At 52.7% G+C, this 130,014-nt stretch overlaps 2 protein-coding genes and 1 pseudogene across 3 annotated transcripts; 1 reads left to right on the forward strand and 2 right to left on the reverse strand.

Annotated features, from left to right (window-relative positions):
• The first annotated feature begins 1,675 nt into the window (after positions 1 to 1,675).
• PALD1 (phosphatase domain containing paladin 1) lies at positions 1,676 to 77,632 on the forward strand. Its single transcript, XM_012762611.3, has 20 exons — positions 1,676 to 1,900; positions 35,964 to 36,177; positions 38,739 to 38,841; positions 39,452 to 39,631; positions 40,791 to 40,955; positions 41,869 to 42,029; positions 42,238 to 42,313; positions 43,393 to 43,544; positions 43,889 to 43,988; positions 44,173 to 44,277; positions 47,147 to 47,242; positions 47,629 to 47,757; positions 48,211 to 48,327; positions 48,413 to 48,568; positions 48,865 to 49,047; positions 50,003 to 50,143; positions 50,343 to 50,414; positions 56,748 to 56,888; positions 73,365 to 73,520; positions 75,836 to 77,632. Exons 2-20 carry the CDS (start codon positions 35,993 to 35,995, stop codon positions 75,980 to 75,982), a joined length of 2,565 nt encoding a protein of 854 aa, XP_012618065.1. The 5' UTR covers positions 1,676 to 1,900; positions 35,964 to 35,992; the 3' UTR covers positions 75,983 to 77,632.
• LOC105870192 (ATP synthase F(0) complex subunit g, mitochondrial pseudogene) lies at positions 52,022 to 52,497 on the reverse strand (annotated as a pseudogene). The gene has a single exon (XR_001153494.3). The product of XR_001153494.3 is annotated as an ATP synthase F(0) complex subunit g, mitochondrial pseudogene (transcript).
• Positions 77,633 to 100,531: 22,899 nt separating the features above from the next.
• Positions 100,532 to 105,483, reverse strand: PRF1 (perforin 1). Its single transcript, XM_012762609.3, has 3 exons — positions 105,357 to 105,483; positions 103,120 to 103,659; positions 100,532 to 102,108 (listed from the first exon to the last, which is right to left on the reverse strand). Exons 2-3 carry the CDS (start codon positions 103,653 to 103,655, stop codon positions 100,980 to 100,982), a joined length of 1,665 nt encoding a protein of 554 aa, XP_012618063.1. The 5' UTR covers positions 103,656 to 103,659; positions 105,357 to 105,483; the 3' UTR covers positions 100,532 to 100,979.
• Between the last annotated feature and the right edge of the window lie 24,531 nt (positions 105,484 to 130,014).

A 130,014-nucleotide genomic window follows, 5' to 3' on the forward strand; every position in this document is an offset into this window, starting at 1 on the left:
GTGTATTTGTGTATGAGAGTGTGTGTGTGCATGCCCCATACCTTCGTCCTGGCCTTGAGGGGGCTCTTTCCTGGCGTGCATTTTCAGGATGGCAGGGCTGCAGCTGGGGAATCTGACAGGGGCTGGGCTGGGAAATGGGGTGTGGCTAGAGGAGGAAGGAAAGGACTGTGCCTGAGGATGGAGCCCTACAGTGTGCCACACACTGTGCCTGGGCATCACTCGCCCAGCTCATGGGCTCCTCGCACACCTCTTCCAAGGAGAATAGGGCCATCGATGGATGCGGAACTTGGGGATCAGAGAACTTATGTCACTTTTCCCAGATCACACAGTCAGTGAAGTGGGAGCCAGTTTGAGCCTCCCTCTGCTGGACTCTGGAAGGTCAGGGCTCTTCTCAAGGCTGGGCTCCTGGACTTCCTCTGCTGCTGTCCTCCTCACACCCTTGGGTGGGGCAGGAGCAGGCCTGGAGCTGAGGGCAAGTCTGCTCTGAGCCTCAGTTTCCTCATGCATGAAAACGGATCATTTGATGGGTACTCATAAAATGATCCAGGTGAAGCACTGGAGACCTAGGAGCTAGGGACCTGGTAAGAGCACACAAATGAGTCATTTCTCTTGCCTTTAGTTATCCATGGGGACTGGGCGCCCTGCTCCAGGCCGGGCGCCTTCCTCCAGGCTGACTTTGGGCAGAGCGCTGCCTTCCTCCCGAGGCATCCAGAGCTTGGGCCCTGACTGGAGGTGAGGCAGGTAGGGACAGGTGAGGAAGGATTTCCCGAGCGTGGAGCGGAGAGAGGGAGGAAGTGACTCACCAAACACAGCAAAGCCCATCTCCCTGGGAGGAAGCCTCGGCGAGCGAGTGAGCGCACGTGGGGGCCCGCGGGGGCGTGCGGGTGGGCACGGCTGGTGCCGCCCAGCGCTAGCCCCGCGGCGCGGGAGGCTGGGGCAGGCCCTCCGGTGCGGGTCACCGTCTGGAGCCAAGGAGTGGGGGCGAAGGGACCCCTCCTTCCAAAGTTCCTGCTCTGCGGGTCCCCTTTCGCCTCTGGGGGCTGGCAGGCGCGTTTCCCCAGGCTACTGGGCGGACAGTCTGCGCTTCAGGGGCTCGCCCTTCGACACCTGGGAGGGTAAAGCCCCGCGAGTCCCATCGCCTCGCTCGGGCGCACAGCAAGGCGAGGCGCGGCCCGGAGCCGGACACCCGCTTCGGTCCCGCTGAGGCTCGGCCAGGCGGTAAAGGCTGAGAGGGGCGAGGGAAGCCCGGCCGGGCTCCCGGGGAGCTGGGTAGGGCGGGGGTGTGGCGCCCAGAGCTTTGCTGCGTTCCCCAGCCCGGGCGCTGCGGGGCTGGATGTCGGGTTTGGGTGTCTTCCAGAAGGAGCCAAACAACTACAAGGGAAGAGGAACTGGCTTCCCGGGCAGTCTCCCCCGCCCCAAACTTTTCCTCCTCGCGCAGGGTGGGCGGGCGGAGGGAGGAAGCGGGGCCGGGGAAGGTGGGGCCCGCCGTCCCCCGCCCGCCCGCCCGAGAGCGGCCGCTCGGACGCCGTCGGGACGCGGCCGGGGTGAGTGTGTCTTTAAATCCGAGCCCCCCGCCCCCCTGCGCGGGGACCCGTGCTCCGGCGGGCCGGCGGCAGCGGGCGCGGTGATTGGCGGCCGGGCCGGGCCCGCCCCTCGGCGCGGGGGACGCGGGCGCGGGGCGCGGGCAGCGAGCGCTCCAGCTCCGGCGGCCGCGCCTCGTCCGCCCGGCCTGCCCACCTCCGGAGCCGCCTCTGCCCACGGATGGGCCGGGGAAGTTGGGAGGAGCGAGCCGGAGCCCGCGCCGGGCGCGCCCCGCCGCTGCCTGACTCGGCGCCCGCAGTCCGGGCGCAGCGCGCCGGCCGCCGGAGCACGCATGCCCCCCGGAGCCGCGGGCTGGCAGGTACCGACGCGTCCGGCCCGGGCTGGCGAGGGGAGGGCCGCTCCAGGAGTCCCCCGTGCACCCAGCCCGTGGCTGCTCCAGCCGCCCACTCCCCTTCGCCGGGAGAGGAGAGGGGTCCTGGGCCCCCAGCCCGCACCCGCTCAGGCCGGCCTCCTGGGAGGCAGGCGGGAGCTCGCTAACCAGCCAGCCAGCGGTTACTGGGTCGTTTGTGTGTCGGGTTCTGGGCCACTCGCGCACCCCAGGTTTCACTGGGGTAGGCATGGACTGGCGACACCTCTACTTTTCGTTGCTAGGCCTTCCCGCGAAGTTGTTGGGAGAGGGAAGCTTTCTCATGATCCAGAGACGGGGTCCCCAGACTCATCTCTAGGGGGCTGGAGGCCCACAGACAAGGGAAGAGTCATAGGTCCCAGTGGACACAGGCTCTGATTCTCACCCGGTCTGGCCCTCTTCCTCTGTAGGCCTGGGTCTCCGGGGTGAGTCCATTTTTTAATTTCAAAGGGTTTTCCTGAAGCTACGGACGTGTCAGAAAGAGTGTGTTGTATGGGAGAGCAGCTACACCTGGCTTCTTATGGTGGCCAGGGTGGTTGGAGCCTGTTCCTGTCTTTTGGGGAGTCAGAGATGGAAAAAAGCTTCATGGCCTCAGGAAGCTTCTGGGCAGCTCTGCTCTCCCCACCGGAGGTCCAGGTTCCAACTCTTTGGCTTCTGGGCAGAGAAGCCTGAACCCGATGACCAAGCACCTCCTAAATGCCAGGCACTGGGCCAGGCCGGGGCAGGGCGTGGATGGTGGGAGTATTTGGAGGATTCTGTCCTCACATGGCTCAGACCCCTCAGAGGAAGACAGAACATAAACACGCAGAAGGTTTGCTGATACAGGGTTTTGATACCAATCCTAGACTGCTGATAGTGTAAATGCCAAGAAGCTGCGCACAATTGCTACATGAGAAATGCAGGCAGCCTGCAAGAGCAGCTGGGAGCTGGGATCCAGTTCTCACGCAACAGTGCAGATGGGTTTAAATGTTGCAGCTCCCTACCTACCCTTCCTTCATACCCTGCCAGTAATCTGGGCCTCTCACTGCTTCCACGGGCAGGGGGCAGCAGGGGGCTGGGTAGTTCCCCTGCCTATATATGGCTCCTGGCCCCACTCCCAGGTTTTTGTTTTTTTTCTCTGCTGGTGGGTTTCAGAACCCATTTGGTTTCTTGGATTAGGCTGAGTGCAGGAGTCTCCTAGCTGCCCTGTGGCTCCTGAGGTTTGGGGTACAGAGCCAGACTTGTAGGAGGTTCAGAGGCAAGTGGGAGGAAGTCCTCACTTCCTTTCTGAAGAGCCTCCATTGCTGGGGGTAGGGGGAGGCTGGGAGACACTGGGCCAGACAGTTTCCTGTGAGTGTAGACAGACCTGAGGTGGTGGCATGTACTCTCTGCCCTTCCCTCAGTGGGGTTAGGGGTAGGCAGGGTAGGGCCTGGGTGGCTCGAGGTGGGTGGTGCCTGGGGCAGCTCTGACCTCACCTCTGTGAGGTTCTACTGTATCTGGGCCTCTGTCCCTCCCCCATTGTCCCTGGCAGGTTTCTGTTTTTCTGGAACACTTCTAGGAGGTGGCAGTGTGCTCACCCCATGGCCTTGGGTGCAGTTCTGAGAGTGGGAGCTGTGGAGCTCATCCCGAAGCCCTTGGCCGGCACTGTGACAACTCTGGTGAACACCTACCTGTCTCCAGACAGGTGGCACACACAGACCCGGGTCACCCAGGCGCAGGTAGGGGATGCCTATGTGGGCAGAGATATGTGTGCACGCTCAGCTTTGCAGCTGCGTGGGGCAGAGACATAGAGAAGCTGGCTGCATACATACCTGAGGGCAGGCACAGGAAGACAAGAGGTGAGGAAGCAACCCAGGGACACAGACGTGTGGGGGAAGACATACATGAACATATCAGTGTGGACCACGCAGACATGTATTACAGATTTACCCAGTCACTGGGATTTGAATGGGGAGGCAGACATGTAAGTGGGCAGACTTAGGTGGACCAGCCAGAGCACGGACGTGGGTGTGAACTGACGCACACAGACGTAAGAAAGCCTCACAGAAGCACCTGGGCAGACATGGAGTTGGCTGTGCGCTCCCAGGGACGAAGACACGTATGCCTGCCAGAGCCACTGGACCGTGGAGGCCAGGACCCAGACAGAGGTGGGCACTGACGTGTAGTGTGTGGCGTGCATTGCTCGGTTGTCACCACTTCCCCGTGTGGCAGCAGTGCCCCGCAGTTGTCCTGTTTGGGGGGTCTGGGGCGGTACAGGTGCTCTGTGGTGTGACTTTTTCTAGACTCCTACTTTGGGGTTTGAGAATCCCAAAGGGCTCAGTGTCCTCTGTTTTACTGTGAGTCATTTGGCTTCCCCACTCCCTCAGTTACAGGGCTGGGTTCCTGCCTTAAATGCCAGCAGGAGCTCCTCGAACCTTTGATTCTCATCTTCCCTGAAGCGAGGCCCTGTGGCCCGGAGGGTGCTCCAACCAGGATAGGGGAGGACCCTGGCTGTGGGATTCTCCTTCTGAACCCAAGCCTCTGGGTCTTCATCAGGGCTGACACGGTCCCTGGGGGAGAGACAGCACACATGGCAGCTGGGTCTGTGATAAGAGCCATTGCCCTCTGGGGTGGGCTCCTCTCCCCACGAGCCCTGGGCTTGCACAGGGGAGGGGGCCCCACGTTCTGGCTCTGTTATCTCCTCTGCCCAACCTGGCTACTGGGATCCAGCCCAGATTCTAGATACAGTTTGACACTAACTACAGTGTGACCTTTGGCAAGTTACTTAATGACTTGTTTCCTCATCTTTAAAGTAGGGCCAGTAACCCCCAAGCCCTGGGGATGTTGTGCGGGTTAGGTGGGAAAATAGCAGTGGAAAGCATGCAGCCCAGTTCCTTGCGGGAGTGAGCGCTCAGTCAACATGGGGGCGGGGGCTTGACTATGAGCCTTCCCTGGTGGCCAGGACTCTCCGCAGCTTGCTCAGCAGCCAGGCAGGCCCCTGGCCCTGGAGGCTGGTTATAGGGCTGGGCAGGCCAGGCGCCTCTCACGTGAAAGCTGGAGGGTTTTGTCCTCACTTGCTGCCCAGCAGCCCCTGCACACACAGGGTCAGGAAATGGCAGGCAGGGCGTATGGAAGCTTGGGCCTGCTGGGCCTCCGGGAGGGGAGCCAGTGGTTTGCTAAGAATAGCCCCAAATCATGGCTCTTGCCTTCCAGCGGGCAGCCCAGCCGTGTGCCTCCCCTGTGCCGGGCCAAGGCGCTTGCAGACAGGCTTTTATGTTTCCTGTAACTGGCGCTAAGCACGGGATGGGCCCGGGAGCAGCAGGCTCGGTCTGGGAGGAGGCTCTGGTCCCTTCCGAGGCCTTTGGCTGGGACCTGGGGAAAGAGAAGGTCTGGAAGCACTGGTCTCTGTAATCTCTGAGTTCCTCTTCCACTCAGGGCTTGTCCGACAGGCTCCCCTGACCATCTTCTCACCCTCCAGTAGACTTGTCCTGAGGCTCTGGGAGGAGACCACCAGGGTCTGAATTCCTGCTTCCTCCCTTATTGGCTGTGTGGCCTTGGGTAACAAACTTAACCTCTCTCTGTGCCTCAATTCCTTTGTGTAACAGGGTTGATGACAGTAACTCCCTTATGAGCCTGTCCCTGGGATAAAAGGAGGTACACATGGAGAGCCCCGGGGTACTGTCTGGGTCCTGGGACTTGGTGCCAGATTTGGTGCTTGGTGAACATTAGGTGCTGGTGTTACTGCCATGATTGGTGCTCGCTCAGCAAAGCCAGGAAGCTTGCACAGTGGATGATGGGACAGACCAGGATGGTATCTTGATTTGGGTTCCTGGACTTGCTCGGCCCTGAGTTCAGTATGAGGTGCTGGGGATCGGAAGGTGGAGTAGACGCAGTCCTTGCCGGGAGGTGAGTGAGGCGCATACAGACTTCAGGCCACGCCCCACTGATGACACGATGGCGCCTGTGCTAGCTGTGGTTGGAGCTGGGAGTGTAGATGCTTCAGGAGTGTAGATGCTTCCTGTGGGCTTCCAAGGACAGCTGGGAGCTTGCGAGGGGGAGGGGGAGGGGGAGGGGGAGGGAAGGCTTCCCTAGCACAAAGAGCAGCACGGCAGAGGTGTGACAATGCTTGGCAGGTGTTTTATATATTTCCTGTAACGGGCACGTGGACTGGCTTTCGCTCTGAGGGGGCCCCTGCCTGGGCTGCAGCTGGGGCACCGACGAGGTGCCTAGGGTCACCTGCGTGCCCGTGGTAGGCAGTAGGGAACATCTGGGGCTTTGGGAACTAGGTGTGTGCCAGGGAGCTGAGGCTTTCAGACGTTCCCTGAGCGGGGAGGTGCGGTGCTGGAAGGGCTGTGGGTGCCCCATACAAGCTGCCAGGAGGCTGGGTCAGGGGCCAAGCAGGGTGGGTGGGGTGCCCCTGGGTGACCTGGGCCGTGCCAGCCTCTGCATCCTGCTAAGCTCAGGCCTTCCTCTCTGCAGGCTGTGCTGGCCTCTGTCTGGGCTTCCCAGAGTGGAGGACAGGGACACTGGGTGTATTTGAAGATCCTGTTTAGAAGCACAGAGGGGAACTTCTTTTCCCCTTTTCCTTTTCCTGGCACTGGAGGACCTCCTGAGACAGTTGATCCCTTTCCTGCTGGGCACAAAGTGGCCAATGGGCACGTCTCCCTCCCCTTTTTATTTTTTGGGATCGCTGTTGCATTGTTGCCTTTTCTGTTGCATGGGATGTGCATGTTAGGTGTTAAAGGGTATATAGTACATTCTACAACTGAGTACCTTTTCTGTAACTGAACAGGCAAAGAAATCACACTGAATATCAGCGTCTGGTAGTATTTTTTGGAAAAAAGTAACTAAAATGGGTTTAAATTGATTAACACTATTAAATCACATCTAATATTTCATGTTACATGATTCAGTACAGCTATATGATATAGTTGCACAAAATGTATTAACATCAAAGCATACAACTAAAATTAAGATGGCAAACACAACTTATATAACTTTTTGTTCTTTCTTTTTTTTTTATTTTTTTGAGACAGAGTCTCACTCTGTTGCCCTGGCTAGAGTGCCGTGGCGTCAGCTTAGCTCACAGCAACCTCAAACTCCTGGGCTGAAGTGATCCTCCTGCCTCAGCCTCCTGAGTAGCTGGGACTGCAGGCATGCGCCACCATGCCCAGCTGATGTTTTGTTTTTTCTTTGAGACAGAGTCTCGCTTTGTTGCCTGGGCTAGTGTGAGTGCCGTGGCATCAGCCTAGCTCACAGCAACCTCACACTCCTGGGCTCAAGCAATCCTTCTGCCTCAGCCTCCTGAGTAGCTGGGACTACAGGCATGCGCCACCATGCCCAGCTAATTATTTCTCTATATATTAGCTGGCCAATTAATTTCATTCTATTTATAGTAGAGACGGGATCTTGCTCTTGCTCAGGTTGGTTTAGAACTCCTGACCTCGAGCAATCTGCCCGCCTTGGCCTCCCAGAGTGCTAGGATTATAGGCGTGAGCCACCGTGATTTTTTTCTATATATATTTTTAGTTGTCCAACTTATTTCTTTCTATTTTTTTAGTAGAGATGAGGTCTTGCACTTGCTCAGGCTGGTCTTGAACTCCTGAGCTCAAACAATTTGCCTGCCTCGGCCTCCCAGAGAGCTAGGATTACAGGCGTGATAGTTAAAATTTCTTATTGCAACCATGGAACGGACACACAAAGGGCCTGTCCCCAGGATGGATTCACACATGTGTGCACGTATTGAAGTCTAGCGAAAAGTGTTTCTGGAAGCCTTGGAATGTGCACCGTAAGGGCTTCTCTCCAAGTAGGAGCCAGTTGGTATCGTTCTGGTTTCTGCATGTGCATGGACTCCAGGCCCGTGGGTATGTTAGTTGTTTTCTTGTGGCAGAGGTATCCCTGAACTTCTTTGTGCAGCCTTTATGAGGGCAAGCTATTTTTCTTGGAGCATTGTCTTCTTTAACATTTCTTGGCTTCATTCTAGCAAATTCTGCCAGTTGTTTAGAATCCGAGAGGTCAATGCCAGATATTCCTCCAGAAAGAAATGTCTTTGCTCTCATATACTCTGAGTGATAGGTAGGCGAGTTCTCTGCAGTGATCTGTTCTTTAATCACTGTCTCATGGTCAGTATCTTTTTTTCATCTGAGCACCTCATGGTGACAGAGAACTTGTCCTACAGGGTCTGAGCTGCACCTGCTTCTGCTCCCACTTGTTGTCTGGGTGGGCACTGCTGCCATCTATCTGCCACATGTCCCGTTTGTTGCCTCATAGTGACTGAGCCCATCATCTTGGGACCCTGGGTGGAAAGGCCTTGGGGACCTCATGCATCCTTGATCTGAGTGGTGGTTTGGCCTTGCTGTGACCACCTGCGTCCTGGGTGCTCACTGCCTGCCTCTCAAGGCAGCCCTGTCTATTAGAGCTCACGGATGTTTGGAGACCCTTCAGGTTCTGCCCTGTCTGACTCACTCCCAGGCCTGTGTAAAGCTCTGGTTTCTGGATGCCCCAGATGGGACCTCACAGCTGCAGACCCCTTGAGGAGATGTGGGGCAGTCTCTGCTCTAGGGGGCTCCAAACCAGGCTTAGGACATGAAGTGAGTAAGCCCTGGGCTGGCATTTGGGCATCTGAGCCCAATTTTCTCATCTGCAAAATGGGTATAATAATTTTTTTGTGTACCTTTAAAAATTTTTTTTTCCTAAGGTGAAATTAACCTAACATAAAATTAACCATTTTAAAGTGCACAATTCAGTGACATTTAGTATATTGACAATGTTGTGCAACCACTATTATCAATTTCTAAAACATTTTATCACCCTAAAAGAAAACCCTGTACTCAGTAAGCAGTTATTCCCCATTCCCTCTCTACCTTCCTTTAAAAAAAAGTTGTATTGAGTATGCACACCATAAAATTCACCCACGTTTAGTGTATAAGTCGGTGAGTGTTGGTAAATGTCACAGCCATGCAGCCACCTCCTCAGACAAGTCAGGACGTGTCCATCACCCACAAAGGTCCTCGCACTCCCACCTCTGGGCCCAGGCCTGCTCATCTTCTTTCTGCCCCTGTCATTCTGTTTTCTTCTAGATTTTCATGCACATGGGATCTTATGATAGGTAATCTTTGGTGTCTGGCTTTTTAACAGGATGCTTTCTGAGATTCATCCCCATTACTGCACGTTTCCATTAGTCCCATTCCTTTTTTGTTGCTGTGTAGCATTCCAGTGTGTGGAGCATATTACGTTAAAAATAATAAAATTACTTTTACAAAATATTCAAGTAGTCAATTCATAGAAGATAAAATGTGAAACTCCTTCTCCTCCCTGCACTCCCTCTCCTCCCCAGAGGCGGCGCTGTCAGCAGTTTGCCGAACGTCCCTCCGTCTTTTTCTGCGCCTCTTCATAAGTTTGTGTAGTTTTTGATATCACACTCAGCCCATGGCTGTGGGGCCTGCCTTTCTCATCTGGCCATGGGTCTTGGGGGGTGACCCCAGCACTGCCAGCAGAGTGCCAGGCACATGCCCCGAGCTGGGGCTCAGCGAGACTTCGTGGCAGATGGAATGAAGGCTTCCTGAAAGTGGTTAGTTAGAGCAGGTTCAGGAAGAGGGAGGCATTGGAACAAAAGGGATCAGTCTGTCCGAAATAGGCTCTGTGGCCACCTGTCCTGTGGGTCTGGGTGGACGTGTCCTCCTGCTGCTGCACCACTGACCCCTGCTGCATGGCAGCCGGCAGGGGCTTCCTCTTCCTGTCTCTGCGACGTGCCACTGGAAGGAACAGGCCCCAGGAGGATTTGTGGGTTGACAGAAGAGGGACCCTTGAGGCGCCCTTCTCGTTGCAGTAGAGTTGCCCCTTGCCGAGGCTGTCTCAGCGTGCTCGGGGCCTTACCCCGATGGGAACCCGGCCTGGCCTGTGTGTGGTGGGACGGTGGGGCTGTCTGTGGGCTCCTGAGGAAGGGGGGGTGCCCGTGCTCAGACCTTCACCCTCCCGGCTCCACACTGACCCCAGCCAACTGGGTCACAGCGGCTCTGAACCTACCTTTTTTTTTTGAGACAGAGTCTCACTCTGTTGCCTGGGGTAGAGTGAGTGCCGTGGCGTCAGCCTAGCTCACAGCAACCTCAAACTCCTGGGCTCAAGCGATCCTCCTGCCTCAGCCTCCCGAGTAGCTGGGACTACAGGCATGCACCACCATGCCCGGGCTAATTTTTTCTATATATATTAGTTGGTCAATTAATTTCTTTCTATTTATAGTAGAGACGGGGGTCTCGCTCTTGCTCAGGCTGGTTTCAAACTCCTGACCTCGAGCAATCCGCCTGCCTTGGCCTCCCAGAGTGCTAGGATTACAGGCATGAGCCACTGCACCCGGCCTGAACCTGCATCTATTTGTGCTGCTTTCTTTGACAATGCACAACATGTCCCCACTCCTGCACACTTGTAACTTAGGTTGTTTTGATTGTTTCTAACTTTTTCTTAATTTAATAATTCAAAGTAGTGCCCTTAATACTGTTGTGTGCAGTGAGTTCCAGGAGATAGGAGCCACCCTGTGTTGTAATGTTAGGGGGCAGTCACCTGCTCGCCCAGGATGGGATTGTCTTGTGACTTAGGGCCTCATTGAGGGCTCGGGAACCCTGTAGGGGGAGGGGAGCTGTGAGTAGGTGGGCTTGTGGATTTCTCCATCTTAGTGCTGCTCGCCTATTTAAAGTGTAGAGTTCAATAGCTTCTAGTATTAATATAGTCAAAGAGTTGGGCATCTGTCACCAAAGTCTAATTTTACAGCATTTTCATCAACTCCCAAAGATATTCTATACCCTCGAGTAGTCACTCCCCACTCCAGCTCACTAATCTGCTGTCTCTATAGATTGGCTAATTCGGGATATTTCATACAATATGTGTTCTTTTGCGGACTATCTTTTAAAGGAAAAACCCCTCACTTGTTGATTTACGTTATTATTGGACTATGACTTAAATGTATACAAGACTAGGCATAAGGCATAAATGCGGTAGTTTTAATATAACTGTAAAACAAACAGGAAATACTAACAAACCAGAAAGCCAACTCATTTCCAATGAACAGTGCTGATTTAAAAGAATATTAGCTGAGACCACATTGCCAATGTCTGGTTGACAGTGGACAGTTGTGACCTCAGTCTCTCCTGTCCCCCCGGCTCTGTTACTGGCACCTGCTGTGCAGAGTGGTAGTAATGATGTTTGGCCGATTGGATGGTTTGGGGCAGTGAGACCTCACATTTTAGCCCAGGCTGCCCATGACCAGTCCCCAAATGTCTGTTTTCATAGGGCATCCTTGATCCCTGGAAAACTGGCTTGGTTGAAGATAAGGGTAGGATATAGAATAGTGTCATTATTGAAATCTGCATATAGTGGCTTTTAAACTCATTTCTTCTGGGAATCAGGAATTTGGCACTGAGATGGGCTTTGCTGAGTTCATGCAGATACTGTCAACATGAATATGGCCCTGGATGGGCAGGTCCAGGCGGCCATGGGCTGTGGGGAGGCTCAGTTCTACTTCCCCACCCCCTTTTTTCCTATTTGAACCACAACCTTTCTTTCTTTGTGCTGTGTGCAATGATGTCATTTGGCGTTCATGGAGAAGGAACCGGATCATAAACACAGGAGCAGACTTGAGCCCCAAATAGCATGGCAGTGCTTGCTTATGAGATAATCATTCAGAGGTTCTTTTTATTTTGTTTTTCAAATTCTTATAAAATTAGCCATGTTAAAGCATACAGTTTGGTGGCATTTAGTACATTCACAATGCTGTGCAACCATCACCTACCTCTGTCTAGTTTCAAAACATTTTAATCATCCCTGAAGGAACCTCATATCTATTAAGTCACTCCCAACCCCCCCCCTCGCCCCCCTGGTCCCTGGCAACCTCTGATCTGCATTCTGCCTCCGTGGGCTTACCTGTTCTGGATAGTTCACATATGTGGACCCATATAATATGGGACCTTTTGCGTCTGGCTCTATTCACTTAGCATAATGTTTTCAAGGTTCGTCTGTGTTGTGGCGTATATCAGTACATCATACTTTTTTTTTTTTTTTGAGACAGAGTCTCATTTTGTTGCCCAGGCTAGAGTGAGCGCCATGGCGTCAGCCTAGCTCACAGCAACCTCAAACTCCTGGGCTCAAGCAATCCTGCTGCCCCAGCCTCCCGAGTAGCTGGGACTACAGGCATGTGCCACCATGCCCGGCTAATTTTTTCTCTATATATTAGTTAGCCAATTAATTTCTTTCTATTTATAGTAGAGATGAGGTCTCACTCTTGCTCAGGCTGGTTTCAAACTCCTAAGCTCAAGCAATCCGCCCGCCTCGGCCTCCCAGAGTGCTAGGATTACAGGCATGAGCCACTGCGCCTGGCCTTACTTCATGCCTTTTGATAGATGAATAACTTTTTAGTGTATGGATATACCACCTTTTGTTTATTCATTTATCAGTTGATAGACATTTGTGTTGTTTCCACCTTTGGGCTGCTGTGGACGTTCATGTACAAGCATTTGCTTGGATACTTGTTTTTAGTGCTCTTAGGTTTATATTCAGGAGTGGGATTTCTGGGTTTATATGGTAATTCTATGTTTAATTTTTTGAGTTTGATGTTCTGGAATTAAACAGTGGTTACACCGCTTTGTGAACATACTAAAAGCCATCGAACTGTGTACAGACAATCCCGTATTAACGGTGGTTCAACTTACAATTTTTCAACATTATGATGGGTTTATTCAGATGTAACCCATGGTAAGTCGAGGAGCTTCTTCTGACCTTCCATGGGGTTAGAGTTTCTACTGAATGCGTTTTGTTTTCGTGCCGTAATAAAGTCTAAAGACCGTAAGTAGAACTATTATAAGTCAGGGACCATCTGCTGCGTTGATAGCATTAAGTGCATTTTTGGCTTACAATATTTTTAATTTACGGTGGGTTTATCAGGACATAACCCCATCGTAAGTTGAGGAGCAGCTGCACTTTAAAGGGTGAATTTTGTGGTATGTGGATTATACCTCAATTTTTAAAAAAGAGCTCACAGATCCCTAAGCAGACATTCATGGGTCTGGATTGAGTCATGGTCTCAGCTCTGGAAGCCCAGAGTCCTGCATCACCTCCTGGGAATCCTGGGGACTCCCTGGGTGGGTGGGGACACTGGGCCTCGCCCCGTAGTCCACGTTTGGGGTGGTAGGTGGGAGCTGTAGCCACTAAATGGGCTCACTGGCTGCCTGGCCCCTGACCGTGGCTCGTTCTGGCCCTTCCTGGCTTCTGAACAAGAGGTGCTCACTATAGAACTCAGTCTCCCCACCTGTAAAGTGGGCCCGTGAGTGGCCCAGCCTTGGCCACGGCCTGGGCTCTGGGCAGTGAAGTCCATAGTGGGTCAGATGTGTCACGCTGACTACTTCTCTTTACCCACTTTTCCCTGTCTTTTGCGTTTCCTTTTGGAGCGTCCCCTCCAAGCCTCAGGACCAGTTCCTCTTTCTTCATAGGGCCCCCAGGCCTGCCACTTCCTTCTGAGATTGCGTCAGGGCGGGACTGCGGCTCTCTGTCTGTGTGTCCAGTCCTCACACACACCTGCTTCCCCTCAGTCTGGCCCATCTTGGCGGCATCGCCACGTCTCTGGTTGTTTGGGCCAAACACCTCAAAGTCCTCACACTTGAGAGATGACGTGCCAGGAGGCCCTCTGGCGTAGGCTTTCTGTGACTACCGTACCTCAAATATGGCCTTTTCCTACCTTGCCGTTTTCTAGCTCAACCTCTCAGCCCCCCGTGGCCACGACACAGTGCATACAGTGTGTCATAATTGTGTTCCTTTGTTCACTCTTTCCCGCCCTCTCTTTCTCTCTCCTGTGGACGTTCTGCTCCATGAGGGGCCAGGACTGTGCCTGTCTGGTGGACGAGGTAGATATTTCCCAGCTGTCTGTCGGACGAGCAGTGATACAATGAAGTGACACACCACCATTAAACAGATAGGGCTGGATTTACGTGCATTGGCTGGTAGGGGTGTTTATGTTGTCCTGTTAAGGGGAAAAAGCTTGTTGCATAAGGAGGCTTAAGAGGTGGGCTTTGAGGGGGATGGGAAAGGCACACATTTTTTCTTTATAGACCTTTGACTTGTGACAGTAAGTACAAAAACTTTGGTAATAGAAAAATCTGGTAAACAAAAAAAAGAAAATAAAATATCTGGTCAGAGGGAGCATCAGGATTTGAACCCTGGCCCTTCTGACTCCCAGCCCATGTCCTTACCCACAACCCAACACTTGCAGTGGGCTCTCTGTACATAGCCTCTCAGCATAGCCTCGCTGCAGTGCTCAGGGGAAGGCAGAGGATGAGTTATTAGCTGATGCTATTTTGTTTTGTAAGTTGAGATATAATTTCCAAATGGTCAAGGCGTAGCTTGATGACTTGTCACAGATGTGTCACCTGTGTAACCACCACCCACATCGAGATGAAGAACCTTTCTGGAGCCCCAGAAGGTTCCCTGGTGTCCCTTCCCAGTCGGTTCCCCAATGCTCCCATTCTGCAAGTGGTCACTCTTCTGACTGCGTGATCTTGAGCTTTATGTAAATGGGTGAATGCAGTGTGAGCTGTTTTTACCTAGCTCCTTTCCGTCCCTGTGACTGCGACAGTCACCCACGTTGCTGCAGGCATCCAAGGTTTGCTCCTCTCACTACATGGAGAACTCCACTGCAGGACGTACCTCCACTTGCCCGTCCTCTGTCCTGCCAGGGCACCTTTGCCTTGTTTCCAGCCTTTGGCGATTCTAGGAAAAGCTGCTGTGAACTTTCTTGTGTCTTTTGGTGAAGGTGAACACCCACTTCTCTAGGACACACACCCAGGAATGAATTGCTGGGTGATGGGGTGGAATCCTTATTTTACTGAAAAGGAAACTGAGGAAGTTCCAGAGGGTCTGAGAGAAGAAGGGACTTGCCTAGGGTCACATGGTGACTCCGAGTGTCCCGTGTCCCCGAGGCTGTCTAACCCCTGTTGCTGTCATCCCCTCGTCCTACCCGTCTCCCGCCTCCTGGCTGCAGCTCTGTGGGCAGCATGGTCAGGCTGGCGTGGGAGGCTCTGCAGGGCCACGTGCTGCGTCTTGTCGCAGTGGGTGTGCCCACTAAGCCGCAGTCTTCTCCCCCTGCCGCCTCCTTCCCCATCCCTGCCCTTCGCCTTCCGTGGTGGTGGGCGCTGGGAGAGAGGAGGCGGCATTGCTGTTTGGTGGCTGCTGGTGCTGTGGGTGGCCAGGCACAGCCTGGGGTAGGCCCGTGTGGGCTGTATGGCGGCTCGGGCCCGGGACCGTGGGTGTGCGTGCGTGAAGATACGCGTGGGCTCTGCACACATCACTGTCACCGGTGCTCCTGGTGGTCGCAGGTGTGTGCAACTGCCTCGCTCAGACGCGAGCTCGGTCTGGGGCCTCTCAGAGCCCCCCAGACCCCCGAGGCAGCCTGTGGACCTCTTTCTTCCACTTCCACTACACGGCTCTCCCGTCTGGGCCAGCTGCCTGGTGGCAGAGCCTTTGGCTCTTTCCATCTCTGTCCCGACTCTCGTCCCTGAACTCTCTCCAAGGTGGAGACAGAAATGAACATGGGCATAACATTTTTTTAATGAGTCCTTAATTTTTTTTTATTATGGCAAAATATGCATAAAATTTACCAATATGGCCATTTTTAATTGTAAAATTCAGTGGCATTAGGTACATTCACATTGCTGTGCAGCCATCACCACCATCCATCCCCAGAATTTTTTCATCTTCCTCAACTGAAACTTCATACCCATTAAACACTAAGTCCCCACCCTCCTCTCCCAGCCCCTGGAATCCGCCATTCTGCTTTCCGTCTCTGTGAATTTGACTACTCTAGGTCCTTCATGTAAGTGGAATCATCTTTTATGTCTGGCTTATCTAAACATTTAGCATAATGTCCTCAAGGTTCATCCATGTTATAGCATGTGTCAGAAGTTCCTGACTTTTTAAGCCTGTAATTGTTCTTTTGAGCACATTTTAAAGGCACCTCTCTGGCCGGGTGCGGTGGCTCATGCCTGTAATCCTGGCACTCTGGGAGGCGGGCGGATTGTTTGAGCTCAGGAGTTCAAGACCAGCCTGAGCAAGAGCGAGACCTGGCTCTACTAAAAATAGAAATAAATTAATTGGCCAACTAAAAATATATAGAAAAAATTAGCCGGGCATGGTGACACATGCTTGTAGTCCCAGCTACTCGGGAAGCTGAGGCAGGAGGATCGCTTGAGCCCAGGAATTTGAGGTTGCTGTGAACTAGGCTGACGCCATGGCACTCTAGCCTGGGTAACAGAGTAAGACTCTGTCTCAAAAAAAAAAAAAAAAAAAAAAAAAGGTAAAGACACCTCACATCTTTGGGAGCAAGTGAGGGGGTCAGCTTGGTGGTGAGAGTGGGAGTAAACAACATTTATTAAGGCTCACTAGGTGCCAGCCCTTTTCTTACATTATCTCATGTGATCCTCACCGTGTCCCTATGAGGCAGGTATCAACATTATCCTTATTTTACAGATAAGGGATCCAGGCTCAGAGAAGTTCGGTAACGTGGCCAAGGTCACACAGCAAGTCATTGGCCAGTCGGGATCGGATGCCAGTTCTGCCTGGCCGCACGGCCCGTGCGTGTGTTCCTGGCCCGGCGCAGGCTCTGGCCCTTTCCCCAACACCAGGCTTGCGGTCCTTTCCTCGAATCCTGCTCCTCCTTCTCCTTTTTTTTTTTTCAGGCAAGCACAAAAATGAGGTTTATTAAGGAGGTTTATTAAGGAGAGAAAGGCAGGATTATAGGGCACGAACAAGGTATATAGGTTTACAGAGCACGACACGTACACCACAGGTGACAACCATACACACTGTCGCAGCAAAGGGAGAGCAAAAAGGGATGGATCCCTCTTGTCTCGTCTCTGGCCTGAGTGTGGGGCTGATGGTGACGGGTCCCCTCCTGGGCTCCGGCATCTGCTGAAAACCCCTTCACGCAACAGCCTCTTGGCCTGGCAGGGTTCTGCAGGGAGGCGGGCCTCGGTGCCCCAGCACAAGGCTGGCAGGGGCAGGCGGGCCCAGGACGGCCACTCGGCAGGATGTCACTCTTGGCGGGACTTTCCCCTGAACAAACAGCTACCAGGACTTTGGGATGGAGGGGATAGATAAACAGGAAGAGGGAGAAACTTAAAAATATTTTTCTTTCCCTCCTGTGCCCTGGCATTTTCTCCCTGCCCCCTCCGTCTGCCACGGGGCCTCGGAGGTGGTGGGGCTCCTCCCTCCCTGCCAGAAGCTGCCCACGGCCTGGAGAGCCAGGCTGGCAGGTCGAGGCTCCAGTGTCGTAGGTTTTGTTCCGCCTGACGGGGGCAGGGGTGCGCCTGGGCATTCGGGGCCAGACAGGCCCGGGTTTGAATCTCGGGTTCGCTGTGTTTGCCAGGTGATCTGGGCCAAGTTGCTCGGCTTCTTGGTGGGTCAGAGCAGCCAAGATCCGTAGCCTGCAGGGGTATTCGGAGAAACGATGTAGCAGTGGATACTAGCCAAGCACTGGCCTAGTGCTCAGGTGGCCCGTACAGGGGCTTTCACGGTTCTCATGGGTGGGCGTGCTTGGGGTCGTCATTTGACAGGGCGTTGAAGCATTGAGAGGTTAAGTGTTTCCATCCAGGTCTTAAAGCTGGTGGTGGAGAGGAGGCTCGAGCCCAGGCGGCCTGTGCACTCGGCACCCTGCTGGTTTGTTGGTCTGGTGCCTGACACTGAGCTTGGCACATGGCACTGTTGGCATTGTGAATTTCTTTCTCGTAGCTTAGTTGGGGTTGATGGGGAGTTAGGGTGAGGCCTGCTGAGTTTTGGGCCCTGGAGTAATAATCTAACCCTTGCTCGGGTCGCCTCCTCCACGTGGCCCTCATAGGTTGACACAGGCTGTGGTCATACTTCTCTTCTACTGCCCGGCTTGGGCAGCACATCACACCTTGCAGAGCAACATCTGAGATCCTGGCATGGTCTGCAAGGCATTCGGGGTTTGGCCCAACCCCACCCCATCTTATATTCTGGCCCCACAAGCACCTCAGCATGTCCTAGGAGGCTGTCCACAGTGCCAAGCATCTCTCCATGCTGCCTGTCAAAGGTTGCTCATCCTTCAAGGCCCAGCTCAGTTGCCTCCTCTTCCAGGAAGCCTTCCCTGAGTTCCTGACCTTTAGTTAACACCTCCTTCCTCTGTGTAGCTCAGTGTAGTGGGAAAGGTGCTGGAAGCCCTCCCCTTCTGTTAGCCTCTCTGAGCCTCAGTTTCCTCATCTGTAGGTTAGGGGTAGCGGGAGTCGGGGAGAAGGGAAGGCCTGGACTCTTGCCCTGGCCCGTGTGGAGTCGGCCATAGCCTGGTGAAACACGAGCCTCTGAGGGTTAAGTCCTCCTGTGCCAGGGTCGGAAGCAAAGAGGACAGAGTGTGAGATGAAGTCACTTCCCTGGGGGGCCTGCCGTGTGCCTGGCCTTCCCGGAGTAAATCCTGTTTCCTCCTTGGTTTCCGTGTGCCCATCTACTCCCAGCTCCCAGGACCCCACAGGTCACCAGCAGGTGGGGGCTCCCCGTGGAATGTCGGCCTGTCATTCATCCGGTGAGGTCACTTCCTGTCTGGACAGGCCGTCCCACCTTTCCTGCTGCTGTGTTCCACTGGGGGTTGGATGAGGCCGATGGGCGTGGGGGCTGAGGGAGGCTACCCAAGGTCAAGTGCAGTGCCCAGCCTGCTCCCTTTATTCCTGGGACGCTGAGGCCCAGCGGTGGGGGCACCTCCCAAGGTTGGGACCAGGAGTCAGGCCTCCGGCCCACTGTGCAGTGGTGGGGGGGACTCTGTGGGTTGTTCCCGGGGAAGACTGGCTCTCACAGGCCCGCGGTGTGAGGCGAGGAAGCGGCCCAGCCTCCCTGGGCCTCCATTTCTCCCTTGGGACCTGGGGGATCCTGTGTGTACAAGCCACCCTGACAGCCGACCTGCCAGGCCAGGGCATCATGACCTGTGCAACCCGTGCTGCCCTGCGGGAAGGTGAGGCTCAGGGAGGCCGAGCGACGGGCCAGGCCTGTGGCGACGGGCAGTGCTGGGAGTCTCCCGCGTCAGCCCACTCCGCTGGCCTGGTGTCTCCCATGGGGGTGTGTCGCTTCCCACCTGCGCACCTGCGGGGCGTCCTCGCTCCTGTGGTCAGGGTCTCTCTGGGCTTGCTGGTGTCAGCAGCCATGCTGTGCAGTTCTTTTTTTGGTCTCTCTCTTTTCTCTAAATGGTTTATTTTCACTGTAGGAAGATCAGAGGAAATAAACATACATAGGACGATGAGGAAAATCATCTGTGATCCCACTTCTTAGAGGTAACTGTGGTTCACCATTAATGTTTTGAGATTTGTCCTTCAGGATTTGTTCTGTGTGTGTGTGTGCACATGTGCACTCGTGTGTGTGTGTGTGCACGTGCACTTGTATATAAGAGGCCCCCCTCTTTTTGATGGGACAAACTTCTAAAATACTTTGGTGTGTGTCTTTTTTTTTAAACTAGACATGCAGTTGATATTTTTCTTTGTCAGTAAATAAGCTGCTACTTCATTCTTTGGAAACTTTGAAGTTTAACATCCATAGAGAAGTACACACGTTGCAGGTGGACAGCTAGTACACCTAGTACAAACTGAGTGCACCCCTGGGAGCCCCTGCAGCTCAAGGAATAGAATCCTGCCGGTACCCCTGGACTCCTGTCCCCATTGCCTCCCATTCCTGCTCTTGACATGGCTTCTTGCCTGGCTTCCAACATCATAGACTAGTTTTGCCTGTTTTTGAGTTTTAGATAAATGGAACCGTATGGAATTCTCTTAATTGGCTTCTTTCGCTCCATATCCCATTAGTGATGCTCATCTGGGGCTCCATCCAGTTTGTTTGTTTGTTTGTTTATTTATTTATTTGAGACAGAGTCTCACTATGTTGCCCTGGCTAGAGTGCTGTGGTGTCAGCCTAGCTCACAGCAACCTCAAATTCCTGGGCTCAAGCAATACTTCTGCCTCAGCCTCCCAAGTAGCTGGGACTACAGGCATGCGCCACCATGCCCGGCTAATTTTTTCTATACATTTTTTAGTTGTCCAGCTAATTTCTTTCTGTTTTTTTAGTAGAGACAAAGGTCTCACTCTTGCTCAGGCTGGTCTCAAACTCCTGACCTTGAATGATCCGCCCCCGTCCCCCTGCGTCAGCCTCCCAGTGTGCTAGGATTACAGGTGTGAGCCACCGTGCCCGGCCTCAGGGCTGCTTTATACTCTTTTATTTTCTACTATTTAGAAACAGAGTCTTGCTTTGTTGCCCAGGCTGGAGTGCAGTGGTGTGATCATAGCTCACTGCAGCCTTAAACTCCTGGGTTCACATGATCCTCCTGCCTCAGCCTCCTGAGAAGCTAGGACTACAGGTGCATGCCACCATACCTGGCTAGTTTTCAAAAGTATTTTACAGAGATGAGGTCTCATTCTATTGCCTGGGCTGGTCTCGAACTCCTGGACTCAGGCTGTCCTCACCCCTTGGCTTCCCAAAGTACTGGGATTACAGGCGTGAACCACTGTACCCAGCTTCCTTTACATTCTTAAAAATTGAGGACCCCAAAGAGCTTTCATTTGTGTGGCTTGTAACATGTATTAATATTTACCACATTGGACATTGAAACTTGAGTAAATTTAAAAATACATATTTATAAATTCATTTATAGTAACAAATCCATTTTACATTAACATAAACAAAACATTTTTTCTGGAAAATAACTGTATGTTCTAAAATAATTTTTTCTGGAAATAACTGTATGTTCTAAAATAAAAAAGTTCAGTGGGAAGGGTGGCATTTCTTTACAGATTTGCAAGTCTCTTTAACGTTTGGTTTGATAGAAGACAGGTGGGTTCTCATGTCTGCTTCTGCATTCAATCTGCTGTGATATTATGTTGTTTTGATTGAAATAGGTGAAGAAAATCTGGCTTCAGCACAGATATGTAGTGTGAAAAGGGAGGAGGAGTATTTTATTAGCCCCTTGATATTTTCCTTTTATACTACGTAAAAATTTGATAGCTGGTAGATTCTTGAAAGTTATTTGAAATGTGGAATCCGAAAACATATTAATGAACTGCTTATACCTTGTTACATTAAGATCCACTAGACCGTGTTGCACTCTGCGTGGCTGTTACCTGGCTTTGTGACATCAGACATTTGTCATTGGGAAAATATTGTCCCAGTTACGCAGATCTTCCAAATGTGAACACATTTCATGTCAACATTTCCAGAAATCAACATCTGTCAATGCCGTCACTCCTATTATCAGAAGAATCTTTGTTTTGAGAAGCTGTCAGATTCACAGTGGTTGACGCAGGTTTTCCAAAATTCTAATTTTCCCTTGAAAGCTCCAACTTTATCATTGGCAACAAATGCTGCCAGTTGTTTTTCTCAAAGGGACAGGATTCCTTTGATCATTTTTGAGAAAATGTCTCCCAGATACCCAAATCTGAATACCCATCCTTTGTCTTTTATTCTCGCAAGCAACAACAGTGTCCTCTGGACTGGGGGCTTGTTCAGCTCCGACTCTTAACGGGCTCACGTGTGGTTTTCTTCTAGACCCCAGTCATGCTTGGGTGGGTTTTATGTGCACTTCTCATTTCATCGCCCACAACATCAAAAGACATGTGCTCAAGGGCTGGGATTCAGGGATGTTGATCATTTTTACTGCTTTATCAAGGACACCCTTCAGTGACACTGGCATATTTTGTCACCGCGAGTATGTGTCTATGCAGAACACAGTGAGACCAGCCCAGTTTGGGGTCACTGCCTTGTTCCTACTGAGACTCTAGCAGTTTCACCCACTGTGGCTTTTGAGCCACCAGATGTCATCCCAGTGAGAAAGGCAACAATGTCTTAGTACTGCCATGAGAATCCTTTCGACCTCATGGGCCCCTGGGCTCCCCAGAGCATGCTTTCAGAACTGTGGAATGAGATGACAGATGCAGGCTTTAGCCCAGGGCCCGGCAGTCTCTTGGGGTCCTGCCATTGTTATCCTTCCCCCCTAAGGAACCTGGAAGACATACCCTGGGGGAGGGGAGATGGAAGCCATTTGCAGTTAAGAATTCATCATCCGTGATTGCAAGGCCTGCTCAGGGTGCTCACATGTTTGGTCCTCGGGAGTGAGGGAGGGGCCTTGAGGACTTTATAGGTGCTCATTTTTTTTTTTTTTTTTTTTTTTGCTTCTCTAGGAGACAGGGCATGAGTCAAGGGGAGAGAAGCAGGGGTCTCAGCCAGGCAACTCTCCCACTTGGGCGGGGTCTGCTGAACAGATAGGAGGGGAGGCCCTGAAAGTCCCCTTCCCCCTTTCTGGCCTGAAGGGGCTTCCACAGACTCTGGCCTCCACGTCCCTTCCTGGTTGGCCTTCTCCGCTGGGTGTAGTCAGAGGTCAGCTTCCCTGCCCACCCCTTCCTAAAAAGGGATCAAAACATGGCTGCTGCTTCGGGACCGTGTGCTGGGCTCTGGGTCCCTGACTGCACCTTGCATGTGTTGTCTCATTTATTCTCAAAACACAGACGCCTGCAAGGTTGATCTATTTTTTTTTTTTCTTGGTTTTTAAAAATCTTCCCAGTTTTAGCTGGGTGCAGTGGCATAGGCCTTTCTTGGGAGGCAGAGGCAGAAGGATCACTTCAGCCCAGGAGTTCAAGTCCAGCGTGGGTAACGTAGTGAGATCCCATCTTTAAAAAAAAAAGTAATCTTCCCAGTTTTGTTCATTGAATGGGTGGGTTCCTTTGTGCCAAGCACTAGCCGGGCCCTGGGGATGCCATTGAAGGTCAGCCCCAGCCCCTGCCTGGTGGGCCTCGGGGAGGTGGAGGAGGGGAGGGTGAGCAGGGGATGGGAGTGGGCTGGGCAGAGGGGAACAGGGCAGGAAGGGCAAGCAGGAAGGAAGATGTGGAAGTGAAGAGTGAGTATGGGGCTGGCGTGTGGCCCTCAAACTTCATCTACTGCTCAGCAGAATTTACTGTGACATCTGTCCCGTTGCTGGAAGAGAACTGGCTGCGTCAGACCAGTTGAGAGACAGCTCAGCTTTTTGTTTGTGGAATATTTCAAAGATCTTCAAAGGCAAAATTTCTGCCTTCTGTAGGCTGTAGGACACCCCTCTCCCATCCCCAGCCCAGTAAGCTGCACCTCTGCTTTCTTATTATCTGTGTTATTGGTATGAATCATTTGCAAAGGCCTGCTGGTACTATCTGTTCCAGGGACTAAGAAGTTACTCTGGCTGGAGTTTAGAGCGTGAGGGTGGGAATTTAGGGGGCAGTAGGCTGGAGAAGGGGGCTGGGCCTGCTCAGAACTCACGGGGGTTGCTCTGCGGCTCCTCCTCGGGTCTAACTCAAGCCCTTGATTCTGGAATCCGTCCCTGCTGGTGTGCTTCATTCTCTGGGGCGGAGAGCTCTTCCCGGGATCTTCCTGGCCCTAGGTGGACATGGCCAATGAAGCCATGAGCAAGAGGTGCTGGGAGAGTGAGCGTAGGAGACCCCTGGTCCCAACAGTGCTGCTCAATGCTTCTGTGACTGTGGGCAGGTCTCTGGCCACCTCTGGACCTCTGCTTTTTCCTCCACCTCAGGCTCCAAAATGCATATTGGTGCCCAAGGATTCTGTACGGTGCGTGTGTGTGTGCGTGCGCGCGTGTGTATGTGTGTGTGTGTGTGTGTGTGTGTATATGTATTTGGCCAGTGAGGCCCGGGGGGGGGGGGCAGGTGAGGGGCTGGGCTGAGCCATTCACTGCCCTGGGTATAATCTTGGAAATTTTATGTGTTCCCACCCCCCACAGAGGGGAACCCTGCAGTGTCTCGACTTCCTCCGTGTTTGTTCTGTGGCTGAGGCAGATGTTTCCTGCAGCTGGCCGCTCAGCCCTCTGCTGTTCCCCAAAGGCTGGCCCTATTTTTAGTTCTATTGTTACTGCCCTGGGCATCTGGCTGCCAGGGGCGTGTGAGAGGCCGTGGCCCTGGAAGGGGTGCTCTTCCTAGGGTCAGCTTGTCTCTGCCTTCTGCAGGTCCCTGCTTGAAGCTGTCCACTAGGGAGTGACGGGTGGACTGCGCAGTGGGCAGAGCCCGGCTGCAAAACCAGGGCCCGGGCTCTGTCGTTATGTCAGGTAGTGAACTCTCCGAGCCTCAGTTTCTTACCTGTTAAGTGGGACAATAGCCTGTGTTTCTGCCTTCCTCATCGGGTTGTTCTGAAGCTCCAGGGAGATAGGAAATGTGAAATGATATTTAGTAAGATTACATTCAGAACCTACAACTATTGTGGGTTTAACCCTGTGGAGGACACTGGAGGAGTCAGCCCAGACTGGGGAGATGAGACCTGTCCTTAGCAAACGCCAGGCCGGTCGGTCAAGATCAGGGTTGGGTGGAGCACTGGGTCAGTGCCGATGGCTCGGACAGGGCGGGGCATTCATTTCCACTGGACCTTGACGGATGGGGGGAGGGGGGGAGGGCAGAGGTGGCATTCTAGGTTTCTGGACCTGGGGGTTGAAGGCAGGGAGTCAGGGGAACCCCGTGTGTCCTGGGGAGGGCCTTGGAGGCCTCGAGCGGCCCTGCTAGTGGCACTGCAGCTTCTCCTCTTTGGGAGGGCCCCAGGGTGGATCTGGGGTCAAGAGGCTCTGCAGCCCATCCCGAGCCTGCAGCCAGCACACCAGCTCTGCTTCTGGCTGTCTTACACACTGGACTTTCAGGAAACATTCATTTTGCACAAAGGATTCAGCTGCTGAAATGCTTGAAAGCCACGCATCTTGTCCAGATGGGAACGAAGTGTGGCTAGAGAGAGCTGTGCTGAACTTCAGTCTTCTCGGAAAGTCAGGGCTGGAGGAAAACTTCTACTGGGGCTTTTCCTGTTCAACAGCACAGGGCAGCTGGGATCCAGATTTGCCTAGAATATTGGGGATGTGGAGGGTAAATGGGGGGGTCTTGGGGGTAGGAAAGCCAGACTTGAATGCTGGGCAAAGCAGTTTAGACTGGAGGCCACCGGGGTAGGAAGGATGTGGACAGACCCCAGGATTGAGTCATGGTTCTCCCAGCTCCTTGAAATGACGCTTCAGGTCCCTGTGAGGGTGCTAGAAGGCAGAAGTGGGGTTCAAGTGTAAGTTCCCATTGGTGCTCTGGGGCCCAGCCCCTGGGTGCGGCCAGGAGAGAATTAGCAGGGCCAGGCCCGGGGGAGGTTTCAGGAGGCTCTGGGTTTCTGCTGACCTTGAAATGTCCAAATGCCCAACTTCTTGGAACTGAGCATACGGCATGTCCAGATACTGTGAACCCTGTCCTCCAGGGTCCCCCAGCAAGTGCTCGTGCCCAGCACCTGGCACAGGGAACCTGGAGGTGGGCGGGGGCATGGGCTCTTTCAGGAATCGGGGCGAGCCCTTCCCAGTGCAGACCGGCTGCTTCCCTGGGAATCGTTCCACTCCCCTCCTTCTGCTCCTTCCTGAAAGAACCGACGGGGTTGGGTCCCTCCCGTCCTCCCTTCCCAACCTTCTTGCTTTCTGGGGACTTCCTTGGTTCAGAAGGGCCCCCAGAGGGACAAGGGGAGTCTCTGTGCTCTACACAGGGAGACTCCTGTCTCTCTCTGCCTTTCTGGACTAGGAGCGGCCACGTCTCTTCTCTATAGGGTGAAACAAACACTTAGCCCCTGGGACCTTTCTAAACCTTTGTAGCTTGAAATGATGCTAGGTCATTCCAAGGTCATTTGTAGCTGTCTCGGGGAAAGCTGCTGGGCCGCACCGTCTGGCAGTTGGTGGTGCTCTGACGGTCTCTCGGGCATCTCCTCAGCTATCCCCAGGGCCCTGGCGGTGTGGGCTTATGTCTTCTGTACTCCACGGACCCCATGGCTGCATCCTGAGCTCACAGGATCCTGCAGTTGCTCTGCCCAAACACGGAGCTGCCAGCCCACAGCACGGCCTGGGTTTCACCAGCAGGTAAACTTGTTCCTGCAAGAGGAGAGAGAAATTAGTTCTGTCCTGTTGCCATGTGGCATGTGGTCACGGAGGGTCAAACCTAAAAATAACAGAGCGCATTAGTCAGGATTAGATTTGTTTGCAAGTAATAGGAAAAGCCAAATAGCTGGTTTACACAATGTGGAAGTTTATTTCTCTGTCCTGTCTAAGCCTGGAACTTTGTGGACCCAGCCTGGGGTGGTGGTTTGCTCCACGGTTTCCTTGGGAACCTTGCTGTCCACCATTCCTAGGGTGTGGCTTCATGTGCTCATTGGCGAAGATGGCTGCGAAACTTCAGTCATCACATCTGTGTCCAGGCAGCAGGGTGGAAGGAAAGGGGTCTCATAACAAAGGATTCTGGAACTTGGCATGTGACACTGCCCTATGTCCCTGTGTTAGTCTGTTTTGTGCCGCTATAACAGAATATCACAAACTGAGTAATTTATAATGAAGAGAAATTTATTTGGCTCACAGTTCTGGAGGCTGTGAAGTCCAAGAGCGTGGTGCCAGCATCTGCTCGGCATCTGGCGAGGGCCTTGTTGCTGCGCCATCCCATGGCTGAGGGTGGAAGGGCAAGTGATTGTACGAGAGGAGACAGAGAGACCCCTTTATAAAAGGCATTAAACCCACCAGTGAGGGCAGAGCCATCATGGCTTAGTCACCTGTTAAAGGCCCCACCTAACACTGTTACTGTGGCAATTAAATTTCAATATGAATTTTGGAGGGGATATTTGAGTAGTCTTGTTAGCTAGAATTTAGTCCCATGATCCCAGGTAGCCACCAGGGAGCTGGGGAATGTAGTCCTGGCTCTGGGCAGCCATGTGCTCAGCCAGCCGTCCCTGTATCTGGGGGATGAAGGCATTGTGAGCATTTTGATCCAACCTGAGGATGTTCCCAGGGTGAGAAGCGGGGCCAGAGCTTCAGAGCTTGCAGAATCCCACCAGGAGATTCCCCAGGGAGGAAGTCAGTCGTGCCACATGTCCTGGGCCAGGAGGGCGGAGCACGGGCAAGCCCAAGCCCGAGGGAGACAGGCTCGGTGGCAGTGGTCAGGATTCGGGAGGCTGTGTGGTCTGCGTCTGGGCTGCTGTGTCCCGAGGGCGAGGGCCAAGCTGGCTCATGGCCAGAGTGGCCAGGACTCCTGGGGATGCAAAGGCTTGGAGAAAGTGAGGAAGCACAGCAGGTACCCGGACACAAGTGAACACTGTGGGACAATGGAAGGGATTGCCCCAGGATAACGAGGGGAGAGCCTGAGTGCGGTGTGGAGGTCAGGCCTGGACTGCAGGGGTCTCCCCCGTCCTGGACACCCAGCACCTCGCACCCACCACCCACTGCGTCCTGGTGTCACACATCCTTGGATTCTTCAGGAGAAGTCAGGGACCTGGATTTTTATTTGAAACCCCTTGATTTTTAAGTACTGGTGGCTAGAGTGGAGAAGACACAACTGTGAGGATCATGCACCTTGCACCTTTTGGCCTGTGGACTACCTACCAGCTTCCTCCCTCCAGTCTGGATGATTCTCTGCGTCCTCAAGGGGGAGAACCGGCAATCCATAGAAAACTAGCTTCTCATAAGATGGCTCACATTTTTTTAGGTTTTATTTTTGAAATGTTTTTAACCCCAATTTTTTTATTTTGAAAAACTTCAAACCTGCAGACAAGTTCAAAGTGCAGTGGACACTGTCTGCCATCGCTAGTTAACATCTGCTCCATTTGCTTCTCTAAGCCATATGACTGTCACAGACATCAAGATGCTTCACCCCCCCCCCCCCCCAAGCACTTCAGTCTGTGCCTCCTGAGAACAAGGGCATTGTCCTCGGGGCCACAGTCTGGGATGTTAACTGATGGGTCTGGCACACACTCCATCTTCAGAGTTCCCCAGTTGTTCTCAAAATGCCCCTTATGGCCTTTCCCCCTTCCCCAGTCCGAGATCCCGTGTAGACAGAGCTTTGTAACAGGCAGAGCCGACCCATTTGGAGACAGGCAACTGGGGTGCTGGCAGAGGTCCAAAATCCCAGGGACCTATTGGCCCATGACGTGTGGCCAGCATCTGGAGACCCAGGGACTTCTGCTGGCTACAACGCAGGCTCTGTCATCCTGAGGGCCGACCTGCCAGGTGAGCTAAGAGTGAGGCTTGCCCTTCTACCTGCAGCCTCTCCCAGCTCAGTGGTCAGTCTGCATCCTGTTCCCCTGGCCTCAGGGGCTGGACCCCCGCCGACACCTGTGACCCCTCAGTGGGCTGTCCCATCACTCTGCCTGCCTTTGTCCACTTCCTGCTCCAGGCCCACCTTACATGTCTTCCTAGCACATGACAGTGATGACATCTCCTTCCTGCCAGAACTCGACCCTTCAAAGTTTCCTGGTTGTTTGCAAGCTAAAGTCTGGAATTCAAAGCCTACTCCATAGTGACAACCCCACCCCAGTGACAGTCCTACTCACAGTGAGAGCCCCAGGTCAGTGACAGCCCCATCCCTAGTGACAGCCCCACCCCAGTGACAGCCCCACCCCATAGTGACAGCCCACCCCATAGTGACAGCCCCACCCTACTGTGATAGCCCCACCCCAAGTGACAGCCCATCCCACAGTGACAGCCCATCCCACAGTGACAGCACACCCCAGTGACAGTCCCACCCCATAGTGACAGCCCGTCCCACAGTGACAGCCCCACCCTAGTGACAGCCCATCCCACAGTGACAGCCCACCTCACAGTGACAGCCCACCCACAGTGACAGCCCCATCAGTGACAGCGCACCCCATAGTGACAGCCCACCCCACAGTGACAGCGCACCCCACAGTGACAGCCCCACCTGATAGTGACAGCCCATCCCACAGTGACAGCCCCACCCCAGTGACAGCCCACCCCATAGTGACAGCCCCACCCTAGTGACAGCCCACCCCATAGTGACAGCCCACCCCACAGTGACAGCCCACCCCACAGTGACAGCCCACCACAGTGACAGCCCCACCCCATAGTGACAGCCCATCCCACAGTGACAGCCCCACCCCAATGATAGCCCACCCCACAGTGACAGCCCCACCCTAGTGACAGCCCACCCCAGTGACAGCCCCACCCTAGTGACAGCCCATCCCACAGTGATAGCCCACCCCACAGTGACAGCTCCACCTCAGTGACAGCCCACCCCACAGTGACAGCCCCACCAGTGACAGCGCATCCCACAGTGACAGCCCACCCCACAGTGATAGCTCCACCAGTGACAGCCCACCCCAGTGACAGCCCCACCAGTGACAGCCCACCCCAGTGACAGCCCCACCAGTGACAGCCCATCCCACAGTGACAGCCCCAGCAGTGACAGTCCACCCCAGTGACAGCCCCACCAGTGACAGCCCATCCCACAGTGACAATCCACCCCAGTGACAGCCCCACCAGTGACAGCACACCCCAGTGACAGTCCCACCCATAGTGACAGCCCCACCCATTGTGACGGCCCATCCCACAGTGACAACCCACCACACAGTGACAGCTACACCTCAGTGACAGCCCCACCAGTGACAGCCCACCCCACAGTGACAGCTCCACCTCAGTGACAGCCCACCCCACAGTGACAGCCCCACCAGTGACAGCTCACCCCACAGTTACAGCCCCATCAGTAACAGCCCACCCCACAGTGACAGCCCACCCCAGTGACAGACCCACCCCACAGTGACAGCCCACCCCACAGTGACAGCCCATCCCACAGTGACAGCCCCACCCCATTGACAGCCCACCCCACAGTGACAGCCCACCCCACAGTGACAGCCCATCCCACAGTGACAGCCCATCCCATAGTGACAGCCCACCCCACAGTGACAGCCCCACCCCAGTGACAACCCACCCCACAGTGGCAGCCCCACCCCAGTGACAGCCCCACCTGCTGAACACATAGCAATATTTTCAAACTTTCCTCCATCTTTGGCTTTTAACTTTTAAACTATTTTTTTCCAGTGTAGAAAAAAAAAAACATTTCAAAAACATAGTTTAACAGGTAAAGGGCTCCTATGATCCCAGCCCCCAGGTGGCTTTTAGCAGCAGTCCCCAACATTTCTGGCACCAGGGCCTGGTTTCATGGAAGACAGTTTTTCCATGGACAGGGCGGGGTGGGGTGGGTCGCAGGCGGTGATGTGAGTGATGGGAGGGCTGTGAGTACAGATGAAGCTTTGCAGCCCCTCACCTCTTGCTGTGCGGCCTGGGGGCAGGGCTGTTCCTAAGTTTCATGGAAGACAGTTTTTCCAGGGAGGGGAACTCTGACCCAGTCCCTAACAGGGGGTTGGGGACCACAGGCTTTTAGTTTTTAGATGGATCTCTTTCTAGTTTTATTAAAGAGAAGGAGGCTGAGGGGCAGAGGTCGTGGAGGGACAGGTCTGGGGGAGGTGAGAGGTGAGGGAGCCGGGCTAGGAGATACTGCCTCCGCAAAGCAGTGTCACCTGGGAGATCATGTCTTTGGCTGTGCTCAGCTGTTGCCTCTTCTGTAAAGTGCAGATCATAAGCCCCTCCTCGGCTCCCTTGAGGGTGGTTGTAGCAAAGACACAAAAACCCCACCAGGCTGTGTGAATTACCATCGGGAGTGCTGGGCTGTGGTGGGCAGAGGGCACCTGCGTGCAGGACCAGGAGCAAAGGCCTGGAGCTGGAGGAGCTGGGGGTCCGGGGATGGGAGTGGTGGGGGCCTTTGCCCAACTTTGAAGCTCGTACCACTAACTATACTTAAAAAATAAAAATCATGCTCATTGTTGGAAATTTCGAAGCAATGAATAAACAAAAAAGAAGAAAATAAATACCACACTCTGTCCCACCGCTCAGGGGTAGGAACTGTTAGTGTTTAAGTAGACATCCTCAGTCTTTTGTGCCTCCTGTTGAGTGCTGGTGTTGGGCGGTCAACAGTAGCCAGGGAGGGTAGGAGGTAAACTGATGGAGAGACCCCACCCTGCCTGCAACCTAGAGTGGATTCGCTGTGGTAGCAGTTGTGTGTCCAGCCCCTCCCCTGAGCCAGGCTCCTGGGGCAGAGCTAGGAAGGACCCAGGCACGGCCCCTGTCAGGGGCAGCATGAAAGGCCAAGGAATGGAGCATCCCATTTAGTGAATGCCGTCAAAGGGCAGTGGGAGTTTAGAGGCGGGGTTGGGTGTGTAGTCAGGGAGGGCTTCCTGGAAGAGCTGGGCTTTGACCTCCAAGGGTGGGTAGGATGTGGAAGGGTGGGAGAAGAGGGCAGTCCAGGTGAGAGGGGTGTGGGGTGGGAATAGCTTTCCCTGCCGCCTTTTTTTTTTTTTTTTTTTGAGACAGAGTCTCACTTTGTTGCCCAGGCTAGAGTGAGTGCGGTGGCGTCAGCCTAGCTCACAGCAACCTCAAACTCCTGGGCTCGAGCAATCCTCCTGCCTCAGCCTCCCGAGTAGCTGGGACTACAGGCACGCGCCACCATGCCCGGCTAATTATATATATTAGTTGGCCAATTAATTTCTTTCTATTTTTATAGTAGAGACAGGGTCTCGCTCAGGCTGGTTTTGAACTCCTGACCTTGAGCAATCCGCTTGCCTCGGCCTCCCAGAGTGCTAGGGTTACAAGCGTGAGCCACCACGCCCGGCCCCTGCCGCCTTTTTTAGAAGGCTGAGACCTGCTCCTTGGCACCAGGCACTCCCTCCTCTTGAGTCCTGAAAGCCGGTGAGAGCTGAGTGCTGCTGAGCCCCTTCTCCCCCGGCCATCGCAGGTGGCGTCTGAGCTGGGGTCCCGGTCTGCGGCAGCCTGCGGTTGCTGGGAGAGCAGGCCAGGGTCGGCCTGGGGGGGGTGAGGGGCCCGGCAGGGCTGGGAGGGGATCAGGGCGGCTGAGGAGGCTGTCCAGGTGTTGATCTGCACACATTCACTTAGGCGATCCCCGCAGAATCCACCAGGGAGGTACTCGTGGTCCCTGGGTTACGATTTGGAAACCGAGGCTCAGGGAGGATAAGCCATGCGCCCATGGTCACAGGGCTAGTACGTGGCGGGAGTGGGATCCGGCCAGCCTCTGGCCCAGAGCCAGGGCTTCACAGTGGGCCTCTGTCCCCAGCCAGAGGTGAGGGCGGGAGAGCCTGCGAGCCCCTGCCTTTCTTTCTGTCGAGTGGGAAGGAAAACACTGACTCCCTGGGGCTGCGTCATTCCTTTCGCAGGTATTTATTGAGTTCTTACCCACACAGGCACCGACCTCGGCTCTAAAGACCCCGAGCTGACCAAGGGTGTCCTCAGGGTCCCTGAGGACTTGGGACTCAGAGCTGTGCTGTCCAATAGACATCCAAAGAGAGCCACGAGTGGTATTTTAAATAGCTGCCCTAGAAGTACAGGGAAATGGGCAAGATTGATTTTAATAATATTATTTAACCTAATATATTAATAAAAGGTTATTATTTTGACATGTAATCAACATAAATTGTTTTATATTTATTTTTTTGAGAGAGTGTCTTGCTCTGTTGTCCAGGCTGGAGTGCAGTGATGTCATCATAGCTCACTGTAATCTTGACCTCCTGGGCTCATTTTTGATCCTCCCACTTCAGTGTCCCGAGTCGCTGGGACTACAGGTGCAGACCATGCCCAGCTAATTTTTTTTTTTTTTTATTGAGAGTGGGTCTTGCTATGTTGCTTAGGCTGATTTCAAACTCCTAGGCTCAAGTGATCCTCCCACCTCAGCCTCTTAGAGTTTTGGGATTACAGGCGTGAGCCACTGCACCCAGCTGAGAATAATGCTTTTAAATACATAAAATGAAATAGATGGGATTACAAAGGAAATATATTTCCTTGAGAGAATTATCAACATACTTTTTAAAAAATTGGTGAAATGATAATATATGTCCTTAGTTATTATTATTTTACTAAGATAATCCATTAGGCACATTGAGGTTAAATTTTACTTTTTAAAAGACACATCGGTGACCAGGCTGTCATTGCTCAGCTTCCATGGGAACACTTAGCAGGGGAGTGACTTTGAGGGCAAGGCATATGTCCAGCATGGTGGACACCCAAGGGGTTGTGATTTTTCGTTTTGATTATTCCAAGTGTTGCAAATCCCACTTTGCAAATAGAGTCACAGCTTCTTCATAGCTGGTTTCATAAGGCAAGGATATGCTCTGTCTAGGATTGCTAGAATACTCCATGCTTGTTGAGTTAGAGAACCCGTGGGAGTCGGTGGAAGTGGTCCAAGAGCACCAGGTGCAGAGTTGCCTGAAGTTGGCCAGTTATGTCACCCCAGTGTCTGCGGACGGGACTGTGGGCTCGCGTGGTCCCCTGTGGGTCTGATGACTACTGTTGTTTAAAGGAGCGTTAAGTGAGAGCGACATTTCCAGACTCCACTGCGATGTGATGTGAAGATGCCCGTGAGTTCTGTGGGCACCACCTTATGGCTTTGCTGACATTCCAGGGGTGGTGGCCTTCACTCACGGTTGAAGGAAAGTTAGAAGTTGGGGAAATAAAGGCATAACTGCTTACAAACCATCCAGGCTCCTGGGCCCCTCGTCTCACAGTGTCGTCTCATCCCAATTCACCACCCCTGGTGTCCTCCCAGCAGGGGTGGAGCACTAGGCGCCCACCCACACCCCTGCCGTGCTGACCACTGTCGCTGCTAGTGGACAGCAGGGGAATGACCACTAGGACCTCCAGTCTTAGGAGCCAGGTCCCCCTGACGCTGGAGGGGGCTTTCAGACCATCCGTCCCTCACTGTCATTCTGTGGCTGTGGACATCGAGGCCCAGAGAGGGGGAGGAAGTTGCCCAGGGTCCCAGAGCCTGTGGCCAGGAGGATGAAGGTGCTCTCTGGCTGGGTCGAGTGAGATTTAGGGCGAGAGTTAGAGAGTGAGAGGCCCCAGGGTTGCATCCTCCCCTGGACATTTTGGGGGCAGGCTCAGTTTTCAAAGGACACTGTCCTTCCCCCATCCACAGCTGCTCGCTCTGCCCGGTAACCTGCAGCTGTCCGCATCTGCATTGTCTCCTGGCTGGCCCCACGGGGCACCAGCTGGGGCCTGTCATCGCCTGTGGCGCCCATGAGAGGCGAGGGTGGCCAGAGCCATGGGGCAGGCGGGGGAGGACAGGCGGAGGTGTCAGGTCCAGCCCAGCCCTTGGGGATGGACCCTGGGGCCTGGCCTTAGCCTGCAGCTGTGGCCAGCTGTGGCCTCCTGCAGGCCCTTCCCATGTCCTGTGCATCCTCGGTCCCTCGGGAGAGCCGCCCTGTCCCCCCGTCCTAGAGGCTGTTCCCACACATGTCTGCTCGGCCCGGGAGGGGTCTGGGAAACTTGGGTGAGCGCCGTTTGGGGCTTGCCAGGGCTGGTGAAGTGGAGAGAAAGTTCTGGCTCTGCTGCGGGCTGGGGTGGGTGTCCACTGTGGAGCCCCCTCCCTCTCCGAGCCTCCTGTTTTCTGTTTGGGAACGTAGAGGCTCATTCCCTCCACCTTTGACAAAAAAGGGAGAGAGAGAGAAACGACATGGAGTGCAGAGCCCTGGAGATGGGCTCTTGTAAACACGAGGTGTGTGTGCTAACACAGCTGCCACGAGGCTCCTGGGAGTTTTCAAGGATGACAAGGCTGGGCAGGAGAGGGGGGGCCCCTTCCAGACCAAAGGACAGGCTGTGGTTTGGGAAGGTTCTGGGAGGGACGGGCGAGTCCGGAGGTCAGTTGTTTTCTTTTAGAGTCCCCAGGCAGGAGGCGGCTCTGGGGACGGGGCCTGAGTGCATGGCTTGGGGGAGGCCAGGGGAGCAGAGCCCCGATTCAGGGCCCCCATGACCCCACCATCCACGTCTCGGGATGGGCTGGGTGTGTGGGTGGCTGCGACCAGATAATCCCTTCCGATGGGGAGCGGCTCACGCCTGGCTGCGGCAGCTGGGAAGGTTGCCGTGTTCCGAGGACTGCTTGCTGTCCCCGTGCTCCTGCAGAGTGGAGGCGTGGGGGCAGGCCGGGCAGGTTGCTCTCCCACACCGTGGTCCTAGACCGTCAGTGCTGTGTGGGGCCAGCGGCCACTGAGCTCCCGGAAAGTTCTGTGATCCTCTGTCTCCCACGTCTGTCGCCTTCTGCCTGTGTGGAATTCCCAGTCCCTACCCTCTGCCAGCCTTAAAAGGTGTCCTGGCCCCTTCCTCAGCCACTCTCTTATTTGCTTTAAATAGGGTTTAGCAACTACCCAGTGTTCAGAGGAGAAAAATCAGAAAATGCAGATAAGGAAAAAGGGGAAACTGAAAATTGCCTGTAACCTTATCACTTGTTGACAACCGCGGTGGCCTCCTGGCGTGTGTGCCCACGGGCTCTTCTCCACCGTCACACGTTAACGTGGGGTCGTAGCATGTACTTGCTTTGCAGCCCAACTCCATCTGTGCGCTATTGCCTAGGTGTCTTCCCACATCGGTCAGTGTGACATGTCGTCGCTGTTTAGCGCTCCACCTTAGAGATGTCCCATAATTCATTCAGCAAATTATGTGGGCTGGCGGTGGCTTCTAGTGTTTTGTTGTTATAGACAATACCCGGTCAACACAGCGCACGGCAGCCCACTTTTTGCACCCATCTGTAGGAGCTTCCGGGAGGGACTGCTGGATCCCCCCTCCAGGCTGCTTGTCGAGGCTGTTGAGATTGAGCACAAGGGCCTAGTATTTTCTCTGGAGGCTGATCTGCTGAGCGCTCACCTAGTCTGGACTTCCATGGCCTCATTTTATGTAATGCATGGCTACAGTGTCCTCCTGCATCCTGGTCCCACCCAAATCCTTCAAGCCCACGTCTGACTGCCCTCTTTGCAGCTGTCTGCCCTGGTTCTCCGCTCCTGATGGCTGTGGCATGTCCCACTTCTCCCAGCCTGGCCTCTGTCTATACGTCCTGAACCAGTCACTTAGAGCCCAGGGCCCTGACCTGCTGTGGGTGACAAGCCCCTTCCTACTTGTCTTATTTTCACCAAAAGGAATGTCAACTAAGGGGCCAGGGGTGCGTCTCTGTGTCTCTCTGTCTGTAACTCCCCCAAAGCGTCAGCAAAGGGCCGGGCACGTCAATAGGCGCCCAGCGAGTGTGGTTTTCTGAGCACTGGAATGTTGGTGGCAAGCCTGCTCTGTCTCCCGCTGCAGAGCGAGCTGCCTGTCTCTGGATGGTGGGGCAGAGGGGTGGGCCACGTCCCTTCCTGCCACGGCTTATCCCACCCCTTCCTTCAGCGCACGCCCTCTCGCCGCAGGTCTTGGGTCCTGAGGCAGCCGGCGGACTATGGGTACAACAGCCAGCACAGCCCAGCAGACGGTCTCCGCTGGCGGCTCCTTCGAGGGACTCCAGGGCGGCGGCACGATGGACAGCCGGCACTCGCTCAGCGTCCACTCCTTCCAGACCACAAGCTTGCACAACAGCAAGGCCAAGTCCATCATCCCCAACAAGGTGGCCCCTGTGGTGATCACGTGAGTGGCAGGGGGACTGTGCCCATGTCCCTGGAAGACACGCCCCCCCGGGGACCTGCTCAGGGGTGGGGTGGCACACGTCATGTAACGCTTGCAGACTGCTTTTAGTTTCATCCATGAAGACACTGGGGCCCAGAGAGGCTAGCGGTTTGCCTGGAGTCACACAGCAGCGGGTGGCAGAGCTGGGCCTCCGTGCCCACGTTACTTACCGCATCCACACCACCAGGGAGCACGGAGGAGGAGGAGGAGGAGGAGTGGCTGGAGGGACTCCTCCTCTTGAAAATAATTTTTGCCTGGCCATTTTCATAGAAAGTTTATATGTGTAGATGGGTGAAATTTAGATTTTATTTTTTCACAGCTGGTAATTATGGCTCAAAACTGAGGTTAATACCAGGCTATTTAAGGGCCTTGGGCTGGAGAAGCTGGAAACTGCTAGTTGCCTCTCTGAATTAGGTCCTTCGGGGACGTTCCCTGAGGAGGCTGAGGGTTTGTTCTGGCAGCATGTTTGAGAGACACCTGGACACACTGCTTGCGTCCAGAGGATCAGGGCCAGCAAGGGGCCCTGAAACCCATCTGTCCCATGGGGCTCGCATGAAGGAGCAGGTGTTGGGGAGCCCTACTGGGGGGACAGGAAGACAGAAGGGACACTGGATCTGTCTCCTGGTGAGATGGGAAGCCTTGTACCCCCCATAGTACTTGCCCGCTGCACTCCCCTGCCTCCGGCCCTTTCAGGCCGCAGGAAGCATGACACGATGAGCTAAGAATGAAATAGGTTCCACATGTAGGAGTGTGGCCAAGACCTAGCAGATGGGGCCTTTTGTATAAGGAAACCCGAGGGGTGGGAGTGATCAATCCTGCCTGCCAGCTTTGGGACCTATAAGAAAATTGCAATCCTAATAAATTACCGTGCCATCATAAGGGGAGGAGAGGAGATGCTGCATAAAAGAGACTCTGTATGTAGTCTCTGTACTGACAGACGACAAAAGTAGGTTTGGGCATTGAGCCATTAGAGACACATGCCCCAGGCCTGGCTCTGCCTCTCCTTTGCTCTGTGACCCTGGGCAAGTCCTTTCCCCCTCTTGCACTCCTTGGGTTGTAGAGTGTTTGAAGGAAACTTCAGAAACCATCCAATTGAGGGATCAGCAGACTACATCCTGCAGGCTGAATCTGGCCCGTCACCTGTTGTTGTAAATAAAGTTTTATTGGAACATTGCCACTTATACTCACTTACATATTGTCGTCCATGGGGGCTTCATGCTTCAATGGCAGGATTGACTAGTTGCAACAGAGGCTGTGTTACCCACAGAGCCTCAAATGTTTACTCTCTGTCATTTGCACAAATGGGTTGCTGACCCCTGCTCTGATGCATTTTAGCTCCAGTGTGAACTGGGTTATAGGGAGGTAGAGGGATTTGCCCACTATGGATCGTGTGGGCACAGCTGGAGTGGGAACCCAGGTCTCTTGACTCCTCAGCCAGTGCTTCTCCACCACACTCTACTCCACCCTCTTTGCCTTTCCTAAAGAGGACTGAACACCAGGTCGTGGACTCCAAAGGCCTGCCTTATTCATTGTTATAATCAGCTTTTGTGTCTTGAGTGCAAAGTAAATCTTGCTTGAGTGTTTGGACCTTTACCTGGTCTAGCATCTATAGAAATCTTGATTTTTACCTGTGTGTTTTGTTTGAAAAAGGTCTTTGTGGAGGTAGAACTACTGCTAGTAATAATAATTATATTAATAAATGCTTACTGTGCCCCAGGCACTGGGAGAAGCACTTTAACATTCATCCATGGCTGGATAGTGCTAATTCTCAAAATAGTCGTAGGAGGTGGGAATTCCTGGAAACCGAGCTAGTTGTCCAAAGCTAGCTTGCAGTTACCAAGCAGTGGAGCTGGGATTCGTGCTCCAGAGTCCATACTCTGAGCCACTGCACTATGCTGTGGGGTTGGCAGCGTGGGTTGTTCTCAGACACGATCTGGTGGAGGGGGCATCTGATGACGGTGTCTTAGGATGCAGGTCAGGCCACCGTTGCAGAGTGACAATGCCTTATTTGGGACAGAAGCTCGCCTCTCACTTGAGAATCCAGGAGTTGGTCCAGGCTGCCATGGCTGCTCCGTGTGGTGGTCAAGGCTCCTTCTCTCTCATAGCTCCATCGTCAACATGTGGCTCCCATCTATGGTCCAAGATGTTCTACTTTTGCCATCACTTCTCGATTTTTAGCCAGAGAGAAGGAGAGAAGCAAAATAGAAGGCACCTTCTCTAGGAATGGCCAAGAATTTGCCCACATCACTTTTTCTCACATCTCATTGGCTGGAACTTAATCACATGACCATATGTAGCTGCAAGGGAGGCTGGGAAATGTAGTCTTCAGCTGGGTATCCCAGTCTTGGGGATCTCTTGCTGAGGAAGAAGGGGAGAGTGGATACTGTGGGACAATGGGCAGTCTCTGCCACAAATTGTAACCACTGGGTGGGGGTGGGGAGGCCCTGCTGTGGGCTCTGGGAGGGTAGAGCGGACCTTGACTTGGAGGTTGCTTGACTTGGTTTCCATTCTGCCCCTGGCAGGTACAACTGCAAGGAGGAGTTCCAGATCCATGATGAGCTGCTCAAGGCCCATTACACGCTGGGCCGGCTCTCGGATGTCACCCCTGAGCACTACCTGGTGCAGGTGAGGTTAGGCTCCGCCCTTCCAGCCTCCCCCTGCTCCCTCCTGCCCTCTTTTCCCATGGGTTCCCTCCCTCCCCTCCCTCCTGCTCTCCTCTACTTCCCCCCTCCCCTGCCTTCTCTGCCCACCTGCAGAATTGGCAGGGCCCTAGGGAGGGGCCAGCACAGTTGTCCTCTGGTTGATTCCTGGTGTCCTATCTCTGACTTCCTGCTCAGACCCCTTTTCCATGTGCTCCCTCTGAGGGTGAGAAATGTGTGCCTTCCTCTGGGGAGTGGCAGGCCCTACCCTAAAGCCGGCTTTGCCCTGGAGTGGCTTTCACTGCTTGTTCAAGGCCTGGCTCAGACGCCACCTCCTACAGGAAGCCTTCTCCGATTCCCCCTAAGGAGGAGGTGTCTTTTCTTTCCCTGAGCTTTATGACACCCTTCCCCAGATCACAGATGAGCGTGTGTTTTGTCTGTTCTTTCCATGAGCCACAGGCAGCTTGAGAGCAGGACCATGTTCCTCCTGCCCCCATTTCCCCACTCCATGTGGCCTGGAGCCCAGGACTGAGCCCTGCTTGTAGGAGATGCCTTTGAGCTGTCTGGGTGACCTTCCTGTGGCTCTGCCTTGCCAGGGCCGCTACTTCCTGGTGCGGGATGTTACTGAGAAGATGGACGTGCTGGGCACCACGGGGAGCTGTGGGGCCCCCAACTTCCGGCAGGCGCGGGGCGGGCTCGCTGTGTTTGGCATGGGACAACCCAGCCTCCTGGGGTTCAAGCGGGTCCTCCAGAAACTCCAGAAGGATGGATACAAGGTAAGCATGCCGCTCCCCAGGCAGGGGCTAGCCCCCCCAAATCTGGGAAAAGGGGCTCCTGGAAGGGGCAACTTAGAGACTCTGGAGATGCCTGGCTGTGGGGACTGTGAGTGGTGGCCTAGGCCCAGCCCTGCCAGGCCTTGACTGCCAGGATGGGCATTGTTGGGAGTTATGGGAGCCTGAGGTCAGAGCCCCTTATACACCCCATTCTGAGAGCCTTGGAGGAAGCGAGGGAGGTGACAGGGTGACAAGAGGGGCCAGCTCTTAATGTGAGAGCTTGCCAAGTGATGATCACAGCTAACACTTATTTCCTCATGTTAACCCTATACGGGAGGGCCAGTTCGTCTCCCATTTTACAGAGGAGGAAGGTGAGGGCCAGAGAAGCTAAGGGACTTGTTCGAGGTCACCCAGCTCATGAGGGGTGCTCCAAGACCCTAACCTGGAAGCTGGACTCCATGTGTCTGCTTTCGGTGACTCTCGTCTGCCCGATGTCCTTCGAGGCAGGATTTTGCATGTCCCCAGGACAGAGGCTGGAGGTCTGCTGTGATCGCAGGCTCCTTAGGGGGCAGCCGGCGTCTGAACTGCCCTGGGGTGAAGGTGGGGAGGCCTCGAGTGAACCAGAGTGGGGTGGGGGTGCTGGCTGTGCGCAGGTCCATCCCCCCAGCTTGGTGATAAGTTCCCAGAGGGTGAAGCCTGCCCACGTCTCCCTCTGCCTGCACCGTGCTCAGTAACTGAGTGATTGCAAGGCGGTGGTCACGGCGTTTGTTTCTTCGTCTGGTATCTGTCAAGCACCTGATTTGGCCAGGGCTCCGTGCCAGGAATTGTGGGCACATGAAAATGACCAGGACACGAGTCTCCTGCGATGAGCCCGTGTCTGTCAAGGGAGGAAAGTTGCCTTCATCGATAGTGTTACTGCAAGCAGGAATTACCTCCAGGAGATTCAGAGGGAGGACTGGCCCTGAGAGGAGGGAGCAGGGAGAGGTCGCTGGCTGGGAGGATCAAGAGGAGGTGGCATTTGGGCTGAGCTTGGCCTCTGGGGCAGGATTCGGGTTGCAGGGATGGGGTGGGGCGTGGGGCCCCCGAGGAGCCTGGGGTGGGGCAGCGTGGTGGGGTCTGCGGGATAGCGGTGACCAGGCTTTCTCCCCCTCGGGCCCGGCAGGAGTGCGTCATCTTCTGTGTGCGGGAGGAGCCCGTGCTGTTCCTGCAGGCCGGTGAGGACTTCGTGTCCTACTCACCCCGAGACAAGCAGAACCTTCACGAGAACCTCCAGGGCCTCGGAGCCGGGGTGCGGGCGGAGAGTTTGGAGCTGGCTATCCGGAAGGAGGTGAGGCCAGCCTCCCCGTCTTGGTGGGTCCTGGGCAGCTGAGCCGAGACCCCAGCCTACAGCCCAGGCTGCAGACACGCCTGGGGGCTGCCCGTGTGCTGTCACAGCCACGCTCCCCAGCCTCCGTGCCCTGCTCAGGGGAGTGGCCGGCTGCAAGGCCGGCTCGGGCAGCAGAGACAGGACATCCTATTCCCAGCTCGCATTGCCTCTGCCTTCCCGCCTGCTTTTCTTCGCAATGCTCAGCATCCTTACGTAGAAAGGGGTGCGGTGCAGTGAAAAGAGCCCTGTACCAGGAGGCCTGAGACTGCAGTTCGCCCTCCCTGAGCTGGGAGGCCATGGGCAAGTCTCACCTCTTGATGGGCTTCTGTATTGGTCTATTCCGGGATTCCTTTGTCCCCCCCCTCTTCCCCAGCACAGGCCTGTTGAGGTTCTGAGACTCCTGACATACCACAGAGGTATGTACACAGAGCGTAGGGGTCTGGGTGCTGCAGAGGCTCCCATGGGCAGGAACCAAGGCCACGCTGGTGACTGGCCATCCCTGCCTCCCCGCAGGTCTCCTGTGCCTGCCTGCCCTCAGGCTACAGCTCCCGGCCGACTGAGCCTCACCCTGTGCTGCCAGTCTGGGGACTTAGCAAATTCCTGCCACCACTGGGCAGAGCCCTCCTTCCTGGTCCAGTGTGGGCCACGGGCAGCCCGTGCGTGGGTGGCTGCCCTCGGGCCTTTGGCCACCCGATCCCTTCAGACTCCCACCCAGGCTGGGCAGAGAGGGCCACGTCGTTCCTTCTTGGAGGGAAAGAAGGCTGTCTGTGGCCTCTGTGTGGCCCAGTCACTCGAGAGCTCAGCCAGGATGCCTGGGGGAGGGGGGAGACCTGAAATTCAGGTCGTGGCCCTCTGACCCCACACCTCCTTCTAGATCCACGACTTCGCCCAGCTGAGCGAGAACACGTACCACGTGTACCACAACGCCGAGGGCCCGCGCTGGGAGCCCCGTGCTGTGGCCATCCGGGGCGAGGACGACGTGCACGTGACTGAGGAGGTGTTCAAGCGGCCCCTCTTTCTGCAGCCCACCTACAGGTACCGCCGGCCCCGCCCGAGTGCCGGCTGGGGGTGCGCTCCGGCCTGCTCGCTGCCCAGGCCGCGGCGTCACCGTCTGCAGGTTGGGCCTGGTTCCCCTCACCCCTCTGTCTCGAGGTGGGGGCATTTCCGACCTGTGCTGGGCAGTGGGGGCTGCGGGGACCCCCCGGGTGGCGCCTGCCTGATGGGCGCTCCCCTCCCCGGGCAGGTACCACCGCCTGCCCCTGCCAGAGCAGGGCGCTCCCCTGGAAGCCCAGTTTGATGCCTTTATCAGCGTCCTCCGGGTAAGTGGGGGCACAGGTGGGTGTGGGGTCAGGCGCCTCTAGAGTCGTCTCCACGGGGGGCTCAGAGTGGACGTGGCCTCTGGCTTTCCTTGGGCTTCGGGGGGCTTCTGTGCTGTGTATGGGGTCGAGTGTCGGGGCGTGTGTTGGTATCTAAGTCTCTGAGTATGTGTATGTGTCTCTCTCTCTGTGTCCGTGGGGTATGACTACATGTCTGTGTCTGTGTGTATCTCTGTGTTTCTGGGGGCTGTGTGTGTACATGTCTGTGTCTCTGTGTGTATCTCTCTGTGTCTCTGTGGCATGTGTACATGTCTGTGTCTCTGTGTGTGTATATCTCTCTGTCTCCATGGCGTGTGTGTACATGTCTGTGTCTCTGTGTGTATATCTCTGTCTCCGTGGGGTATGTTTACATGTCTTTGTCTCTGTGTATCTCTGTGTCTCTGTGGGGGGTGTGTACATGTCCCTGTGTATCTATCTATCTCTGTGTCTCTGGGGGCCATGTGTGTCCACGTCTGTGTCTCTGTGTATCTATCTCTGTGTCTCTGGGGGCCATGTGTGTACACGTCTGAGTCTCTGCGTGTGCACGTGCAGGCTGCACCCGTGCCTTCTCTGGTGACAGTCCAGCGCCGACTGCAAGGACTGCACTCTGGCCGTGGCTGGGCTGCTCACTTGCTGTGTGATCTTGGACAAATCACCTCGCCTCTCTAGACCTCGAGGTCCTCAGTTCTTTGGTGGGGCTGTAGGTTCTTACCTTATAGACTCTTCAGCTGGTATCTCCCAAGTCCTGGTGGGGTTTCTGTCCCAGCCCCTTCAGGACGTCGCCTTATGTCACCTGCATCTCACAAGGTGTTAAATACAGGGCCAGTGCTCTCTCTCTCACTTATCTCGTCCGCTCACCCCTCCCAGGCCTGGGGAGGGCGGGGCGCAGATCGGCTGTGGGTTTGGGAGAAGAGGCTGAGCCCGCCCTGCCCTGACTGTGGGGCCAGGGAGGGCTGATGGCATGAACCCCCTTCCCTGACCGGGTCCTCGGACTTGGGGTTTCTGGGTTGCATTGTTGCCCGATATTCACGGTCTTTCCCCAGGAGACCCCCAGCCTGCTACCGCTCCAAGATGCCCGTGGGCCTCCCCCTGCCCTCCTCTTCAGCGGCCAGGCGGGCACGTGCAGGACCAACCTGGGCATGGTCCTGGCCACCCTCATCCTGCTTCACCGCAGTGGGACCACCTCGCAGCCAGAGTGAGTGGCCTGGGACCCAGTGTCCCAAGGGGCCGTGGGACCGAGGAGAGGAGGGAATAGGCTGCCCTGGGAATGATGGGGACTCGTCCAGGAGCCCAGAGCTGGAAATTGGGCATCTGGGCTCATTTCCTGATTTGCCACAGGCTTGCTGGGTGGCCTGGAGAGAGTCACTTGACCTTTCCGGGCCTCAGTTTCCCTAGTTAGGGAAATGTCCCTTGTTTCTCCCAACATGGTTCAGAAGGAGCCTGGTGCCTCCTGTTGGCCATACGCAGAGAGAGTGGGCAGCATGGCCGTCCCAGAGGCCGCCGGGAGCCCTGCTGACCTCCTGACCCCTGCCTTGTCAGGGCCGCCCCCCCACAGACCACGCCGCTGCCCATGCAGCAGTTCCAGGTGATCGAGAGCTTTCTCCGCATGGTGCCCCAGGGAAGGAAGATGGTGGAGGAGGTGAGCGAGGGGTTGGGCGAGGAGGTAGGGCAGGGGCAGCGGAGGGGCCGGCCACTCCTCTCACTAGGGGGGTGTCTTCCCCTTTTCCTTGCCAATCCTCCCTTCCTTCTCTCCCTTTTCTCCTTTCCCTCCCGCGGTCTTCCCTTGTCCCTTGCCCGCTCTCCTCCTCCTCTCCCTCCACCAGGTGGACAGAGCCGTCACCGCCTGTGCAGAGCTACACGACCTGCAAGGAGTGGTCTTGGAAACCCAGAGGAAGCTAGAAGGCATCCGGCAGGGGAGCCCAGCCCAGGTGAGGTATGGGAGGAGCCCCGCGGCCTGGTGTCGGCTGGTTTCTATCACATGACTTTTCCTGGCTTCTGCTTCTCCCACGAGAAGACAAGGGGACAGGGAAGAGGGGAAGTTTACTTTCCCTGACCGGGCCCCTGAGCTGCGGAATAAACAGGATGGAGGAAGGGGCTGCTGGCCAAGGGCCTCTGGGCTCAGACACTTCCCAGACCACTCACGACTCCCCCACAAATAAGCTCCTGCTGTTCCTTTGGGAAGCACGCAGGGCTTGGTCCAGCTGCTGCTCTGCAAAAATGATGGGCTCTGGGCCCTCGGCAGACCCTGTCCCCGTGACCTGGGAGAGGAGGCGGGCTTGACTGTGTTTGCACACAGTGCGTGGAAAGAGTCTAAAGCCTGCAGAGCCGCCGCCTTCTTTAAGAGATTTAAAATTATGTATATCTTTTGGGCTGGGTGCGGTGGCTCACGCCTGTAATCCTAGCACTCTGGGAGGCTGAGGCGGGAGGATTGCTTGAGCTTAGGAGTTCAAGACCAGCCTGAATAAGAGCAAAACCTGGTCTCTACAAATAATAGAAAAATTAGCGGGGTGCAGTGGTGCACATGCCTGTAGTTCCAGCTACTTGGGAGGCTGAGGCAGGAAGGTCACTTGAGCCCAGGAGTTTGAGGTTGTAGTGAGTTATGGTGATGCCACTGCACTCTAACCAGGGAGACAGAGCAAGATTGTCGCAAAACACACACACAAAAAAAAAAACAAAAAAGAAAACCAAAACAAAACACACACACACAAAACAATTCCACTATTACCTCTTGTCTCATGCATCTTTCTGTTTTATAGGCGATCATGTTAGTATTGTTTTCAGCAAACAAAAAGCTCAACAACAAGAATTTGAAGAGCTTAAAAAAATTTTTTTAAAAAGTCTTTTATACGCAATATTCCATGATGGAAAATTGAGAAATTAAAGAAAGGAAAAAATTACCCGTAATTCCAGCATAGCTGTTGTGAGCATTTTGGGCTGGTTTCTTTCATTATTTATGTTCATGATTTCCTCGTGTAGGTTGTTCTAGCCCGTGGTTTGCACCCTGCTTGTTCAGTTTCACTTTATAGCATGAGCCTTCCCCATGCCAATACCTGGTTTTTGTCACTGAGATTTCCAGTGTCTGTGTACCTTACACCCGTGGCACGGTTCAGCCACCACTGGCCGGACACGAGTGCGGGCTGTGACCCAGCTGCCTGGGTTGCGGTGCTCATTCTGCCCCTTGCAGGTGTGTGGACTTGGCAACCTGCTCAACCACTCTGTGCCTTCATTTCCCCATTTGTAAAATGGGGCCAGTAATACTAACTACCTCATAGGGTCGCTGGGGGTGGGGGTGGTTAGGTGAGATGAGATAAAACACCTAGAAGGGGGCCTGACGCAGAGCAGGTGTCCCTGCAATGTCACCTGGTGTGATTCACTAAACAACCCCCTCTTCTTGGACAATTGAGTTGCTTCCAGTTCCTCGTCAGGGTAAATACTTTTGCGTTGAGCACCTTCATGACAATGAAGGCTTTTGTATATCCAAGATTCTTTCCCCTTCGTCTACGTTAGGGGTCAGCAAACTATAGCTCCTGCGCCAAGTCCAACCAGCCGCCTGTTTTTGTCAGTAAGATTTATCGGACCACAGTTGTCCCATTCACTTAAGTGCCATCTGCAATGGCTCTTACGCCGCAATGGCAGAGCTGAGTGGTGGCGACAGAGACCATGTAGCTTGCAAATGTAGAACGTTTACTAACCGGCCCTTTATAGAAAAGGGTTGCTGACCCCTGGTCAAGATTCCTGAGGATGGATTAAATGTCATAAAAGGGTATGACCCTTCTTTAGGCCCTGTATGCATCTCACTTGCCCTCCAAAGAGTCCCGACCCCGCAGGGGCACCTGAGATCCGAGGGGTTTCTCTGACAGCCCACTGTGCCGAGGGCTGGGCTGGGGTTAGGAAACTTGAGGGACCCAGCTCTGTTTGTCCCCAGCTGTGTGACTTTGAGGAAGTCACTTCATTTCTCTGAACCTTCATTTCCCCTCTGTAAATTAGGGGTATTGATAACGGACCCCCAGAGCACTATTATGAGAGCCTTTTTGTTTTTGGTCATTCATTCATTCATTCGTTTATTCATTCATTCATTATTGCAGCATATTACGGGGGTAAAAATGTTTAGGTTATGTATATTGTCCTCGCCCACCAGAGTCAGACTTCAAGCATGTCCATCCCCTAGAATAGGGGTCCTCAAACGTTTTAAGCAGGGGCCAGTTCACTGTCCCTCAGACCGTTGGAGAGTGCGCACTGTGGGCCCGGGATGAGTCGGCTGCTAAGCAGGACAGGCAATGGCGGCAAAAACCCCTGTCGGATTGGATAAATGTCCTAGGCAGGTTGGGCATGTGGCCCTCAGGTGTTGAGGACACCTGCCCTAGAAGGTGCGCAGCGCACCCTCTTGTTTTCTTGTGGGAGGTTCCAGTTCTTAAGGGCAGGCCCCTGGCTCAGGGAATGGGTGTTCGCACTCTTGCTTCATCAAGGTAGCCCTGACGCGGCAGGAGTCACTGGAGCAAAGCGAGGGAGCCCTGCCCGTCCCCAGGCTGGGAGCCTTCTTGGGGAGGCTGTCCCTGCACTGAGAACCCAGGGGCCTGGTGGGGTCACCAGCAGGTCTGCTTGCACCACGGATTAACCGCAGCAAATGCAATAGGTTAGACACGTGGAAGGACTTTCCAGCCTGGCAGACCTGTGTCACGAAGGAGAGGAGAAGACTGGCTTCTGAGGCTTGACACCTGCCCTTCTGGGGATGGGGACAGGGCAGCCTGGGGAGCCCCGTCTTTAACACCTGTCCTCTCTCCCCGCCCCTCCCCTCAGGGAAGTGGCAGCCAGCACAGTGTCTGGCAGAGGGCGCTACTGAGCCTGGAGCGATACTTCTACCTGATCCTGTTTAACTACTATCTCCATGAGCAGGTGCGGTGGGGAGGAGCAGACCTGCGCCCCCTCCTCCCAGGCTCCTCCTAGGGCTCTCCCACCCCTCCCCACCACGGTGACTGGCTTGCTGTGGAGTGGGACCCTCGAGAGCCGGGAGGAGAATTAGGGGAAGGCAAGCAGAGACCCAGATAGAGGGTGGTCCCTGAGCAGGCCAGGTGTGGGGAGGCCCCACCTCCCTCCCTGGGCCCAGCCCCTTCACCCATAGCCAGAGCATCTGCCGTCCTGGCCTGCTCTCCCCCAACCCTTCGTCCCTGCCCTGGGCCATGCTGGGTGTCTCCTGGGGTTCCCCCGACCACGGGGCGGGCAGGGAGCATGAGGTGGCCCTGTGCCCCTGAACCCCCATCTCTCTCTGCCTCGGGCTGCAGTACCCGCTGGCCTTTGCCCTCAGTTTCAGCCGCTGGCTGTGTGTCCACCCCGAGCTGTACCGCCTGCCTGTGACGCTGAGCTCAGTGGGCCCCATGGCCCCCGGGGACCTCATCGCCAAGGGCTCCCTGGTGAGTGTGGCCGGCTGTCTGGGACATGGGGACTGGCCCTGGGGCCCGGGACGCTTGGTTCCTGGGGCTGGGCAGAGCACTGCCCTCGCAGGAGGCTCCTGTGAGCAGAATGGGGTCATTCTTGGTTCCCAAGAAGCATTTGCAGCTCCGGCCACTGTTCTAGCACCTTCTTCTCAGTCTCAAACCCAAGGGCTTTGGGCAGGGTGCCAGGAGGTGTGGGTTCTGTCACCTTTGTCACCAGCTTGTCTCTGTGCCTCAGTTTCCTCACCTGAGAGTGAGCACTGTCACTCTGATCCCTGCCAGGGTGCTGGTGAAGCTCCAGGTGTGCAGCCGTGCTTTGCAAACTGTAAAGTGCTGGCTTTGCCCCTCCTCTGCCCGCCACGGGCCGGGTCCTGACCTGTTGGTGGCGGCAGGTGGCTGCTGTGGGACCCAGGCTCGGTGCTCTCCCCACAGGCGGCGGACGATCTTACCTCCCCGGACGCGCTCAGCACTGTCAGGGAGATGGACGTGGCCAACTTCCGGCGGGTGCCCCGCATGCCCATCTACGGCATGGCCCAGCCCAGCGCCAAGGTGACCCTCCTCGGGGCCCGGGTGCACTTGTGGGTTTGGGAGGAGAGGGCCGAGCCCCGTCACTGACGGAGTCCCGTCCGCCCAGGCCCTGGGGAGCATCCTGGCCTACCTGACCGACGCCAAGAGGAAGCTGCGGCGGGTCGTCTGGGTCAACCTGAGGGAGGAGGCTGTGCTCGAGTGTGATGGGCGCACCCACAGCCTGCGGCGGCCCGGGCCCCCCGTGGCCCCCGACCAGCTGGAGGTGAGGCCTCTGGCCTCTCTACGCCCCTGCCTTGGAGGCCTCCTGGGGAACTGGCCTGGGAGGGTCTTCAGAGTGTCCCACGCTCCTACTGTACATGGGGAGAAACTGAGGCCCCGGGAGGCGCAGTCTCAGGGAGTGGCTGATTGGGGTCTCCTCCCTGGCCCTGGGGGCAGTGGTGACCCCTGAGGCTCTGGGGGCTCGGGGATGGGCTGGAAGCCAGGGCTGGTCCTGGCCGTAGCAGGACTGGCCTGCAGGCTGCCTCAGTGGCCAGTGCCCTCTGGCCTGCCCTTCCCCAGGCCCTGGAGGCCCAGCTGAAGGCCCACCTGAGCGTGCCTGCCCCGTGCACGGAGCGCCCGCCGGCCCGCAGGTTCCAGACCTGCCTCACCACGCAGGAGGTCTTCAGCCAGCACCGCGGGGCCTGCCCCGGCCTCACCTACCACCGCGTCCCCGTGCCAGACTTCTGCGCCCCCCGTGAGCAGGTGAGGGGCGGGCAGGGCAAGGCCTCTGGGGACGGACGGACGGCGCCTCCGCTCTGGCCCGGGCGCAGGGAGGGAAACCACCCAGCTCCTGTGGGGCCTGCGGCTGGTCTGGGAGGTTTTCAGATTTGTCCCGAGGGCTTTGTCCACGTCCTCCCAAGCTTTGTGTATGCGCGCGCGTGTGCGTGTGTGCACGTGCACTTACGTGTTGCGTGTGTGTTGCGGATGGGCACGTCCGTGGCGTTTGTGGTGTGTGTCTTGAGAGTGTGTGTGGGGCATGCAGTGCTGTCTTGGGGGGTGTGTGTGTGTGCATGTGTCTATGGAGTTTGTCCTTACCGGGGGACGTGTGTCTTTAGGGGAGGGCGTGTGTGGCGTCGGTTTGTGGAGAGGATGGGATGGAGTGCTGTGTGTGGCTCTGAGGGTGTCTGCACACGGCGTCAGTGGGTCAGGACGTGTGTGTCCCTGTGGGTGTCTGTGTAGTTGTGTCTGAAGGTGCGCGGACGCAGCTGTGGGTCCTGCGTGCTGTGCGATCGTGGTGAGTGGGCTCGAGTTCCCTCACTCTGCTCTGTGGCTCACACCGCCTGCAGCGTGACCCTGGTGGCGTGTGCTGCAGGGGCCGGGGCTGGGTCTGGCTCAGGTGGGTGGCGAGGCCAGGGCTCCTTGTGCGGCCCGGGGCATGGCCCACGGGGACACACACATGTGTGTGTCCTGCCTGGGGAGGGTGGGCCAGTCGAGCGCCAGGCGCGTGCCACACGCCGTACCTGCTCACACACCAGTGTGGGGTGACAGGTTGCCACCTTACACGGGGTGTAGCTGTTGACATGCGTGTGGTGCCACGTGTGCCGCAGTGAGTCACGTGTGCGCACGCGGGCTCGTGAGCCTGGCGCAGCCACCAGGCTGCCGTTTGGATGGGGCCTCTTGGAGGCACCCACTGACTCGGACCTTGGTCCCCCCCCAGGACTTTGACCGGCTGCTGGAGGCCCTGCGGGCTGCCCTCACCAAGGACCCGGGCACCGGCGTCGTGTTCAGCTGCCTCAGCGGCCAGGGCCGGACCACGACCGCCATGGTGGTGGCTGTGCTGGCCTTCTGGCACATGCAAGTACGTGTGGCCTGTCACGTGAGGCGGGTGGGCACTCAAGCCCTGGGGACATGTGGCGGGAAGGTGTGGGGGTCAGAGACAGCCTGATGTGGTCCCCAGTACCCTCCTGCCGGTCCTGTGTGGCCCCCGGCAAGGAGCTGCTGGTGTGGGGGGTGCAGCCTGGGGAGGGTGCTCCCGTCCCAGCAGCTGTCCTCCCCAGGGCTTCCCCGAGGTGGGCGAGGAGGAGCTCGTGAGCGTGCCTGACGCCAAGTTCACGAAAGGCGAGTTTCAGGTGAGCACCGCCTGGGGGGCCCTGGGGTAGTGGAGGGAGGGGAGGAAGAGGAGTCCTGCTGGCAGGTCTGGGGGTCCTCAGCCTCTTCCCAGTTCTGTCACCCCTTCCACCTCATCATGTCAGTGCTCCCCTGCTCCCATTTCACAGATGAGCCAGCAGAGGCACGGGGCAGCTTGGCTCGGGGGCCCTGGCATGTGGCTACTGGAGATGAGGCTGGACCCCCCTCCCGCCTGGCCCTGCTGCAGGGCTGCTGTGTGCCCTGGGGAGGTCACTGGCCACCATCCGGGTAATGTTGGTGACAGCCTCCCAGGCACGTGGGAGCCGGCTGTGGTTGGTGACCTTGGTGCGGGGCCCCAGCGCCCTCTGCCCTGCCCATTCCTCGTCTCAGAGCGCTGGGTGGGCAGTTCCAGATTCAGCCATTCATGTGTCCTGCCTGCCGTGCCGCGGGTCATCTTCTCAGACATCCCCTGAGTAGGTGGCAGTGTCCCCCCAGAGTTGGCATGTGGCCGTCCCGCAGTCGGTGGCACGGTCAGCTCCTGCCTCCCCTCTCTGGCCGCCTTCACCGCGAGCCCGTGCCCTGCTCCTGCTGCCGTCCTGCCACCCTGGCCAGCGTGCAGTTCCTCAGGCGTGCCGGGCCCTCGCAGCCCCCGGGCCTTTGCAAATGCTCTTCCTTCTCTCAGGCCTCTTCTTTTTCTTTCTTCCGGCAGATCCTCTGGTGCTTTTCTCTTTTTTATTGTGGTAGAAGGTAGATGACAAAATTTGCCATTTTAACCATTTTAACTGTGCATTTCAGTGGCATTAAGTATACAATACATTTACCATCCCACCACCCATCTAACTTCTGTCATCTTGCAAAACAGAGACTCTGTCCCCATTAAACATGAACTCCCCACCCCCTCCCCCGACCCGGCGACCACCATTCTCCTTTCTGTCTCTGTGGATTGGAACACTCTAGGGACCTCATGTAAGTGGAACCACACGGCATTTGTCTCCTTGTGGCTGGCTCGTTTCCCTGAGCATAACGTCCTCAAGGTTGAGCCACGTTGTAGCATGTGTCAGGATTTCTTTCCTTTTTTTAAGGCTGAATCATATTCCGGCATGTGGATATACCATATTTTGTTTATCCTTTCATCTGTCGATAGACACTTGGGTTGCTTCCACCTCTAAGCTACTGTGAATAGTGCTGCTGTGAACACAGGGGTGCAGGTATCTGTTCAAGCCCCTGCTTGAGTTCTTTCGGGTGTGTCCCTGGAAGTGGAATTGCTGGGTCGTATGGTAATTCTGTTTACTTTTTGAGAAACTGCCATACTGTTTTCTAGAGCAGCTCCTCTATTCTGTACTCCCACCAGTAGCGCACAAGGTTCTAGTTTTTCCACATCCTCACCAACACCTGATTTCTGGGGTTTTTTTTGACAATAGCCGTCTTGATGGGTATGAGTTGGTGGTATCTCATTCTGGTTTTGAGTTGCATTTCCCTAATGATGAGTCATGTTGAATATCTTCTCATGTGTTCATTGGCCATTTGCATATCCTTTTGGAAGAAATGCCTATTCAAGTCCTTTGCCCATTTTTGAATTGGTTGTTTTTTTGTTGTTGAGTTTTAGGAGTTCTTTTTTTTTTTTTTTTTTGATTTTTGACATATTTTATTCAGATAGCAGTCTGATCACACATGGTCCAAGAATACTCAAATAAGTCAAATATAATCAGATGTTAAAGACTGGTCTTCAAACATCGTAGCCAATGATGCCACGCTTGCCTATGATCTCTCTGACATAAAACCACATCCACACCTCAGTGGCCACCAAACCATTCAGCATGGCTTCCTTAACTGTAAGCTGTTTGTAGCTACCAGTTTGAGCACTATTGACTATTTTTTTCAGGCTCTGAAAAGCTCTAGGGATCTCAGCAGGGGTTGGAGGAGCCAGCTCAACCTTGGCGTAGTACCAAAATGTGGCCAATCGAGGCTTCGAATAAGTCACAGCAGCGTTCACAAGTGCGGGGGCCTTCTCTGCCAGGTTACGGACAAATTGAGCCATGGTGCTAGAACAGAATGTCCGTCGCCCCAAAAGGCCGGCTGAATGTCCGTTTTAGGAGTTCTTTATATATTCTGGAAATTAATCACTTACATGTGATTTGCGAATATTTTCTCCTGTTTTATGAGTTGGCTGTTGTTTAGGAAAAACACTAGAAGCATGCCCTTCCTCTGCCCTCACGCCAACACGGACGATCGTGAACGCAGAAAAAGACTTATGCGACCAAATGTGGGGTGGTTTCCCCCACACACTGAGCAGCAGACACTAGCTGGGCGTCCTGTAATTTAAGTAAGGTACTGTCTACGTGGAGATAGTGTCAGATCCCACAGGTTGAGGGCTCAGTCCCCCAGACTGCCCCGTCCCTTTAGACACCAGTTGCAAGTCCTGGCCTCCAGAACTTCTGACAGAGCAGCCATAGATTTGGGATTCCACAACCCCCTCTTTGGGTTTGATGAAATTGCTAGAGCGGCTCACAGAACTCAGGGAAACATGTTTACTGGTTTATATGGACGGATATTACAAAGGATACAGATGAAGAGATGCGTGGTGCGAGGTATGGGGGAAGGGACACGGGGCTTCCCTGCCCTCCCAGGGCTCAGCACTCTCCAGGAACCTCCTCGCGTTCGGCTGTCTGGGAGCTCTCCGAACCCAGTCCTCTTGGGTTTTTATGGAGGCGTCATGACAACCGTGGAGAGATGTGATTGGACAAAAAGCACATGGCCTAAACCCAGCAAAGACTGACTGTTCAGATTCCTCGTGGCTTCTCTGTGCAGTATTCCTTCCTCTAGGCTATGGGGCAGGACCCTGTCTGGAGTGAGGGTCTTTGGACCCACAGTCAGATTAGAGTCCTGCCTTGGGCAGGTGACGGGGGGACAGGAGTCAGATTCTGTCTCCTGAGGCCTAAAGTGCCCAGCGTTATAACAAGGACTATGGGGGTTATGAGCGTGTCCTTTGTTGCACAGGTTTTCAATTTGGCTGAAATCCAGTTTGTCTGTTTTTTCCTTTTGTTGCCTGTGCTTTTTTTTTTTTTTTGAGACAGAGTCTCGCTTTGTTGTCCAGGCTAGAGTGAGTGCCGTGGCATCAGCCTAGCTCACAGCAACCTCAAACTCCTGGGCTCAAGCGATCCTTCTGCCTCAGCCTCCCGAGTAGCTGGGACTACAGGCATGCGCCACCATGCCCGGCTAATTTTTTATATATATATCAGTTGGCCAATTAATTTCTTTCTATTTATAGTAGAGACGGGGTCTCGCTCTTGCTCAGGCTGGTTTTGAACTCCTGACCTTGAGCAATCCGCCCGCTTCAGCCTCCCAGAGAGCTAGGATTACAGGCGTGAGCCACCGCGCCCGGCTATTGTTGCCTGTGCTTTTGGTGTTGTATCCAAGACATCATCACCAAGTCTGAAGTCATGAAGCTTTTCCCTCGTGTTTTATCTTACGACTTTTATAGTTTTACCTCTTATGTTTCGGTCTCTGATCCATTTTGAGTTCATTTTTGTAGATGGTGTAAGGCAAGGGTCCAGCCCCAGTCTTTTGCACGTGGATACTGTTTTCCCTGTTTGTTGAAGAGACTGTCCTCTCCCCAGTGAATGGTCTCCGCACCCTTGTCGAACACCATTTGCTTGTATATACAGGGGCTTATTTTCCAGCTGAAGTCTTAGTCTTCACGTCTATCTCTCGGATGTGGTAGTTAGCACTGTCCTTCCTCACCAGCCCCTGTGCTAGGAGGTTTGTGTGCACGCCCTTCCCCCCCCAGACAATCCTGGAGGGGTAGGTGCCCTTACTACTCCCAGTTTGCAGATGAGAAAACTGAGGCACAGGGAGCCCCATTACCCGACAGCCACGGCAGAGAAATGGCTGTGGACCTCAGAGCCTGTGTTCCAAAGTTACATTGTGTGACCTGAAGACACTCCTGTATCCCGTCCTCACCCACCCGCAGATTGTCCTGTGTCTGGAGCAGCTTCCTTTGCAGTTGATTTGGCATTTACTGGGCCCACGGTTGGGGGGAGCACTTTAGAGCATGGAGAGGCCCAGAGCAGACATCAGGGCTGAGGGCTCAGGGTGTGGCAGTGGGAGCCTAAGAGGGCTTCCTGGAGGAGGTGATATTTGAGCACCTTTTGGGAAGATGAGCAAGTGTGGCTGGTGAGGAGGGAAGTGGGCAGAGATCAGGTGTGCAAAGGAGGGATTCTGGAAGGGCAGGAACTGTGTAAGGCTGTGATTAGCTGAGGGGTGGCCCTGATTGTGAAGACCCTGGAGGGCTGCACTATGTTTGACCTTGGCCTTGAGGCCAGCAAGGAGGCAGCAGAGGTCACGAAGGGACTTTCAGTGTGGGGGCTCTGGCCGGCAGCTGTGGGAGGGGTGCATGGAGTGGGGGACTGGGAAGGAGGGGAGAGGCAGGGCTGAGTGAGGGGGCTGCGGGGTGGGCAGGAGCAACCTAGTCCCAATTGGTAGGTCTTGCGGGTCACTGGGTGTGGGGCAAGGAGGGCACTAGGATGACCTTGGGTTTCTGGCTTTGTGGTGGTGACAGCCAGGGATGCAGAATTCAGGGGAGGAGCAGCTTCAGAAGACAGGCCAGGAGTCTGGTTTCCTGCCCAAAGCTGCAGCCCTCTGCCAGGAGCCCCCCAGGGGACATAGTCCCCTGCATCCTCCTGGGGACCAGCTCAGAGTCCAGGTTTGGGGTATGGACTGGGCAGCTTCCTCCCTCTCCCCTGGGCACAGCCTGAGCCAAACCCACCACCAGTTCCTTCCAGACTATGCAGTTCTCTCCTCTCACTTGGGTGCGGCTCCATGCCTGCTGGCTGCGCCGCCCTGGGGCAGGCCTTGCTGAGAAACGCAGGCAGAGCCTTTCCCTGTTCGCACTCGGCAGCTGGAGCGGAGAGGAGAGAGAGTCAGGTTAGGTGTTCGTGTGTTCATTCACGGGGCAGCTGTTGATGGGCACCCAGCAGGTGCCAGGCTGAAAGTGAGCAACGGATGCAGGCAGCTGTCGACCACCTAGGGGCTCTGCAAGGACAGTGCAGGTGTGGGGGGGGGGGCTGTGGGGAGGGGTTCTGGCGAAGCTGGAGAGGCGGGGGCCAGGCCATAGACCTGGGTCCGCTTTTGGAGCTGTGAGGAGGCTGAGCCAGGGAATTATATTTATATTTTCATGAGACCTCCGGCCACCAGGGAGAGGAGGGGCAGGGAAGGAGGCTGGGACACCAGTTCGGGGTGAGAGGAGGCAGAGGTCTGGGTGGGTGCTGGCTGTGGAGGGGTGCAGTGCGGGCAGATTTGGAGGCGGGGCCCAGAGGGTGGGGCCAGAGGGATAGGGGAAGAGCCCTGTCCTCCAGGGTGACCTGCCTAGGCCTCAGTTTTCCCAGGAGTGAAGGGGGCTTACTTATATCAGGTGAGTGGTGTCCCTGCTGGGTTCTCCAGAGCCAGGTGTCCCCACGGTGCTTGGGGGCCACTTTGGGTCAGGGGGAGGCCAGGAGGACCCCAGCATGGACTTGTCATGCACCCTCTCCTCACCCCACCAGCCCTAGTATGTGACAGCTATCCATTTTATAGAGCTTTGTTCTGGACAAAGTTTCGTTTGAAGCAAGGTTTCTGCGGCTTAAAAAAACAAGCCCCTGAGTCAGCTTAGCATTCCACAGGTGTGTGGGGGGCCGTGTTTATATCCTGTAACACAAAGCATACCAAACGGCAATTCTGAGTCGCAGTCATGCATTTAATATGTCTTGAACAATTTAAAATCACTTCTATTCCCATGTTGTTTAGTAGAATTTTTTCCTAAAGGAAACCACTCCTTGTCTGTGCTCTCCCTGGCAGAACTGCGTGGCTCCGTAACACCTTTGGCCAGGTGGGCCGGTTTTCCTGATGGCTTTCTTAATGTGCTGTGGCAGATTGGAGTTTGAGTACGCAGTGTGAGTCTAGAGTACTAAATTGTAGCTTGGTGGGACTCCTGCAACAGCTTGTCAGCATTTGAAGACGTTAGTACCCGGTATCCTCTTACGGGAAAGTTGCCTCCAGGTTTTAAGCTGGAAAGTTATCTAAAGAAGAACTGCAATACATGGCTTTTAGATTTGTCAGCACTTGCATTAAGAATTGTACACAAATCTGAATTATGAAAGGAAAATAAAGAGCACCTTGGGAACCCCAGCCTCAGAGATGTCCGGAAGCCCAGCCTGGGACCCGAGGAGCAGGCCGGGCTCTGGTCAGGGCCTGTGCCCTCGCCCCGTGTGGCCCTTTGGTGGGGCTGATCCTGGTGCCGGGCCGCAGGCTCCCACCGGCTCTCAGTTTGGAGTCTGCTCATCCCCCTCCTCGGGCCCCAGGTGGTGATGACGGTGGTGCAGTTGCTGCCCGACGGGCACCGCGTGAAGAAGGAGGTGGACGCAGCGCTGGACACGGTCAGCGAAACCATGACGCCCATGCACTACCACCTGCGGGAGATCATCATCTGCACCTACCGCCAGGTGAGTCTGCCCGTCCCGCCCCATCCCGCCCCATCCCGCCCCAGGTGCCCTCGGGGTGTGCACAGCCCGGGTTGTGGCTGGTGTGGGTTTGAGGTGGCTTGAGGTCCTGTGGGCCCCTCATCGGCTCTCTGTTCCTTTTCCACCTTCTGGAAGTGGCAGTGATCTCTGAAATGGACACATGCCCAGCCTCCGGCCACTCCCACCTGGTGCTGCACTGCACGGTGGGGTGTGGGCAGGGATGATGTTCAAAGTGTTTGGCCCTGGGACCAAAGATGTGGCCAACCAGAATGAACACCCAACCCCTTCATGGTGCCAGGTGTTAACCCTCTAGGTTTTAGATTCTTGGGGGCCCAGGGGTTCTGGGCAGGAGGTCGGTGGGTGAAGGCTGTTTGGTCTTGAGGAATAGCTGCTTAAGAACCAGCAGGTGAGGCCAGGCATGGTGGCTCACGCCTGTAATCCTAGCACTCTGGGAGGCCGAGGCGGGCGGATTGCTCTAGGTTGGGAGTTCAAAACTAGCCTGAGGGAGACCTCGTCTTTACTAAAAATAGAAACAAATTAATTGACCATCTAAAAAATATATATACAAAAAATTAGCTGGGCATGGTGGGGCATGCCTGTAGTCCCAGCTACTCGGGAGGCTGAGGCAGCAGGATTGCTTGAGCCCAGGAGTTTGAGGTTGCTGTGAGCTAGGCTGACACCACGGCACTCATTCTAGCCTGGGCAACAAAGTGAGACTCTGTCTCAAAAAAAAAAAAAAAATAGAACCAGCAGGTGAGCAGTTTAGTGTTTTAATAGCTGATGCTGCCGTGCGGAGTCCCGGCTGTCACCCCAGGATGCGTGTGTGTTGTGTGTTCCCCAGGCCAGGGGCTGGCCCCCAGATGGGCTTTTTTTTGTCTGCTCAGTTAAAATTTGTTTTTGAGTAACTCATTAAATTATAAAAATAACGTTTCCATAACAGCTCAGATTTTATATAAAAAAAAATCTGGATTTTTAGTCTGTCTAGAAAGAATGTGCCTCAAATCTGTGCTGGTCCCCAGCCTTCCCTGCTTTGTCACATTTGGCCCTCCTGGCCTGGTCTTTCCTGGCCTGGTCTTTTGACCTGCTGGGCATTGGCGTTACCGCCCTGACCCTGTGTGGAGCCTGCTGACCTGCCCCGTGACTTTGTCTGGCTGCAGGGGCAGAGCAGGGGCTGGAGTGAGAGGGGCAGTGAGGGAGCAGGGGGCAGGGATGAGTGCTCCGTGGTGCTGAGAGGGGCAGTGTGTGCCTTGTGTTCCCTGCTGCTGCCAGAGAGTCTTGGGCTGCTTCCGTGGCCCCTGCAGAGAGGGGTTCTGCCCCAGGCCAGCCCACACCGAGCCTGCAACTGGGCACACATCCAGGAAACGGCTGAACCAGCCAGCCTTTGCTCAAGGTCATGGGTCAGACCCTGACTGGGGCAAAAGGTGGGTGCCTGGCTGGAGGCAGAGCAGGACATCTAGGGCCAGACTGGGTCCAAGACCAAAGGCCAGTTGGGAGGGGAGTTTGCAGAGATTAAGAAGCTGCCAAATGTGGGGAGGGAAATGGTGGTTGAGGAGTTTTAGAAGATGCACTTTGCTGAACTTTGGAAGATAAGATAGATGTGTTTTCTCCAGGGCCAGCAGTTAGATTGTATCCCCAGGCTCCTTTGAGTTACTTTGGGGTCCCACCCACGATGGTCTCGTGTGTTGTCACCAGGTGGCAGCAGTGAGCTGAGGCTGAGCTGCTTCCAGAGGGCACCGCTGGGCAGAGCTGAGGCTGAGTTCTCCCCACAGCAGGAGGCCCGAGTAGATAAAAGGGATGCCTAGCCCTGCTCCAGACCCACAGGCCCCGCACCCCTCGCTGGCCAGGCTCTGTCGGAGCCCCCTCTCCACCCGACTCCCAGTTCCCTCCATCTGAGCTTCGCAGCCCTGGGTGTCATCAGATGGCACCCGGAGGGCACAGCGGGGCAGAGCAGAGAGCTCCTAGGAGCTGGTCTTGAACACCCCCTGAGAGCCCAGGGAGGCCTGTCAGGCGGGAGGAGGCCGGGAGGTGCAAAGTGAGTTTAGAGGCAGGGCAGGTGGTTTGATGCCCACACAGTCTTGTCAGTTGTCAGGGATGAGTTTGGTGGGCAGGTCGGCAGTGGGAGGGAAGGCTGGTGTGGTCGGGGCTGTTTAGAGGTGGTTGCTCTCGCTGTTTGTTTTTTTTTTATTTTTTTTGAGACAGAGTCTCACTTTGTTGCCTAGGCTAGAGTGAGTGCTGTGGCGTCAGCCTAGCTCACAGCAACCTCAATCTCCTGGCTCAAGCAATCCTCCTGCCTCAGCCTCCCAAGTAGCTGGGACTACAGGCATGCGCCACCATGCCCGGCTAATTTTTTGTATATATTTTTAGTTGGCCAATTAATTTCTTTCCATTTATAGTAGAGACAGGGTCTCGCTCTTGCTCAGGCTGGTTTCGAACTCCTGACCTCGAGCAATCCCCCGGCCTCGGCCTCCCAGAGAGCTAGGATTACAGGCGTGAGCCACCACGCCCGGCCTCTCGCTGTGTTTTAAGGAGAAGGGAAGAGGCAGAGCCAGTGGAGGGCTCTCACCTGCTCCCCACGTAGCCAGCGCCCCCATTCCAGAGGCCAGCCTCAGTAGTGGGAGGATGGGCGTCCTTGAGCCCATCCCAGGGCCTCTGGAGGGACAGGGGCAAGACGCAGAGCCACTCCCCAGTATGGCCACCAGGTGGCCCCAGCGGGCTGAGTGGGAAACCTGGGCCTTCAGGCCTTTATTGAAAGAAAGGATTTGTTCCATCCAATTCAGCAAAGTCACAGCAGCTGCTCTGGGCTGGGCAGCCCCTCGGAGATCTGAGCAGACTCCTCCACGGGCTCCCCTGGCTCCACACTGGGGACGGAATTGAGGGGCAGACTGGGGAAGCTGGGAGGCATGTCCGTGGCTGTGGCATCAGACCTGCTCTGTTAGAAGGGCAGGGTGGGGAAGGGGAGAAGAGTGGTCTCCACTCGTCACTCTCTGAGGGTCTCCCATGGCCGAGGTGCCAGGCAGCACCCCAGTCCCCCTGCCACCCCAGCCCTGGGCCTGGAGGACAGGAGGACCCAGCTGCCCTGGGGCCCCACTGGCCGAGACTTTGTCAGTGCTTACCACTCTGCAGCCAGTGTCATTGTTACGGTGACTGTTGTTAACATGTTTGCAGTCGCCCTGTCCAGGAAACAGGAGTAGTTGCAGGTAACTGAGTGTGGGGGTTCTGCCTGGTCAAAAGTCCATGTGTGGTTTTTCGGAGGGGCACTCTCACTTGGCGCTCAGGTCTTAACTACAGGGATCCCGGGGGTGGGGGCTTTGGCACCGCTAGTCCTGCCCTGCCCTGGCCCCCTCAATCGCCTAATAAAGCCTGGGCAGGGGTGGGAGAGTGGTCAGGTCTGATTCTCCTGCGGGGCCTGACCGCGCTCAGCCTCCTCCAGCAGCCCCTCTGCTCTCCACCTCCATCCACAGCCCTGCCAGGGCCCTGGACAGACCTGCGGTCAGAGTCTGACCCCTCAGACGGGGCCGCCTGCAGGGTGACTCCCCCAACCCCCCCAGTCCACACCTTCTTCCTTCGGGCTTCCCCGCGAGTGCCTTTTTAGGGAAGTTAAGTTGTGCCGGCTGCACATGGGGAGATTTGGTCAGCAAGAAGGGAGCGATTCACTTTCGAACCAGGCTGGGAGTTTGTGGTCCCAGTAGTCATTGTTTTTTTTCTCAGGCCCCTGGGGCTGGGGGTCTTTGGGACCAGAGCCCCCTGAAGGGCCACCAGGGGCAGCAGGCCTTAAGATCGAAGCAGGGGTTTGTTTCTGCGGCCCCAGGTTTGGGTCTCAGCCAAGACTGAAGTTCCCCTTGGGGGGCCGGCAGGCCGGGCCGTGAAGCCCTGGTTTCCTCCTCCAGCCCAGCCTCAGTCTGGGAGGAAGTCCGTCTGCCGGCTTTGTCCCTGCTGCTGCGGCTTTGTCGGTTCTGCTGTGACTGTGGTTTACTCTCGGCCCCTGTGCGCTCTCAGCCTCAGGGCAGGAGGGAGACCTGGCCTGGGGTGGGGAGCAATCAGAGGCCCCTTTTTTGAGGCTGTCACTTAATTCTTGTGCCACCACTTGAAAGGAGGGAGCAGAATTCTGTTTTATGGCTCTGGGCATAAGGTTTTTAAGCAATCTGAGATCTGAGAGGTCATCACCTCATAGCCTCCAGGAAGTGGTGATAGAGAACAAAGAACTGTGGAAGGGACCTTAATCCAAGTTGTTGGGATTTCACAGACCAGTTTTAAAAAGGGAAGGACCTTTCTAGGGTTGCCAACCTGTAATTTTGTTAAATGTGTCCATTTTAAAGGAAGGAAGGAAGGAAGGAAAGAAACGGAAATCTAAAAATCTAACTGCCATCTAATATGGTTGGCATTTCTTAAAAGAAAGATTTTTTAATAACAAAAATAGAAGGGATATCATCTCAGGATAGAGGAGAGTCCTTGAAAAGATTTATATTTTTGAATTCTTGTGGATCTGCAACCCCCACAGGCTTGGGTTTGGGAATCACGGTTTTAACGACCGTTTCTCTGGCTTGAAAAGCAGAATGCCTCCTCCAAGGTCACCTTGCGCATTCTGGTCAGCCGGGCCTGGGCAAGTGTCCTGCCTGAGGTCGGGGGGTTCTGAGCTGCCCCAGCTGCCCTCAGACGAGGCCCCCGGGCAGCTCTGCACGTGTGTGTGTTCAGCATCTCTGAAATGTGAAAAATCGCCGTTTCTTTGCGTTGTGTGACATGTGATTGGAGTGGACGTTGGAATGGGCCCCATTATGGTCCACACGGCCCAGCACCAAACCCCGTGCAGATGGGAAGGAGCCTGCTGCCCAAGGAATGCGGATGTGGGAGCTGGGCAGGGCATCTTCTGCCTCTCTGACTCCCTGTGTCCCCTCCCGCCAGCTGGCCCCGGGCCCCTGGCGGGGCGGTGTGTGGGAAGCACAAGGGGGAGGTGTGAACGGGGCTCGGTGTGTGGGAAGCACAAGGGGGAGGTGTGAACGGGGCTCGGCTGACACACAGTAAGTGCCTGACAAATGGGAGGCTCTGAGGATCCACCGTAGGGCCAGGCGTCCTGTGCCACTCCTGGCTTCAGAATGTCCCTGCAGACCCTCAGATTCCAGTGCTAAAGGGCCTTAGCATCTGATTCCTCTGTCTGCAGGTGAGCAGTGGGGCCTGCAGTGGGAGACTGGGCTGCCCACCGTCCGCGTGAGCTGGCGGCAGAGCAGGGATGAGAGGCAGAGTCTCACTCCCGGCCCCGCTCCCCTCCTGGACCACATTGCCCTTGACCCGAGGGTCTCCCCGCTGTTGCCCTAGTGGGCTGAGGGGGGCCTGCTGAGCCTCCAGAAAGGCAGCCGCTTCCCTCACCCCCTCACTCCGACAGACCAGCTCCTGGAAATCGGTGGCCGTGTCGCACTGTGGTACCGTCTGTCTGTTTAACCCCCTGCCCTCTGGTTTCACACCACAGTCCCCAGGTGGCCTGCGGTGGGGTCTGCAGTTCTCTGCTGCAAGGAGGCCTGGGTGCTGTACGTGCAGGGCTGCACCTCCGTCTGGTCAGCCCCCCAGAGCCTCTGGGTGGGCGGGGACTTGAGCCCAGGCTCGGGGAGGGGACAGGACTTTCTACCTCCCTCAGCTCCATTTGCCCCGGAACATTCCAGGTCTGGTCCCCATATTGCCCGTCTGAAGCTTTCCTCCCAGGAGTCCACAGCCATCCTGCAACTCTAAACAGCACGTGGCTACTCGGCTTCCTGCCCCTCAGCCCCCAGTACCCCCAGACAATGAATTTCCCCTTCCTGGGGAAATTTCCCCTCCCCGGGGAATTTCCCCTTCCTGGCCAGCGCCGGCTTTCAACTTACACTTCCATAATAAGCAATTAAGAGCACGGCTCCTGGAATTTGGTGTTTGTGCTTCGTCCAGCAATAAAGCTATTCCAGGCCCTCAGTGGGGAAGGGTGGAAAATTTGGAGGTCAGTTCTCTGTTATGGATCAGAAAGGCGGGCTCAGCACGTGTATGAATCTCCATCTGCGTGGCGAGCTTGCACAGCAAGGGTGAGGACTGCTGTGGCTTGTTTGTTGTCATAGAGACACTGTTACAGCGTTACCAGAGGCTTACATGCTCCAGGGGGAACAGGGTCTCCCAGAATCCTGCCAGCATAGCAGTGATTTCATTTTTGCCGTTTTCTCTGGTCTTTGTGCGCTTGCGTGCACCTCCTCCCAAGGCTGTGCTTGTGGTGGGCCCCCGGGAAGTCTTGCCTGCCCACTTGGATGATGTGCTTGCATTTAAGCGTGCTCAGCCAGCACGTGCTGGCGCGGTGCCCGTCCCGTGCTAGACCTCGCGCTAACGCTGAGGGTGGACCAGTGATTGAAGCTGCACTGAGCTTATTATATTCTTCTAGTCGGCCAAGGAGGGGGCTAATGAGTAACTAGTTTCAGCTCATGGGCATTTTATCACATTTGCTGAGAAGCTCTCACTGGTCAGTCATCACATTCCGTGTTCACCTGGCACGCACCTGAGCGGAAGTGCCCGGTTTCACGTGCTGTTCCTGCGTAGACGTGGACCTGCAGGTTGCTGTGTGTCGCTCTCCGGGACGGGTGATGATGTGGACGTCAGAGTGAGTGTTTGCTCTGTCACCCGTGTGGATAATTTCTGTAGGCTGAGTCTTCGAAGAAGAATAATTGAATGAGTTGAAAGGTAGGAACTTAATTTTTTAAAATTATTTCGGAAAGTTTAAAACAGAAAAATTCAAAGTCGAGGGAATGATTTCCTGAGCCTCGAGTGGGCCCACCTCCTAGCCCCAGTAATTACCCAGCACGTCTGGTCACGTGTTGTCTCCGGCCTCTGGCCTCTGCACACGCTTGTTCTAGAGCCCGTCCTGGGCCTGTGTTTCCTCTGTGAATATTTCAGCATACACCTTTAAAGAAGGATTTTTTTAAAAAAAGGTAATCACACTGCCATTGTCATACCTTGGATAATCAGCAGTCATTTCTTATCATGGGGTATCTAGTTACTATTCAGATTTTCTCACTGGTCTCATAAAAGTCTTTCTGCAGTTGGATCCAGATCCGCCCAGGACCCACAGGTGCCAACATTTGGTCGGTATGGCCATAAGTTTCTCTAACAGTCCTCCTTTCCCACTGAAAGATATTTGTTTCAGTGACCTGCTTGTCCTCTGGCCTTCCCGTAGCCACCTTTGCTAATTGCATCCCTGGGTTCAGGGTGTCCTGTGCCTCCTGTAAACTGAGATTCTGGCTCAGGGTGGCTGTTATGGTTACAAGGGGTGCTGTGTGCTGCCATCGGGGCCTAGAAGGTCCCCCTGTCTGTTGCTGTGACTGGCACATGCTAGTGTGTGTTGCCTGGGCTTCTTATTTCATTTGGAATTTGCAGAATGGTGACCTGCTGATTCCCTCATTCCTTCTGCATTAATTCACTGCAGTACTTCCAGAGAGACCCCCCTGGGGGCACAGCGGGACAGACGAGCAGGTTCCGTGTGTGCCTTCTCCCCGAGTGCCCGTCTTCAGAAGATGAGTTGGTCTGGAAGGTGCTTGTCTGAAAATAAGGGTGAAGATGTTACATTCAGTGAGGCCTAACATCCCTCTAGGCTCGGATGGGCTTGGGGTCTGTGGGGAGAGTGTGGGTGACTGGGCTGGGGGTGGGCAGGGAGGGGAACCAGGCAGGGGCTGACAGGGGGAGGCTGAGAGTCGCCAGAGACGAGTGCTGGAGCCTGGGTCCCTGCCTGACCTGACAGCTCCTCGGCCAACTCGGACCTCGCCCGACAGGGGCCCACACCACGCTGACACACATTTTCACAGCCACAGTGGGGCCTGGTCCTCACTCTGCACCCATGTGTGATGAAGGGTGAGCTTTCATGTTAGCTCCATTTTGCCCTTTGAGGAAGGAGGCCCTGGGCTTGCCCAGGAACACGTAGCTGGCAGATGGCAGGAGGAAGCCAAGACCCCAGACCCTGACTCCCAGATCAGGCCACTCCGCCATGTCATGCTGCCTCCCGAGAAGGAGGGGGCACAGTGTCACCTCTCCTTGCCCGCCCCAGCCCCACTGTGGGGGAAATAAGAACTGGAGGCCATGGCTCTCGCCCTTGAGGCAATACCAGACTGAGCAGGAGAGAGAAGGCCAGCGGACAGGAAACATCCCAGACACAAGTCATGGCTGGAAGGTGGTGCGACCGGACATTTTCCCATGGGACAGACCTTCCCTGGTTTAATAGTCTCGGCCCCTGTCAGCCTAGGCCTTTCTCACGTGGGCCAGCCTCAGGAGCTGCGGCCCACAGCGAGGCCTCCTCTGTTGTCCAGAGCGTCTGAGAGGTTGGGTCAAGGCCTGGTCGCCCTGTGCGTGTGAGAGGGCCAGAATGCTCAGGGCGTTTAAGAACACCTCAAGAGGAAGGAAAGAAAACCGTCTGAATTAAGCCGCTGTGTGAGACGTGGGAAGGCCGGGGCTGGCTGAGGAGAAGCCAAGATGGCCGCCAGCCCCGACGGTGGCACCGCCCGGTGAGCTCGTTGTTTCCTCTTGGGCTTGGGAAGGGAAAGTATTTGTGACAGAAACCAAGGTCAGGCTCCTGGAGGAAGCCCTGCTAGAATCATTAATGCCAGCGGCTCTTTCCCTTGGCTTTGGCTGGTGAAATTCATTCCTACTGTTCTGTATTTAAAACCATCTACTGTGTCTCCCAACTTCCCTTCAGAAAGAGTTTGAAGAAAATCTGAGGTGAAGGTAGCCACGTAAGGGAGAAGTAAAATGTCTTTTGGTCTCAGAGTTAGAATTGATGTCATAATGACTGTAATGCTTTAACTTTGAGCAGTACTTTTTAAGTTTTCTAAGAACTCACCTTTTGTCTCCTCTGGTCCTCAGGAAAGCTGGTGAGATCAGGGCGGATTTTATTAGACCCATGTTACTGAGGAAGAAACTGAGGCCTAATGAAGTTTGTGACTGGCTGGAGGCAGGACCAGGTCTGGTTCCCAGCTCCTCAGTCTGCATTCCTGTCCCTTCCACGGTGGCAGCCGTCACCCAGGGGGCACACGTGGTGGCCCCACAAAGGAGCTGCCGAGAGGTCGGAGAGATCAGCTCGGAGCCCCAAGGACTAAGGTCTTTTATATATTTTTTTTTTTTTTAACTTTTTTTTTTTTGAGACAGTCTCGCTTGTTGCCCGGGCTAGAGTGAGTGCCGTGGCGTCAGCCTAGCTCACAGCAACCTCAAACTCCTGGGCTCAAGCGATCCTTCTGCCTCAGCCTCCCAAGTAGCTGGGACTACAGGCATGCACCACCATGCCCGGCTAATTTTATATATATATATATCAGTTGGCCAATTAATTTCTTTCTATTTATAGTAGAGACGGGGTCTTGCTCTTGCTCAGGCTGGTTTCAAACTCCTGACCTCGAGCAATCCGCCCGCCTCAGCCTCCCAGAGTGCTAGGATTACAGGCGTGAGCCACCGCGCCCGGCTAGGTCTTTTATATTTTAAGGAAAAATATAAAGCAAGACAGCTTTGGCTCTGAGCCTCAGAGGGGGTCTCTCTCAGCTTCTCTAAGACGCTGGTGTGGCCGGAGATGTTCCCCGAAGACACCGTTCCCATAGGTAATGAGCCTCCAGGGCGGGACCTCTGCCATCACGGCAGCCCTGGAATGCTGTGAAGTGTCACATAAAATACAACCCAAGGGAAGGGCTGCTTCCCAGCTCTTTCACACCCAGCCCAGAACACAGCCAGCGGGTGGGGCGCGGCTGCCAGAACAGAGAGTCTGAGTGTGTAGGGCACAGTCCTCGGTAGCCAAGACCTCTCTTGTCTCCCTTCCTTCCCATCGTAAGCTAAGCTGGGGCCATTTCCGCCCTCCAGGGTGACTTTCCTGATGAATTCAACAGTAGACATCCCTTGAGCACCTACGGTGTGCCAGACTTGGTCTGTAAGTGTGCACCATTGAGCGTGGACTTCTCAGTGGTTGGGGGGGGGGTTCAGTCTCAACGCCAGCGTCTCCCCACCCTCCACCCTGGCATGATCCCCGGTGTGTTGCTCTGTCTCGGCCTGCGTTGTGGTTGTTAGCAGAGGCCCTTCTTTCTGTCACAAGGGGGCTGCCTCACTCTAGGACCCTGCCTGGCACAAGTAGGGGCTCCACAAATTTCCGTCTAGTGCGTGGACGGAGAGAAGGTTGAATAAATTGTTGCACAATAAATAGGAAAACCTGATTGCCACCTTCACTCTACCTTTTGGTTCTTTGTCCACGTTGTTGGTCTTCCAGGACAGGAGACCCTTCTGTAGCATGCCGTAGAGCCCTGGGTCGGTGGTTGGAAACCCCGGGCTCTAGCCCCGGCTTTGCCAGGAACTCCCTGTGCCACCTTGGGCAAGTCACTTTGGCCTGCCTGGGCCTGTGTTTCTCCATCTGTCACCTGAAGTTGTTGCCTGTGTTCTGCCTGCCTTGCGGGGTGGTGGTGCAGACCAGCCTGGGGCCAGTGGAGGTGGGAGTGGGGGGCGTGGGGTGTGGTGGACAGGGGCAGGCCACCAGGCAGACCCCGTGTGCAGGGACAGTGGGCTTCTTGCAGGAGAGGACCGTGTCTCGTCAGTGCTGACCCCAGAGCCTGGCCTAGCCGTGCTGGGGACAGTGCTGGAGGAATGGCGGACAGAGGAATGGCGGCCCGCGGTGCCAGGTCTAGTCCCTTTGTGCTTTGAAAGTACTGAATGAAATACAACATTTTAGGAAGTCAGTTACCGGTATGGGCTGAGGACTATTTTCTCCCTTCCAGCGTTAGGGACAGAAAGCTTCCTGTGGTGGAGGCCCCACTGCCAGGCAGGCCCGAGGATGCGGTTTGCAGGGACTCAGTGGACACCCACCGGAAGTAGCCAGTTGCTTGGGGGCCGGAGTCTGCCAAGGAGAGGGTGGTGTCGCACTGAGGAAGCGGGTGGGGTCTGAGCTCTGCAGCCCCACCCGTCAGTGACTGGCCATCTTTAAGGGCTGCTGGCTGCCTGCCCAGCCAGAGCCCCGCCTTAGCTGGAGGCAGAGGTCACCAGGCCACATTTGTTGAGTGGGTCGGGACAGCAGGGAGGCTCCAGTGATGGGGAGGGTGGTCGTCTGGTTCACATTGACACAGACCCTGAGCCTGGTCTCACTGGCCCGTCTTACTTCTCTGGGGCTCTGGTTTCCCGAGTCTGAGCTGCATCCAGGGTTTAAGCGCACAGTCCCTGCAGTCCCTAGCAAGAGTGGACAGGAGGCCTGGGTTCCTACCGGGGCTCTGCTGCCAGCTCTCCATGTGACCCGGGCAGGTCAGTGCACCTCTTTGACCTCAGCCTCACTGTCTGGAAAGCAAAGGGGTGAATGTAGGCAACCTAGGCATCCTGTGAGGCTGGGATTAATGAACGTGCAAGATGCAAGCACTAGTCATCCATTGAGTCAACAAGCATTTATTGCACACCTACCAGGCACTGTACTAGGTGCTGGAGACACTGCACACACAAAAGACAAAAGTCCCTGCCTCCTGGGGTCTGCATTCTAGTAGGCAGGCCCACGATGAACAAAGCACAGTGAGTGGTCTGTGGGACAGTGGTATGTCTGGGAGAAGTGGAGCAGGTAAGGAGGTGTGTGTGTGTGTGTGAGGGTCCGCAGTTTTAGATAGGGGGTCAGGCAGGGACTCGGGGAGAAGGTGGCATTGTACACCGATCTGTGGGAGGTGAGGCAAGGAGCCATGCTGGGGGAAGAGTGTTCCGGAAGGCGTACATGGCAAGTGCAAAGGCCCTGAAGCAGAGCTGCCTGCGAGGGGGGCCAGGGCAAGCACTGAGCAGAGTCACTCTGGTGCTGAGTCAGGAACAGATGGCAGCGGGTGAGGGCATGGCAGGGAGGCCATTTAGGCTGTCCCAGGGTGGCAAGAGGCTGGCAGCTTCTGGAAGTGTTTTGAAGCAGGGCCAATAGGGGTTTCCTGATTGGTTAGCTGTGGGGGAAGTGAAGGAGAAATCCCAAATTTGGGCCTGAGCAGCTGGGACAAAGGACTGTTACTAAGGTGGGCAAGCTGTGGGTGCAGCAGGCCTGGGGTGCGCCCAGGAGGTCCCCCAGACTGTGCTCTGGGTTTGGGATACCTGACCAACGCCCCTGTGGAGCCCCTGAGTGGGTGCGTCTGAGTCTGGAGCCCTGGCAGCTGTCAGGAACCTAGATTCTAGATGATGCTGGAGCCATAAGAAGGGGGCAGGGGGCAGGTGGCCCGGGGAGTGAGTGCTCATTGGCCACTGAGCGCCCCCTGCATAACGATTCCAGATAAGCCCTAGCTGTGGTCTGGTGCCTGCCCCTGGGCATATCATCATTTGCAGAGACAGATCCTGCCTCGGTGAAACAATTAGAAACCTCGAGATGGAACGAAATGCATCGTTAGTTAAAAGGTTCAGACTGAGGGCAGAGGGGGCTGGAGTGCTCACAGCAGGCCTTGGAAGAGTGGGGGCTTGTCCTGGGCCAGGCCAGGTGGAGGGGGAGGGCATTCCAGGCAGGAGGAACAGAGTGGGAACGGTCCAGAGGCAAGAGTGAGGTGGGGAGTGGCTGGGCATGACCACAGTGAGAGGACTAGGGTGGTAGGAAAAGTCTGGGTATTGGGCTCCATGCCCCAGCTCAGAGCTCCGTGACCTTGGGCAGTTACTTAACCGAGCCTCACCTGCAAAATAGGATGGATGTCCCTCTTCCTCCACGGGGCTGCCAGGGGAGCATGTTGGAGTCTAATCATCAGAGCAGAGTGTGACATGCTCAGCCTGGCACATGGCACGCAGTAGACCCCGGACACACGCCCACTCCCTGTACAGTCAGCCCCAGCCGTGCCTCAGTGGGCCTCTTCCTGGTGGCCCTACAAAGAGAACTTTGCGACAGCCACTGCAGGCAACTCTGGGCCTGCCTCGATGCCAGGCACACCGGAGGTTACAGAGTCCTCAGGCGCCCAGAGCTCTCGCTGCATGTCCCGGGCCCTTCTATTTTAGGGCTCATACCAGTGGACTAGGCGGCCTTGTCTGACTCCACCGCAGCTAATGACAGCCTGGCCTGCAGGCGGTTTAGAAACAGCCCCACTATTTTTATCGACAGGAGGCGGCCAAGCTGTCCTCTTGCCCAGGCAGCGTTGACATGGGAGGGTTTGAAGGAAACCAAGGCCTTGACAGGAAGATGGGCCGTTGTCTCCAATCACATGTGCCACCTGGCAGGATGTGCCCACAGAGCCTTCGAGGTGGGGGCGGGGGTCAGGCGGCACCTTTATATTGGTCTGAGTTTAGAGATAATTCCACCCCTACCAGTCGGGCTCAGAAGGAGTCACTGCACCTCTCCACCCCGGACAATGTTCCTTAAACGTAAGCCTGCCGGTGTCTCTCTGTCCCCGTTGGAGGGGGCCACAGAGAGGAGGGTGCTGATGTGGCCAAGTTCAGGGCTGCGGGCTGTCCACGCCCACAGAACGTTGCCTCGGAGCGCTTCATTGGAAAGTAGTTTACAGTGGCTCTTGCCCAGTGCGGCCCCGGGCGATTTCCTTTCCTTCTTTCTAAGAACACGTTTGTAAATTGGCTGGAGCCTTTGGTTGGGGGCAGGGAGGGATGGAGATGCCTGAGGGATGGGGTGGTGAAGGCAGGGCGGCGTGGACTGTCTGTCCTTGGAAATAGGTGGGCTCGTGTTGTATTGGCTGCGGTTGGTATTTATTAATAGGTAAAATCCACTTGTTTGGGTTGTTTTGCTTTCTCCCTAATTTTTAAGCAAAATTGATTTTTTTTTTTTTTTTTTGAGCACATGCTTAGTTAATCCTTAAAATAGCAGGCAGCCCACCTGCACCTGCCCAGATGTTCTCCTGTGGCAGCACCGGGCCATTCCCAGCCCCATACCCACAAGGAGCCTTCACTGGCCTCCATGCAGGTCAGGTCTTGGCTTGGCCCCCTCTGGCCCCCATCACCCCTCCCCTGCCACCACAAGCTTTCCCCTGTCTGCCTGCAGGGGCTAGGGGTGCCCTGGGGACACGGCTCATTCTGTGGCCCCTTCCTGCCTCCCGTTTGCCCTCCCACTCTCAGGCTACCTGCTGTTCCTAGCCCACCTCAGCCCCTCCTCTCTCTACCTCCCTGGTCCCGTGACTCGCCCTTCCTCCATCCCCAAACGCGGCTGCTCCGGTTGCTTCCAGACCGTCTTCCGCCTGCCCCTCCTGACCCCCAGCCTCTCGGAGGCAGGGCCTGTGCGGGGTTCATCTTTGCATCCCCAGTGTGTGGCTCGGTGACGGGCACAGTGTGGCTGTACCCTCACCGTTTGATGAATGAACGGATTGTGTGGCCCTTCACGGTTTGTAGGTGCCTTCCACAGCTTACATGGCTGAGAAATCCTACCTCCGTAGACCTGGGGGCTGACAGTTATAACAGCAGAACCAGGACCAGAATGCAGCTCAGACTGTCTTCCTGGGAGTCAGAGCTCTGGCCTTGGCCCCCTCACCCCTCCGGGCACAGCCTGCTGTCCACCTTCCACCCCTACCCCCGTCTCCAAGGCCCCCTTGCAAGTTACCTGCCACTCTGAGACCCCGGGGGCAAAGACAGCAGAAGCTCTGAAGGCAGAAGTGGGAGGTCGGGACCACAGGTCCTGTGTAGGCCACCCCAGCTCCGATTCTCGGGGCTGCGGCTGTGCCACGTCTGGGGTGGGCACCACACCCTAAGGCCTCCCCACGGCAGCCGAGGAGGAGACGCACATAGACCAGCATTGTGTGCCTGGAGGGAGGGCTCCCAGCTGTGGTCCAGCTGTTGGGAGACCAGCCCTTCCTGGCTCTCCAAGGCTTGGGGCTTGCTGTGCCCTCCCACGGATTTTCGTTACGCCTGAGTTGTCCCAGTGCCGTGTCTTCTGGGAGCAGAGAGAGCTGCCATGGGCCTGGGCAGAGGCCTGGCAGGGGGGATGAGAAGGGGGTGGGTGTGAGGTGAGCTGTGGCCTTCACTCTCCCGGGCTCCCCCTCCGTGGGCTGCAGTGCTGGGCGCTGGGTGGGCGGCACATCCACGGTGGGTTAGAAGAGCAAAGCCGGGCGTGGTGGCAGAGTGCCCTGCAGGAGACCCTGGCTCTGTGCATCCTGGGCGTGGCCTGTCTCCCTGGTTCCCCACACTGAGTAGAGCCTTGAAAGGATCCCTTTAAGTCTCCTTCCTACAGAGCATGAATCTCCCAGGAGTCTTCTGTTACCAGGTCACTCCCAGCCCCGAACCTTCAATGGCTCCCTAGGGCTAAAGCCATGGTGCTCAACTCTGGACATGGAGGGTCACCCAGAGAGATTTTAACAATCCCTACGCTTGGCCTGCCCACCCTGCCAGAATTCTCATTTGATTGGGCTGGGCATCTGCCTTTTAAAGCTCCTCGTGGTTCTCGTGGATAGCAAGGTTGTGAACTGCTGACCTGGAGGATAAGCTTCCTGGGTGGCACAGGCAGGTTCCAGAATTGGGTCCCAGCTCAGTCTCCCTTCTTGTCCCTCCTCATCCTCCCTCCAGCCAGGCCAGCCCCTCCACAGCCCCCACACACCGGGCACCATCCTCACCTCTGTGTCCGTCCCCCCCCCCCCCCCCCCCCCCCCCCCCCCCGTGCATGGGCTCCACAGCCCAGCTGAACTCGGACACCCTCAGGGAGACATAACTTTAGTTGGCTTTGTGGCCACTGTCTCCTCAGCGTGCGGCCTGGTGCTGTTCCCCACGGCAGGAGCTGCCTGCTAAGACCATGACTCCCTCGACTGCCAGCGCCCCCTGGCCTGGGGGCCTTTCTCGCCCCGCTGTCTGTCCCCGGCCTTGGGGAGGGCGAGGACTGGGGTCTGAGGCCATAAGCACACCCTTCCACCCCTGATCCCGAACTTTCTGAGAAACAGGAGAGGAAGTCAGTTGGGGACCAGCTGGGCTTGCAGGCCAAGGTGGGGTTTCTCCCCTCACAGTTGGGGCTGAGCTCGCCCACCTGCTGAGCCCAGGCAGAGGGAGGCTGAGAGGAGGCGGGGAGGAGGTCAGAGCTGAGAAGAGCTTGGCCTTGCTGCCCTGCTGCCACCAGCCCCTGCCAGGCCGTGATCAGAGCCCTTGGAGAGAGGGGAGCCAAAGTCTTTCCTCTAGTCCTGGGAGGGTGGGGGCTGGGGGAAGAGAGACAGCCCTCTTGGGGCTGCCAGGAGTTGGCAGGAGGGGCCTCCCTAGCGGCTGGGGCTGGGCATTGGTCCCGCCACCGGGAGGGCCTCTGCACACTCGCACACCATGGAGGGTGTGTGCACGGGCCTGCCTGTGGACGGCCTGTTCTCTCTCGTCTGGCCGCCCATCAGGATGGGATCGTGGTCTCACAGTGAGGAAACAGAGGCCAGGTGGGCTGCCATGCCTCTTAGGTAGGCAGCAGTCTTCAAGGCACTAATGTGCTCCACCGTCTTTCCTGTGGCCTGGGCAGGGTGATGCTCTTGGCTTCGCTGAGGGCAGCAGGGTGTGTGTGTGTTGGGGGGGAGAGAATCCCCCCGTCCCCGCACTGAGTCCACCTGCCCTGTCCTCCAGGCGAAGGCAGCCAAAGAGGAGCAGGAAACGCGGAGGCTGCAGCTGCGGAGCCTGCAGTACCTGGAGCGCTACGTCTACCTGATCCTCTTCAACGCTTACCTCCACCTGGAGAAGGGCGACTCCTGGCAGAGGCCCTTCAGCACCTGGATGCGGGAGGTGAGAGGTGGGGGGCTCAGGCTGAGGGGGCCCACAGGGCGATGGGTCACGCAGGTGGGGCTGGGTCATCCACACCTGGTCCCCGTGCAGCACCTGTGGGGACCCCGGTCACAGGCTCCCCTGCTGAGTAGGGAGAGCTCTCGTCTCCCTCTATACAGGAAGCTTCCACTGGGCCACGATTTTGTCTTATTCGACTTTGGGTCCCCAGCGTGGTGTCTGTGCTTGGTGGGCAGTGAATAAGTTTTATGAGTGGATGGATGAATGAACGAGGAGGAGGGGACAAGGTATGTGGGGGACAGAGTGGGGCAGTCTGCTGGGCTGGGACCTTGCTGCACCTGCCACCACAGCCAGCACTGCCTGGGTGCTGGCTCTGGGCCAGCCTGGGCATTCCATGCCCATTGCTATGTGCAGCCCTCACCTATGTATGCCACGAGGGCCACAGGCAAGGCTGTGGTGGCCCTACCCCTGCCTTCTTCCAGCTGTGGCCTTGGACCAGTTAGCCACCCTCTCTACACCTGCTGTCCTCGATACTAACGTGCAAGTAATGTTAGCACTGAGGGTACCAGCTCAGAAGGTTGTGGCGGGGATTTGATGCAATACAGGCAGTGCTGTCTGCTGGGCCCGTGCTAGGCAGGTCTGCATTGAATAGTGTGACTGTTGCCGTCCTGCCTTGCAGAGGAGGAGACCGGGCTCAGAGAAGCTGGGCAACTTGTTCAAGGTTGGTGTTAGAGCTATTGTTGAGGGTGGCCCAACGTGGCCCTGGTGTTCGGGCCTTCCTGCTGGGGCCTGTTATCCCCACTCATTCTGCACAGGGAGCACTTTTGGTCTGAGTCTGTGTCCCACTTGGGCTCAGCATAGGGTGAATAACAGAGGAGAAGCTTCTAGAATGATTGCTGCCAATATGGAGATGGAGAGGGGAATAGATGAGGGGTCAATCCCCCCAGAAAGGAAGCACACCCAGCTCAGGGGCATCAGCCCACCATATTCTGACCACTGTCACCATTCGACCTTCCGGATCCCTTTCTGCTTGGCCTCCCGGCTCTTCCTCCACTCGGCTGTTTTAGACGCAAAGCCTCGGCACCTCTAGGTCAGGGGAGACGCCCCTTCCCTTCCTGGCGAGGGGGCCTGTAGTTACCCCTCTGCCAGGAACCGGGCCCCTCCTGACCTCACCTCTGGAGTTGAGTCTGGAGTTAGCAGCTGGGGGCCCAGCCATGTGGGCCGGGAGGAGCACAGGGGCTGGACAGGTGTGCAGGAGGACTCAGCGAGGCAAGGGGCCCACTGCAGTGCCCCATGGCAGGAAGGGGACTGCAGAGGACCAGCCTTGCAGGCAGGCTTCAGGATGTCAGGGTGGGCAAGTGTTTGGAATGCCCCTGGTGCAGGTGGATGGCTGTTGAGTCAGGAGACCCGGAGGGGTCACACCAGGGCTGTGTTGGGCCACCCTCTTGGACAGGCCTGGGCTCAGCTTCCTTGAGCCCCTGGGGAGGCCTGGAGGCGAGACCTCAAGGACATTTCCTGCTCGGGTTCTGCTTGGAGAGTGGAAATCAGGGGTGGGGTGGGGGGAGGCAGGGGTGGGAGGAAGCTTGATCCCCTCCCCCGCTGATTCTGGGGTGGGGATGTCCTGGCAGGAGTGCGGGCTCCAGCCTAGGGGCCCTCAACCCCTCTCTCCTGCTGACAAGGGGAGGGTGGGCGTGAGGGCTTCCCTGGGAACCAGAAGGGATGAACCATCCCCTCCATCTAGGTAGAGGCTGCATCCTCCCATCCGCCAGGGTGGTGGGGGAGAGAAAGGGGAGGGTGGTCTGAGTCTGGTGCCAGCGCCTGGACCGCTGGGCCACAGGGCTGAGTGTCTGGGGAGGCCCCAGCTAAGCTGAACCACCAGGGGCAGAGGTCTACAGCACAGATGCACAGCCAGGGCCCCTTGTTTACACCTGCATCTGTGCGCCTTCTCCAGCCCTCCCTGCAGGCCCAGCTGTGACACCCAGAGTGGCCAGGCCTGTGTTCCTGAGTGTGCACGCGGGAGCCTGGGTGCCTGGCCTCCCACACCGTCTCTGTGCGGAGGGCTCGCCACTTGCTGGGTGCTTTCCGTGCCGTGTAGCCCTCTTTGAGACGGCCCATGAGGGAGAGACTGCTTTCCCTGTTAGGAGAAAATGAAGCCCAGATAAGTTCCCAGCAGTCAAAGTGCAAGCTTGTCAGCTGGAAGGAGGCAGCCCCAGGCCCCACTTGCGCATGTGCTTGGAGCCCAGGAGGGGAGGACAACAGGACTAACGGCGCGCTCCCTCCCCTGAAACTCTGCCTCCCACCTCTGCTGTCCTCCCCAGGTGGCGTCCAAGGCGGGTGTCTATGAGCTCCTCAACCAGCTGGGCTTCCCCGAGCTGGACGGCAGGGAAGACCAGACCTTCTCGAGGCTGCGCTGCAGGTGGCAAGAGCAGAGCCGCAACCCGGAGCCCTCCGCCACCGGGGACTAGCCGTAGGGCTTCCTCCCGGCCCCTCCCGCAGGGCCCTGCGCACGCAGGCTGGGGTGTCTGAGGTGCTCTTCACTGGAGGTGCCCTGGGGCGTGCTGGCCTAGAGGAATCAGTTCCCCCACTTCCTGGAGAGACTGGGGTGGGGTTGGCAGCCTTTTTGGAAAGAGCTTCTTATAGGACATTGGGACAGCACAGCCATGCCTTGCAAACCACAGGCGTGCGGACGGCCTCCAGGGAGGCCCCTGTGTGCACCTTGCAGACAGGTGGCACTCGGCCTCCAAGGAGCTCACTCCCCAGTTGCCAAACAGAGCTCGTCGCCTCTTGTGTCCTCTTCTCCCCCTCCCAGATTCTCGGGGCAGCCCCTGGCGTGGAGCTGGCCCCTGCCTTCCTTTTGCTGTTCCCCACGGCCCCTCCGCTTCCTGCTGCTGGAGGCGGCCTCCTCGCCCTGCCTGCCTGGAATGGGTGGGGGCGGCGCTCTGGCTGGATTTATTTCTTTAAAGGACAAACCTGCATGACCCGGTAGGGTCTGGCCGAGACCTTTGCCTCGTCTTCCTTTCCACTGTCCCCTTGTCCTGGGGCTGGCAGGATGGTGGTGGCAGTTCCCAAGGAGCTGGAGCCATCAGGGAGTCCCTCTCTGCGGGAGGAGAGTTTCCGGAGGGCGGGTGCAGCACAGTGGGAAAGGTGGGAGAGAGCTGCTCTCTTTGTCCGGGAACCTGGGTGGGAGGCACTGCGGGGGCCCAGGCCTGGGGCTGCAGGTCCCTCTGTCCGCCCCCCAGCCCCAGCAGCCCCGATGGCCCGGTGCATGCCACCCTGTTGCGGCGGCGGGAGCCCCAAGGAGCGTTGGGTCAAGGGCAGTTGCTGGGTGGCCTTGTGGACAGTGGAGAGTGCACGAGTGGGCCAAGGACGACGTGAGGGGCCACCTGGATTCAGGCCATCCTCGGCGAGGCTCTTTGAGCCGCCTCTCAGTGGGAGCAGAAGGGGCCAGACCCTGCTGGGCTAGAGGCCGCCGCTGGCATCACTCTGTCTACACAGCGAGAGGCTGCTCGGAAGAGGCGGCAGAGAAGTGCGGAGTTTGAGCTGAGCCTTGCAGCTCTTCCAGTCGGGGACTGGTGTTTGCTGAGACCCGGGAGCTGGATCCCGAGGAGGCTGCCCCTCGCCTGCTCACTGGGGCCGGGGAAGCCTCTCCTCGGTTGGACTCGTGTTCTTCTGCAGGAAAGCGATGGACGTGTCACTGGTCACGATATTCGAAAAGGGGAGAAGAGGCCAAAGTGACTCGCATCTACCCAGTATTGGCTGAATCCTTTTGCAGAGCTACTGTGTGTTCACTACGTTTTCAGGTTCGTCGTCGTTTTTACTTTTATTTTTGCATGTATTAAGAGTTTTCATTTCTTTGCAGACAAGGTCTAGATGAGGAGTCAGAGGTCAGGGATGAACTGGGGGGGGGACGCCCTGTGTTCTCATGGTTAGCCCTGACTTTCAGCTGTGCTGGGACCACTGGCCGATCACCTCACCTCGCTGCCTCAGTTTCCCCATCTGTAAAATGGGAGAATAATAATTGCCTACCTACCTCACAGGGGTGTTGTGAGGATTCGTTCGTGATTTTTTTTTTTTTTTGTACAGAGCTATTATGCATTAAAACAGCTAAATGTGAAGTGCACCTGGCTGCCGATTTGTCTTTGGTGGGAGGCAGACCTTCTAGAACTGACATAACGTGCTGGGGTGCCTGCTCCTTCAGAGTAAGGGTGGGTGGGCAAAGTGAGTCGGGACCACCTGCCCTAGCACTTCTGCTGCCTAGAGAAGGGTTTTTGCAGACACCATGGCCTCCTTCACATCCCCAGCTGTGCCTTACTGGCTCACGCTAGTTGCCCGGGGCTGCCATGCTGAGCCCCTCTTGGAAGAAAGCAACATCACAAGCTAATTCTCACTAAAGTGTGAAGGGCTGTTGTATCTAGGGAAAGTGTATGCCTCAAAGTGGAATTTGGGGCCTCTGAAGGAGAGTGGACTTCAGCCTCCACTCTCTCCTCCAACCCCTGTGATTGATGGAACACACTGTGTTGAAGTATTGGTGAGTAAAGAGGCAGCGGGGAGGGGGAGGTACAGAGAGTGCTGACTCCAGGCCTTTCCCCAAACTCTTGCAGGATTAGGGAACGCTCTGGGTTGTAGTTCTGAGGTCAGTGGAGGGTGGTCAGAATGGAACCCAGAGCCCCCCACTGCCCAGGGCTGGGGTTCTTTTCTCCTGAGCCTGGGAGAGAAGGCCTCCTGGGTCCTTTCCCAGCCCAGCTGGTGTGGAAGTTGTCTGCGCTGGTCCAAGGATTTTCCACCTGGCGCTGAACACAAGTCTAGAGCTGTGTGCGCTGGGGTGTGAGTGTGTGGGCAGCCCTGCAGTTCTATGCCTGGGATGGGGGCGCCTGGGCAGGGATACAGGGGTGAGGGGCTGTGCCCATGTGTGTGTCCCCAAGTTCCCCCAAGCCTGCTCTAGCCTGTGGGGGCATCTGGCACTTACAGGAACAGCACTGACTCACATTGCAGTACCTCCTGCCCGCCAGCAGTGTCTCCACCCTCTATTAACAAGTTAATCCAGCACAGCAAACAATCAACAGAGTGGAGAGACAGCTTACGGAATGGGGGGAGAGATTTACAAACCATATTATCTGATGAGGGATTAATATCCAAGATATAAAAGAAACTTAAACCACTCAATAGTAAGAGAACAAACAACTCAATTTAAAAAATGGGCAAAGGACCTGAATAGACATTTCTCAAAAGAATGCATACAAATTGCCAACGGGCGTATGAAAAAATGCTTGGTATTGCTAATTATCAGGGAAATGCAAATTAAAACCACAACGAGATATATCACCTTACATCTTTTAGGACGGCTGTTGTCAAAAAGACAAAAGGTAAGTGGTAGGATGTGCAGAAAAGAGAACGCTTGCACGTTGTCGGTGGTGTTGTGAACTAGCGCAGCCATTTTGGAAAACAGTATGGAGCTTCCTCAGAACACCAAAACTAGGGCTACCATAAGACTCAGAAATCCCACTGCTCGGTATGTAGCCAAAGGATACGGAGGCAGTATGTTGAAAAGATACCTGCACTCCCATGTTTATTGCAGCACTATCCGCAATAGCCAAGATGCGGATCATCCTACATGTACCTGAATGCAGCAGTCCCCAACTTTTTTGGCACCAGGGACCGGTTTCATGGAAGACAATTTTTCCACGGACTGGTGGGGGTGGAAGGCGGAGCTCAGGCAGTGATGCCAGCAATGGGGAGTGGCTATAAATACAGATAAAGCTTTGCTCGCTCCCCCGCCATTCACCCTCTGCTGTGTGGTCCCCAGTTCCTAACTTGCGTGGAAGACAATTTTTCCACGGACTTGGAGGAGAGAGGGGCGGTGGGGCTCTGCATCCTGGTCCCTAACAGGCCATGGGCCGGTACCAGTCCTCGGCCCAGGGGTTGGGGACCACAGCGTTAGAGGGTGAATGGATAAGGAAATGTGGTATATATACAGAATGGAATACTATTCAGCCTTAAAAAAGAAGGAAATCCTGTCATTTGCAACTTGGATGAACCTGGAGGACATTATGTTAAGTGAAAAAAGCCAAGCACAGAAAGACAAATACAACATAATCTCACTTTTATGTGGATTGTTAAAAAAAAGTTGAACTCATAGAAACAGAATAAAATGGTGGTTACCAGAGGCTGGGGGGAGGGTGGGACTGGGGAGATGTTGGTCAAAAGTCACAAAATTTCAGTTAGGAGGAAGAAATTCAAGACATCTATTATATTAATATGTCATGTTGAGTACAATATGTTAACTATTTTATGTTTGAAATTGCTAAGAGTAGATTTTAAGTGTTCTCATTATAAGAAAATGATAAGTATGTGAGGTAATGCACATGTTAGATAGTTTGAGTTAGACTGGGCACAGTGACTCACGTCTGTAATCCCAGCACTTTGGGAGGCCAAGAATTTGAGACCAGCCTGGAGAACATAGGAGACCCCATACAAAAATTAAAAAGTTAGCCAGGCATAGTGGCACATGCCTGTGGTCTCAGCTACTCAGGAGGCTGAGGCAGGAGGATCACTTGAGCCTGGAAGTTTGAGGTTACTGCGAGCTATGATGATGCCACTTGCACTCCAGCTTAGGTGACAGAGAGGAGACCCTATATTGAAAAAAAAAAAAAAAGAAAAAGCCTGATGTAGCCATTACAGAATGTGTACATATATCAAGACATCATTTTGTACCCCACAAATACATACAATTTTTACATGTCAATTAAGAATTTTTTTAAAAGATACTTTATAATTTAGTGTGATAGTTCCTCTTTGTTAATCTAAATTAGTGATGTTTTGATGTGTTCGTTATGTCTGTTTCCTAAATACCAGTATATATTGCTGAATTATAATCATAAAAAATGGGTTAATACACGTCAAGACTTTAGGAAGAGTGGCTAACACGCAGAGCGCACACAATCAGTTTTAGCCAGCCTTGCCCAGTCTCTCTCCCCCTCTGCCCTGGTGCTCAGGAGGAGGCTGCCCCTGGCCTGCACGTGTGGCCACTGTCACGCGGGCACTCCTGCTGCTTCCACACTTCAGACACCTCTGAGGCCTCCCCTGCTTCAGGGTGTCGGGTGGGACGAGCCCTGGGTCTGGGCCCACTTGCAGCCCCGGGCCTGACTGGGTCCCCGGATGAGCTTCTCCCTGCCCTCCCGCCGCCCTGGGGAGCAGCATTACTGTGCCTGGCTCCCACTCCCTTGGGGGCCTTCTCTCCCGGACGCCCCCAGGTCTTCTGAAGGTCCCAGACCAGGCCGGCCTCAGCTGGGTCCCTGTGCCGGCGATGAGTGCCTGCAGCGTTCTGCACCTGTGTGTGGGGGGGGGCGGTGCGTGCGTATGGGCTGTGGGCAGCCACTCGGCGGGTCACTGCATGCACGATGGGGCATCCAAACAGCCCACGCGCCATGCTAGACGCCAGGGAGCTGTGGATGGGGACAGCCCTTCCTCCCCGGAGCCTGTGGTGTTGCTGGGACAACAGTGAACGAGTCCTTCCCATGAGGTGTGGTGGGAGCTGGGATGGGGCAGGGTCGGGAGGACAGGGCCTCGAGGTAGATCAGCGATCAGAGTCAGCGGCCCCACTCTCATCGCTCTCACGGAGCTCCCAGAGCAAGGAAACAGTGACGCCATGGAGCTGGGAGCAGGTGGGGGGCCTGCCTTGTCTGGGGTGGGCACCGCACCCCAGGAAAACACACGGCACTGATAGCCTGAGGTCTTCTTGACCCTCCATCTGGCCAGACACCAGGACTGGCCATACCCTGGGAAAGGGGTCCTCCGCGGGCCTTTGGTTTCTCTACGTGTTGCAAGAACTGGGTTAGGACGAGCAGGAAGAATAAAGCCACCAATCCGGGTAGTTATTGCCTGCTTGACCCTTTCCGGCAGCGTCCGGTACAGAGACCCCAGCTCTGTCTGCAGAATCCGCACACTCAGAGATTTTAATCAGTTTCAACCTACAGGAAGTTGCTCGTTTTTTATTCACACAAGTGAATAAAACAAGGCATGATCTCACAGTAGTTGTGGAAATTCAAGCAGTATCGTTATCCTCCCCCGTTCCCACTCCCACTGCCCACACTCTGGCTGTAAAAGGTGCCGTTGTGACCTGAGCAGCCCCGTGTGGGGGTCGTGCTCTTCTCCCGGCCATGCTTTCCCTGGCTGCGTGGCATCCCCACCTGCTTCTCTGGCCCCCTGATGCTGTGTGACGCAGCGGTGCGCGGTGCTGTGTGATGCACCAGTGCTGTGTGGTGCCCCTCTGCGCGGCCCGCCAGCGTGGTGGAGCGTCCGTCATGCATCCGCCCGTCCCCTGGCACGCAGTGCAGCAGCGCAGGAGAGCGTGAGGAAGTCGCACGGCCTCTCTGAGTTTCCATGTCCTTCCCTGCAAATGGGCTTACGATTCCTATTCGTAGGTAAGTGTCAGGATCACAGTTCATGTATGTACAGTGCCCAGTGCCAGGCCTTGCACACACAGGCTCTCGTGCAGGAATCGCCTTTGTTCTGTGGAGTGTGTGATGAGGAGCCCTGGGGCGGCTGAGTCTATCCGAGGAGTCACTGAATTAGTGATACGGAAGTGATGGCAGGGGCTCAGGGGCAGAAGGCGCCACCGGCTCTCGGGGCAGCAAGCTCAGCCCAGGTCTCTCCTGGCCCTAGAGGAGCCAGTAAGAGGGGGACAGACACTTGTTAGCATCTCTTGGTGAAGCCCTGTTGCTGTCCGTAACCATGAGAGTGGGAGTGGGCAAGTTAGGGCCGGGGGTGACGGGCCAGGGGAGTCGTGGGGAAGGACTGGGTGGCTTCCCACAGGAGCCAGCAGCTGGAGTTCACCGGGGAGGGTGTAGCAGGGATTTGCATAAATGTGTTGCCATTGGATGAGGGCAGGCAACCTGTATTCCAGAAAGCCTGCCTGCCCTTGCATTGCCCGGGATGGAGCAGGGATGGGCCAGAGAGCTCTGGGGTGACTTGAGTTCTAGAGTATGGTGGGGACCCTGGCCTGCCACTGCCTTCCTTGGGTGGCTTCACTTCCTGTGCAAGAGCAGACTGATCCTTGCCCTTCTTACCTCTAGGCAGTCTGAGGGGGAATGCGGAAAAGCCCTCCTCCCTCTCCACCGTGGCCTACAGGAGGGCAGGATGGGGCAGAGGCCGGGCTCTGTGGGGCACTTACCATGTGCCAGGCCCTGCGCTAAATTCCTTACATGCACTGTCTTACTTGTGATTGGGAGTGACTCAGGGCTTGTGACATTTACAGATGAGGAAGAAAAGGCCCAAATAGAAGGTGGGAGATTCACTCAAACCAGAGGGAACTTAGAAAACAAAGAGTTAAAGACAAAAGTGAAATCATATGCAGTCTCAAGGCTAGGCAAAACCGTGTTTCCCCTCTGGGTCCATTTTCTCGTGGTTTTACTTTGTGAATATATTTACAATAACCATACCAGGTCTTCCACGTGAAAATGCAATGCATTCATGCATGCTTTATAAAGTTAGGAGCAGAAAGTACTCTCCATTTATTAATACATAGAATAAAGGCATTGCTCTATGCCTTTAGTCTTTGAAACAGTTTAAAGGCTGTGTAACATTTTATTGTGTGGATACTTAATAACTTTTAAAAATTAAATTCCTTTATTCTAGGGCATATAGTTGGCTTTGTTTTTGCTGTTTACAATTTTTTTTTTCTTTTGAAGTAAAATCTAGTTACCAAAAAAATGCAACAAATCTTAAGTGTCCCATTTGGTGAGGTTTTACAAATGCATACACCTGTGTAACTCAAACCTCTATCAAGGTATATAGCCTTATGTTGGGGTTACTTTTTAATGTTAAAACTTACAAACAATACTTCAAAGGACGTCTTCACACACAAAGCTTTGTGCAAGTAGTAATTGGCACCCTTGGGGTTGCACGTGTCAGAAAGCAGCCCCAGCTGGTTTAAGCAAAGAGGGGGGGAGATTATGACAAATATGGCCAGCAGAGGGACCCCTGATGGGAATGCAGTGGGGACTGTGCCTAGACGGACACCCAGGGAGCCCTGGAAGCTCCTGTGTGTCCTGCGCTGGAGCACGCTGCCCAGATCTCCCCTCAGGAGAAGCTGCTGCAGAGAGCAGAGTCGATGCAGCCCCCAGCGACTGCACCTCCAGATCCCGCACGGTGTTCGTGCCGAGGCCCTGTTCCCCCACCCAGTGCACTCGGCCCTCGGGCTTCCGAGGGCTGGGGGGGCACTGAGCCGGGCGGGAGTATACAGGCTGGGCTGCTTCTGCCCCCGCACCCTGCAGGCCGGCTGGGAGCCTCCCCATCCATCTGGCCGAGAGTTGCCCAGAGCCACCCTGCCGTGCGGGGCTCTCTTCCTTCCCTCTCTCTTTTCGCGGGTGGCAGACCCACATCGCCTTCTGCTTCCTCCTTTACCCTTCACAGGTGTCTCCCCAAATAATCTCTCACACACCGAATCCCACTGGCCCTGCGGCTCTGAGGACCCGAATGCCCTCCCTCCCTCCCTCGGTCCCAGCCTCTCTGGGCATCTGCTTCGTTCTTTCTGGTGAAGGTGGGCCCTGCCCTGGCACTGCTTGGTGAGAATGACCACCCCAGTTTCCAGCGTCACGTCACGTGTTATGGTTCCAGCAGACGCAGGTGTGTTCCCCCCTCTCGCTCTGCCATCTAAGGGAGGGTCCTGTCGGTGACAGTGGCCAGAGGGGCAGGGAATTGGTGCTCAGCCTTCCCTTGGATGGGCATGGGAGCGAGGAGGATGGAGAGGTTGTAGCCATCTGGGTTGGTGGCTGCAATCTGGGATGGCACTGCAAACCTCTGGCCGTCCCCTAAATGAAGGGAATGCCCATTCTGGAGGTTTTCCATGTGCACCTTCCACTTGTCCTCTTTCAGAAATGTCCTATTTTACCCTCGAATAGCAGTCAGTGAGCACGCTGTCCCAGCCTTGGCCAGCACCGCCTACAGTTTTATGACTCAAAACAGGATCTCGTCTTTGTTTGATTTCATATTTCTTTTTAACTAACGGACTTTTTTTCATGTTTGTTGGCCATTTATTTTTTCTCTTTTGTGAATCGTTTATGTCTTTTGCTGACTATTTTTTCTTTTTGGTGTTTGTTTTTTTCTTATAGATTTATTAAGATGGTAACACTTTATTATATATATTGCATTTATTTTTGGCTTTAAAATATCATCAGAGACCGGGCGCGGTGGCTCAGGCCTGTAATCCTAACTCTCTGGGAGGCCGAGGCGGGCGGATTGTTTGAGCTCAGGAGTTCAAGACCAGCCTGAGCAAGAGCGAGACCCCGTCTCTACTAAAAATAGAAAGAAATTAATTGGCCAACTAATATATATAGAAAAAATTAGCTGGGCATGGTGGAGCATACCTGTAGTCCCAGCTACTTGGGAGGCTGAGGCAGCAGGATTGCTTGAGCCCAGGAGTTTGAGGTTGCTGTGAGCTAGGCTGACACCACGGCACTCACTCTAGCCTGGGCAATAAAGTGAGACTCTGTCTCAAAATAAAATAAAATAAAATAAAATAAAATATAATAAAATAAAATATCATCAGATACACATGCTCTACCTGTGTTCCCGTGTGCCTTGGTCTACACTGGAGCTCGCCTATTCCCAGATCAGCCACCTTTGCTGACGTCACCAGGCTCTGTATTGGAGTGCGTGTGGGTCAGGCAGTACATCTGGCTCTGGTACAGTCATCGTGTCCTTCAACCCTACGATACCACAATACTGCACACAGTGTGGTATTGTCAGTACTACAATACCACAAAGTAAGGATCATGATCCCGAAGGAGTGAAGGACGGGCCATCCCCAAATCTGCCAGATTGGAATATTAACTATTTCGAGCTGAAAACACTGGAGAAATTGTACTTCCAGGAAGGGCGAGCTGACCTAGCCGACCTTCTCTTCCTGCATGCAACAAGCCAGGAAGACTCCTCCGGGAGGGGGACCCTCCCCGCACCGGGGTGAGCAAATAGCCCTTTTCCCCAGAGACTGGGAGTCAGTCGGGGGCTGCAATGGACCTGAATAAATGCACTTAACCAAGTGACTCTTGTCTTCCGCTAGCTTGACCCCATGTATTTCCTAGTGACCCCCCCTAGAAATTTACTGCCCCTAGCCGGATCTCCCTGGTCCTGTCATTTCTTCTCAAATTTATTGTTCTTCGTCTAAAAGGTATAAAACGTCATGCTTTGTCCACCTCTTCGGACTTTGTTGTTTTGTGAAGATCCATATACAAGCCACACTAATGCAATTCACATGCTTTTGTCCTGTCACTCTGCCTGACCACTAAGGGGGTGTCAGAGGTGATTTCCGGCTCCCCTACAGTCCCCGTTTTGCAGACTGAGACACGGAGGCCCGGCCAGTGTCTGATGCCAAGCCCCTTCTCACTTCAGAGGCGGGTGTTGGGGCCGGCTCCGGGTGTCGGAATCCTCCCTGCCGTCTTCGGAGATGGGGAGAAAGGCCGGTCCTTCTGGAAGGGTGGCTGAGCTGGGGTGCTGGAGGGGGACCGAGGGGAAAGTGGGTGACTTTGAAAACCCTCCCTCAAGTCCTTGTGGTTCTCTGACTTGACGCTGCCTAAGCCCCCGTGTCCTTTCAAGAGGGTCCCCGCAACAGCCGCAGGGACTGCTGGTTTCCTGTGAGTCACACGGTCGGGCATCTGTGACGGGGGCCTTATGAGTTTCGCTTTGCGCCCCTCTTGCTGGTTCTTTCCTCCTTCCACCCCCGCCCGGCGCGCCCACCATGGAGCCTGTGTGACAGCGGGCCTGTGACGGCCAACAGTGGTTGCCATCACCCCGACGCTCTGTGAAAGTGCCCGCCGCCCTAGGCCCGCCCCGACGTTTGAGGCCACCAATCTCAGTTTTTGCCAAGTTGATAAGGAAGAAATAGTCTCTTATTTTTATGTTAATATGATTTTCCCAGATTACTTGTGAGGTTGGAAGACGCCCCCTCCAATATATTTATTGGCCATTTGGATCTACTCTCTTATGTATTTGCCCTTCCCACCCACCCCCATACTGGGTTGTCTTTTTTAAGTTATAGGCATCAATTTTTAATATAATCTGTCTTATAGGTAGGTATGCAGCCAGTTTTTCTCCCAGTTTATCTCTCGTCCTGTAACTTTTAAAGTGGTTTGGTCATAGAGAAGTTGTAAGTTACGACGTAGTCAGATTTCTGCACTTGGTGGTATCGTGTAAGCCGGCCTTCCCCACCCAAGTTTACACATCTCTTTCCTGTGTTTTCTTTGAATATGTCTACAGTGTTCTTTTCTATGTTTAGTTCTTTAATTCATCCGGAATAAATTTTTGTGAATGACGTGAAATAGAGAATAAAATATGGGTTTTTTTCCCCAAATGGATATCCAGCTGGCCCACACTGTTTATCAAGCAGCTGCATTTCCAACTACTGGAACTACAGCCTTCCTCGTAGGTGAGGTCTGCAGGCGCACAGAGGCCAGAGAGCGGACACGTGGTTGTCATCGTCCCGCGGCATCCATTCATCCTTCCGGCAGCCGTCTCCGACTTCCCCACCCTCAGGAGGGACAGCGTCCAGGGCTCGAGCCCACCTGTCCATCTCGTTGTCCTGGCGCTGCGATAGGTTCAGGGTTGGCCACGTGACTCGGGTGGCCAATCAGGCCCAATCAGAACTTACCCTGGGCATTTGCCCGAGTGACCAGCCGAGCCCTAACTATTCTCAGGGAGCTTAAAGGGAGAGGCTAGAAGTGGCTGGAGTTGTCACACAGCCATGAGGTGAAAAGAAATCTGGAAATGAAACTGACACACCAAGGCCAATGGACTTGAGCTGAGAGATGGTGACTTTAAGCTTCTGCATCCCATCCCGCCTACAGCCAGCTACTCCCCTGTCCCTAACATTTTTATTTAAACAAACAAGTTCCCTTTGTGCTTGTGTGAGTCGGATTGTATTTTTTCTGTCGTTGCAAGGGAGCCAGATCCTAAGTCTGTGCTCTTTATTCTCTTCCACTGATTTTGTTCTTGTCTTTGCAATCTCTCATTCTTTCTCTCTCTCTTCCTCCTCTCCCCACTCTTTCTTCTCTTCCTTTCTTTTTCTTTCTTTTACACTTCTGGAGTGTTCTAGTGTACTTTCATTTCCAAAAGGATTTTATAATCAACACGTCAACTTTTATTTAAAAAATCCCTTGGCTGGGCGAGGTGGCTGACACCTGTAATCCTGGCACTCTGGGAGGCCGGCCAAGGCAGGAGGATCATTTGAGCTGAGGAGTTCAAGACCAGCCTGAGCAAGAGCGAGACCCCGTCTCTACTAAAAATAGAAAGAAATTATCTGGACAACTAAAATATATATATATAAAATTAGCTGGGCATGGTGGCTCATGCCTGTAGTTCCAGCTACTCGGGAGGCTGAGGCAGAAGGATTGCTTCAGCCTAAGATTTTGAGGTCTCTGTGAGCTAGGCTGATGCCACGGCACTCTAGCCCAGGCAATAGAGCCAGACACTGTCTCAGAAAAATAAATAAATAAATAAATAAATAAATAAATAAAAATCCCGTTGGTATTTGGATTGGGATGACATTTAATTTATTGGCTGATTTAGGAGGAATGGACACTTTAACAAGATTGAGTCTTCCCATTAAGAAATATATTTTCCCTATATTGATTAAGGTTTCTTTTGTATCTTTTAATAAAAGTTATTAATACTCTCCTTATAAGTCATACCTACTTCTCATGAAGTTTATTAATGGTTTTAAAATTATTTTTGGCAATTATGAATTTTTTCTATTACAGTTTCTAAATGAGCAATGCTGATATAGGGAAAAAAATTTTTTTAGCTTGAATTTGGCCATATTCCTGAACTCAATGATTCTAATAGTTTTTTTAAAAATTCTCTTGAAATTTACAGATAGATTATCATATTATCTGAAAATAATAACTGTTTAGTCTCTTTCTGAAATTTATAATTAGTATTTCTTCTTCTTGTTTTATTATATAGGCTAGACCTTACTATACAATGTTTGGAATAGTGACCACCCTTACTCCTTTCTAAACCTAATGGGAATATTTTTAATATTTCACCATTAACTGTAATTCCTGATCCAGGTTTCAAATAGACACCTTTATCATGTTAAAGAGATTCCTTTTATTCCTGGTTTGCTAATTTAAAAACATCTTGAATGGATTTTTAACTTCAAAAATCGTTTTGGCATCTATTGAGATGGTTTTTAAAATATATTATTATTGAGAAGTACATTAACAGATTTTTTTCAATGTGGACTATCTTTGCATTCCTCAATAAATATTACTTGGTCATGATGCTTATTAATATATTGCTGAATCTAAACTTCTAATGCTTTATTTAGGATTTTTGCATTTATGTTTTTAAGTGTTGTTTCCCTTGTGTTATCCCTTTTAGTTTTGTTGTCAAGGTTATGGTAGCCTTGTAAATGTGTTTTGTAGCTTTCTCTCTTTTTCAACATTTTGGAACAGTTTATGTAACTTGTGGATCATCTGTTGTTTGAAGGTTTCATAGAACTCTTAAAATTGGGCTGGTATTTTGTAGGTACGAATCTTTCATGAATGCTTCCATTTCTTCTATGGTTATTAGTCTTTTTAGGGTTTTTAATATTCCTTGGGTCAATTTTGGTTAAATACCAACATTTTACCAGAATAACACACAGACAGAAATCTGCTATCAAGATTTTCAAATTTATTAAGGTAGATATGAGGCAATAGTCTCTTAAATATTTAAAAAATCTCCCCTTTTAAAAAAAAGGGGAGAAAAAAATTTAAATTTAAATTTAAAAAATTAAAAAAATCTCCGCCTCTGTAGTCTTGTCCCCTTTCTCAGTTTTGATGTTTATGACTATTTTACATATTTTCTCTTGGTCACCTTTGCCTATGTTATTGTCTATTTTATTTTATTTATTTTATTTTTAGATGAAATAGCTTTAACACACTGGGCTGTCCCTATTTTGCTCACTCTGCCATGACTGGTGGCACATTGCTGTGCCCAGCCTTTGGAAGCCTTGCCCCCACACAGAGAGCTGGCCGCTTAGACCCCTGTCCCGGAAGCCGTGGCGAGTTCATGCAGGAGCCTCGTGAACCTGGCTGGCTGGGTGCTGTTGGCTCCCTGGGAGGTGTCTCCAGTGGGGTGGCTGCCTGTGGCCCTGTACTGGGCTCGCAAGATGGGAGTGAGCTCGGGTGTGTGTGTCGTGGCCCCTTTGCAGGATGGAGGATGAACACAGAACATAAAACACAAACACAGAACACAAAGAAAAATGCAGACACACATACAAATGGTTGACTCGAGTAATAATACACCGGGTCCGTTTTATTTTTATTTTTCACTCTAAAAGATTAAAGTTAGTTCCTTGTACGTAACCACCCAGGCATTGCAGCAATGGCCATAAATTCCGGAATAGCCTTAGGGAAGCAAACGTCCCCAGACTCAGAATCTCAAGGTGGTTGCTCTGGGCACTAGGCATAGATAAAGGACTGAGATTAACAAGATTGGGCAAGGTGAGCCACAGGGAGCATTTCTCATCCCCAGCTTTTCTTAGGGTGACCCCCTAAGATCTTCAGCTGAACCCCAGAGGCTGTGCATGGCTTAGGTTGCCCCTCCCTTGAGGGGTCTTACCCGTCATTGACTAACCAGCCATCTTATGGGGTGTATGCAGCAATCACAGGAACAATATGTTTATCATGTGGCCTCCAGATCCCCAATGTCATGGGATGAGGCCGCTCTTGCTACTGGCAGCTCAGGTCCTTTGTTATGCCTCTAGGCAACACCTTTGTTTATCACAGGGAGCCTGTCTGAAACAGATTACTTTCAAATGCTCTGGGCAGAACACGTACATTACTCACTAACTTTAATTCTTAAACTAGGAAAATATATGTCAGTCCCCTACACGTGTGTGTGTGTGTGTGTGTGTGTGTTCCCATGGGGAGGTTATGTCGTTGTTCTTTGGGCGAAATTTCCTCACAAGGGCTTTGAGAGGGAATCCTAGAATGCAGGCTGAGAGTAGCCAATGCACCTGGCTGTCTCAAGCCCCCTGGAAGGGAAGCCCCAGGTGCTGGGCGCTGTGGCTGAGACATGGGCCCACTCCCCTGGGGGCTGCCTGGACCGTCCCTCCCTCCCTCCCTGCTGTGCCCGCAGTTGCGCTGGGACAGGCCCGCGGACTGCCCCTCAGCACACTGGCCGACGTCCTCCCTGGCTGGGCCTGCTGTCTCCCAGGCTGAGGATAGGCGAGATCACAGCTTCATGAAGAGATTTTCCAGGGACGGCTTTCTGAGGAGGAAAGTGGGCCCCAGCAGGCGCAGGTTCCTTGGTGGGAAGGTGAGATCGGCAGCTGCCAGAACAGCAGTTTGCCGAGGGACGAAAGTGTCCCCAGGGCACCTCTCGTGCTAGAGTGTGTTCCCTGAGTGACCCGCTGCACCTCTCCCAGGCGTCGCCTCTAAAGGGAGCTGATGGTGCTTTCCCCAGACTCCCCCCTCTGAGCGTGGGCAGGACGTCCCTGCCATCAGTGGAGCAGAGGCTGCCGGTGTGGCTCCGATGGGCATGTGTGTGGCTGCTGCCACATCGGGGCTGCCCACGTGTGAGCACGCGTGTGCTCTCACACGCCTGCTGGTGCTGTGCCAGGCTGCGCGCAGGACCCGTCCTCAGAGGGAGGCGCTGGTGCAGGTCACTCAGCAAGTAAGGGGCATGGCCCACCGCACACTTCCGGTCTGGGAAGGGTTCGGGAATGCCGTCTCCTCCAGGCGGTGCCAATAGGGACCCTTTTGCCCGGTTTTGTTGCTACAACCAATAAATGCTTCTAGGAAATAGTTGGGAGACAGAGTTAGGGGAGACATGAACAACGTCTAAATCATGAAGCCTTTTCAAAAAAAAGCCCCAACAGACCCACTACAGATGGTAACAAGGAGTGACCTGTGGTATGACCCAGCCGGGGTCCCGGCAGCACCTGCTTAAAGGAAGGGACCAGGGTCACCAGGGGTTGATTAGTCATGGTCTGTACACTCATCTGCATGGATTGCTTAATAAGCAAGTTTGCATGGTCCAAATGGCTTCCAAAAAACTTGAAAGCAGTTTGTGTTCTCAAGAAAGTTATATAAGTCCTTGCCATCTCATTTGCCCTGTCACTGGGTCTGCAGACCTTGTTTTTGTTTTGTTTGTTAAATCATAAACAGATGTGTATGTTTAGACTGCGGGCTCCAGCTTAGACACAGGCTTTGCTATTTCTCCCCTGCCCAGCCCGCTCTTCCTAGCGCTGGAGAGGGGCTTCTAGAAGGCTGGAGACCTGGCCGGAAGGGGGGTACACATTCTGCCTGTGGGGTCCTCACTGCCAGCTGAGGGCTGGAGTGACAGGGAAGGAGGTGCCTGACACAGGGCATGCCCAGGGCATGCTCCCTGCTGTTCCCTCAAGCTCTTTGGAATTCCCAAATCCAGCCTTGCGCACCCTCTTCTGGTCCAGAGCGTGGACTCAGCAGCCCACCCTCTGCGAGCCCCCTCACTCTGGCCCCTGGAGAGCCATGTGCAACCTGTGGGAGTCACTTCCCAATGCCAAGGAGAGTGGGGTGCATGGGGGCCAGGGCAGCTGGGACTATACAGTGCAAGATAGCCCAGCGTTGAGGGAGCGGCCAGAGAGAAGGGCACCGCTCTGACCTGGCCGGGAGGAGAGGGGGGATTTAGGGCCCCTGGGCACCGCCACAGGCCCTGCAGCAGCTGAGGGACAACAAGAGAAGGGAAGCCAGACGGGGGAGTGTGTGGACTGAGGGCAGGAGGGACACACACGCAACGCCACTGGCCGCAGACACCCCTGGTTCTAATCCCACCCTTCCCAGCAATTAAGTAACTGGGGGACTTCGGGCAAGCTATCAGACCTCCCTGAGCCTCCCTTTCCTCACGTGTAAAGTGCGGCCCTTAGGAAGATTAAATGAAATCATGAATATTCATTTACACAGGGCCTGTCCAGCAGCAGGCACGTAAGCAGTGGCAGGTCGAGGTAAACACACCCGCTCCTTCCCCTTGGCATTTGCCATAAGTTAGTGCCCCCTAGCATGTGCGCCTGGGGCAGGGGGCCTGGCTGGCTCCGTGGAGGTCCCTTCCTCCAAAGACGGTGGCTCCCTAAGCTGTGGGTTTCCCTGCAAGGGGGGAGAGTCGGCCTGTCTTGGTCGGGAAGGGCAGTGAGGAGGGGGCTGCCCCTCTCTGCTAGGGGAGCCCTGGAGGGGAGGAGGAGCGGAGGGGCAGGGCCAGCCCAGCTCTCCTTAGCTCTCTTCTCGGGAGCGGGTCTCTGAGCTCTCCTCTCTTCCCCCTCTCCCCTACTTCCCGGTCTCGTTTGCCACGGCATCTGCCCCCTCCCCCAAACAATCCGTCCTCAGTGATTTTAATTCGCTTTGGTCCATCAAGTGGTTTCCCGTCTGTGAATTTCTCTTTCAGCCCCAGCTCTGTGGGAACACTGAGATGAACGCGTCACGGCCCTACCTTCAGTGAGCTTCTAGCCCTGCGAGGGGTGGGAATAAAGGCGCCGTCCATCCATTCATTCAGCGCGTTTCTCCTACTATGCGCCGGCCCTGTGGAGCCAGTGAGGAGTGACACAAAATGAGACAGTGTGTCCTGGCCGGCCCTGCTCTGGGGAGAGCTTAGGGGACGGCAGAGTGGCGAGGGCGGGGCAGGCCTGGAGTGGCCGCAGCCCTGCCTGGGTGTGAGGCGGAGCCCCTGGTGTGGGCGGCTGAGCGGGGCCCACGTTCGAGTCCTGACAGTAAACAGGGGGCGCAGGAAGGCCGGGGCAGAGGCTGGCTGAGAAGCTGGGGGCAAGCTGTGGAAACCATCTGGTGGTTTCTCAAAAGGTTAAACACAGAACTACCTTATGACCCAGTAATTCCACGCCTAGGTATAGATTTAAGAGAATTGAAAGCAGGGACTCAAACAGATACTTGTACGTCAATGTTCATGGTGGTGTTGCTCAAAATCCCCAAACATGGAAACAGCCCAAGTGTCCATGGATGGATGAATGGATCAACAACATGCGATGTGGACATGCAATGGAACACTATTCAGCCGCAAAAGGAATGAAATTCTGATACATGCTACAGCACGACGGACCTTGAAAACATTACTCGACGCGAAATACGGCAGATAACAGAAGATAAATATTGCACGGTTCCACTTCTACGAAGTACCTAGAATAGGCAAATGCATGAGATGGAAAATAGAGCAGAGGTTTCCAGAGGCTGGGGGAGTTCAGTGAGTGCAGAGTTTTTGTTGAGAATGATGAAAACATTTTCGGTTCAGATACTAAGGATGGTCGCACAGCACTGTGAGTGCATTTCATGCCACTGGATCGTGCCCTTACGAATGGTTAAAATGATAAACACGTATATTTTGCCACATTGAAAAAAACTGCATGGCAGGGTGGCGTGGGGAGGCTGCCCCTGAGAACATGCCCTCGGTGGGTCTTGTGTGGAAGACGTTTGTGGAGACCAGGAAGGAGAGACGTCTAGGAGCCGTGTGTGGGACAGCCGGAGAAGGCTGGGGACAAACTTTCGGGGAGAAGCCTCAGCTTTCTGGGCTTGTTTGTTTCCAAAATGGGGCCGAGCCTATGTGCCTCCTGGGGCTGTTGGGAACATTAAAGCGGCTAATGTGTGCACAGTCCTTAAAACACTACAGCGAACGCTCAAGAAATGTTACGGATTTGTGTTTACTTCCGGCGTTTGTGAGAGGAAAACACCGGAAGTGGTGGGGGCAGGCAGGGGGAGTGAGGCCTCTCTTGATGCCTTCTCCAGCTCGGGAAGATGCTTTTCCACGCAACAGCACGGGTAGCCCCAGGGCCCACGTTACCGTGGCGGGGGCAGAGGCGTGGGCCTCCTGCGGTGGCAGGACCTTGGGCAAAGGTCCCTGTGCTGGACGGTGCTCATCCCTGTGAGTGAAGGGGACAGTCAAAGCGGCTTTCCCCGGGGTCAGCTCATGTCACGACGGCCGAGGCTCACAAGGAGGTTGGGTTCCCAGGGAGAAGTCCCCTGTCCTGCCAGCAAGCTGACGTCACCGCCCTTTTAAGAGGAAACCGGAAGCCAGCTGCTGCTGTGGAGTTTTGCTGTGAGTCCAGATGTGCGGTGGGGGCCCACGGTAAACAACAGATTCGGGTTATACCCCGAAAGCGACAGCAGCTGCTGGGGTTCTGGTTGGTCGGAGTTGAGTGTCTGGGCCTTTGGGAAGAGAAACACAATAAACGGGGTCAGGGCTTCTTCCAAGCGTGGGAACCACGGTGCTCGGGGACGTGCCACCGTGCAGACTGGCGAGGGTGGGGCTGCAGGGTCTACCCGGCCATGCCGCTGAGTGTCAGGGACTAGACAGCTTGTGGGATCAGGGCCGAGACCCTCTGAGCGGGAAAGCTGCGAAGAAATCATTGCTCCAGCCCCCTTGCTTATAGCTGGGACCCTGGGGTCCGCAGGGGAGTTTCTGTGACTGCGGTGTTCTGTGACTGGAGAGAACCGACAGAGGTCGGGGGCTGGCCTGCACCACAGTCAGGACTCACAGGACTGGTCTCCATGGCCGGGTCTGGGGTGAATGTGTGGCTGGGGTCTTCGTCATTTGTGGCTCAGGTTGGATGGCAGCCTTTGGCTGTGTGACAGGGTTATCTCTTCCTGTGCAGTGCTAACTCTAACCACCCCATGGGGATCTCACCTGGGATCTTGGTCTCAGCTGCGCCAGCCACGCCCTCCCATTGGGACTGTGCAGGTCGTGCTGGAAGGGACCTCGCCAGGCTGTGGAGGGCAGGGGGAGGGATCCTAGGTGCAGGCTAAGGTGGTGGACCTCACCCCTCTGGGGCCAGAACGTGCCCAGGCCAAGTGGGCCCCTGCCCAGAGAAAGAGCTGCCCCAGCTGGAAATGACTCCAGCTGGTGACGGGGTCCACTGAGGAGCAAACAGTCAAGCACCAGCCACCTGAGAGGCTCTCATTTCTGCTGTGAGCAGCAGGGAAGAGGGGTGGCCCCCTGGGTAGAGTGTGGCCCTTCTGCGACTCCCTCATGGAAGGAGAGAGGGCAGGCTGCTGCACGGGCTGCAGCCAGCACGGTGGTCCTTCTGCCCAGCAAAACTGGAGACAGGGCCGGAGATTCAAATGTGTGAACTCGCCTTGTAACATGACCAGGGCTGCATGTTATCAGGAGGTGGGTTTCCATGTCATATGAGGGCTCCTGGTTAGAACCTTCCAAATGCAGACCAGCTACCTTAGGAGGTGATGAACTCTCTGTCTCTGGGAGGGTTCAAGCAGAGGCTAGAAGATTCCTTGGTGGGGTTCATTCATTCACTCATTCATCCATATAATCATCCATCCAACATTTTTTATTCATCAAACTTATGCTGGGTGCTGGATTAGTCGATTAGACCACGAATAAGATAGAAAAAGCCACTGGCCTCATGGAACTGTGGTGGGGAAATACTGGGGATGGGAGCAGGGTAGGGGCATGACCTTCCCTGGCAGTCAGGGAAGGCTTCCTAGAGGAAGTCACCTTTGAAGCTCAAGTCTGATTGAGGAGGTCTTAGGGTGGAGGACAAAAGTTCCAGAAAGAGGAGGCAGCCTGTATGAAGGTTCAGAAAGAGCGTGGAACGCGGAGGTGCATGGAGGCAGGGCGTAGTGAGTGGGGGCAGAGGGAGGGGGGCGGCAGGAGGGCCTGGGGGCCATGTGCAGGGCTTTGTACCCTACCCCCAAAACCACAAGAAACCAATGTAAGTGAGGCCATGACGTGGTGAGATGTGTCTCAGCCGGTTTCCTCAGAGGCAGACCCTGAGATAGGGATCCGAGGGTGGGTGGTGTCTGGGAGATGATTCCAGAAAATACCTGCAGGGAGTGGGGAAGTGAGACAGGAAAGGGAGACAGCCAGGAAAGCGTGTGGTCACGCAGGTGGCCACCGTGGGCAAGTGGAGCTGGCTCTAGCTGGAGAACCCTGGGCAGGCTGGGACATGTCCCTGGGTTACCCCAGACGGGCTGGTAGCTGGGTATTCGCACACCAGCCCTCGTCAGTCACTGGCTGCAGGTGTTTCGAGACCGTGTGATGCAAAGACACTATTCTCCGGCACTCTGGCCTCCCGATGGGGCGGGTGGAGAGGGCCTGGGCGCAGGCTGTAGGCAGAGAGGGAGCCCGGCCTCAGGGGCTACCGGCAGGGTGCTGTGGAGTGGAGGCCGCTAGGGGGCGTGCAGGAGCCTGCAGACCGGTGAGGGGGCCACAGACAGAGACCCAAGCAGGCAGCCGGGCTGCAGAGGCTGTGGTTGTGGGAAGGGGTGGCTGTCAGCGTGTGGAATGGCTTGGCGACAGCTGCAGGGGACTGGAGTGACTGGGGAGCACGAGGAACCTCGGCCCTCTACGATGCAGCAGCCCCAGGGCGGGCTCTCCCCTCCCTTCCCTGCCCTCTCCAGCAGGTGGTCCCCTGTTCAAACACGCCAGGGACAGGGACGCTGGACACACTGTCCCAGCTTGTTGACGCTCACCAGGGACACCGATGCAGCCCGAGACCTGAAGGTGTGTGTATAGGGAGGTGAAGGTGCCGTGGCAACCGCTTAAAAATCAGAAGCCAGGCTGCCGTCAATGCCTGCCCCAAGTCTTGGAAGAGCCTCCTGGGACCGTGTGTGTGTGCATGTGCGTGTGTGCATGTGTGCGTGCGTGTGTGTGTGCACGCGCGTGTGTGTGTGTGTGTGTGTGTGTGTGTGTGAGAAAATGAGAGAACGGCAACTCAGCGGAGCCCCTGGCAGGACGTGGCCCGCAGAAGGTGCTCAGTACCAATCTGTGGACCCTGTGCGTGGTCCCTCCCTTCCGAGATCCGTGCCCTGGGGAGGGAGAGCAGGCAGGTGCTGGCGACGTGGTGTGGAGGTTCTAGGGACCAGGGCCCATCGGGGCGGGGTCGTAGGGTGGTAGGCAAGGGCAGGGGTGTTGACGCAGGAGGGAGAGGATGGGATGGTGTCGCGTCAGCCAGGAATTTTAGCTGCCGGCAACAGAAGCCCAGTCTTTTTTTTTTTTTTTTTTTTTTTTCCATTTTCAGTTGGCCAATTAACTTTTTTTATTTTTTTTTATTTTTAGTAGAGACGGGGTCTCGCTCTTGCTCAGGCTGGTCTTGAACTTCTGAGCTCCAACAATCCACCCGCCTCGGCCTCCCAGAGAGCTAGGATTACAGGCGTGAGCCACCGCGCCCGGCCTGAAGCCCAGTCTTGATGGAAAAAAAAGGATAAAAAGAGTTTATGGACCAGGTATCTCGCAGAGTCACCAGGATGGCGGGGCAGGCTGTGCATCCTGGAACAGTGGCCCCAAATCCTGCCGGGAACTGGCCCAGTGAGGGTACTGCCTGGGGGCCCCTCCTCGCTCCTCTGACCCAGTAAGTCGTGGACACTCCCGCCGGCAGCCCTGCGGCCACTGTCCCCAGAACTCCCTCCTGCGACGACAGCTCAGGTTCCCCAGGGCATTAGTGTGCCCACATCCCACTTGGGGACGCCATCCTGGCACACCTCCCAGCACTTGGACTCTCAGCCTCTGCCCCTCTTCCCAGGAGGGTTTTCTCCAGTTGCTGGACTCTGCTCTGCCTGCCCCTTTGGTGGACGGGGAGTGAGGGGATATTAGCGTCCCCCTTCAGGAGCCCTTAATCAATGGCCGAAGGGACCTGGAGTATCAATCCCCCAGTTCCCTCGGCTGGGCTAGCTCCAAGGTGCGTGTTCTCCATGGGCTCCCGGCACTCCCAGCGGGCTCAGTTCCTGTGGCCCATGGTGATGACTTCTGTGATAATACACCTGTAGTAGACCACCTTCCCTTCCTGGCTCCCATCCCCAACCCCCTGCTGGTGCTTCCTGGGGTCGCCTCCTATGTAAATTACCTGCACTAGAACCCTGGTCTCAGTGCTGGCTTCTGAAGGAGCCCCATCCCTGGGCAGGTGCATCTGACTGGTAGCCCCAGTCCCACGTCTTCTCCTAGGTGCAGGGGAGGTTGGGGAAGCCAGAATGGGACATTCTCAGCTTCTGTGGGTGGGTGGGCTCTGCTCCCCCCAGCACTCCTAAGGTGGCGCGTCACTCAGGGCCCCGTAGGAATACTCAAATACAATCACCAGAGCGGGGCTATTCACAGACCGAAGGGCTGTAGGGAGCGTGAGGGACAGCAGACTCGGGATGAGCAGGGCAGGCTTTTGCCGTCCCTAGTCTGGCAGAGTGAGGGGAGGGGCAGTTACAGGGGCCACAGGCAGAGGCCTCCTGGAGGGGTGCAGTGACAACAGGGACACGGAGGGGGGCAGGTGCCCTGATCGCTGCACTCTGCCTCTCCAGTCTCCTGCCCAGCGACGGTGCTTAGACGGCTCTGCACCCCCTTCCATTCCCGGCTGAGGAGGGGGTGCGGGGGGGGGAGCGGAGCCAGGTGGGGACAAGACCTGGAGGGCAAAGGGAAAGTGTCTGGCACAGTGGGGAATGTCCCAAATAAGCGTCCCAATGTCCAGGTGGCGTGGAAATGAAAATGTCACGTTGGGTCTTGGGTTAGGGCTGAGGGCCCCATAGTAGCTGCCGTCAGCAACAGTGATCAGACTCTTTCTGCTCAGTTTTTTCTCTTAAAAGCCCTCCTCTCCCAGCCCCGTCAGCCTCGCCAAAGCTGCGCTCCGAGTGGAGTGCCCAGGAATGCCCAGAGACCGGGCTCTTTCTGCCACTGACTTCTTCTGTGACCACATTACATCCCTTCCTCCCCCTGGGTCTCCCTTTCCCTATGTGCAGAACCAGATGACCTTTTAGGGTTAACCAGATGACCTTTTAGGGTCCCTTTGCACACACTAGAAAGGCTCATGCCCCCCCTTCAAAACAGTCCTGAGAAGGGAGTAAAACAGAGACTGTCCTTTTGGAGAAACCGAGGCTCGGGAGCAGAGGGACTTGCTGGAGGCCAGTGACTGCACGGGCACTTGACCGAGACTCCCACCCTTGGTCAGGGCTGTCCCCGAGCCTGGGCGCCCTGCCCCGTGGACCTGCCTTACCCGCAGGGCACTGCCCACCCCCACGTTCGTTCCCAATCAGTGCAGCAGCCAGCGGTGTCAAGATGTCTCTCGTGCTGGCGTTGGAGTATGTGATTGTGAACGGACACACGGAAGAACAGTGATTCCAACCAGGTTTCTAGACCTTGCTAATCCCTCATTCCCCCCTGGGGATTTGGGGTCAGTGTAGTGTCACTGCTTGGCGTTGGGGCCTAGGGGTCCCGAGCAAGCCTCAAGGAGCTTCATCGACGGGGAGTTTCAAAGGGAGTTGGGAGGGCCGTGCCGGCTGCTCTGAGCCCTCTGACCCTGGCCCTGCACTGCCAAGTCCAGCCAGGTCTGGGAAGCTGCCCTGCCTCTTGTCGCCGCTCTGTGGGCCTGTGTCCCAGGCACGTGAAACAAAGACCGCTTCATTGCATGCTGGAACCCAGGACTCTGGGGCTTCCTGCATCCAAGGCAGGGGGGCCCACAAAGACCACGTTGTTGGAACCAATGCCCTTTTCCTTGAGTTGTGAGAGAGGGGAGAGCTTTTCAGCCTGTGCGAATGGGTTTTGTTGAAAGCATAGTTTTCAAAACCGATAGCCTCGACCAGTTGTGGCCCACGCACGTGTTCTCTGTTACTGAGTTTGCCCACAAAGGTTTATTTTCACAAAGTGAAATATTAACTGCCGCTGCTAGAAGTCAAAGTGGGCTTTCTGGTTATTTTAAAAAACGAGAAGACCTGGCAGCCCTGGGCTCCCATTGCTGCATGGAATGTTCGTCTGGGCGGGGCCGCAGCCTCCCGTGGAGGTGAGACGGGTGCCTGGCGGTTCCCTCTTGCCTTTCAGCGGGGGGCTGAATGTGCCTCACCCTTTACCCCCAAGTCTGTGCCGCTGTTCTTGGGTCAGAGAGTCACGTGGAAAGCAAAATATTTTCGGTCCCCCATTTCTAACAAAAGTGGAAAAACAGTTTCTTTGCATTGCCTGCCTGCCTGCCTGCCTGCCTGCCTGTTTTCTGTGGGTTGCTAACGTGGAAGTTTATCTCTAGGATGCATGTGGCCCCGTCCTCTCCTCTGACATACTGACACCGTCATGGGCACCATCACATCGTGTTTATTGGCCCTCTGTCAAGCTGGGACACAGTAAGACAGGACAGGAGAGCCTTTGACCTGTCTGAGTGTCAAAGCTCGATGGGCAGAGAAGACAGAGCAGACAGAGCAACTGGGGCCACAGGGGCTCCCCAGAAAGGACTCAAGGGGGGTTCTGAAGAGAAGGGCACTGGGCAGCCTGGTGGGAATGGCCGGGGGCCTCTGCCCAGCTCCTGGCCGAAGCCGCGGCTGGGAGGCAGGGGCTGTGGACTCGGGTACACTGGAGCGCTAAGGCGGGCTGGTCAGGGAGGATCAGGGTTGGTCGCTACATTCAGCCACCACAGTGAAAAACAGGCTGAGCCTCAGTTTTCCATCTGTCTAATGGGAATAGGAAGACAGGGCCGGCTCCCACTGGGAGAACCTGTTCAGTCCAAGCATACGGGTCCCCTCAAAGTTCTCACCACACGGCCCCACTCCGGTTTCCTGGGGGCTCGCCTAGAAGCCCTTGCGGGGTGTACTCCAGGCAGGTTCCCCCTGCCAAGTGGGGCAAGCACTTGGCATGGTAGAGGAATTTCAGCTGGCCGTGGTTCAGGTTGCATCTCACCACGTGTGAGCCAGACTTTGGAGTTTCGTCACAGGTCCCAAGGAGGTCATCGTCCCAGCCACTGTCCGCATCCCAGACCTGCACCCTCAGGGTCCCCCCTGTGGCGAGGATCACTTCCCCAAAGTCCAGTCTTGTTGTCCAGCTGGGGTTGTTATTGTTCCACACGGTGTACGTCCTCAGCTCCCGGCCGCGGTAGAAGACCTTTACGTAGGCGTCGGTGGCAGTGACCAGGTCTCCCCACAGGTTCCATGCTTGGAAGGAGGTCACTTCCAGCCGGGCCAGGCCCCTCTGCCGTGGACAGCAGTTCCGGGTAGTGGCCGCCGTGCTGTGGCACATGCACTGGCACGGGTCGAGGGGGCTCTTCTGCTGCCCTGGGGGGCACGGCCGGTTGCAGTCCCTCCAGCGGGCCCTGTCGGTCAGGTACTTGCTCACGGCCAGCCTCAGCGCCCCCCGCCGCGGGTCCCGGCTATCCAGGAGGAAATGCAGAGGCTCCAGGGTGTAGTCCACCAGGCCGGGGCTGCCGGCCAGCGAGGCCACCCAGGCTGAGAACTGCTCAGGCCCAGCCTGGCTCCCGAACAGCAGGTCGTGCAGGGAGGCGTGGTGGCCGCCGACCACTTCGGAGAAGCGCTCCCTGTAGGTCTCGTGGAAGGAGGCCTCGATCTTGTGACGCTTCTTCTTCTCCTCGCAGGCTTTGGATTCGGCCGAGGTGCTGGCGTGGCTGCCTATGCTGGCCTGGGCCTCGACGTTCAGGCAGTCCTCCACCTCCTTGGCCGTGAGCCCGTCCAGCGCCAGCTCGCAGGTGCGCAGGGCGGTGATGGCCGAGATGCGGCCGCCCAGCTCCACGGCCCGGATGAAGTGGGTGCCGTAGTTGGAGATGAGCCTCAGGTAGCTGGGCTCCGTGGAGGCGTTGAAGTGGGGCGGCAGGTCCCTGAGGGCCCTCTTGAAGTCGGGGTGCAGTGGGGGCGTGTGCACCAGGTGGAAACTGTGAGGAGGGAGGAAAACATCAGCTGGGCCCGGTGGAGGGTAGTATTTTCCCCATGCAATAACTTCAAGGTCACACGTAAGTGGGCAAAACCATTAATAAAACTTGAACCCAGGGGCCTGGCTCCAAAGCTCGCTCTGGGGCATGGAGCTGTCAGGGAGGCCTACTCTGCCCTTCCTCAGTGACCTAGATACTGTATAGGTATTTTCTCTTTCCTTTATAAAATAAAGTTTTTTCTTTTCTTTTTCTTTTCTTGTTATAAAAGCAATGATATCACACAGATGGTATTCCATTTAACTTTGGAACCTAGTCATGTGGCCTTCATCCGTCTGTCCCCCTGCTTTGAGCTCTGTGTGCCTGGGCTGCTGACAATTTGGGCCACACGGGCAGGAGGTGCCCTGCCTCATTCTGGACAACATGTGGCCTCCAGATCTGAGAAATCAGAGCAGGTGACTTGGGGTTGGGCCATGCAGGTCATGCACTTCTTAGGTGTGGACCCAGGTCCCAGGCCGCCTGCTCCCGGGCAGCCACGGGTGGTGACTGTCGTTGCTCAGCAGCCCTGACACAAGGCGGGTGTCAGTATTGGTTGAATGGATGAATGGGGCCCAGAGAGGAAATGCGAGGTGCTCAAGGTCGCACAGCAATGAGAAGGCAGGACCCGGCCAGGTCTCCTGCCCTTGTCCCCATTCAGGAAGGACCCCATGGAAGGCTGGCAGTGCCCAGGAAAGAGAAGGCGGGGTGCTCACTAGTTCTAAATGGCACCATGCTGGGGTGCTCAGGCATGGACTTGCTTCCCCTCTACCTGGTCTCTCACTGCACACTTCCAGATTCGAGACCTCATGGATGGGAGGAAGACACAGGGCTGAGTCGCCTGAAGTCTGAAAACCAGGACTGTGGTTTCTTCCTGGCAGAAGCAGCCTCCAAGTCCCACCCTTGCATTCCAGGGCTCCTAGACCCCCTGGAGTTTCCCCACTGTTTTCAAGCCCTCTGCCACCTACCCTCAGCTCTCACCTGTAGAAACGACACTCCACCGAGTCAGTGCTGAAGGTGTACTGGTCCTGGTGGGTCTTCTGGGCCGCGAAGTTGGCTGCCTTGGAGTGTGCGCCGGCCACGGACACATGTGCGTTGCTGGTGGGGTGGGGAGTCACGTCCAGGCCGACCTTCCAGTCGTTTCGGATGTTGCCAGACGCCTCCTGAGCCACGGCTTCGGTGGAGCTGGCTTTGGCTTTGGCCACGCGGCGCTGGCAGCCAGAGCCCTGGGCATGCCAGTCCGTGACTGCCAGGGGCAGGCGCTGGAGTGCGCCTGGCTCTAGGGCGTTTTCACAGAGGGTGCAGGTGCCGTCGGGCCGCAGGAACCTGCGTGTGTCCACTGGGAAGGAGCCCGAGCGGCGGAGGCTGGTCACATCCACACCCTCCCCGGCCAGCCACGAACCGGGCACGAACTTGTGGCTGCGCTTGCACTCCGAGCGTGCGGCCGTGTGGCAGGGGGCGGGGGCTGGCGGAGGCATCTGCAGCAGGAGGATGCCCAGGAGGAAGCGGGCCGCCATTGAGCTGCAGAGACAGGGGCGTTTGGGCTCTGGGAAGCTGGGGGCAGAGGAATGGAGGGGGGCTGCACTCTGCCCCACAACTGTGGATCATCAGGGCACATGGAGGGGAGGGGTTGAGATTTGTCCTAAGTCACTGAATGTCAGAGCTGGAATATCCCTGCCAGGCCTGGTCCACCCCCTCTCCGTTGTACAAATAGAACCAGAGAGGGGAAGTGCCTTTCCCAGGGTCACACAGCCGAGAGGAGCCCTTGCTGGAATTTTACTCTGTAAGGCTGAATGTGGATCTAGATTGATGGTTCCAGGCCAGGCACTGTGGCTCACGCCTGTAATCCTAGCACTCTGGGAGGCCGAGGTGGGCGGATTGCTCAAGGTCAGGAGTTCGAAACCAGCCTGAGCAAGAGCGAGACCCTGTCTCTACTATAAATAGAAAGAAATTAATTGGCCAACTAATATATATAGAAAAAATCAGCCGGGCATGGTGGCACATGCCTGTAGTCCCAGCTACTCGGGAGGCTGAGGCAGGAGGATCGCCTGAGCCGAGGAGTTTGAGGTTGTTGTGAGCTAGGCTGACGCCACGGCACTCACTCTAGCCTGGGCAACAAAGCGAGACTGTCTCAAAAAATAAATAATTAAATAAAAATAAAAATAGATAAAAAATAGATTGATGGTTCCGTCCCCAGGAGACAACTGCAGCTGGTGGGAGGGGTTTCTGGCCACAGAGGGGACAGAGTAGCTGCAGCAGGTTTGGGGAAGGGCCTGGGGACCTGGGGAAGCCTGGACTCTGAAGAAGTGTCATGTTTGGCCCCAGACAGGCCACCCTTCTCCCACCACGTCTCTTATGCTGTCTTGGTCTCTATCTTGATCTCTAAAGCCCTTCACAGACTTGGAAAAGAAATGAGGGTGTGCATCTCCCCTGATCTCCCCATTTTCCCTTGGGGAAGAACATCAGCCTAAATTCTGGAATAAAAGCTGCTGATACGGCCACACCCCCAGTTCTGTGTGTGTGGTGGGGCGTGAGGTTTGCTGTCCAGATCCCCTTCCCATGCTGCTCTCCTCTCTGACACTCCCTGCAGAGCTCGGTGTCCTGCCGGCAGTGACAGGGACCTTCCTACCTCTTGCCCGCTATTGGGCAATGTTTGGCTAGAAGGTTCTTCCTTATGTCCAGGTGGCCCTGGGGCCCCACCTGGGCCTGCTATGATAGAGAATCTCCTCTCTGTCCCCACCTGAACAGGCCTTTCTCCTTGGGCACCTGCTGGGGTCAGCAGCTCCTGAGACAAGAGGGTGTGGAGAGCAGTAGCGCTCCCCCACCCCAACCTCCGGGCCCTAAGAGAGGAGCGACGGGAAGGGTGGAATTCCAGGCGGCCTGGCTGGCCCAGGGGGGTAAACAGGAGAAGGGGGATCCTCAGGTGCCCCCGCTCTTCCCTCCTGGGAGGCCAACCTTGATCCAGGGGACTCCATCTCTGCCCTGCCCTCATTGTGTTCTCTCCCAGACGCTTTAGCTGTGAGCACTGGCAGGGGCCTCCGACACTGTGCACCAACCTCTTCTTTCAGTGCACGAGCACACGGAGGCCCAGAGGCGCCACAGGCTGCCCCGCGAGTTAGTGACAGGGCACAGTCTGCGCCCCAGGTGTCTTCCTGCTCCTCCGGGCTCTCCCTGTGACCGGCAGTCCCTCCCACCCAGGGGCCCGGCTCCCTCCCTACCTGGAGTCTTCGTGGAGTGGAGACGCTGCTGCTCAGATGTCCTCTCCCTCCCACTGGGGCTCCGAATGGTGGCGTCAGCCCCCCGGGCAGGCCCACCTCATAGATCATCACCCGGTCACGTCATTTCTGCTTCCTGCCCTGCCCCCGGCTGTGGTCACAGGTCCCCCGAACTCTCCCCCTCCCGAACCTGCACCCACCCTGTCATCACCTCTCATCCGGGGCCTGCCGGCAGCCCACAGGAAGCAAGCAGCTGGCCGGGCGGAGGCTCATCTGCCTGCCAGTGCCGCGGGGCGGGGCCGGGGCCAACAGACAGAGGGGTGCAGGAACCGAGGACCTGGAGGTTCGGCTCCGTGGGGACCGACAGGCCGGCAGGGGCACCCCCCTGCTTCCGACACGCAGCACTGGCGTGTGAGATGTAAGAAGCGGGCCAGAAGAAGAGCTGGGAGGGTGGGCCGGGGCGCCAGCCCGCCTGGGCTTGGGCCAGGTTATGCATGAGCTGTGTGGCCTGGCAAGGTCCTTTAGCCTCTCTGTGCCCCAGTTTTCTCATAGGAAAATGGGGGTAATATTCATGTAGACCACGGAAGTTGTTGTAGAGAGGAGTGAGTCAACACGTGTAGAGTGCTCGACCTGTGCCCGGCCCTCGGTGAGTGTCAATGCCTGTGACCAGTCCCTCCTCCCCGAGCAGGCTCCCGTCACGCTGCCCACCTCCTGCCCAGCCCACAGCCCAGCCCAGCCCAGGCTCCGGACCCCGAACATGTGCTCCGGACAGGGCTTCCTGCTCCCCACTTTCGAGGAGAGGCAGCGGCCCCCACGCTGGCCCCCAGCCCGGGCCTGGGGTTGCAGGTGCTGGTGGGAGAGGTCGGGTGGGAACAAGGCTCGTCTCCTTCACCCTTCGCCTTGCCTGAGGTCAGGGTGGGGACAAGTCTCCATGGAGGGAGTGACTCACAGGGCTACTTTCTGGGGGCAAAACCGCACTGGTTCTGAGGTGGGGTCAGTGGGGTCACTGGGGGGCCTGTTCTCAGGACCTATGACTGTGTGTTGACAGCAACCACACCCACGTGTGACACCAAGTGTCAGGGTCACATCTCAAGCCTCATCCCTTGGGCTGTGCCCCTCCTGCGTCTCTGCTGTTACGGGAACGGGCTTGCGCTGCCTTCTCGGAAGCTGGCCCCTCTTCTCTTCCCAGCTGTCCCCTCCCTGCCCCAGACGGAGTGGCCTCCTGACCCCTCCGGCTCCTGCCTGGCTTGAGCGCCGAGGCTGCGAGGAGCTCGGTTTCCGGCCGTGCTGGCAAGGCCAGTGCGAGGGACACTGAAGCCTTCTGAGAAATCTGTAGGAATTCCAGCTTCACCAGAAACATCATGCTACGTGGCTCTTGGAGTCGATACTTAACCACTTTCTGAGCCTCAGTTTCCCCATCTATAAAATCAAAGGGAGAGCTTGGGGATTCTAAAAATCCATCTAATGATGCAATGTGCATTCCGTGGGTTTTGAGTGGCTTACGAAGGGGCTGATGTCCAAGAGATGCTGGTGGTTGTTGGGGGAGGGGGCTGGGGGGGGTCCACCAAAGAGCTACGATGACGTCGAGGCGTAAACTGGTTCTGAATTGTGTACTGGCAACAGTCGTCTTGGCCGGTGGAAACTTAGCACTTGAAATGTGCATTGAACATAGTTTGTCCTCAGAGACACAAGTTGCAGCAAATGCACAATTTGTTCAGTTGCCAGACACCATCTATATGGTTTTTTAATTAAAAGCTTTACTGAGATGTGATTGACACACCTTATAATTCACCCATTGAAAGCCTATGATTCGATGGTTTTTAGTATGTTCACAAGAGTTGTACACCCATTAGCACAATCAATTTTAAAACATCTTCATCACTCACAAAAAAGAAACCATGTACGTGCTGGCAGTCACCTCTCATTTCCCCACATCACTAACCGACTTTATGTCTCTGTAGGTTTTCCTGCTTTGGACACTTCATATAAATGGGATCATACAATATGTGGCCTTTTGTGTCTGGCTTATTTCATTCAACACAATATTTGCAAGGGTTATCATTTTGTAGCACGTATCAGTACTTTACTGAATAATATTTGATTGTATGGACATTGTTTCCTTTTTGGCTATTACAAATAATGCTATTATGAACATATTTGTATACATGTTTTTGTGTGGACATATGTTTCTATTTCTCTTGGGTCCATACCTAGGAGTGAAATTACTGGGTCTTGGGGTAACTCTAGGTTTAACTTTTTTAGAAACTACCTGTTTTCCAAAGTGGCTGCACCATTTTACATTCCCACCAGCAATGTGTGAGGGTTTTGATTTCTCCACGTCATTGCCAAAGCTTTTTATTATCTGTCTTTTTGGTTACAGCCATCCGAGTGGGTATCAAGTGGTATTCCATTGTGGTTTTGATTTGGATTTCCCCAACAGCTAATGAAGTTGAACATCTTTTCATGTGCTTATTGGCCATTTGTGTATCTTCTTAGGAGAAATGTCTATTCAAGTCCTTTTCCCCTTTTTTGAACTCAGTTATTTGTCTTTATTGTTGAATTGTATCAATAATAGTTCTTTCTATATTTTGGATTCTAGACCCTTATCATATGTAGGGTTTGCAAATACTTTATCCTATTCCTTGAGTTGTCTTTTCATTTTCTTGGTGGTTCATTTTAAAGTACAAAAATTTTTACTTTTGATGAAGTTCAATTTATCTGTTTCCTTCTTTTGTAGCTTATACTTTTAATGTCATATCTAAGAAGTCTCTGCCTAACCCAAAGTTATGAAGATTTACTCCTATGTTTTCTTCTAAGAGTTTTACAATTTTAGCTCTTCCATATAGGTCTATAATACATTTGGAGTTAATTTTTGTGTATAGAAAGAGGTCCAACTTCATTCTTTTGCATTACCAAAACCATACAGTTTTGGTAATTATTTTTAGGTTTCAAAATATCTACTCTTGACAGAAAAGCTCTGTAGGTACCTGCTATCTTTGAATGTTTATGTCCGCCCTCGCCCCAAATTCATGTTGAAACTGAATCCTCAATGCAATAGTATTAAGAAGGGGGCTTTAGGAGGTGATTATGTCATGAGAACTCCACCCTCATGAATGGCATCAGCCCTTACAGAAGGGCTTCAGGGAGTCTGTTAGTTTTTTGTTTTTGCCCTTTCCTACTTCTATCATGTGAGGATGAAGCAACAGGCAGAGAGCAACCCTTGCCAGACACCAAATCTGATGGTGCCTTGATCTTGGACTTCCCAGCCTCCAGAATTTCGAGAAATAAATTTCTACTATTTATAAGTTACCCAGTCTAAGGTATTTTGTTATAGCAGTAGGAATAGACTAAGACAGAATTGGTATCTATGAGTGGGGTGCTGCTGTCACAAATACCTAAAAATATATAACCAGTTTTGGAACCGAGTAATGGGTAGAGGTTGAAAGAGTTTGGAAGTATGTGCTGAAAAAGAGTTGTATTGCTGTGAGTGGTCTCTAAAGGGTTTTCTAGTGAGAGTCCAGAAGAGGAGAGCTGTAGAGAGCATCAATTATTTTAGAGGTTAAGTGGCTGTGAGCAGAACATTAGTAGAAATATCGGGACCAAAAATGTGGAGGCAGAAAAATAAAGGGTGTTCATGATGAGGTCTTAGATGGAAATAAGAAATATGTTTTTGGAAAGTGGAGGAAAGGTGATCTTTGTTATAAAGTGCCAAGAATTTGGCTGAATTGTGTTTGTGTACTAGTGTTCATAGAAGAGAGAACTTAAAAGCAATGAAATAACATATTAGGCAGAAAAAAAAATCTCCAAGCAAAATGTAGAGGATGCAGCATGGCTTTTCTTGACTGATTCTAGTAAAATGTGAGAAGAGAGAAACAAATTAAGGATGGAATTTGTAATTTGAAAGGGAAGCAGAACTGAAAGAGTTGGAAAATTTTCAGTCTGGCCAAGTTGTGAAAAACAAGAAAGTGTGCAGGAGAGAACACCCAGGGAGTGGCCAAGGAAATGTTTGATAAGGAGATTAGTATGTCAAGAAGAAAGGTGATATAGCACCTCCTGTATTTTCCTGGATAGAGCTGGGACTCATTCTACTAAATGAAGTAGCTCAAGAATGGAAAAACAAGCACCACGTGTACTCACCAGCCAATTGGTATTAACGGATCAACACCTAAGTGGAAGTATATGAATAACATTTATCGGATGTTGGGCGGGTGGGAGGGGGGAGGAGGGGATGGGTATATACAAGCACAATGAGTGAGATGTGCAACGTTTGGGGGATGGTCACGCTTGAAGCTCTGACTCAAGGGGGGAGGGGGGCATGGGCAATATACGTAACCTTAACATTTGTACCCCATAATATGCTGAAATAAAAATAAATAAATAAATAAAATAAAACTGCAAAAAGCAAGCAAGCAAGCAATCCAGAAGTCATTGTCTTCATCAAGACAATGAAAAAGGACCCCCAAAGCATTTCGGAGATCTTTAAGGCTGCCATTCCCCATCACCGGCCCAGAATACTAGGGCCTTGAGGGCACAAGGATCAGGGAGGGGCCCAGGGTACCTGTGGGACCTCAGGGTTTGTCCTCTAGGGCTGCTTCAAGTTTCTGTTCTTTGCTGCATTCTGGCACAGTGAGGGGGGCGGGCCTAGAAGAAAGGATGGATGGATGGAAAGAACGCGAGCGGAGTGAATGAAGGGACAGGTGAAAATGCCTGTCCGGAGCTGCTTGTCTGCTGTGTGCCAAGGCCAGCTGAAAACAGCTGATGGTATGGATGTCGTTGAAGAAGTCAGCAAACGGCCCAGACATTTGTCCTTCAGCTAAGTTCTTTGTTCTAAGAATTATTAGCTGATATCTGCACATCTCGCTCCTTATCTGCAAGGAGTTATGCTTGCTTAAGTTTTCATATCCTTATTTATTCCCTGACTTTTTACACATATCCTTGGTAATGAATACAAGAAAGACCTTAGCTGAGGAGGCCATTTTTCTCCTTCTTTGGTATTCCTCTTCTCTTTGGTATTCTTCTTCTCTCTAAACACTATATGTTTTGAGTAATTATTCCTTCACTACTTAGCACTGGAGCGAAAAGCTGCCACTACAGCACAGAGCTCTTCAACCACCCTGGGTGTGGATCAGTGGGCCCAGGTGCTGTGTGGTCTGCGATCGCCACCCCTCTGGAGGGTATCAGCTGTAAACCTTAGTGGCAGCCACATGGCGCTAACTCTCCAGGTGTGCAGCATGCACAACCTATGGGTGCATGGCAACCTCCACCTAGATTTCAAAGGATGTCCTGGAGAGCCTCGGGGCCCAGGCAGAGAATTGCCACAGTGTTGGGGCCACTGCAGAGAGTCCCGACTAGGGCAATGCCGAGTGGAGTCATGGGGGCAGGACCACCCTGGAGACTCCAGACTGGTAGAGCCACCAGCATGTAATTCCAGCCTAGCAGAGTTGCAGGGACTGGACTCCAATACATGAGAGCTGCTACATGGGCTGTGTCCAGCAAAGCCAGGGGGATGGGGCTGCCTGGAGCCTTGGGGGACCCAACCCCACTCCAGTGTGCTCAGAAGGCAGGACATAGAGTCAATGAAGATTATTCTCAAGTCTCAAGACTTAATATTGTTTGCCCTGTTGGGTTTTGTACATGGTCAGGACCTGTTGATCCTTTCTTCTTTCATGTTGCTCCCTTTTGGAATGGGAATGTCTATCCTATGCCAGTCCCACCATTGTGTTTTGGAAACACATAACTGTTTTAATTTCACACATTCACGGCTGTAGAGCAGTTTGCCTCAGGATACCTTGAGTCTTGCCTGTATCTGACTTAGATGATGTTTAGATGAGACTTAGACTGGTGTTAGGCTTTAAAGTTGATGCTGTAATGAGTTAAGACTTTTGGGGTTATTGGGATGGAATGAATGTATTTTGTAAGAAGGATATGAATTTTTTTTGGGGGGGGGTGGCGGCCCAGGGGTAGAATGCTATGGTTTAAATATTTGTGTCTCTTCAAAATTCATGTTGAAACTTTATACCTAATGCAATAGCATTAAGAGGTGGGGGCCTATAGGGTGAATGGGATTAGTGCCCCTATAAAAGGGCTTGAGGGAATCCGTTAGCACCCCCCCTTGCCCTTCCACCCTTCTGCCATGTGAGGACAGCAACAAGGTGCCATCTATGGAGTAGAGACAGAGCCGTCACCAGACACCAAATCTGCTGGCGCCTTGATCTTGGACTTCCCAGCCTCCAGAACTGTGAGAAATAAATTCCTGTTCTTTATAAATCACCCAGTCTCAGTTATTTTGTTATAGCAGCAGGGGCAGACTAAGACATAGACTGCATGAGGGAGATAGATCCTGACTGCATCACTTATATAACTGTACCTAGCACATAAACTGCAGCCATGAACTGTAATCAAAGAGGTCCTTTAACAAAACAAGTGTTTAGATGGCAATTATCGTGCATATGTTAGAGATCCAAAATGCTATCACAGCTGCTGTTTTCTTCATCCTGTGATAATTCTTTGGTCCCTTTTCTTTATGGGGTTGTGAAACTTTGAGGTTCTTCTCCCTCAGCCCTCATATGTGTTACCCACAGTTCTGTTGTTCTACCCTTATTCTCATAAAGTGAGTTGAGTTTTTTCTTTTTCCATTCTGTGGAAGAGTTTGTGGATGATCGGCACTCTTTTTGTAGTTGGGTAGATTTTTAACTACTGAGTCCATGTCTTCAATAGTTATAGCTTTATTCAGCTTTTCTGTCTTTTTAATTTTCTGTTATCAGTTGTGACAAGTTACATTTTAGGAAATCTCACTCTGTCTCAAATTTTGCACTTGTGGGCATGAAGTTGTTTACAATGTTCTTTCTCTCTTTCAAATGTCTTCCTGAGTTGGTGATGATGACCATTTTTGATCACTCTTTTATGGCTTTTCTTTTTTTTCTAGGTCAGTCTTGATAAAGAATTTTACGTGTTACTTTTTTCAATGAACCTGCTCTTGGCTTTATTGATTCTCCCTATTGTACCATTATTTTCCATTTTATTGATTTCATTTTGATCTTTTTATTTCCTTTCTTTACCCTCTATTCGTTGGGCTTCTTCTGTTGTTCTTTTCCTAACTTCTTTTTTTTTTTCTTCAAAACACAACTTTATTGAGATATAATTCATATACCATTCAATCCATCCATTTAAATTGTACGATTAAATGGCTTTTAGTGTATTCACAGGGCTGTACAACCATCATCATAATCAAATTTAGAACATTTTCATCACCCCAAAAAGAAACCTCATGCTCCTCGGCCATCACCCTCTAACCTTTTCCTGAGTTAAACCCTTAGCTTGTTAATTTCAGTCTTTCTTCTTTAAGTATTTTAGCCCTCTGTGTTTCTCTCTAGCAATCTTTTAAAATGCATCTCTAAAGTTTTGGTATTTTTTTTTAAATTATTGCCCAGTTTTAAAATACTTTCTAAATTTTCGTTATGGTTTCTTCTTTGGCCTGTGGCATATTTAAAAGTGTGCTTTTAAAATTTTGAAGCATGTGGGGTTTTAAACACTGTCTTGGTTATGGATTTCTAACACAGCCGCACTGTATTCAGGGCATGTTTGCTATATGACACCCATTCTTTGATGTCGGTTGAAATTTTCTCTACAGTCTACTAAATGTTCAGTTTTTGTAAGTGCTCCTGTGCACTTGAGGAGAATATGTATTTGCTAACTTTTGGATGCAGAGTTCTATGTTCAAATCTATGGTCTTTTGATACATTCATTACTGAGAGAATCATGTTAAAATCTCCCATAAGGAAGGTAGATTGATTAATTTCTTCCTAATGCTATAATTCTTTAATTTTAATAATTTTATAATTCTTTAATTTTATATATAAATATATAATTTTTATATATTTTGAGGTTGCTTTATTAAACATGTTTGGTATTATTTTGTCTTCCTGGTGAATTGAACTCTTTATCATTATATAGTGACCTTTTTTTAATCTCAATAATGCCTTTTGATAAAATGTCTATTTTGTCTAATATTAATAGAGCTATTCCAACTTTCCTTTTTTGGTACTGTTATTTTAAATTGTGGCAAAACATACATAATATAAAATTTACTATTTTAATCATTTTTAAGTGTACCAGCTTTTTTTTTTTATTAGTACCCACCGTGGAAATCTTTCTTACTTTCAAACTCCCTTTGTTCTTAGGCTCTAGATGGGTCTCTGTTAAACATAATTAGTTGGATTTTGTTTAGTCAACCAGGCTGCGTACCTGCTTGTGCATTAAGTCCACTTATATTTAGTGTGATTACTGTTCTAATAGTTTCTACCATCGTATTTTATGTTTTTTCATTGTTCTGCTTTTTCTATGTATCCTTCCTCCCTCCTTTCCTGCTTTCTTTTTAGAGTGAGCTTTAAAAAGTACATTCTTTTCTCTCTACTCATTTAGATCTTACACTCTCTACTTCTGATTTTTGAGTGGTTACTGTGAAAATGCTAACATGCGTTCTGAACAAAGTGGAAGGCAGTTTACTGCTGCCCTTCTTCCCAGGGATGCAAAGATCTTGGAATGCTGTTAACTGAAATCATATTTCCTCCTTCTGAAAGTTATGCCCAGTATTTTAGTTCTATCTTATTTTTTTTTCCTCTGCTAAATTTGTTATTAGTACTATTACTATGTACTACAATGTTTGTCTATATTTACCAATTTCTTTGCTCATAATTCTTTTACATCCTAACTTTCTTTGGGGATAATTTTCCGTTTTCCTAATGTGCACCCTTTAGAAGTGCTTTTGGGGAGTGTCTCTTGTAGAACGTGCTCTCGGTTTCTGTTTGTCTAAAACATCTTTATTTTACCCTTGTTCTGAAATCATAATTTTTAGCTGGTTGACACCTCTCGGCACTTCTGTTATGATGCCCCTGTTTCTGGCTTCCACTGTTGCTGTTGTTTAATTGTCGGTCCTTTATAGAGAATTCGTCATTTTTGTTGTTGTTGTAATTTTGTGGAGAAGGCGAGAAGGCTGCTTTTAAAGTCTTTTCAGTTCTGGTCTTTTGAAATTTTACTACACAGTATATATCTAGAGATGAATTAAATTTATTCTGTTTGGGATTTGTGGTGCTTCCTGAATCTGAGGATTCACATCATCTAACAATCTGGAAAAAATCTTGGCTGTTAATCACTTCCTGTATTCCATCTCCTTCATTCTACTTTTTGCCTTTTGGAATGCCAGTTAGAAATATGATGGGCCTTTTCACTCTCTCTTCTATGTCTGTTACACTCTTTTTCTTAGTTTTTACTTCTGTCTGTCTATACTGAATTGTCATTATTTTTCTCCAGTTATTTTCAATTCACTAATTCTTGCTTCAGATGTCTCTAATCTGCTGTTAATTCATCCTTTGAGTTTTACAATTAGGTAATACATTTAGTGAGATGCAAAAATCAAAACAATATAAAAAGATATGTAGTGAATAATTTCTCTGTGCCCCTTCCTCCATCTGTTACCCTCACAGGTGCCACTGTATCTTTTTCTTTTTTAGTTTCTTTGATGTCCTCTCTGAGTTCGTTTTTTTCACACAAATATAAGCAAATACTATTATTGTTTTTCATTTTCTCCTCCTCTCACACAAGAGGTAGTATATTACACATTTTGCTCTGTACTTTGACTTATTAAAAATACATCTTGGAGATGGTACCTTCTCAGCACAGAGAGAGTGTCCTCATTATTTTATTTTTTCCTAATTGTTGCACAGTATTTCACTGTATGGATGAGCCATAATTTATTGGACCAGCCTCCTACTGATGGACATTTGGATTGTTTATAGTCTTTTGCTTTTACAAATAATGTTGCAATGAATAATTTTATATATAACTCATTTTGGACACCGACAGGCATATCTGTAGAATAAATTCCCAGGAGTTGAATTACTAGGTCAAGACCTTGTGGGTTTTCAATTTTGTATCTAAATTTACTATTAATAGCCTTCACAGGACAGATACTAGTTTTTACTCTTACCAACCATGTATGAATGGTCTATTTTCCTTCAGTCTTACCTATGGAGTATATAGTCAAACTTCCAGATTTTTGTTTAGGTAATATTTACTTTCAGTGATTTTTTAAAATTCATAAGCTGTTTCATTCTTTTTTCAAATTTTACAATTATGTGTTCTATTCATTCTTTTAAACATTTAAAAAGTATTCAAACATACTTATTTTGGATTTTACATCTAGCTATGTCAACATATAAAGCCTTTGGTACAGCTCATTATTTTGTTATGTTGGCTGAATCCTCTCTTTTGGTAGTTTGTTTCCTTGAGTGTTTTGCTTTTAAATTGTAATTTTAGATTGTGAACTCATTCTTGGCTGCCCTGTGTCTGTGGGAATCCCGTCAAGCCTAGGTTGAAAACATTCCTCCAAAGTAGGTTTGCATTTGCTTCTGGGAAGCACCTCCCAGTTCTACTAACTCAGACCTATTTTACTTTTTGGCTTGGCATGCTGTGACTCATGCAAATTGTGCACATTTGAACTTCGAACGTATGGGAAGGGCAGACCTGTGGTCATGATGTTTCATGAGAAACTGTCCTTCCACTCAGATTTGAGACTGAAACAAACAAGTTTCTTTTTTGACGCTCTTTCCCAGTAAATAGATTCTTTTTATAGTCTGTCCTTTCTTCGACATTATTAGCCCTTTAAATGTTTATTGAGGTTTTATGTGGTATGGCCTAAACTTCAATTCCTCTACTTTCCAACCTTACAAGGCCTTATTGCCTGTGATTCATGTGGTCGTTATTACCTGAAGCTCTGGTTTTCCTGGCCTGGCACATGTCCTCAGGGCATCCATGGCTTTTGGCCTGCTTTATACCCTCTAGTTCTTGCTGCTTTGGTTTTTTTTTTTTTTTGATCATTAGGATTTCTCTTACTTTCTTTCAATTTCATTTATGCATTTTGATACATGTTATTAGGTACATGTAATCCAGCTTCTCTAGGTATTTTATAACAAGGGAGCTTTTAAGGACAGCTATTCTATCACATTTGATCTTTGTTCTTTCGTTAAGTATTGACTGATTGCCCATTCTATTCTTTCTATTTTATTTCAAAAGCCTCGAAGGACTGTGGTTAAGTATAGCTACCACAAGTTAATTCACACTACTAGATGAAGGGGAAGTGTTTTTCCTGTTTATCTTAGAGATCTAAGCCCATGGTGGATGACAGCTTATACCGATAGCATTTTCATATGAGATTGGCCCGACTTAGGTAAAATGAAGAGGGAGTTTGTAACACCTTTGATATGAGGTTCATTCTACCACATTTGTCTCTACTGGTTAATAAAACAAGAATCTAGAATACTAATGTGCATATTTTGGAAACGAGTAGTAGATGGACACTCTCCTGCTGTGGTGACTGAATGTTTGTGTCCCCTCCCAAATTTGTATGCTGAAATCCTAACTCCAGTATCATGGCACTAGGAGGTGGAGCCTTCGAAGGTAATCAGGTCATGGGGGTGGTAATTAGCTCCTAATCCCTTATGAATGGGATTAGTGCCTTCATAACAGAGGCCCCCGAGGGCTCCCTCACCCTCTTTTCACCAGGTGAGGATACAATGAGGAGAGACTCACCAGGACCCAACGTGCTGGCACCTTGACCTCAGACTTCTAGCCTCCAGAGCTGTGAGATAGAAATCTTTGTCCTTTCAAGTGGCCCAGTCTATGGTAGCTTTATTATAGCAGCCTGAACAGACGAAGAGACCTGCATTTGTTTTGGTTTCAATCGATGAAAAGAATGGGAACTGCTGTTTTTCCATTCTTGGGATACTTCACTTAGTAGAATAGGTTCCAGCTCTATCCAGGAAAATATAAGAGGTGCTATATCACTGTTGTTTCTTATAGCTGAGTAGTACTCCATGGTGTACATATACCACATTTTATTAATCCACTCACTTATTGACAGGCCCTTTGGTTGTTTCCACATCTTTGCAATTGTGAATTGTGCTGCTATAAACATTCGAGTGCAGGTGTCTTTTTTATAGAGTGTCTTTTGTTCTGTAGCGACTGTAGCAATGTCCCAAGATTCAGCTGGAGCTAAAAGGAACTGAAAAGACATCAGGCTGCCCCCTTCCCTCATGTCCTTTTTGTATTTCCCTTCTGGACTTCACGGCCTTCCATCTCCTCTCCTTTCTGTGCCTTGCTCTTCGCTATCACCAGGTTGCCTTCTCGGCCCCCTCGTTTGCTTCAGGGATCCCATCACAGTGTCTGAAGTGGCAGCCCCAGCTTCCCATCGGCCCCTCAACTCTCCTGATTTTGTGTAGCACAGACGTTACCATTTACAAAGAGTTTTGTTTCTTTGTTGAGACAGGGTCTTTATTTTATCTGCACCTAATGATGTTGTGACATAGGCAGAATGCCATCTATAATTTTTTTTAAATTAAAAAAAAATGCTGAGACCCAGCAACAAGAAGTACTCGCCCAACATCGTGTGGCCAACAAGTGGCAGAGGAGGGACCAAACCCAGGTTTTCTGGCTTGAGGCTGGTGTTCTCAGAGGAGCCCAGCTGTCTAGTAAACCCACATCCAAGAGAAATTCCAATGTCTGGAAAAACTGGATTTCTAACTCATCACCAAGCTCCCAGTTTTCTGAGATTTCTTTTAAAGAACGGTAGGTCTGAAATTTCTTGTGAGAGGGGTAGTCTCAGGTTATACGGTGTAAGAATTTGGTGTGGGTTTCGTGAATGTTCTGAAGGTCTGCCTGCCATCTGGCCTGGCCAGCCAGCCACGCTGGGCCATGGCTGGGAGTGTTCTGATGGATTACTAGTGGCCAAGGGCTTGTGAAAACAAAAATGTCTCACTGAGCTCAAACCTGAATGGAAAAAAAAAAAAAGAAGAAGAAGAAGAAGCAGCTCTGAGTAAGAGCCTGACTAATGACTCCTTGGAAGAAATTGAGCAGTGTCTGAGACTTTTCCATCTGTCTTTCAGCTAAAAAAGTTTCCTCCTAAAAACCCCATAGCCCCATGCATCTGACCAGCACAATGTACTGTTCATATTTGTATTTCATGTTGCTGGTTGATGGAGTGTTTATTTTTATTTATTTATATTTTATTTCAGCATATTATGGGGATACAAATGTTAAGGTTATGTATATTGTCCTTGCCTCCCCTCCCCCCTCAAGTCAGAGCTTCAAGCGTGTCCATCCCCCCGATGGTGCGCATTGCACTCATTATGTATGGATATACCCATCCCCCCCCCACCTGCCCGATGCCCGATGAATGTTATTCCTATATGTCCACTTGGGTGTTGTTGATCAGTTAATATAAATTTGCTGGTGAGTACATGTGGTGCTTATTTTTCCATTCTTGGGATACTTCACTTAGTAGAATGGGTTCCAGCTCTATCCAGGAAAATATAAGAGGTGCTATATCACTGTTGTTTCTTATAGCTGAGTAGTACTCCATGGTGTACATATACCGCATTTGATTAATCCACTCACGTGTTGACGGGCACTTTGGTTGTTTCCACATCTTTGCAATTGTGAATTGTGCTGCTATAAACATTCGAGTGCAGGTGTCTTTTTTATAGAGTGTCTTTTGTTCTTCTGGGTAGATGCCCAGTAATGGGACTGCTGCATGAAATGGTAGATCCAATTATTTATTTATTTATAGACAGAGTCTTGCTCTGTTGCCCCGGGTAGAGTATGATGGTGTGATCATAGCTCACTGCAACCCCAAACTCCTGGGTGCCACTGCACTCTAGCCAAGGCAACAGAGTGAGACCTTGTCTCAAAAAAAATTAAAAAATCGAAAAAAAAAAAAAGAAGAAAGGAAGAAATGAGGAGCTATAGTGGTCCAGAGAGGGGAGTGGTGGTTTTGGGTCGCTGACGTCACCAGGGTAATATGCTCTGGAATGACTGGCAGGTGGCACAGACTGTGCAGAGATTTTCAGGGAGGAGCAAAGGCATGGAGGTGAGAAAGAGTGACTCACATTAGGGAAATGGCATGTATTTATGGGTAGCACGAGTGTGTAGGGATAAATGGGTGGGTATTCATAATTCTCATTACTTTAGGTATCCCATGTTTAACACTCATTGTCTTTCAGGCACCTTGTGAGTTTATGTTGTCATGTAAATTAATCCTCTCAACAACTCATGATATCTCTCCATAAAATCCTGAAATTCACCAATTATATATCCTTTTGAGGGCAAAGCCTCACCTCCAGGCAAAGTAGCTGGAGCAGACTCTAAGAAGGATGGCAAAGAGATCGGGGAGGGTAACAGAGGGAGCAGTTCTTAGACCCTTTTGAAGCCACACTGTAAAGACATTTTTAAGGACAACAGAAGAGGGAGCCCTAGAGTCATGAATTTTGGCTAAGAAATCCTTACCCATCCACCCCACAGAAGGGTATAGGAAAACCTATCTCACTTAAGCAACAGAAAAGAATTGTAGAAAAGAAACTCAGTCTCATTCAGAGTTCTAAGAAAACGAGGCTGATTAGCATAATAAGAGGTCATCAGGCAATGGTCTCTAAAAAGATATGCCTACAAAACAAATGAAAATTTTAATTTAATATTTCAAAATGAGGACTTTTTTGAGACAGTCACACTCTGTTGCACCAGCTAGAGTACAGTGGTGTCATCACAGCTCACTGCAAACCTCAAACTCCTGGGCTCAAGTGATTCTCCTGACTCAGCCTCCACAGTAGCTGGGACTATAAGTGTGTCACCATGCCTGACTAATTTTTCCATTTTTTGTAGTGATGGGGTCTCACCATTGGTCAGGCTGGTCTCAGACTCCTGGCCTTAAGTGATCCTCCTGCCTCAGCCTCCCAGAGTGCTAGGATTATAGGTATGAGCTACTGCGGCTGGCCTGAAGAATTTTTTTTTAAATGCTAGAATCCGTGTAACTAACATCTAAGTCAGGATCGTAAAAATTAAGAGATTATATAATTGGACAAAATGAAGATTTCAAAGAGCTCACATAAAATTCAGTAAAGAAAAACCATTTGTTTTATATAAAAAAATCGTTTCAGGAATGAAAACAAACTGGAAGAATAAATAACATAAATAAGGTCATAAGAGAAATAGAAGATAAAAGGAGAAAAAATTTTTAAAAATCAAAAAATAAAACTTAAAAAAAAATCCATGGTAAAAAAGGTATAAAAGTGATAGATATGGAAGACAGAGAAGATCCAACCTGTGTATAATAGAGATCTTACCGAAGAAAACTAAAGCAATGGAACAGAATAAATGCATAATCATCATGAAAGATGTTAACTTACCTCTTTCTATCTGTAACTGATAAAATAAGCAAATGACAATAAAATTATTAAAAATAAAAAAGATTTGAACACATTTTTAAGCTTGACACAATTGGACATATATAGGACACTGCACCCCTGTACCAAAACAAACAAACAAATCCCTTCTTTCAAGAACATTGAACATTTACCTAAGCTGGCCTTATATTGGGCCATAAAATAAGTCTCAAAAAATTTCAGTGGATTGAAAATTTATAGATTGTCCTATTACTCAATAGATTAAGCTAAATATCAATAACAAGAACAAAAGCCAAAGAATCCCAAAATGGTTAGAAATTAACCAAAATCTTTCAAAGTAACCCGAGTCAAAGAATAAGTAAAAATACAATAGTAAATATGATAGTGAAAGCACAACATTCCAAAATATGTGGGATGCAACTAACTTCATCTGGACTTAATTACTTCTCAAAGGCCCCAACTTTTAATACCATACTGGGGATTAAGTTTCAATGTATGAATTTGGAAGAGGGCACACTGATATTCAGATCATAGCACCAATACTCATTGTCACCTGTCTTTTTGATTTTAGCCATCTTAGTGGGTGGCACTTATTGTAGTTTTGATTTGCATTTCCCTAGGGACTAAAGTTGAACACCTTTTCATGTGCTTATAGCTCCTTTTGTATGTCTTCATTGGAGAAATGTCTATTCAAATACTTTGTTCATATTTTAATTATTTGGTTTTTTATTGTTAAGTTGTAAAAGTTCTTAATGTATTTTGCATACCAGAGCCTTATCAGATACATGATTTGCAGACACTTTTTCCCACTCTGTGGGTCATCTTTTTCACTTTCTTGATAATGTCCTTAGAAGCACAAAAGGTCTTAATTTTGGTAAATTTAAATATATTTATTTTCTTTTCTTGTTTATCCTTTTGGTAGCATATCTAAGACAAAATGGCCTAATCCATGGTTGTGAAGATTTGTGGGAATGTTTTCTTCTAAAAGTTTTATAGTACAGTTGGACCTTGAACAACATGGGTTTGAACTGTATAGGTTCACTTATATGTAGATTTTTTTTTCAATAAATATACTGGAAAATGTTTTGGAGATTTATGACAGTTTGAAAAAACTAGAAGTATCCTAAGAATATTGAAAAAAATTAAGAAAAAGTTAGGTATATCATGAATGCATAAAATACATATAGACACTAGTCTATTTTATCATTTACTACCATAAAATATACACAAATCTATTATAAAAATTTAAAATGTATCTCAACGTATGCATACGAACACAGACCATTCATGGCACCATTCACAGTTGAGAGAAATGTAAAGAAATGTAAATATACAATATTAAATCATAACTGCACAAATAAACTGTAGTGCGTACTGTACCACTGTAATAATTTCATAGATACCTCCTGTTGCTATTGTGGTGAGCTCAAGTGTTGCAAGTATCTGCTTAAAATGCCAAGTGACACTAATCAGTTCCATTTTAGCAGTTTGTCTCTCCAGTAAAATTGTGCATTACAGCAAAAAGTGCTCAATCCAGTTCTCATGTATTTTTCATCTTGTTTAGTGCAATACCAGAAATCTTGAATAACGCCATGGGACCCATACCTTTGTACCACTAGTGATGCTGGAAGTTCTCCCAAGAAGCAGAGAAAAGTCATGATATTGCAAGAAAAGATTGAATTGCTTGATATGAACCACAGAGTGAAGCCTGCTGCTTCATTTGCTCATTTCAAGATAAATGAATTTTGCATAAGAACTACTGTAAAAATAAGAAAAGAAAATTCATGAAGCCATCACTGTAGCTACATCAGCAGGCATAAAAACCTTGCACTTTTTGTAAAATACCCTTTTATTTCATATTGAAAATGCAGCTTTTTTGCGGGTGCAGGATTGCTATAAGAATGGCATGCCTATATGCTCTAATATGATTTGAGAAAAAGCAAAGTCATTATATGACAACTTAAAACAAAAGGAAGGTGCAAGATCTAAAGCTGGTGGATTTAATGCCAGCAAGGGATGGTTTGATAATTTTAGAAAGAGGTTTGGCTTAAAAAATGTCAAGGTAACAGGAGAAGCATCTTCTGCCCACCAAGAGGGGGCAGACGGTTTCCTGGAAGCCATTAAGAAAATCATTGAGCAGAAATGATGTTTGCCCCAACAGGTTTTAATGAAGATGAAAGTGCCCTATTTTGGAAAAATAAAATGCCACAAAGGACGTTTATTAGTAAGGAAGAGATGTGAGCATCAGGATTTAAGGCAGGAAGAGATAGGCTCACTCCATCATTTTGTGCAAATGCAGTTGGGTTTGTGATTGGACTGCCCTTATCTATAAGGCTGCTAACGCCGTGCCTTGAAGGGAAATGATAAACACCAGCTGCCAGTCTTTTGGTTGCACAAGAAGGCAACTTGGACAATGAGAACATTTGTTCTGGGTTGGTTCCATGTATGCATTTGTCCCTTAAGTTAGGAAATACCTTGCCAGTAAGGGAGTGCTTTTTAAAGTTTTTTGGTCTTAGGCAATGCCCCTGGCCACCTGGACCCCATGAGTTTAACACTAAAGTTATTGAAGTAGTCTACTTGCCTCTAACACAGTGTCTCTAATTCAGCTTCTGGATCGGGGGGTCATAAGAACATTTAAGGGTCATTACACACAGTACCCTGTGAAAAGGATTACCAATGCTGTAGAAGAGAGCCCCAGTTGAGAGAACATCCCGAAGGTGTGGAAGGATTACACCATTGAAGATGCCATTCTTGTTATAGAAAAAGCCATGAAAGCCATCGAGCCTGAAACAGGAAATTCCTGCTGGAGAAAACCGTGTCCAGATGTTGTGCATGACTTCATAGGGCTTACAACAGAGACAGTCGAGGAAATCACTCAAGACATTGTGGATATGGCAAAAACGGTGGTGGGGGTGTGTGAAGGTTTTCAAGATATGGATCTCGGAGAAAATCAAGAGCTCATAGACACAACTCCAGAGGAATGGACAAAACATGACTTGATGGAGATGAGTGCTTTCTGAACCAGTGCCAGATGATGAGGAAGAACCCGTGCCAGAGAAGAAATTGACATTAGACAATCTGGCAGAAGGGTTCCAAGTATTCAAGACTGCCTTCGACTTCCTTTACGACGTGGACCCTTCTGTGATACAGGCACTGAAACTACAGCAAATGGTGAAAGAAGGATTGATGCCATATAGAAATATTTTTAGAGAAATGAAAAAGCAAAAAAGTGAGACAGAGATTATGATGTATTTCCACAAAGTTATACTGAGTGCGTCTGCCTCTCTTGCCCCCATTCCACGTCTGCCGCCCCGGAGACAGCAAGACCAACCCCTCTTCCTCCTCCTCCTCCTCCTCAGCCTACTCAACATGAAGACAACGAGGATAAAGACCTTTATGATGATCCACTCCCATTTAATGAATAGTAAATGTATTTTCTATTCCTTATGATGATTTTCTTAATAACATTTTCTTTTTCTAGCTTACTTTATTGTAAGAATACAGCATATAATGCACGTAACATACAAAATACGTTAATCAACTATTTATGTTAACAGTAAGACTTCTAGTCAACAGTAGGCTATTAGTGGTTAAGTTTTGGGGGAGTCAAAAATGATATGCAGATTCTTTACTGTGTAGGGGTTCAGTGCCCCTGACCCCTGCATTGTCCAGGGGTTAACTATAGTATCCCTTACCTTTAGGTCTTTGCTTTATTTTGAGTTAATTTTTGTATATAATGAGCGGTAAGGGTCCAACTTCGTTGTTTTGCATATGTATGTCCAGTTGTCCCAGCACCATTTGTTGAAAAGACTAAAATTTCCCCATGAGATGGTTTTTGTACCTTGTTGAAAATCAACGGACCATAAAAATATAGGCTGTGTTTTGTATTCTTGAATGAGGTGGTCAGCCAAGCACAGCCACAGAGGCTCAGGAAAAAACAAGTTCTATTATACTCATAGGTCCTTATCTTAGTTCATGTTGCACTGCTATATCTGAATACCATAGACCGGGCAATTTATAAAGAAAATACATTTATTTCTTAATGCTCTGGAAGCTGGGAAGTCCAAGATTAGGCGGCTGCGACTGGTTGGCTTCTGATGAATGCCTTGTGCTGGGTCATAACATGGCAGAGAAGCAGAAGGGAGAAGAGGAAGGGGAAGCATGCAAAAGGGATAAAACACGAGGGGTGGCCTCACTTTATAACGACCCACTCTCACAGCAATTAATCCTGCCCCAGGAGAGCAGCATTAATCCCTCAAGGAACTAATCACCTCTTAAAGGCCCCACCTGGTCCCACCTCTTTCTTTTTTTTTTTTTTTTTTTTTTTGGAAACAGAGTCTTGCTCTGTTGCCTGGGCTAGAGTGCCGGGGCATCAGCCTAGCTCACAGCAACCTCAAACTCCTGGGCTCAAGAGATCCTACTGCCTCAGCCTCCTGAGTAGCCGGGACTACAGGCATGTATCACCATGCCCAGATAATTCTTTCTATATATTTTTAGTTGTCCAGCTAATTTCTATTTTTTTTTTTTTTTTTAGTAGAGATGGGAGTCTCATTCTTGCTCAGGCTGGTTTCGAACTCCTGACTTCAAGCCATCCTCCTGCCTCAGCCTCCCAGAGTGCTAGGATTACAGGTGTGAGCCACCATGCCCGGCTAGGTCCCATCTCTTAATACCATCACAATGACAAATTCAATTTCCAAACAAGTTTTGGAGAGGACACTCAAACCATTGCCGTCCTCATGACAGGAGGCATGGCCCACTATGCAGGGCCCCATGAGAGAGACACCAGGGTGTTCAGGAGGCAGAAGACAGGGGTATGGAGACAGCATCTAGCCAGAGTCTTGGCTGGGGTTTCCTTGGGAAAGGTAAGGCAGGCAGGATGAACAGGGTAGCACTGGCTTGCTTGAGCAATTCCCATGGGCTCTGGGATCTAGGGGGTGGTCTCTAGTGGTCTGGCAGCTGGGCCTGGGATGATTAAGACCTGAGAATATTGCTTCCTGGGGTGTGTGGGCCAGATAGAGGAGGTCTGGCTCTGGATTAATTAGTTTGCATGTGAAAGGCCAGCTCCTGGGGGGTGGGGGGTGGGGGGAGGGGGTTTGCTACCTTAAGAATTAGCTAGAGAACAGTCTCTTCCCAGTCAGAAAGGTTTGTTTTCATTTTCACTTTTTATTTTTAGCATGTCAAAACATCATAATATACAGAAAATTAAAACTATTTACAATACAATTCTATTCCATTGATCTATACATTTATCCTTTTGCTAGTACCATAAAGTCTTAGTTGCTATAGTTGAAAATACATTTGATCTGTTGAAAACAAACACCTTCCTACAAAGATAACTCCAAGGCTTAACTGTGCATTCCATCCAAATATTTAGGGACAATACAATACTAATATCACCCAAAATTTTCCAGTGAATAGAAGAGGAAACATTTCCTAATTCATTTTGTGAGGTGAGAATCACCTTGATAACAAAACCTCACAAGAACATTACAAAAAATAAAAAGTACAGGTCAATCTCTCTCATAATTATAGATGAAAAAATTCTAAAAATATTTTAGCGAAGTGAGTCCAGTAATATACAAGAAGAATAATATAACATGACAAAGCTAGGATTATTTCAGGATCAGATGCAAGGATGATTTACTATTTAAAAATCAATCAATATAATTTATTACATAACAGGAAAAAGTATAAAAATCACATGATAATCTTAGTTGATATAGAGAAAGCATTTGATAAAATTCAACACCCATTCATGCTAGAGAAAAAAACTCCTAACAATTTAAGAATATATGAGAACTACAGGTGTTACCAAAAGTTCGTACTTGTCCGTGGGGCCAAATCAGGGAGAGCAAAGAATGAGGACAAGTGGGTTGAGGAACAGGAAAGAGAAAGTTATTAATTTGCTGGCAAATGAGGAGAGCAGTGGACTAGCATCTCAAAGACTGCTGTCCTTGCTTTAAGCAGAAACACTGGGCTTTTTAGAAAGAGGGGGGCGATGGACAGTTGGGCTGGAGTCTATGTGGCCAGCATCACATCCTGTAACCTCAGGTTATTGTTGTTTAACTATAATTGGTTGTTTCCCTCAAGCTTATCTCCAGTGATGATGATCTGGTGGTCTTTGTCTGGACAATTCTGTTGAGCCATGTCCCGTGGTTTAAGATAACAGTAAAGAACATTTTTTCTGTCCCTTTGATTACTGGCCTCTGGCAGGAATGCAGGTTTTAATTTCCAAAAAGGGTGGGGAGTTTTAAAGAGACAACTCACAAAACATTTCCTCGCCCTTTTTCAGACCCTTACCTCTGTTACAAAAACGGTAGCATATTCATGCAATAGGATGCCACATGGCAGCAAAACATGATGAACGATGGATACAAGAAACAACTATGGATGAATCTCACATAAGGTGCTGACTGAACGAAGCCAGACACAACAGAACACAAACTGTATGACTCCAAGTAAACGATGCTCGAAATAGGGAACATGATCTATGGCAACAGAGGTCAGAATAGTGGGCATATTGGGAAGGAAGGTTAGGGATGGGGAGGATAGGTGGAGGGGATTGATTCTAGGGGGTTGTGATGCTCTATTTCTCGCTAAGGGAAGAGGTTACTCGGGTTTCATGGATATATTCCTTATTCTTTAAGCACATACATACTGTCTGTGCACCTGTCAGTGTGTACGTTATTCTTCAGTAGGGAGTTACTTTCTATAACAAGATCTTATCATTTAGAGATAGATGCTGAATTACTTATGATTTGCCTCAAAGTAATCAGGTGAGGGGTGGAGCATGTGCATGTGTGTGGACATGGGGAGTGTATGAATGAAGGTTGGCCACAAGTTATTATGAAAATTATGAAAGCTGGATTATGGCTTGCACAGGAAGGTTTATTATACTCTTTGCTTTTGTACGTATTTGGAAATTTTCGTCATTAAAAATTAAAAGATAAAAGCAAAAAGCCCCAGGCACCAGGGTTTAGCAAGGGACACGGCGGAGATGTAATCGGCATGCCTCTCCATCTTGGAGAGCAGGCGGGCTGTTACAAGTGTCATTTGCTGAAGGATCCCTAATTCTGCTGGAGAATGTGTCCAAGGATGGGTGTTAGCCCCTGGCACTGGGGGGGATGCAGAGGTATGTGCACAGAGGGTTGAAGATCGGGTCCTGCTCTGGGAAGGGAGTTGGTTAGCCCAGGAGTCAGAAAATTCTCTCTCAAAGGGCATGACCTCAAGCTATTAGGAGTCATTCCTATTTCAATTCCATGGTCAAGCTTCTCTTCTCACTGCAGGCACTCGCTGCAGAGTCCGTGCACCCACTCCTGTGGCTTCCAGTACCTTCCAGAGGCTGATGAGGATTCTTTGAACTTTCCCCAGCCCAGGGAGCACCCAGGCCTGGCTGCTCAATGTGTGTGGGTGTGGGTTCCCTTGAGGGAGTCCCAGAAACCTCAAACTCACCTTATCCCAAATGAGCACTTTCCTTTCACATCTGCACACCTCCTGCCCATTCCAGGGGCTGATCCCCACCCACTCCCCAACGCCCAGGAGAGAACCAGTGGAATCCTCTCTGTTTGTTCATCCTTCCTCTTGCCCTCACCCTGTCAGCTGCTCTGTGCTGTCTGGAACATTCACCAACTTCCAAGCTTGCCAGCTTTTTCGTAGATCTGCAGCCTGTGTCATGGGTCAAACATCCCATCTTCCCCATGCCCCGTCCCACAGCCCCTCGTGTGGTCAGTGTCCTCCCCTGGCCAACCACCCCCTGTGCTCCTGTCACCGAAGGGCATCAAGCAGGAGCCAGGCAGCTAAAGCACAGACAATCTGGGAACAGAGAATCTAGAATAGTTGCATATTGGAGAGATTGGGGGATTAAACGATCAAATTTTGAATTTTTTTTTGAGCACCTAGTGGGGGCAGACACTGCGTTAAACACTTCATGCGCATTATCTCATTTAATTCTTATAAGGACATTACGTAATGTCACATAGTAAGTGGCAGAGCTGAGATTTGAATCCAGGTTGGCTGAGTCCAGTACCCTTGCTCTTAACACCTAGGTGGCTCCTTTCGACGCTTAGAGCTGGAGCAGTTGGGGTGAAGTGCCAAGAAGAGCAAGAGCAAGGGTCTCTGGCCCCCCATTTTCTGGTCCTGCTTCCCATTTTGCATATGAGGAAAAGGAAGCTGAGAGGTTCCAGAGCCGGCGAGAGGCAGAGCTGGGACTGGCACAGACTGAGCCCAGAGCTTCCTGAGAGCAGCGATTCTGTAGGTCGAGAATGTGGCACTGGCCAAGGAATTGGAAGACCCGGCTTCCGGGCTGAGTGTGCTCATTTATGCACAAACCAGAGGTGCTGGGAAGTCTCCTGAGTGTCCACGTCTCCCTCTGTGCCCAAATTGGCCCTGTCTACTGCCAGGGCTGTCAAAGTGCTCTAGGAACTGGGACCACATTGCACGTGGTGCAGGCTCCTGAGCAAACGTTCGGGAGCCCTTACCTCTGTCCAGCACAGCCATGCTGGAGGTGGAGGAGGTCGCGCTGGGTGACCAGACTGGGACATTAGGTGGAAGAGGCAGACTTGAGCTTAGGGTAAGAAACAACAGCCTTAGCAAGTGAGATTGCCCTGAGGGATGCACGTCAGGTGCAAATACGAAGTTTTATAAAAATCCAGATGTCTGGACTGTACTCTAGGCTCATTAATCCTCTTTACTTGATAACCTTGGGATATCCTTAACATATGCCTTGTATTGTAGTTGCTATGTTTTATGTATTATGTCTCAGGATTATGTTATATATCAAGATTATTTCTTCCGTAAAAAGCATGTTCATCTAACTCTATGAATCCGATGCAACATTCACTGACTTCTTAGGAAATAGGCTGAATTGTGGTTTTTAAGGACATTTTACTTAAATTTTTTTGGAATGGCTTTATTATCTTGTCTTTTGTGCCACATATACAAACCACATTTGCTTGTCAGTTGAATCATTCTTGTTATGAACTCTTATCATACCTTTCCCATGGGAAAATTATCAGGAATAAATTAATCACAACTATTTATAAAGTGGTCCCATCATAAAGTAAGCACCCTTTGGAATCAGTGACCTCCCCACCACTGGGGAGGGGGCAGGCAGCTGCTGGAGCATGCGCACTAGGGGGAAGGGGGGGGAGGTTGGTCAGCCAGCTGTTGGAGCATGCGCACGGGGTGGGGGCGGGACCAGGGGAGGGGCAAGGAACTTGGGTAGATCATTTCAGGTACCAGCCCGGCGCATGTTTTGATTGTATTTTCCGAGACTCTGCTTCTCAATATGAAGGGCAGTTCTGAGATTAGGACCTTTTGTGTTGGAATGCCTGCTGTCAAGAAGTGGGAGGAAATGCCATTCTAAGTTCACAAGCAGCTCTCTTTTTCTTCTGGTTTGGCATGGAGTTAGAAGACAGAATTAATCTTTGGGG

This window comes from Microcebus murinus, chromosome 14 (assembly GCF_040939455.1).
Source record: "Microcebus murinus isolate Inina chromosome 14, M.murinus_Inina_mat1.0, whole genome shotgun sequence".
Lineage (NCBI taxonomy): Eukaryota > Metazoa > Chordata > Mammalia > Primates > Cheirogaleidae > Microcebus > Microcebus murinus.

Bases quoted from the DNA above. Each gene is read 5' to 3' on its own strand.
- PALD1 (XM_012762611.3), top strand. From the start codon at position 35,993: ATGGGTACAACAGCCAGCACAGCCCAGCAGACGGTCTCCGCTGGCGGC. The intron at 44,278-47,146 runs GTGAGGTATGGG...CCCTCCCCTCAG, and splicing joins GGCAGGGGAGCCCAGCCCAG to GGAAGTGGCAGCCAGCACAG. The intron at 49,048-50,002 runs GTGAGGGGCGGG...GTCCCCCCCCAG, and splicing joins TCTGCGCCCCCCGTGAGCAG to GACTTTGACCGGCTGCTGGA.
- PRF1 (XM_012762609.3), bottom strand. From the start codon at position 103,655: ATGGCGGCCCGCTTCCTCCTGGGCATCCTCCTGCTGCAGATGCCTCCG. The intron at 102,109-103,119 runs GTGAGAGCTGAG...CCCTCCTCACAG, and splicing joins GTGGAGTGTCGTTTCTACAG to TTTCCACCTGGTGCACACGC.